The 144179-nt window shown below is 40.8% G+C and overlaps 2 protein-coding genes and 1 long non-coding RNA gene across 6 annotated transcripts; 1 reads left to right on the top strand and 2 right to left on the bottom strand.

Moving 5' to 3' along the window:
* Window positions 1-27732: 27732 nt before the first annotated feature.
* On the bottom strand, window positions 27733-29205 carry LOC142599559 (uncharacterized). Its single transcript, XR_012833127.1, has 3 exons — window positions 29070-29205; window positions 28385-28561; window positions 27733-28039 (listed from the first exon to the last, which is right to left on the bottom strand). It is a non-coding gene; the product is annotated as an uncharacterized LOC142599559 (long non-coding RNA).
* Window positions 29206-29256: 51 nt separating this feature from the next.
* On the top strand, window positions 29257-60368 carry WDR41 (WD repeat domain 41). Of its 4 annotated transcripts, XM_075740749.1 has the most exons (14): window positions 29257-29327; window positions 33246-33361; window positions 37486-37534; window positions 39407-39538; window positions 39920-39982; window positions 40497-40608; window positions 41990-42052; window positions 44659-44769; window positions 46103-46287; window positions 48871-48992; window positions 50006-50094; window positions 51897-52030; window positions 53894-54023; window positions 60077-60368. In XM_075740749.1, exons 1-14 carry the CDS (start codon window positions 29277-29279, stop codon window positions 60097-60099), a joined length of 1380 nt encoding a protein of 459 aa, XP_075596864.1. In that variant the 5' UTR covers window positions 29257-29276; the 3' UTR covers window positions 60100-60368. The 4 variants fall into 4 exon arrangements, 3 of the variants coding, with proteins under 3 accessions (XP_075596864.1, XP_075596865.1, XP_075596863.1); XR_012833125.1 differs by lacking the exon at window positions 51897-52030; XM_075740750.1 differs by lacking the exon at window positions 60077-60368 and having other exon boundaries at window positions 46121-46287; window positions 53894-54844.
* PDE8B (phosphodiesterase 8B) lies at window positions 59710-140794 on the bottom strand. The gene is made up of 22 exons (XM_075740745.1): window positions 140468-140794; window positions 106958-107014; window positions 100347-100537; window positions 98413-98472; window positions 96018-96075; window positions 89745-89833; window positions 85774-85852; window positions 85116-85256; window positions 83345-83433; window positions 82611-82671; window positions 77417-77468; window positions 74420-74497; window positions 73471-73547; window positions 72087-72251; window positions 71250-71295; window positions 70673-70808; window positions 68950-69148; window positions 67790-68007; window positions 66667-66802; window positions 63721-63888; window positions 62024-62153; window positions 59710-61494 (listed from the first exon to the last, which is right to left on the bottom strand). Exons 1-22 carry the CDS (start codon window positions 140777-140779, stop codon window positions 61379-61381), a joined length of 2658 nt encoding a protein of 885 aa, XP_075596860.1. The 5' UTR covers window positions 140780-140794; the 3' UTR covers window positions 59710-61378.
* Window positions 140795-144179: the final 3385 nt, after the last annotated feature.

Raw genomic sequence — 144179 nt, 5'->3', positions numbered from 1 at the left:
AACAGTGTTGTGTCCAGGGTGTAGGGCTCCGGGACACCCCCAAAAGATGCGCTCTGCATGGGGGTGAGCCACTGCAGAGTGCAAACTGCTCCTGGACAGGTTGAGTTGCTTCTGAGCTGGCTGTGTAGGGCCCAGATGTTGTAAATTGGTTGCCATGCCTTGTCTCCCACCTTCCCATTTTTCTTTTGTTTCACGGTTATTATAAAAAATTGGTAGATGGCTAATATTACAAGTCCAGGGCAAAACTACTCATACGTTTAGTGTAAGGACATTTAAATATTTAAAGCAGATGGTTCCCAATGACCTTACATGTCTCCTTTATAAATGTATGTACTGTCTTATAGAACCATCTGCATCCCAATATGCAGCTCATATGTTTCCAAGTGTTTCCTCGTTAACCAGCAGAAAACTTCATCTTCCTTCTGACGTGAGATAAAGGTTCAAGCTCAGTTACAGTCATGTAAATTAGCACTCCAGTTGGGAGTAGTGTTTACCCCAGGACAGTGAGGTGTTGGTGCCTTACACTTTGCATTCCAGATGGATTGACAAGGGTAGGATTTGGAGCGTACCAGCAGGCTTTCTCACATAAGCTGAGCCTGGGAAGTCCAACAGGAGAACAAACAATTTGCAAAAGCATAGCCACTGATAACGACAGGGCATATGCATCGCCTGATGCATCTGCATCGCCTTGGCGAGGCTTTCTGCAAAATGCAAAGCAGTGCGGAGCGATGCATGATTTCCCATCCCCCTAGATCAGCCTTATTCCTTGCTCCTTATTCCTTCTACAGAAGAGCAGAGCCAAACTAGTAAAAGCAATTTTCCATTCTCGGAGGGACCCAGGGGAGATGAGCTCTGATCTTATGCTCGTCTCACACTCCCGTGATTGCCTGGACTGGCAGCCTTCCTGTGCAAGTCTCCACCATGCAGAGCTGCTCTGTCATTAGAGCAGTATGGTTGCCTCACTCCTTTCAAAGAAAAATCCTTTAATTTTTTAGGACTCGCCCTGTGACTGGCTGCGTGCTACCTGCACTTTTTTGGTAGGAAATCATCTTAAAGAATTGTTCATAAAATATATATAAGTGGCAGGTAGATGGGAAGTGGCATGCCTCTAATTTAAATTTCGATTAGAAAAAAATACAGAAATGTATTACATGAGGAACTGCTAAGAGTTGTATGGAATATTGTGTTTTAAGACCTACTGTAGATCTATGTCGGTGCCTGTGAAAGAGAGGATAATTAGTGCCCGTACTCTCAGTCATATCAGACTAAAGGTAATGGGGTGTAAGAAATGGTTCATTAGGCTCTCTCAAGTACTTTTACTGTGTCCATACTATTTATACCAGCAGAAAAAATTCAATGTCTTTAAAATCAAGTCAAAGCATTCGCCTTAGATTCTTCAGTTTAAGAAATAACATTGAGTGATGATCTCTTAAAGTCAAATGGAAAAAAAAATGTACATAAAAAACCCCTTAAACTGGTTTTATTAGCATTCTGTGTCACTCCAATGCAGTCTCCATGCCTATGCAAATCCTGCCTCCTTCATTTGTGCTTCCTTCTATATGTTTAGCTTGCATAGGGGAAAATCTGTGGACACAGGAGGCAAGCAGGCAAATGCAAAGCATTTATTTTCAAGAGAAACATGCGTATGGAATATCATTTGCTTTCTGGTCTGAACAAAAGAGCAAACTGTGTGGAGAACAGCAACAAATGTGAGTAAGGGAATGGAAAGAATGACTGATAAAAAAGGGTTAAAAAAACAAAATATGTGTAGCTTGACTAAGTGGGGAGGACAGGATGGCATGCTACAAATGTTTGAAGGGTACAGCTATCAAATGAGGGTGGGAAAGTTATTTAGGCTGACAAAGGAGATATAAGTAGGAGTAATAGGATGAAGTTAACAAAGGAAAAATTTAGGTTAAGAATCAGGAAAAGCTTCCTGACAGCAAATATATAATACAGGTCTGGAGCCATTTCTCATGGGAAGCAGAGAAGCCCCATCACATGAAGCCCTATGCATTTAAAACTAAATTGGAAAAGCATTAGAAAATATAAGAAGAATAAAATATAAGGCACTTTTCTGCTCACCAGAGGCTGGACTGGATAACTGGGGGCTACTCTCCTCGCCCTGTATTTCCAGCTTTTTCTGGTTCTTTGCTAACAATGTGCCATTTCTACTTTCTAGAAAAGTAACTAGCACAGCAAGGGTAAATTTGGGAGTCAGTCTATTAGCATAAATTACACTATATATCTACAAGATAATAAGGGCATAGCAAAGACACATTGTACTAATACTGCATGCAATTCTAAGTGCACTTTTGCACATACCTCATTTTTTGATTTGCAGTCTTGGGCATTTTGAGAATTTGGCCCTAGGTAAGTGCTTAGTCTGGTACCTTTGCAGTCTCTGGTAAGAATTAAATGACCTGCGTTTGACACCATAGGCTCTACACATGGAGTGAGAGACACTGCTAAAACCAGGTGTGGAGCACCCACAGCTCCCACTGGCTTGAAGGGGCAGCCGGGGTGCTCAGCACCTGTTGGTGGTGGGTCCTTCGCACACCTCTCAGGTCAGAGGCTTGTGTTGCACAGGGCTGTGGAAACGCAAGCCCAGCAGTTTGAGCTCGGCATGGTGGGCAAACATGTCACAGGGACAGAAAGTGCGAGCAGGACCGTGTGAGACTACGGTGGCCTAAACTTGTAATCCTTTGCTTTTGGACACCAGAAAGGGGCTGCATAAATCTTTTCAGTTCCTCTGGGATAATATGTTTTTCAATTGATCTGTCTCTAGGGCACACATTGACCCAGTGGCTATATTGTATAAGGACAGGTAGGACACTCAACTCTTTAACCTACAGACAATGAATGACCGCAACCAGAGAGAATACACAATTAAGGCATCCTGATAAATCTGATATCACAGAACAGACATACAAGGGGGAATAGGCATATCCTGAAAGAGGTGAGGAGTAATTATCTACCTATGCAAAATATATACCATGTGCATTTAAGTGCCTATTTAAACTTGGGCTGTTGCCACCTGTTCTAAAATTGCCCCATGAAAAGAAAAGCTTCTAACTGCACAATATTATTGGGAGGTTTAGTTATACTAGCACCATAAATTGCCTTTGCATACATTTTGGAAGATGTGGTGTCTTGGTCTTAGAAGATCATGGTTTCCCTCACACAAAAGAACAACTGCATCTTGGCTAAAAATACATTGACATGAAGATGGGAGTATCTTAGAGATGTTTGTCTTTATGTATACACAAACAAATGGTCAGTGACCCACATCCTCTACCCAGGAAACTGTTTATGCATAACTTTCAAATCACAGAGAACAGCTTATGTGCTTCATATAAGCTTGTCCTCCAGAGCTTTCCTGGTGAATTTGATTGTCACAAGCATGTGTAGGCTTTTGTGAGGAAGCCTGACATTTTCCTGCATTTCCCTGGTCTTCCACAGAAAGAATTTTTGTTTACCCTGAGAATTTAGATTTATTAAAATCAGCCTCTGCAGTCCTTGCAGAGACAGAAGAAATGCTTAAAAGCCTGCTGACTTCAATGTTTATTGGACTTCTCTTTTTCTCCTGCACTAAGACTGCAGGACCACACCATATTTACTTTGTGAGTCAAGTATTGGGCTTTCAGCACTCCCTAGGTTTGATGTTTCCTCCTGGAAGACAGACTGAAAAATGATTCATGTGTTTTATATTTGATTAGAAAGCAACAACATCTACTCTATGCAGAATGCAGAATGAAAGCTGCCCTCATGTGTTAGCATGAAAAACATTTATTAAATGTTTGGTGAAATTCTGGTGTGTGCTTGCTTTACCTCAAAACCATTCTGTAAATCAGCCTGCATTTGTATCACGTTTTAAAAAATTGTCCTCCGTACTGTGGAAGTGCTTATGAGGGACCAGTAATGAGCCATGATCCTGCTGTGCCAGGCCCCGTACAAAGAGAGAACCGAAAGATGATGCCTGTGTGGAGGAGCTGACACTATTTACATGTGAGAGCACTAAATTATACTTGCATTGTGGTTTCTGCATGGATTGAAAACTCTGTGCTAATTCCTGCTGGCGCCAGGTTTGGCAAAGGTAAATCAGGTCCCCAGTAAGCTGCAAAAGCAGGGAAAATGCCAGTTCAGACGCTGCGTCCTGCACGAAGGTACAGCACATCTCTCTTCCCAGGAAGCTGCGAGGAGCGCAGCACTCTTTTGATCAGGCACAGCTGCGCGTTACCGGCGTCTTCCTCGCCCTGCCGTGACTCATTTCAGTAAAGCAAGGTATTTCTGCACAGAAACACCCTTTGTAGTAAACTTTTGGACCATTTCACGATTTCACACAGGGCACCTTTGAAAATAAATCACTCTTCATACGGTACGTTGTGGTTTTCTCTAGTTACACTCCCCCCACCCCCCATCCCCCCTTCCAAAATTCAGGGGAATTCCAGAACATTTTGCAATTAGCTAAGGATTATATTTCCTTATTTTTATTAATTTTATGTAAAGTGGGATTTATCAGTGGAGCATTCATTGACACTGACTTCAATTTATTCTGATGAAACTGACTGACATCTGTGTGTGCTGTTCATCAGTCATAATTTAAACCATTCTTAATTGCATTAAATGTAAATTAAGACATTCAATTTCAGCCATTATTTTTCATAAAACACTGTGAACTGAATTTTAGTGGGTCATGAGATCTTACATTCAAAATAAATAGGGTAAATTCGAAACTTACCATTGATGTTCATATTTCACCCTTTGTCGGGTGTATTTCTTTTGTAGCTTACTAGATTGGAACAATTAATTTTCTCTCTGAACAGAACATGAATGGCTAAAGATGATGCAGCTGAATTTTTTAACAAATGACTTTATCATTTCTAGAGCTTGCTTGTTACCGCAATGTATTAAATATATTAAGAGAAAACACAATTAACCTTTCATCTAAACCAAATGATGAACGAAAACAGAAAATACAAACCATGCCAGAATCAGACCTCTGATTTTAATTCACGAGGCTATGCTGCCGGATTTATTTGCTGAGCTTCCTTGAGGAGGTTTTGGTTTGCAGCGAGGGCTTGGGTCGGGCAAGGCTCAGAGTAACGGGAGGACGCGCAAGCTGCCTTCGCTGTCAAGGAGGGTGGCGTTCAGTGAGTGGGTTGGGGGACTGTCCAGGGAAGGTCATGTATCTCATTTTTGGAAGTTAAGACCAAAGATCCTTTTTAATCCAGTGGATCCTGTCCCAAATATCAAGCACAGTGACCAGCAAGCCCCAACGATGAGGAGGTGATTTTTAAAATCGAGCGTGTTTTGCTCCAGATCTTGGGGTGGCTTAACAGAGGGAGCATCCCAGCCACGTTCGCTTTTCAATGGCTCGGCTTGTCCCCAGCTTAACGCGGTGACCTCGGCTGTCAGGGAGCTCGGGTCAGGGAGAGCTTGTGCTGGGGGGATCACCCCATGGGAGAGAGGCAGCTTGTGCTGTGGGCTCTCCCCGAGAAAGGCCAGAAGGCCAGATCCTGGCACCTGGGCTACTGGGCTGGTTTGCGGGGGCAGGCTCTTGGGGAAGGGCTGCAGGGTGTCTCCCTGGGGTTCCTTGTCGTGGATTTGGATGGGCAGTTACACAACTGTTTGCCACTTTATATCGCAGGACTGCTAGTCCGCGAGTGGGTGGCATGTTGGTGTAAGTGGGTGTCCACACTGGCTTAAACCAAAGATACACTCATTTGGAAAAGCTTTCCAGCTCAGCTTTAGCACCTGCCTTGTTGCTTCTTTAGACCACATGCCCAGACAGTGCTAGTGTGAAATGGTGCTGAACCCACTCGGTGCCAGCTTTCCTCCCAGCCCACTGCTAAGAAAGTCCCTGTTATGCTGCTAAAGCCCTGGCGTGCCCCAAATTGGGACTCCACTCCCAGGATTAACCCTTACAAGTCATTAAGTAAAGGCTGCTCCTGCGGCTACAGCTCTTCAGGATGGGGTGCAAAAGTTGGGCAACAAAGTGGGGACCACAGACCTCCCCTTACACATGTAGTACAGTTTCATATAACTATTATATATGACATTTACATTCCCATGCCAGTTCAACTGATGGAGAATGAAGTGCTGCAGTAAGCCTGGAGATGGGTAGTGATGCAATCACTCTCCCAGTTTCTTGCTATTAATATATGTCTCTTACTCATTTTTAAAGATAGCGTAAATGAGAGTACTGAATATAAATGGCTTTTGTAAGTCATTGAGGTCAGTGAAGCATGTCATTGTTTGCAACTTGAATTCCATGAAAGCTCTGGCTGGCTGAGAGGCACACTATATATTTTTCTCATAAATAAAAACCACAAACAATATTCAGTATGTTTAATGATAATTATAAAATAATACTGTGTACAATGAGTTTCCAAAGCCAGAACTAGTTGCGAGTGCTTAATAATATGACCTTACGGTGTCATCTTTAGCGTACGTGATGCCTATATGCCAGCAATGTATAAATTATTTCTCTGGCTGTACGTTAGCAAACATTTGATTATGATTTATTTTGGGGTTCTCTGAAAGATGAAGTAAGTTCTTTAATATTAGCATTACTAATGATTTTAATGAGGCATTAAAATGTTGCAGTATTGTAGGAACATTTTTCTTTTTTAATATTATTTCATTAATAGTTTACATGAATGTTAATGTTAAATTGATTATGGAACCTGAAAGAGTAATCCACAAAATGTCAAAGTGCCATTAGCACAGTGAAAGAGCCCTCCAAAGGCAGGGATCTGGTAAGAGCTAATGAGATATCTCTGTACCACATAACACTGAAGCAGCTTTTTCTAAAATTAAGATTGAAAATTAGGTTTTAATATCCTTCACTTTGGGACTCTCCAGTCATTTCAGCGACTGAGTATTTGGCCTCAGGAATGCAAAAAGCCAACTCAGACCCAGGTCCCAGAGACAACTCCCACAGAATTTGGTCTTACATATGTGAGTTTTTAAAAAACTTAAAAAAGCCAACTGAAAAAGATTGGAAAAAAAAGGTCTTTCATAGGGTGTGACGACTGCACTATCCATCTATTGACACCTCTACAGAGCGGATCAGCTGTGGAGATTTATGGTTCACATGCCGTAAATACTGTATGTATTGCTTTTCAGTTGAGCAAGAAAGAGTATGATGAACACTTCCAGTAAGTTTTGCAAAGCAAGTGCTTAGCTAATGCTCTGTTTTCTCAGCCCACAGGGCAGGTGTATTCAGAGGAACATGGGGAAATATGCTCCATTAGAAAACCTAAATGGCAGTAGGGGAAGAGGAGGACTGGGAAAGGATCTGACAGACATCTGTGAGGCTCTCCACCGATTCACAAATTTGGGAGGTAGGACTGTTTTGAGAGACTTGTCCCACAGCAGCTCTGGCTTAAGCAACCGGCACTTATGCAGCAGATGAAACAAGGTCTCACTGACCTTGGCAGCTTTACAAGGGAAAAGTTAATGTAAAGATGAAGTATTCTCAAACAATGTCATCTGTGTGTTAGGTAAATCCATGCTCTCACATGCTGTCCATATATGTCTTGAATTTCCAGTGATAGTTTTATTGTGGCTGGGGCAAATAAAATTTACTCTCTAGAGCTGATTTATTCTTATATCATTAGATAGAAGAAATTAAGAGGTGAACTGGGTAATTTTATGGTTCCCTCCTAACTTAGTCCCATGCTATGGAATTTGTAAGAGTATCCAGGGATGCTAATTTCTGTAAAAGCATCATGTTCACACCAGAGCAAAAGGTATATTGTCTTTTAAGTATGACCATCAATAAGAATCCTTGCCTGCAGTCTCCTAGCAGCCCAACAGCTTCTATGATATTCCACATCAGGTGTTGACTACTGATGTCCAAGTCTTTCTCACAGCAGTTATTTCCAGGATCTCAATTTCACCACCAGCCTCCTCCCAGCACCTTTCAAACAGGCATGGCCAGAGGTTCAGATACCCATGGGTCCTGGGCCCATGGGGACAGCCTCAGAACAAGATGCCAGGTCAGGGCATATGACCCTCATATCTTCAGCCCAAAGCACACTGGAAGTAGATCAGTGCTTTGGTGCAGCACAGCACCCTTCACTGTACTTGAACTGCATTCTAAAATCTCTAAGCCCTCACATCACAGCAGCCAAAACTGTGAGGTGTTGAACTTCTTCAAGCAGAGAGGAGCAATTCAGACTTTCTGTAGTATGGGGCTGCTCAACGCTGGCTGCCTTATGGGTGGTGGAGGGAGCTGAGTGCCCAGCTGCAATCTGGATGTAGGCAGGGTGCCAGCCTGGCAGCTCTGGGCGGTGTATGATTTGAACAGCTCCAGGTGTCCCTCTTCAAGGTCCTCCAAACCACCACAATTCTCAAATGAACCTCAGGCAGCAGCAGGTGCTGGAGGGAAATCCTGGTCTTCCACAGCCCAACACCGTAGTGTGTCACCCTCGTCCCTCCAAATCATCTTCCTCTGAGCCGAGGCTCTGGCTGAAGCAGAGGAGAGAGCTCAGCCCCAGGTGGGATTGATCTCTCTCTCTCTCTGTCTCATCCATGTAAGACTCTTGTTGCAGTCTGGTAATGGTAATTAATTAGTCCAACAACACCCTTAGGAAAAGCACTTCTCCTCTGTCACAGATGAGGAAACTGAGGCTCCGTAGCCTATAGCCTGATTCTGCTTGGCCTCTGCCCGTCAAAACCAGTGAAAATACTTTCATGGGCCAAATGAGAGGACTACAGGTCCTTTCCTATATGTCTTTTCCTATAGACAAAACTCAGAGTACTTATTATTGTTGGAAACAAAAGGACTTGGGGAAATTACTCTGAACTCCTGTATTACAAAATTCCATAGTGGATGTTACTCCCTCTACCTTCCCCATAAAAATTTCTTGGTTGATTTCATAATTCACATACTCAGAATATGTTAATTCAATCTCATAGTTTGGTGGGGGTTTTTTTGTTTGTTTGTTTGTGTTTTTTCCCCATAAGTAGGAAAACTGGATTGAAAAAAAAGCAGTTGAATCATTTTCTTCTACCATGGCTTGTTTGTGTCCCTTTGGTTGGAAAAATGGCTTAATGTAGCTTTGCCCAGTACATGGACTGAAGTCAGCAAAGCTGGTCCTGAGCATCACTCCATGGCCAGAATGCTCCCATGTTTCCATTACCCCTTGCTTCTCTGTGGGGCAGTGGGCAGTGAAATGCCATTTCGAGTAGCCTTGAGAAGGCACTTAGCTGTCAGGAGGCAAAATGAGGAGGCAGCAATCTCTTTCCTTTCGTCTCCCACCTTAGAAATTCGTGATGGCAGCCTTAATCATTAAACCAACAACTTAAAAAAAGCAGTTAAGTAGTTAATAAATAGATAATTTTCCAATAATAATGAGAGAGACGATTGGCTGAGAGAGAGAGAGTTCTGGCTTTTAAGCAGAATTCCTCTTTCCTCTTCAAGTCCATGCAGAGCTCTTGTTTGTTTTGATTTCACTTGGGAATTCTGTGCAGAAGCTGATGGTATGATCTGGTCTGTTATACTTAAGAGGGCATGTATTTATTATCCCATTTGTTTCTGTAATCTGAATGTTCCAGATTGCATCTAATACATGGAAATTACAAATCAGCTTGATATGATGTTCTGAGTGCAAGGAATCTGTTTATCCTGTAAAGGCCTGTTTTGTTAAAAATGAGTGATAAGATTAATACGACACTAAACTGCATTGCATTACTCCCTATACTGTTGAGGCAAACCTAATGGCCTCTCCCTGCACTCATATGCGGAAGAGACTTCCACCAAACCTAACAGGAGATTTTCCATATGTAGACACCGTCAGCTTGGCCCTTCATCCGTTCCTAACATTGGTGAATAAGCAAAGAGTTAAACTGGAATTCTTTGCCGTTTGCAATCCAGTGTGCTGGTTTCCTGCTAGGGAGAGCTCGGGGTGAATTCATTTTCAGCTGAATATGTAATTAAAGAACAGGATTTATTAATGACTTATTAATGCAGAGTAAAACTGATCTCTGGTGCATATCCTCTAGGATTCGAAGGAAATACACAACTGCTTATGGGGCACGTGGTCTTATATGGCTAGTTCCTGCCATCAGATGTGGATATATAGGCAATATTAAGTATTCTGTTTAACACTGTACACTTATATTCATTACCGCTCAGAATAATAAAAACTTCCCATTTTACAGTGACATTTATTTACTGTCGAGCATCAGCCTGGGTGGAAGAACTCCCAGTTCACTCCTGTATATAATCTCAGGGTCTGTCATTCACACATAGAAAACTCAGCTCTCTATTTAGCACAGTGTTGGTGAAAGATAGACATTTACAGGGCCCCTCTGCCCTTGAGCTGTTCCATTAGTGCATGGAAAGCACCTTGCAGCCTGTGACAAGCGCAGCAGATCGGCACTAAATCAAAAATCAGTGCCAGCCAGGGATCTAAGCCACCATGAAGGTCACAGCCATCAGCTGCATGCCATCTCAATCCAAACAAAACACGCTGGATACAGGGGGATTTTCACTACTCACAATAGGAGACATGCACATCATGTTAGAGTAATCCCCAGATAGCAGTGAAATGGGTAACTGACCTTTTAAATACTTTTGAGTATTCAATAAAACTTTGAAGATGGGGAAAGGAGGTGTTGGTAATTTTTGGGTGCTTTTTGTAGTGTAACTGAAATGTTGGCTCTGTGCCACAGCAACCCAAAACATTTACAAAGAATTTCTTTCCAAGTGCTGGGAGAGCTTGTATGCTTTAGAAAGTTGATGAATTAATTCACTATATTGAGTTTTTCCCTAATTAAATGCTCCCTGTTCAGAATATTTTTTTCTATTGAATGGTAAGAAACTTACCCAAATGTCCATAAGCGGTTGATTAATCTTGGAGAGATTTAAGGGAAGATACAGTTGTACACAGTACCTTTCTTAAAAATGTAACCCAAAGCAATATCCAGAGCTACACACTGTAAGAGCAGCACAAAGCTAAATGTGGAGAAAACAGAGAGACAGGAAGATTAAGAGGTTCAAATACGGTAGTTAAGGTAGTCTATTGCCTGAGTTGAAATGACATGAAGAGAGATTGATTTGGCAGGATCTGGGCCGACCGAGCCGTGTGCCTTCTCTCAGCCAGGCTGCAAGAGGGGAACCAGGTGTCCGGTGGTACTGTGTATGAATCCCCATGCTGGTATAGACATGTACAGCTGATCTTCTCAGTAGGGTCTGTGCAGAAGGTGTCCATGTCATACATAACTCTCCATCTTTTCTCCAGAGAAAGTGGTGTTGAAAAATATTTCCCTCTACAGGACTCCTCAGGGTCAAGAGCACAGAGAAGATAGATAGTGATTGAGCTGAAAAAATGCTTCCTTCCTCTGTGGCCACCAGTGTCCTATTCCTTCCGCAGCCCTTGGGTCTGGAGCCTGGGGTCTCCTCACCTCCCACGAGTGCCTGACTGCAGGGGTGGTGGGTTGACCCATGGTGGACCTGCGCACACAGGTTTCTGTTTGGGGTGCCCTGGCCTTCTGCAGATTCCCCTGGGGAAATTTGGGGATTTGGGAGCTAAACCCTAGCATCATTACACTGATTTTGCCCCTTCTCTTTGGGCAAATTTTGGAGCAGATTCCCTAGGTAAACTCCAAAGAAAAATGCCTTCTCTTTCCCAAGTACCTTCCCTCAGGCTTTGCTGAAGGGGAGCCCTTCCCATTTCTTCAGGGTGAACTATATATTCTGATGGACGGAGTCTTTATTTCCTCAGCTCTACATTAACTTATGTTCTGCAGCTAAAAAGAAAAAAATACAAATATGCTGCCTGTGTGTTTGTGTGTGTGGCATAGAGGGCATGTGCAAAGGCAGGATGGTTTCCCTTCCTTCGCTATCCTAAATTGCAAAGCTCACATGCGACTGTGTGAGAGGCGAGTGAGGCCTCATCAGAAATAAAATGACCAAAAGAGAGAAGGTAGAACTGCTTCCCCTTGGAGATCTCCACCTCCTGCTTTAGGAAGGACCATTCCTGTTAGAAATGTAAAATGTGTAAAACAAAAGGAAAGGCTCTGAACGGGTAGTATGGAAATAACATTTATGCAATCTACTCGAACAGATCTATTAAGTGTCAAAGCTTATTTTAGCTATGGTATTTCAGCCTTTGACAGAATAATTGGCTGCATCATTAATTATACAGAAAGCTAATTTAAATAAAATACAGACCAATGCACTGGGTCAGGCTATGGGTTCATTGGTGCCCAGCAGTGGATACGTTTTCTTAAGAAAAGAGCTTAAGAAGCAGGGCACATACAGAAGTAATCCCCCCTGTGCGGTACTTCCATGGCTGTGGGCATCAGCCTCAGCCAGATGTTGAACTAGCATGTTTAAAAGGCACCAATGGACCCACCTTTCACGAGACTGCCTATTCCTTTCCTGAAACTATTTCAACGTACTTTCCTAAATAAAGACGAAAGACCTGCCAACATGTTTTTAGGAAAGAAAGGTTTCTCTTAGAGGAGAATATTTGTAAAAATGAATAGCATGTTTACATCACATCGCTGCTCTAAATGCTCATTTTGCTATTAAAACCCCATGTGCATCCACGTACATGTGGCTGATTCACAGATCATTTTATACAGATTATGTACATCTTATTTTTGTGTCAAAATTATATATGTCATCTATATACTTGCACACACAAACACAAGCAAGAACTCTGCAACCTATGGTAGGGTGATCCAACTACCAGCTGACAACTAAAGGCAGCCTGTTTGAAAACCAGGTGCTGCGAGGCCATTGCGGATAGAGGGAAACCCGACGGAGTTTTTTCCCATCCCGAGACGTTCCCCGGGATCGCGGAAAAACCCCAAACGGTGCCGAGAAAATGTGCGTTGTGGGCGGCTGCCACCTGGTGGCACCGGGGGACGAGCCCGAAGCGGGGGGACGAGACTCCGGCTCCCGGGGCCGGTTTTTCCTCCTTTCGGCTGAGACCCAGGGTCGGGATTTTGTCTTCGTTGTGTCTTCGGTAAACCCATGCGCATCTCTGAATGGTATTATTTGATTTAAATTCTCCTTAGTGGCAGTTTCGTAGACTCTCAAGTGAGCGAGGCGCTTAAAAAGGGGCCAGCGTAAAGTGTCCTTTCCTCTTTTCTTTTTTCTTGTTAGTTAATAAAGTTTTTGTATTCATCATTCATCACGAGTCAGCCTGGGAGTGTGCTCTGTTTAAATGCTCTGGCTTTTTACTTAATGCATCCCATCTGTTTCTGAAATAAATTGCAATAATCCGTGTTTAATGTTAATCAATGTATTACTAAATATGCAAATTATATTAAAAGACGTGGTTTGAAAAAGCTTTCATTTGTAAATATGGTAGCTTAAAACAGGAAGCATATCTAAAAGCCATTTAGATACAGTAGCCTAACTCTAACAGTGTGGCTGATTTATAAAGCGGTTTGCAAGTTGATCTTTCTCCCACAAGGGGATATGTAAAACTGTTGCATATCAGATTTTGTTAACATCTGATGGGTTACTGCTAACAGTGTAAAAGCCTAATATTCACAACCATGTCTCTTATTTAAATTAAAGCAATCTTATTCCAGCTTTCTAATTTTTGTGCTCATCCTAACATATGAATTTGCATGAAGAGTTTATGAATCACAGTGAAAGTAATTTGAACAAGCTTTTTAATCAGTGCTACATCTTAGTGCCTGATTTAGATAATTCATTGTCTAAGGGGCTCTCTTGGCCTTTTCTTCTTTTCAGGGGGTCTGGTCTATCAAGCTGGCTGTCCCTGATGGTGTGGTCACAGTGTCTCCACTTCAGCACATCACTTCACAGGAGGGTCCTATGTAGGACCCTTGTGATGCAGGTCCCATCACCAATGTGGCTCCGCATGCCAGCTCACAGAGGCCCTACAGCATTGCTTGTGCTGCTGTTGGACATACGGTAGAGGGTTGTTTGGACCGTTGACTTTCCATTGGGCAGTGGTGCTGCACATCACGGAAATGCATTTGCACATGCAGTAGTTTACATGACCTCTGCACCCAGCCTCATGGCCCTGAATGCAGGAAAGGACACACTGGTGAGGAGCGTTGGAGAGAAGATCTAGCTGGGAAGATGAATGTGCTGAGACATTCTGGAAACAGAGGTGGCCCTTCGTGGTCTTGGGCCAAGGTTAGCCATTGCCTCTCTTTTTGCTTTGTTTGGTTGTTCACACTCCTGCTACCCTCACTGGACAGACTGATGAAATCATTGCTTCTCCACAGCAGAGCAGGCCTGCCAGGGAGTCCTGGGTAGTGCAGGCAAGGGCAGGTAGGAGAGGGAGCTGTGACCACTGCAGTTGTTCTCCGTAAGGCAGAGGGGAAGCCCAGGAGGTGCTTACCTCCATGGCTAGGGCTGCCTGTGTGAAGGCAACCTCTGCAAGTCCCATCTTTCTCTGAAAATGAAAACTATCTTTTGATAGTTTTGTAGTTTTCCCTCAGCTGGCAGCATTTGCTCAGTTTGTTTAGTCTGACAACACTTTTTTTTTTTCTTTTCTATTTTTCCCCTATGCTATGTTATAGAAAATCTTTGATATTTCAGGATATAAGTGAACCTTTAAACACAGTTGTTTGAAAGGTGGCTTACCCCTTACCCTGGGAGATCATCAAGTCATATCTGCATGTAAGGCAGTTTCTGGGGTTTTTTTTGGTGTTTTGTTGGTTTTGGTGTTGTGGTGTTTTTTGTTTTTTATTTTTTTGTTTTTTTGTTTTTTTGTTTTTTTTTTTGTAGCTTTCTGTGAAGCAGCCAGTGATATTTACTGAGACGTCTCAGAGTACAAGGACCAGGAGAGCAATTTATTGTAAACTCACCTGTGCTTGATGGGGATCTCAGTTCCTCACATATTTGCTGTAATTTCCATGCCTTTTGGAAATGTAGGCACCATTTTGAATGAATTTGGGACTAAAAAGGAGCAAATCTGTGAGTGTTTTGACTGGACCTCTTTCAAATGAACATTTGATGACATATTATTAAATGTTTGATGGCTTTGTTAGTTTCCATGAGAAACTGAGCACAGATGACTTACTAGCTAAGTTTTGCTAAATTTTCAGGTGTCCTGAAACTCAGACCTGGTCTTGTCTGTATATATGAGAAAACCTCTCAGAAGATAAAAATGGGAGTAAGGTTAGCATAAACCGTGTGTACCCAAACTGTTGAGTTCCACGTGGCTCTATTTGTGACACCACTGCTACAGCTCGATAGTACTGTAACCATCACATGTCAAGCAGTGAGGGAGAGAGAGAGCAAGCGCTACTGATCTACTGTCATGCATTTATGTTCAAACATATGGAAACATTCCCCTTTTTGCCTCGTAAGCTTAATAAAAATATTTTTGGGAAATGAAAAGCTGAGAAGTAAATAAAAACTCCTACTTTCTCCTGGAGAAGAAACAAGAGGGACATGGTACAAACAAAAGGATGCAAACTGGTTAGAGAAACAGCTGGACTATATGGTAGAGGGCTATACTTGCCCACATGGCAAGGAGCTCTGAGGGAAACTTAAGCTGATGAACTAGTTGTGATTTCCCTGTTGGTTCCTTGTGTGTGGTACTTAAGGGATTGGTAGCACAGGTCTAGGCACTCCTGAGGGTACCCTGGGCAGGGCGACACAGCTCCCTGTCCCTCTTGGTGAGCAGAACCCATGCATGAGTTTCTCCTAGGAGGCACTTTTCACTGCCACAACCCTATAAGCTGAGTGCCCACTTTTGGGTCCGAAGTAGCAGCTTGGTTTGACTTCTTTGCAAAGCACTGCTATTCCTTCACGTCACGAAGCCTGGGGTTTGACCTCAGTCCTCTGGGGATTTCAGTGATGTCACTGTGTTTGGTGACTGAGATTGGCCTCAAGGAATTTTTTTTAATCTCATCTAATCAAATTGAAAAAGTTAAAGTAACAACCAAGTCTGGAATGAAGATCCCTATTCATAGAGGATTTATTGACAGTACCTTTGAAAGTACTGTTTAATATGCAAGGTAAACAAATTAAAAATCCCAGCTTGTGGTCCAAGGGCATTCACAAATTAGAAATGACCCCCTGCCTGTCCTGAGAGTGCTAATGATGTAAAAGCTGAGAGGAGCTGAAGCCTCTTGGGAGAAGAGAGTGGGTCAGAGGGGCTTTTGTTGAATGTACCAATCTGTTTGGCTTTGACAGGCTCTTTGTCTAACTTGGGAGATGACAAGAGGAGCTGAGCCGGCTGGCAAAAGTGGGGATGTCTGTCTACATGGAGCTGCAAGCTTTATGTATTCATCATTTTGTATTCGCTTAGCTGTTGGTACCTCTTGGCTGCCTGAGACCAGGGAAAACACTCTTCATTGCCTGCAGCTACGGGGAGAGAGAAGCAGTAGCCTGAGTCAGTATGTAAAAGTGTGACACAAGAGGGGGCTTAAAACACAAATCCAGTAACTCCGTTTTGCTTCACAGCTGTTTTAATCACAAAGGTTGTCTCTAACCTGGAGCTGAGAAGGCGAAAAGGTCATCCAGTAAACTGTATCCACATCTCACTCAAAGGCTGTCATGAGGAGTGGAGTGCAAGTGGTGTCAGCATTGGTATCAACTGCAGTAATGCATTGGTGCGGTCTGAAGGCTGAGATGGGTGTCTCGGTGCTGCCAAGGACCATGCACAGGAGCCAGTCTTCTCTCCAACACACACTGACCCTTGTCCTCCAAACCACACTGCTGCTTAGGAAAGACTATCCTGTCCTTCTTTTTGCCCAGCTGGGCTGTTTTGGGTTCTTATACCTTGCACAAGAAAGCAAAGCTCTGTCCCTAGGGATGCATGCACAATTTTCCTTGACTCTGTCAAGACTTTGAGTGAAGTTCTAACCCCACTGAACTTCCTAGATATCCCAGGTAGATATCTAGGAAGTGCACGTAGGGGACCCTGGCCATTCTTTGGCTGGTGTGTGAAGGAAAAAGAAAAATTTCACTTCTCCTTTTCCTTTGCTTCTCTTGAGTTCTCACTTGCATCCAGAATTGATCCAGCTAAGATACACTGCGAGCGTAACTACTGCTACAACAAAAAAGGAGGTGGTGGTTCCAAGCCCATATTCACAAAGTAGCACTTGCAGAAGTTGCAATGAATAGAATTGTTCAACAATCAAAACTGATTTTAAAAGCTGCTGCTGGAGAAGGCCTGACTGGCAGTGGCAGAGCTGCTTCAGCTGCTTTAGAAGCCTGCACATTTCAAAAGCTGTTCCTGATTTTCGTCTGTCTGTTTAGAATCCCCTTGAGATGCATTTTCCAGAGGCACTGAGCACCAACAGCTGTTGACAGCCCTCCTTTGGTGGGCAGTGCTCAGCACTTCTGAAAGTGGACCTAAAGCCTGGCACCTGAAACCAAAACACTCCAAAGTGTGTTAATTTAAGATGGAAGCTACTGAGCTTTGCTCTGGAAAGGTCCACTGGTATTTAGAGCCTTGATAGTTCTTGATGCGAAACATGCCTACCTGCTGAACATGTCTCTAGCAGAGAAGAGCAAGAGATTGTCCAAAGATTTCCCTTTTTAAGTTCTTAACTGAGTGAGTCCTTGCCAGTTCTCCTTCACCTCCACCCTTTCCCTCACTCACACCCAGGAGGTTTCCCTTGAGCCTGCCAGGGTGCTGAACATAGTCAGAGCTGCTGGGCCACAGCATAACCTCATTTGGATCTGCTCAAGAGCACCACTCCTTCTCCATCAGTCTTGAAGGCCCTCAGAGGTGGGAGAGGAGCTATGAGCCTGATATTTCCCCATTGCTTCACAACAAGTGATAGGAGCTGTGGCTACCCCCAGGGCAGGAACGTGTCTTTTTTGTCCCCTAATTCTTTCAGTCAGGCTGAGGCTGCCTATCTGGTGGCTCTTTGTAAAGAAGCAGCTCATGTCTGTGAACAGCAATAACTGGACTTTTTGTGTCTTGGGCTGCATGCTGCACGACAAAATGCTAAAACGACCTGAGGCATCCACCATTGTTTCTGGATGGCTTTAATGTAAGCATCACCATCTGAACTGGGCTATGCTTTACCAGGGCTGAGTTCCCACAGCTGAAACAGGAGCCATATTATCTGCTGGACTAAAGATATGTAAGACTCTACCACAGCAGCTCATCATTGGTTTTTAGAAACTTGTGTTCAGATGAGATACGAGCTTTAATCTTTATCAACCAGGCTCAGCAGTCTGCAGAGCCTACATTCCAGTCATCTCAGAAGTTTTTACTTATGTGGATTCCCTCAAGTACAGTCCTTTCACAAAACTTCACATAGTGTCTGGTAGACACCATCCTTTAATTCCTGATTTAATTGAAGATGAGTAGTGAGATAAGGTGAGACTATTCCACAGGGCGTGTGTTCTGTGGACAAAAGAGGAGGTATGTGCAGGTGCGCAAGCTCACAGCATTAGTATAGTAAAAAGATGAGGAAGAAGATGCCAGCTACTGAGCAAAAATATATCTGGGAAAGAAAAAAAAATTTTGGAAGTAGAAGAAAGTACATAGAAGTAAAGGAAAGTAGTTAGTTGCTCATTTTGCTGACCTGACTGGGAATGAACAGAGTGGCGATTGAAATCTAGCAGAAAAAGATGGACCATGATCCTTGTGGTTGGATGGTATAGCCAGACAAATTCCAAGACTTTTTAAACATTTTTGAACAGTGAGGTGAATCAAGCTCTGGAGTAGCTTGACCACATATGTACCAGATTCTGTTATGCGAGATCCCTACATGGAGAGCGTCTGCCTTTAAGAGGACTTCTTGCAGCTTGTGTGGAAGCTTGCTATAGAAATGGTTGGGTGAAGTTTTCTGGTTTGTCACATGAAAGATGAGAGTTACTGAACATAGTAGCTTCTTCTGGCTTAAAATTTATTTCTGAAGAGATAGACTTTTGTAGGAAGAAAGGAGGAAAGAAGAGGAAATGTTTAGAAAGAACTGAAAGACTATTAAAATGTTCTTCAAGCCAGGACTCTACGGAGACCAGTGCATTACACAAGAAAGCAGTATTGAAAGAAGAGATAACCTGGCCTGGTGTTGGTATCAGCGCAGCCTGTCTTATTCTAAGAGGCAAGTGAGAGAGGAGGAGGAGATGATTCTGAGGATCCCTGTTTAGTCAAGGTAGCTGATTCTCCTGAAATTCATGTTGCTTTTATACCAGCTTTGTTCTTTTGACCAAGGCTCCTGGTCTCATCAGTCACCCATCTTAACTGTTTTTGTGCCCTTTTTTTTGCCCTTCTCGTCATGAAGATAATGTGAGAGAACAGGCTCTTAGGAATCATTCACGCACTAAGCAGAAGATTGCAGCTCTCACCTACCTTTCCTTGCAGCCCAGATACAGCATCTGCCTGTACTTGCTCTGGAAAACAACCAAGACAAGTTTCATACAGGAGGAGGTGGGGAGAGCCAGCACAGTGACAGGACAAATGACACAGCTGGTTAGCTGGCACTCGAACACACTGTGCTACACCATCCAGACTCTTCTGCCACAAAATTAGCTTTGAGAGCAACACTTTCAAGCTTCCAGCTGTACAATGTGCAAGGATTTATGAGATCAAGGCCAAAGAAAATGGGGCCCTCTCCTAACTTAACTTTACTCATTACTTCAAGGGGGAATTTGTATGAAAAGAGAGCAAAGGATGTGGCCTAATACCGCTGTCTTTTTGTGGCATTTCAGTAGTTTCACATGGAGAAGGGAGTCAGAATTAGAAAACCATTTTATTTAATGACATAGGATGAATTAATATAGTAATATCTTTTAAGCATGGTACCCGTAGAAGGGAACTGTTCCCTAGCTAATCTTCTAAATCATTATGGCTCATCAATTATAATTTTTGTTTGAACTTATTATGTAAAGTTGAATGACATTTTATTTCAAACTGTGCAGACTGAAATGTGAAAGAAAAAACCTCAGTATATGGTGCTCATGTAACCTACACTCGAGTGTATTTCTTAACTGGAGTGCTGGATTTTACAGTCAGACTGGATAACACCATTTATGACTGAGCCTTTACTCCTTCAGATATTTAGTTGCCTGCTTCCCAGTAACTTGATTGGAATAAATGAATTAAATAATGAAATATTTTCAAGGATTTGGATTTATTCTGTTGTTCTGAGTGGCAAGATTTCTCTTGAATAGCGGAAAGGGCATACCATGTGAAATCCAGTTACGGGCAACATACTTAAACAGACTTGCCCTTTAATATTTTGGTGACGCAATTCAGATAGTACACATTGGAAATATGATGGAAATATTTGGCTAGATTGGACCTTGGCAAATAAATGGTGACATTTCCCTGTCAACTCTACCCTCAGTTCAGAGATCAGTTTATTCCCATCTAATTGTACAGCTGAAGTGGGTACCTAGGGGCCTTGCGCCAGCCCGGTGCACCAGGACAGGAGCACAGGAAGGGATTTCCCCCTCTGTCCCTACAGGCCCTTTCTGAAGCTGCCCACCTGCCGTTGCACAGCTTCTTAGGGGCTTTTCCCACCAAAACTTTGCTTTTGATTAAAAAACCTTCCCAATTCCCAGCTGCCTTCTAGTGTCTCCAGGATACATTAGGGAGAGTGGTTCTCCCTTTTCCACTTATGTTTGGTTGAGCTGAATTTCTGATGTCATCTGATGTGATCAGTCTTGGGGTTACGCTGACTGCTCCCTGCTCACCTTTAGGTGTGAATTCATGCTTTCTGACTGGAGGCCCAGACTTGCACATAACACAGCGAGTCAGCCCTTGCTAGCATCCTGTATGTTGGTCTTTATAAACCCACGTCTGTGCTAGAAGTCTCTCACCATTGCAGTTGCACAGATTAGTTGCATAGTTGTGTCACACTGCCAATGAGTTCATATGGCCAGGAACTGTCACCCCAATGGAATTAAACAATTAACAGTAGAGGACATTCAACAACTTCTTCTTTGGCAAGGCCCCAGAGGACACCAAGAAGTGACCCGTCCTCTCATTGTGGTGACTTAATGTGCTGTAGGTATTGAAAGCTTGTGCTGTAGCCACCAGAGTATTCACTGCAGCTAAGGCAGTGAGGCTTTTTCAATTTTGGATCTCTCTGCTATATGCGCGAAACTTTACTATGATCAGCTGTCTGGCTATACTTTGGCTATTCCTCTCAAGAGGAATTTTTTGCAAGGGCAAAGGAATCTCTCAGCCATTTCTGAATTAGGGAAGAAGAGAATACGCTGTGACCATGTTTGCACTTCCTGTGAAGGGGATGGGCTATTAAAATTATAGGTCTATGTTTAACACTTAACCATAACCATACTTAAATGCCACTAGAAAACACAGGATGAAAAATGTGATCGATAAATAGGAAGATAACTAAAGAGAAATATGTCACATGCACAGTACAAGACAGTCTAAAAAGGGTTATTCATAAGTCTTTGAGCACAAAACATACACGATTTTGTTTCAAAATCCATTTACATTCAAAGAAGTTTTTCATTTGTCCATACCAAAGCCCAGTCATACCACTTGCAAGTGACTAGTATGACTAGCTTAGTCCCTAAAAATATAGTGAAATGACTTCTCAGGTGTATTTTTTAGAGTTTTAGGGCTGAAACACAACAAGACAGATGAAAGTTTGAACTTTAAATTTTCTTGCTGTGTGTCCTGGCAACCCACAGTCTCACATTGCCACAACAATTTGGGTTTTGTTGCTTTAGGAAGTGTGGTTGATGATATTGTGACTTAGTGACTCCTCCTAAAGTACACTCTGAAAGATATCCAGGGCAGAGTGTAGGTCAATTTTTATTCATGAGCTATTACATACCAATGTATTTTAACCAATAATTTAAATTAGCTCCATTTGCTTTATTAAATATGATTACTGTGTATTTGTGCTGCGCTAGCCCACTGGAATCCTCAAGAGGGTCAAAGATCCCATTTGTCTGAGTGCTGCACAAATATAAACTAAAATGGTCCACCTTTCAAAGAGGTTATAATCCAAATACAAGCAAAGAGATTGCAAGGAGACACAGATGGGGCAGCCCATGGTGCATGTGATAAGGTGACAGTTTTGGTCAGTGCCGTAAGGACGACTTGCAGTACATCAGCCCAATAGTTTCTAAGGAAGTTGTGGGTTTTGTTGCAACGGAGAATTGGACGAAGGGATTCGAGGGGGGGCAATGAGGGTTTTTTTGTGGGCAGTCCTCCCACACATTTAAGACAGTGTGGGAGAAAGCACGTAAGTGTTCACCAGCAAAGTAACGATTGGGCATGAGATGGCTGAAAGGGAAGAAATGTTACAAGCGTGACACTAGACCCCAGTCTTTGAACTGTGAGGCTGATGGGGACAGAAATGCTTCATCAGGGAGCAACTCAGATGAGGAGCTACCTGGGGTAGTCTGAGTCAATCTCTATGGGAGCCATCTCTCCTCCGGTGAATGAGGGAGCTGAAGATGAAACATCAGCACCCTCAGCACCTAAACTGGGTGATTAAGTTATAAGGTGCAAGTCGTGCTCTTTGCAAAGTTCTACCTGTTACTCCTGGAAGGGAATAAAAATCCCACCAGAATCCCTTTGGTTTCATGTAGCCATAATATCGAATTCTGCCTGGATTTCATTGTGACTCAGCATCAGTTAATATCCATGTGTTGTAAAGTATTAGTCATAATTGGATTTATACTTTTGTCATAAAGTTGTTGAAATGTAACTAATTTTACTGTAATTGTGATCTTTAAAATTTGAATGGTATCTTTTATTGAATAGCTGTTGCAGGACATCATCAGCTTACGGACTGTAATATCTGGAATATAGTATAATTTACATGATTCCATTAAATGTCTATCAGATTTCAAGCTGGGTTTGAGGCTACTGCATTTGAATTACCAAAACGTATACAAATTGGAAACTTAAAAAAAAAAAAAAAAAGAAGGAACAGAGTATGGCTTTAATTTCTTTGTTCAAATATTTCATGAGTGTGAAGAAAATTTCTTTATAAACAAAAGAATCGGATCCATTCCTTATGAAAACAAATGATTTAGAAAAACAAGGTTAGAATGCCACCTGGGGGCTTATATTGCCATCACACTTCACTTAAGATCAGAGCAGCTTGTGATTTGTACTGTCAGATAAAAAAAGATTGTTTGCTCCATTTTCTTCACAAAGTGCAGTCAGACTTATAGGAACTCATGAAGGTGTTATTCCATTTTATGGCACCTGCTTCCTTAGTCTTTCAGCAAGAATATAATACAAGAAATGGGCACTGAAGAAGCAAACCAATTTGCTTTGCAAAGGGAAACACAGCATTATGGCTCTACATAGGATGCTCTGCTTCTTCTCACAAATAAATGTAAACCAAACACAAGATACACAAAAATAAGCATATTTATTCACAACGTACAGTAGAAAACACTAGATTAGATCAGCCATATAACAGACAAGGCCACAGAGTTCATGGATGCAGAAAAGTGATTTTTCGAGCACAAATAAACTGTGTAATGCAGCAAATCAAAGCATTGAAAATGGAAATATACAGACCATATTTCCAATCCATTAAATTAGCATTAAAGGTGAGTCCTTCCTTGACTTTAAATTAGGGGATTGTGAAGCCAGTGTGGCAAAAGTGAGAACTGACCCAAATCTTTGCCACAAATTACAACTAAATAAAAATTTTTGCTGTTAGAGACATGTGGGTAACCTCTCCCCACTATTAGTATTCATCTGCATGTTTGGTGAACTCCAATGAGTCAGACCAGACAGGAGAACTTAATACACATTTTGCACACTTAAATATTAAAGCTAAAGCCAAGGGGAGAGAGGTGATCCCATTTCCTTGAGAATTTTACCAAGTCACCATTTAGTTTTCCCTCAGTCAGGAGCAATGCAAACCCTTTCCTCACTTCTCCCCAGTCTCTTGAAATTCTCCATGAAGGGGTGGATGGGAGCACTGTGTTACCTGACTCCATCTTAGCTTATATGATGAGCTGCATCACAGTCATAAGACCCTAAAGCACTCAGGTACCTACTGTTGGATCCTTCCATCGAGCGAGCTGCTCCAGGGCCAAAGGCCTAGGAACCTGCCTGTCCTTGTGGCAAAGTGGACCATGAATGATGTCTATCTCTAGAAGCAGTTATTGTGTATTTGCTTACTTCAGGGATCACTTGCTCACAGCATCACAGAATGGTAGGGGTTGCAAGGGACCTCTGGAGATCATCTAGTCCACCCCACCTGCTAGAGCATGATCACCTAGAGCAGGTTGCACAGGATCACATCCAGGCAGGTTTTTAATATCTCCAGAGGAGGAGACTCCACAGCCTCTCTGGGCAGCCTGTTCCAGTGCTCGGTCACCGTCAGAGTAAAGAAGTTTTTCCTCAAATTGAGATGGAACTTCCTGTGTCCCAGTTTGTGCCCATTGCCCCTTGTCCTTCACTGGGGACCATTGAGAAGAGTCTGATCCCATCCTTTTGACATCCGCCCTTTAGATATTTATAAGCACTGGTGAGATCCCCTCTCAGTCTTCTCTTCTCCAGGCTATACAGACCCAGCTCTCTCAGCCTCTCCTCACACAAGAGATGCTCCAGTCCCCAAATCATCTTTGTAGCCCTTCACTGCACTCTCTCCAGTAGTTCTTTGTCTTTCTTGAACTGGGGAGCCCAAAACTGGACACAGAACTCCAGATGTGGCCTCACAAGGGCAGAGTAGAGGGGGAGGAAAACCTGCCTCGACCTGTTGGCCACACTCTTCTTAATACACCCCAGGTACCATTGACCTTCTTGGCCACGAGGGCACACTGCTGGCTCATGGAGAGCTTGTCATCCACCAGGACTCCCAGGTCCTTCTCCGCAGCGCTGCTTCCCAGCAGGTCAGCCCCTAACCTATACTGGTGCTTGGGGTTATTCCTCCCTAGATGTAGGGCCTTACACTTGCCCTTCTCGATGGAGAAAGAAGATAGCATGCAAAGAGTATCCCATATAATTGGGCAACATAGGAGTTTCTGATGTGGCTTCAAGGGCAGCTGAAGCTGTTAACTGGTAGGACTGACAAAGCCTTTCCTGGCAGCCCCAAAAATCTGGTAAAATGCAAAATTATTCATTTGCATTTATGAATCTGAATCCATGCACTTCTTTGGCCCATGGGCAACTCCAGCTACCCTTTACAGAACCAGCTGATTCCTTCTTCAGAGTTCTCAGAGACAACACTGACTGGCACTGCAGAAACCCTCTCAGGATACATACAGTCAAGTTAATTACCACTTGTGGTTGAACTTTTATTCCCTAGCAAGTTCTTAGTGGAGTTTAGATCCAGGCTCGCTTATATCAAGCTAATATCCCATGCCTAGCACAACCTGCACTCAGGTCAGGAGGAAGAACTTAATGTGCTTGGGTGGTATTGCTGGATGGTCTCCTGCCCTGCTCCTAAACCTCTATATGCTGATGGTTAGATGTGAGACAGGTGGTAAGACAAAATGCATCGACTACTTGAAGAAATGCCCCCAGGTTGCCCTGGTGGCACGTTGCAGGTCTACCACAGTGACCTTGACCTGGCGAGACACACAAGGTCTGTTTATTTCTCAGCACTTTTAATCACCTTCAGTCACTAAGTAAGTGAGCTGGTCAGGCAGCATGGCCTCAAGCACCAGAACGATGTGACACTTGGCTGTGTTATCCCCCATCACCCAGGGCTGCGTCGTACTTCTAAGAGGGCCTACAGATTGACAGGGATCACTTCTCTGCAGGAGTAATGGATGTCTGAGGATTTGTATCTCTCATCTGACCTGGGGAATGCAACATCATGACATGTTAGCCATTTCCCACGGGGTGGATTTAACTGCCATTGAATACAGGGAACAGCAGAACGGACTTTTAAGATACATACGCTGGTCATGGAGGAGTATAGTGTATGCTGTCCATTGAACCATCATCTGTTGGGTGGACTACTCTGCTTCTAACTCTGTTTCTTTAACATGTATTTGATCCTGGCAGAGTGTGAAATCCTTGCAGGCACTTTTCAACTGATATATTTATTAGACGTAAGGGAAAATACCATCTGGATTAGGTATGGATTTTGAAACTGAATCACAACTAACTATATCTCCAAGGTTTACAGCCTAATTTAGAGAAGTCACCTTTAAAATAACGTTTTCTAGTACCTTCTTTGTAAAAATCTCTCCAAGTAATTCTTAAAATGAGACTGATTGCAAACTGTTTACTTGTTCCTAGCTACTCTATTCAGTGAATACAATCTATAGAAAAAATTGAATTGTGAAGAGACTGTAATAGGCTTCAGCAATTTGTAAACAAAGCAATGTCATTGCATTAATCAGTTTTTCTCTCTCCTATATAAAATTAAATTCTGATGTACATATATGTTAGCTACATAGATCCATACCTGTGTGTTTTGTATGGGTGTGTATACCTACAGATACCTCTGCATAGATACATGCAAGTTCATGCAGCAAACAAATGCCACATTGTGGAAGACAGTCTCCTTTTGCAAGTGTAATCATAACATGTGCTGCTAATTTCCTGCAGTGACAGGAAATGTCAAAATGACCCATCATTTCTATATTGTTTAAGAGCCTTAAGACAACCCTTTGCCAATGGGCAATGGCTGACAGCAACAAGCCATTACATTACAGAAGACACTGCATCTCGGCCTGGCAACTGGAACGCTGTGGCGGATCGCACTCTTTACCTAGACATATCACCCGTAAAAACTACACTGGAAAATAGAGAAGTTGTTTCTGCTTCCAGGAAGTGTACAATACATCAGATGTTCGGAATAGCCAACAACAACTCTTTTTTTTTACAAAAAGGATTTAAAAAAGAAGTATACAGAGATTCATACAACATACAAAGGTAGAGAAATGGAAAATGGAGTAAAATATTGGAAGCAGACTGTGTTGTTAGTTTAAAGAAGGAATTCAAAGATGCTCAGAAGCAGAATTCTGAAGTCAGGTCTAATTAACGAGACAAAAGGCACTCTCCTGAAGTTCATCTGTGGTGGGTTGACCCAAGCTGGAGGCCAGGTGCCCCCCAAAGCCGCTGTCTCAGCTGGGCAGGGGAGAGAAAGTACAACGAAAGGCTCCTGGGTCGAGATAAGGGCAGGGAGAGATCACTCACCAGTTACTGTCATGGGCAAAACAGAGTCGACTTGGGGAAATGGATTTAATTGATTACCAATCAAATCAGAGTATGATAATGAGAAATTAAAAACAAATCTTAAAACACCTCCCCCCACCCCTCCCTTCTTCCCAGGCTCAACTTCACTCCCCATTTCTCTCCCTCCTCCCCCCCAGCAGCACAGGGGGACAGGGAATGGGGGTTGTGGTCAGTTCATCACACGGTGTCTCTGCCGCTCCTTCCTCCTCAGGGGGAGGACTCCTCACACTCTGCCCCTGCTCCAGCATGGGGTCCCTCCCACAGGAGACAGTCCTCCACCAACTTCTCCAACGTGAGTCCTTCCCAGGGGCTGCAGTTCTTCACCAACTGCTCCAGTGTGGGTCCCTCCCACAGGGTGCAGACCCTCAGGAACAGACTGCTCCAGCGTGGGTCCCCCACGGGGTCACAAGTCCTGCCAGCAAACCTGCTCCAGCGTGGGCTGCTCTCCACGGGGTCACAGGTCCTGCCAGGAGCCTGCTCCAGTATGGGCTTCCCATGGGGTCACAGCCTCCTTTGGGCATCCACCTGCCAGGTGTGGGGTCCTCCACAGGCTGCAGGTGGATATCTGCTCCACCTTGGTCTTTTCCAGGGGCTGCAGGGGAATCTCTGCTCCAGTGCCTGGAGCACCTTCTGCCCTTTCTTCACTGACCTGCAAAGTTACTCCTCTCACATCTTCTCACTCCTCTCTTCAGCTGTTATATAGTTTTTTTCCCCGCTTCTTAAATATGTTACCCCAGAGGTGCTACCACTGTGGCTGATGCTGTGCAATCCTTTCTTCCGATAAATGAAATGCAACAAAAAGAGTCAACACTTGCTAGTTTGGAGAAGATACCAAATTTTTTAGGGAAACTGCCAAAGAGCAGATTTGTGATGACAAAAAATTACCATGGAAACCGTGGCAGATGTAGCTGCACTGGCTGTGCCCTCAGTCTGCAGGAACAGTACTTCTGAGCTGGGAATCTAGCACAACCGACCTGAAATTGAAAAGCAGAAGTATGCTAAAGTAGGTGTAAACATCTCCTGCTTTAAAACTGGTTTATGGCTGTCATCAACTTTAGCTTGCTGAGAAGCTGCAAAGAATTCACAGAAGTTAACAAAAGGCAATACTCAGGTTGTATGCCAATACAATATTGTTTGACCAATACTTGTCAAACTTGTGTCACTACAGCATTTCATCCCAGACCTAGTAAGCATCCCAATGTTTCTGCACACAGGTTAGTCACTACTAGAAGTTCAGGTTTTAGCAAACCACCATTATCTCCTGACCTAGATATTTGGGAAATCTCAGGTATATCTCATGATACTGTGGTGTTGATTACCTGAAACAACGTGGGTGGAAAGACAACAGGACAAGTGAAATGTGTAGATTCAGATGTACAGAGCAGTGCCTGTCAAACACGTCTGTACCTTAGGGGTTTCTTTGTAACCGGTGTCTGCTCAAGAATGGTGTTTGTGAGGCCTTTGGTTTGGGTTTTGTGATCTTGGTCCATGTGCACCTAAAATTAAAAAAGGTTGCCAAGATCATCGCGTTAAGGACAAAGGAGGAGCAGGATTGTGAATTATGTGAAGCTGTCATTTAGCCCAATGGTGCAGCCTCATCTGCATTTGCTGCTCCATCCCAACAAGGGCATCACAGACCTAAAGGGGGTTCAGTGAAGGGTAAAGAAAACAGTTGCAGTGAAATCTGTTATTTACAGAAAATGTTGGTGGTGATTTACTTCAGGAAACACGTAAGGTGGTCACAATAAAATGGTAATAATTATTCTTTTGTTGCAGCATAAGTTTAATCTGAAATTGGAAGACAGCAAGTAAAAAGCTAGCACAGATTTGTACCTTATATGGAATTAACACGATTGGCAGTAAAACTGCAGCATTGGCCTGCAGGGTAATCTGAACCAGCCTGAAGCTCCCCCCGTCCCCTCACGGCCGCCCCCTCACGGCCGATCCCCCCGCCCCCTCACCGCCGCCCCTCAGAGCGCCCCCCGGCGGCGGCACGGCACCCACTCGGTCATCGATTGCTCAGGCCCCTTTGGGCCCCGCCCGCTGGAGGGCTGCTCTCGGCGCGGAGCTCGATTAAGAGGGTCTTTCCCTCATCGGGAGCCCCCGCCCCCGGCCATCCCGCCGGGCCGCCGTGTGCAGCGGGCGGCGAGCGACAGTCCGGCTGCTGTAGCGGGCCGCCCGTGGAGGGGGGACACGCGGGCGTCGTTCCCGATGCTGCGGTGGCTGATCGGCGGCGGCCGGGAGCCGCAGGGCCTGGCGGAGGTGAGGCGGCGGGCGCGCGTGGCGGAAGGGGGCAGAGCAGCTCGTGACGGGAGGCGTGGCCAGGAGGGGCGTTAGGGCCGCTCGCGGAGGGGGAGAGGGGAGCGTTGTCCGTCCGGAGCCGCCGGCCGGGCCGTGGGGCTGCCCGTGGGGACAGCAGCCGTCGCGCAGCGCGGTGCCGGTGGAGGGCTGTTGGGAGCCTTAGGTCTGGGGGCGAGGGGAGCGCTGTGACCTAAGGGGAGCGCTGGGCGGTGGCTTTTCTGTCGAGATGTGTCTGCCGTCCTCTGGTAGCGTGACGGGGCCCTGCGCAGGGCTTTCCGGAGCAAGGGGCCTTCGGGGCTAGCTCGCAGCCTGCGAGGCTTTCTGGTTGTTAGAAAGGGTTACAAGCTTCGTTGAAGAGAAAGGGGGGGGGGGCGGGGGAGACAAAAGCAAACAGCAAACCCCCCAAGCTGAGCTTGCCCTGGAGGTGAGGGGCTTGGGAGGTGTCCCTGTCGTGAGGGACCCCGCTTCCTCCCTCCTGCTCAGCACATCCTGGGCAGGTGGGCGTTATGAGCAGGCATATGGGGTCCTGCCCTCGGTGGGGTAAATCACAGGCAGCGTCATTATTTATGTGACCGAGTTGTAGTTTGTAGTAACTGAATGCTAGTAGTTTCTAGCATTTATTCTTAGTTTCTCATTCATAAAATACACTAGGCCTATGTAGTACACTGAACACTGACATCCTTCATGTTGCCTTACTTGGAAAAAGAGTTTTGCTGGATTTGAGGGAGAGATTATTGGGATTTTCTTGTCCCTAAGACTCTACTGAAGTTCTCAGCCTGGATTTAACAAGAGTTAATTAACAATATTACTGGCTTCCTTACACTTAGTGCTTTTGTAATCTAGACAGATATGAGGAAGTAATTATTTTTCAGCTGCTGTATATGAGCAAGTCATGACAATATCATGGTTGATTTCAAATGCCAGTAGTTACTTCAGTGGAAATTGGAGTCTGTACCAATTTTAAATGGCAGTGTCTGGGAATGCCTCTGACCTTTGTCATTAGTCAAAATGTTGGTTCTTTTGCAGCCATATTTAGTAGATTTGTGTGCAGTTGTTTTTAAAAGGAAGTCAGGAAATATGCATCAGCTTTCTAAGATCTTGTAGTAAACTACAGTGGTGTGTGTCCCTCTCCAAAGTCTGGCTATCATTTGGTTATACTGTGATTTAATAAAGCATTAGCATGAGCCAAGGTGTGGTCCAGTTCTTCCACTCTGCCATTTGTAGCTTGGTTAAACCCGATCCACATGAATCTTGTTGCCATCGCTACCACTGCTTTGCTGAATGATGGTGATCATTTTGCTTCTTTGTAGGAAAACTGAATAACAAATATTGATAAGAGTTAGTCCCTAAACTATTTTTGTTCTTTTCTCTTGCATTATGTAATATTGTTTCACCTAAAAATCATCTTCATAACCATTAATTCTCTCTGTACTCTTCTTAAATAGATAAGGAAGCCCATAGCAGTGTGTAGGCATAGACTTAGGGGTTTTGTTTCCTATGCTATTCCTTCAGCCAGTCATGAAAAGCCCAGGTATATTAGAGTGACATTGCACTGGGTGAGTAGAGAAAGCCTCTGGCAAAGCTGTCCTAAATTTATGAAATGTAAGTTTCTTCTTACCCATTTCTTTTTTTTACTATGGAATTGAAAGTCATTTAGACTTAAGCTCCTGAATCTCTTCACTTGATGGCTGTGGTGTATGTGTTAAGCAGGGTGGCTCTGGTAATGGGAGCAGTCTAAATGCAGTGGCATCATAATACATGTAAACTAATTTATCATGCTCCATGATACATACATAAGTATGTCTGTGTACTCTTGTATCCGTATTTTTGGTGAATTGCTTTTGAAAATCCCACTTTTAAATGCTTCAGATCGCAGGGGTTATAGGAAGTTCTGAAGCTAAGATGAATGTGGGGTTTTTTTTACTGATTATCGTAATGATGCTTACAGGTCCTGCATAAAAACATGCAAGTTGGGAATGGATTCCATTAGCATCAGCATCTAGCTTTCTCTTCTAAAATACTTGATGTTGGTACAAGAGGGTTCAATATATCAAAAATAGATTATTCAGAGAAGGAATGCACAGGTAATGCCAGTAAATATTAATGAAGGTAATGCTAATGCCAGCAAATATTAATGAAGCTTTGAAGAGATCATAGTTTGTTGTATGGGGGAAAAACTGGGTTTTTTTTGTTATCTGTAGTGCTTCCTCAGCAGTGTACCTTTCAATATTCACAGGCATTCTTAGAATTAAGAAAAAATAAGGTTAGACACATTGTGCAAAAGAAATAGCACTGTCTTGTCCTGAATAGGAAGCAACAATGGAATATAGGCATGTTAATGTTGCAAATTCTGACTTTTTCAAAGCACTGTTAAAATTGTTTGTGAATGTATGTTTCTGTTAGTAAACAAAACCGGAAGTCGTCTGACTACAGTATTGCTGATGTCATCCAGTGATGCCGAGATTTACTTTGGATTTTTAGAACTCTCAATTTTTTAAAGGAATGTTTTGATTAGCTTTTGACAGATGAACTCCCAAGTTTCCTTATTCACCCAACTTTTCTTTATAACCATGCAGACTCTACTTGCATTATTTTAAATGGGAATGCTATTCTCACATAATTGCATAAAATGAGGAACAGTTGCTTCATGAAATGCATCAGATAGCACAAAACCAAGATGAAATCACAAGAACTAGCATTTTGACACCCTCTTCATTTTAAAAATAAACACAGATTTCTTTCCCTATTTATTAATTTTGTCATTAACTTCTGAAGAATAGTATCATAGTACCAATAGAGCAGTAATAGCAAATAATTTATTTTTGCAAGAAAATGTTGAAGTTTCTGAGGATAGTATGTTTGTCTTTCATGTAGGATTACCTGCTATGTATGCTGCATGTTGTAAAGTGTTCAGTAATTACTGTTCTACAGTGTGGGTTCTGTTGAATTACTCAAAGAAGAGACAGTCCTGGAAGTAAGATGATGTTGACTGTTGTGTAAAATAAATCTAGAAGGAGGCGAGTGCTGTCACTGAGTTACTGCTGAGCGATTTAGATTTTATTTTTTTAAAAAATAATGTGTAACAGCAAGTTGTTCCAGAAAGTGGAAGACCTTAAATACAAAAAAGTTGTCTTCTATTGAAACAAACTAATGATTGGGATTAGCAGAACTATCGTGCCTTGAAACTGCAGCCCTATGCAATATTTTATTGACCCTGCCTGGTGATGAGCTTGCTCTGAGTGATTGATTGTTCTTGTAATTAATAGTCTAGTTTGGGGTAATTGCTGATGCTATTCTATAATATGATTAGTCATTCCCTATGTTTTTTTAAGCGGTTTACTTTGGTATTTGTGAATAGAGTCCAAACAGATGATATATGTATTATCTAACAGAACAGCATTTATTCTTGTTTATTTTAAATGTCATCTTTATATATGATTTTAAAATTGAACGGTAGATGAAAGATATGAGAGGTTCACAGACCTCTCAGAAGAGGTGTAATTTAGTGAAAAACTGAATGTATGGTGAATTGAGTCATGAGGCTGACTCCACATGACAGCTCATGACTAAACTGCGTTTTCATCTTGGTGTGTCAATGATTAAAGCAGTGTGAAATGTTTTTGTTAAACAGAAAATGCTATATTATAATTTAAAATATATGCTATAGAAAGGTATTATTTACCTGAGATAATAAGAAGTGATCTTTTGTCATGATTTTCATTAAGGCAGAATGGTATTTCAGAAATTTAATTTAACTTCAACTATAACTATACATTCACATATAATGCTATATGTAGATTGTTAGACATTACAAAGATCTGATGAAAATAATTACATTGGTACGAAATAAATTTCATTCCTTTTTTTTATGAATTCTAGAAATCATCTATACAGACAATTGGTGAAGAACAAATACAGAATCCTTATACGGAGCTCCTTGTGTTGAAAGGTCATCAAGATATAGTACGATTTCTAGTGCAAATAGATGATTGCAGGTATGAAATTACATTGCAAATTGTTTCACAGCATCATTGGCAATATGTCGGAGTATATTTATGAAAATGTAGTAATATTTTTAATTCTCTTTTTTATTTTTTGTAGCTAATTCAGCCCTTCTTGTTCAAGCTGTTTGTGGGTTAAATCTTCCTTTCTGTACATTCATATACACACGTTCTCCCAGGACAATAGGCAGTAGTATCCACTTCTGTTCTGAGTGGATGCGTGTCTTTTATGTTTTTGAATTGAGGACAGTTGTTATTTCACCTTTTGGTTCTACAAAAGAATGTAATAGACTCCTTTTGCTACAGATTCACTGCAGCAATTGAACATGATATTCTCAACAATGCTGTTCCTTTCTTTCCAATCTTTTGTTAAACTTTCTTCTGAAACTCTAGTGCTTAATTTACTTGAGGTTCAGTTAATGCAACTTTTTTCTGAACTTCTCAAATTTTGAAATTTTCGCCGCTTTATTCAGAATGACTACGTAGTAAAATTCGACATATGCGTAATCTCTGCATTACATACCTCCTCCAGTTCCATCTTGTTCAACTTACTGTACTTCTTTGAAACCTGGCAGTTCCTTTGTTTCTCTCTTCCAATTTTTAGCTTTGTGCACTTGTTTTCACTGACAGTTTTTGTATGTTCTGTTCTTAGTTCCTTGTAGCTAGGTCCGACTTTGTTGTGAACTCTGAGGACAGAGTTATCTAAAAACGGGAAAACTGGTTATGAAGCAGAGATGAAGTCACGACATTTAACATTGTCGCTTTGGAAGTGTGACTGAGAGAATGAATGAGAACAGTTTCACCTTATGAACTGGCTTCTCTCTTAGCTTTGTCTAAATTACCCTTGCATGTTCTCTAATTTAACTTAATCCTGCAAGAGAGGAAATATTTATCTGCCTTAAAAGAAAGGTTCTGAAGCCTTTAGTCAATAATAAGTGTAGTGACTCTTGGCTGATGTGGAGAATTAAATAGAAAACCTTTAGAACTAAGAAGGTAAGTAATAGACAAGAGTCTCTCTGTTAAGGAGCTATAGTAATTTATATCTTTTATGGATTATGCACAGAAGGGGATTTCTAATATATTCATCAATACACCACACAAAGTGTAGTATGGATAAGAGTTTGGATTATATCCTTGCAGTATACAGCAAGTGTTGTGTGAAGGAAGAAGGTTCTCTCCTTCCCCATGCATATTGATCGGGCAGGTGGTCTCTTCCAAATTTGGAATGCCTGCAGAATCTTATTTTCTAGTAATTTTTTGTGTGTGTGTGTGTATATATATATATAAAAAATTCCACAGAAAACTCCATGGAGAATTTTTAGCTTGTCAGTTTTCATTCTTAGTGTCATAAATATACATATCAGAAAAGTTACATGCATTACCATGAAATTTATTTTTCTACATTATAGTAATCCACCAGAAGATTCATATAAAATAGAATAATCTTGCAGGGTTTTTTTAGTCCCTTTTTTCCCCAGGCAAGTTATTAAAATAACCTTTCCTCAAAGTACATTTTTCCCCAAACACATGCTCAATAAATGTAATTGATCTTTATAGAAATACCAGAGTATTCTTGGATTGCATGCACTGTGTGATGCAAACAAATCTTTTACCATTTTTGGGCTTCATTGTAGGGTAGCAGGTAAATTATTGAAGCTAAACTAATGATCATCAGTGTAAAACTAAAGCCTGGATGGCTGCATTGAAGATAGGTTATAAAATAGCATATGGATAAGGAGCAAGTTATATAGCTGGTTAATATTCTGAGAGTTTGAGGAGTTTAATAGAGTCGCTTCACTGGACAGTAATTCTCAGGTTTTATTTATCAGGAATATGGTAGTTTCTGGATTGTTAAACAGCTGATAATATTTTTCACTTGATTATTTTCAGTAAAAATTAGTGTTGTTACTCAGCTTCTGAAATGTTTTTATTTAGTTTCTGCAGCTATTCCATTGTGTGCTTTTTGTCAACTATTGTAAGCCAAGTTTCACGCTTGAGATCTTTAGATAATATCATCTTATTGAGAATTTTGCAGAAGGATTTTCTTGTTTTCTCAGTGGCTCAGCTAAAACCAGTGAGTGGAAAATTTTCTCAGATTGGTTTTTGAAGAGACTAAATAAATCCTGTATAAATGTAACAGAAAGCTGGTGGTTTTTGGTGTGTTGTTTGTTTTTTTTCTTTTCTCTTGTACTTTTTGAACATGAAGTAGGGGTCATATTGATTGGAAGATCACTAAAGAAGGCTAAGTCTCAGCAAGTCTTCCAAAACATGGACTGAGATAAAATTGCATGTAATACGCTAACATTAAACTAAACAGAGTTCATAACACATTTTAAGAATGTTGTTGGGTTTTGGGGTTGTTTTTTTTTGTTACTCATTTGACCATTCCTTGTTCCTTCAGGAAATAGTCAAGGTGACCATGACTGGAAAAGAATCAGGTCACCCATGAATCTTCACCTTGGTGAACAGAATGTAACTGTAGGATAACTGACTTTACAATATAGATTTTCTATTTAGACAGAAATTCCGGTCAGAAGATGAGGAGGAAAATAAACAAAACAGCACTCTATTGAGCTTCTATGTTAATGAATTACACTCATGCCTTCTTTCAAACACGAGTTTTCTTCCTAGAATTTTGTTCAAGTGGCAGACAGCTCCAATATCACTCAAGAAAGGAATTGGAATTTAAAGGATTATTACTGAATTGTCAGGGTCTTGCTACTTTGAATTCCTCATGTTGTGACCAAAAAAAGATACAATAGTGATAAAAGGCACCTAAAGATAAGAAATTAATGTTATCAGAGATGTGCATGGAAGATTGGTTTTTGTTATCATCATTTTAAAGAAGAGGCTTGATTGGATATAAAATAATGAAAGATATGAAGAAAGTACAGCTTTTTTTTTTTTTTTTTTACTATAATTGAATAAAACAGGAGGATATATGGAAGAAAGAGGGGAGGAAAAACCATATGGCTTTATGCCTGAAAACTTACTCTGTTAGCAAGTTTAACAAACATTGTAATTGCAAAGAGTCCAAAAGAAAAGAACATGTATATAGTTAATGAAACCATTCATATCTGGTAACAGAAAAAAATTCAGAAGTGATATAAAATCTCTTCTTCGTTACTTTCTTGCACATGGTACAAATTTTAGTTCTCTACATACTAACTGTTTAACCCTTGGTGAAGGCTTAAAACAAAAGGAAAAAAATAGAAGGTAGGTACATTTGCAAGTATCAACTGAATTCACTTTTCTATGGAAGGTCTTGCTGCAGGTTCTAGGCTTTCTCAATTCATAGTACACCTTTGCTGGGATAGCCGAGATGTGCTCCAGCTACAGTGTAGCTGTGGTGGTCGTAAGGTGCAAATGTAGGCAGATGGTTAGGTATTCACTCTAGCCGAGGAAGAAAGATTGAATTTAGGTCAGATTTTGTTAATGTGAGATTAACACGCTAATATGAACCTGTTGTTTCCTCAGATGGTGTGCCTTCCAGATGGATTTTTAGCAGAAGTCAAATTTAGCACCTTAAATGCACTCCCTTTGGGAGTTCTTTTTAAGCTGCAGTTTAAAGTATCATGATATATACCGGGCTCCTCTACTCCTGACCTGAACTCAAATGAGTGGTTTGTAATTTGTTACATGTCTTGCAGTCACTTGGCTCTGATGAATAGTATTTGGTTTCAGAGTTCACTGTTATTTAGTGTGTAAGATCTCATATTTTTAAACAAGAGAACTGGTTCTGTAATATGGTATTCTATTTATAATAGTATGTATTGAAATTCTTAACCCTTGTTCTTATATTGAGTGTATGTTGATAAACACCTATTTAAATGTATTGACTTCAGTGTATAAACTGTAATTGGGATTTACAAATATGTGTTCATTCATAGAGTTACAGAGTGGTTTGGGTTGGAAGGGACCTTAAAGATCATCTAGTTCCAACTCCCTTGCCGTGGGCAGGGACACCTTCCACTAGATCAGGTTGCTTTAAAGCCAGAGTAATAAATACTGCAAATATTTTTCTTACATAACTGTTTACTGCTTTTCCATTACTTTATGCTATATTGAAGTTTTCACAGTTTTGTGGGGTTTTTTTTTCCTTTCTTTTTTCATGTCAGGTTTGCATCCGCAGGAGATGATGGAATCATATTTCTTTGGAATGCTCAGGTGAGCTCCTTTTTGGGGTGGGGGTAGCTTGTGTGCTCTGGAGAGGGTAGAAGTTGGGGAGAGGAGTTAGAAATGTCTAGTAGCAAAAAAGCAGAATAAATAAGAATTGCTGCAGAGCTACTTTTTGAAAATGTAAAAATGAAGGGAGGCTGTCAAATCTTAGTTTTCAAAGGAGAGCTAGGAAAGTAAAAGTTGTGTGAACCCAAGAGGACAGTAAGTTTTAAAAGTCTGAATGTTTTAGGAAGACGTAGTGATTGTAGAGAGATTTGAGATCAAATGGTGATGTCAAAAGCAGAAGTGTGTATGAACTTGTGGCTTTAATTCATTTCTTTTTTAAAATATGCTTGGGATTTGCTGTAACCACTGAAGTGTTGACTGGTAACTCAACAAATATGTAGCAAGGTCCCAATCCTGCCAAGATTTATATATATACTTAAGTTTTAAGAACATTTCAGTGGTTTTATTAGCAATATCTATTTGTAGTATAGCTGATTACACTAAATGGAGAGCTAACACAAAACTGTATTGGAAAGGCACCAAAGTCAGCAGAAGTTAAACATTTCAGCAGTGCAGAAACAAGACATTAATTGCTTGCTTAATTGCTGTGATGAAAATATTTTGAAAACCTTGCTAAGACAGTAGATTTATCATGGAAATAGTGCTCTGTAAGTGTGATGCCCACTATTCTGCTCTTTTGCTCTGTGCCTCCGTATCATTGACAAACTATAGAGAAGGGATGAGCATTAGACTTGGTTAAGGAGGCTAGTATACAATTTAGATTGTTCAGTAGGAAGTCTGAAAGGGAGACATACTGTGCTGTCTAAACTGTGAGCATCAGACGTTCAAATTAAGGAAGAAAGAAATTTCAGACTGTAAATTTTTTTAGAAACCTGAAAAAATTGGTGACATTTATGATGGTGTAATTGTAAAATGTGGAAGGGGAAGCTTGAAACTTTTCATGTCTTTTGAACAGTTTCAGTTAGTGCTTTGCTGTTGTTGAAGGCCTTTTATAATTCTATAATTTGGAAAAGGAAATTGTTTTTCAATATTCAAAACCACGTATGTGAGTGTATGTATTCTACGTTCTGAGCAGTTTGTGAATGTGAAATTTATTTAGATATCCAGCTTAGGAGCGGAGTTCCATTTACTACTTCTGTAGGATTCTTACTATGTTTTTGTTAAAGCAAATCTTCTGTAGTTTTAATTTAGAAAATTAACCCACAAGTGTAAGGAAGTTTACGGTTATAACTACCCTGTATTTTAATTGCATGTTTAAAATGCCAGTATGCTTCTGCATGTTTGTTTGTTTGTAGGGTTTTGCCTTCTAACTAAACAGAGCAGAAGCAGCTGCAGTTATCTAAACCACCAGCTTGAAGCTATAGAAATGTACATACTAAATAAAGCTGTCAGGAAATTGGCAGTACTGTGTTTGCCATAAATATAGTTCAAGTTTTTCTAATCGTTAAAGTAAAAAACCCCAAAACTTTCAAGAGAGGGTTTGTCAACAAATCTGAATTACTGTAGTATCCATTAAAAAGAGCGAATGACCAATATTTGCATTAGAATGAGATGAGTTTAATACAGAACTTAGTTCTTAAGGGCTTGTACTTTTAGAGGTTTATTTTTACTCTTCGAGTAATTTTTATTGCGTACTACTCCATTACACTTGCACTTAATATTTTATTTAATTCTGTGTAAGATCTTGAACAGTAGTGGAAGTTGTAAGAAGTAAATCCATAAATTACTTTAGAAAGGGAGATTTTAGACTGTTAGGAATTCTTGTTTTCAAAAGTCATTTGGTACCTATGTCATATGCTACAGTAGGCATTTTCCAAATTTTACCCTTAGTTTTCCATGTTTTTTATTTTTCAGACCGGAGAAAAACTTTTTGAACTTCATGGACACACACACAAAATTACAGCTATAGCACCATTTTCTTCATCAGATGCTTCTGAAGAAAAAAAACATTTGATTTTAACAGCATCAGCGGATAGAACAGTTATTGTATCCTTACATCTGGAGAGGATTCAAATTTCTATGGACTTTTTGTTGGTTTTTACTTTTAAAGGTAGCAATGAGACAGGATGCAGGTGGTTTGAATTTATTACAGAATCACAGAGTGGTAGGGGCTGACAATATCGAGTAAGTATACTTGGATATAGTAGGATTTTAGTAGTTATTGCTCACAAGTAGATGCAATGCTTGCTATGAAAATGAATCCATAACAGACCTTTATCAATATGTCATTTTGGCCAAATAGTGAAAAGGCAGTCAGAGTTTAAAAGACTGAGTCTCTTCATACTTATTTTCCAATCTGTAATTTAATTACAAACATAGGTGTTATAATGTATAAAATGTTTCACTTTCCTTAATGAATAAAGTCAGGTTTGGGACTGTACTAGTGGCAGACAGGTTCAGAGGGTATCATGTTTCCATTCTACTGTAAAGGTAAGCTGAGGAAACCCTAGGTATGTCTGTTGTTTTGATCTATACAAGAATCTGTTATGTATGGCTCATGGGCCGTATGGGCAGGTGTGTTGAAATGAACAGCAGTGTTTGGTTTAAGAACAGGTACATAATGAGTGGCTGAGAAGTAGGCACAATTCTTAATTTGTTTTTGGAACTCTTAATACCTTAATTTTCTTTTTGAAAAGATGTAGAACAAAGGTCATTTTCTGGCTTGGTTTTGTTAGTGTGTTGGAAAAGGCAACCTGTAGTAAAACTAGTTCTTGAATATTAACAGTAGAAAAAAAAAATCACTGAAAAATCAGTTTTTGCATTGTTGATGGAAAAGTGTAACATATAGTACATAATTAAATCTGTATTTCTCAGGAAATTGACACCTTAATACTGTATTTCATAGTACTTACAGCTTTATCTAGCTAAAGTTCATGATCATTTCACTGAGAAATTCCCTGTAGAACTTTTGCAGGGGACATATATCTGATTTTTTGTTCTGCAGTGTTTGACAGTTCTTCAAAGACTGGATGTATGGTTGTCTGGAGGGAGTGATCTATGTGTTTGGAACCGAAAATTAGATCTCTTGTGTAAGACCAGTCATCTTACTGATGCAGGTAAAAATGTAAATGACTCATAATAGCTGTTAAAGTGCAAGTAAAATGGATCTGTATAATGATGCAAAACCAACTTGGCAAATTCTCTTTAATTCTAATGATAACATTATGTATTAGAGCCACTATCTGTTTTTTTTAAAATGTCAGACTTAATCATTTCAGAATTAAGATTGCTTTTGATCTCTTGTGCTGTGTGAATTTCAGAATATGTCAAATCTCAGTAACTGCACATTAGCTTGGACTTTAAGGGCTAGACCTGAGATGCTGATTTATACATGTTTGCTGTAATGTGGACCAGATCCTTCGGCTGGCTTTTTCTGTGAATGAGCAGGAGCTTTATTATTCCTAAGTAAAGCTTTGTAGTAATAGTAAAGATTTCTTTTTATTATTAAGAATCAGAACTTTTAATGTAGAAAATGCAGATTTTAATAGAAATACAGTAAATGTAATAAGATCTCAATATCAATCATGCTTTTCTATTAAGAAGCTTATATATTATTTGTCCAAGTGAAGGAAATTGTTTCATGTTATTGCATTACTGTACAGAGATACTTACTATGAATCAAATTGAAAGCTGGAGCCCGTATTTTCTTTATTTTTGTCATAGAGTGGAGTAGTGGTACGCAAAACCTGAATCTTTGAGGTTATTAATACTTCTTTTGGTCAGTGTGAAATATCCTGTCAAATACCCATTGGAAGTGGTGCTGTAGTGCTTAGTGTGACGTGCTGTTGAAACTTTTGTACAAGGAGTCAATGAGATGTGTAGCGTGAGCCCTCTCTTCCTTCCTAATCTCTTGCTTCCTTTGTGGGGAAAGAGGCAGATTGCTTATTCCTTGGGGAGTTTTCCTATAATGGTGTGGCAGCACAGACTGGGGGAATTCTGTGCAGGATGAAGGCAGAGTAACAGCAAGCTGGACATTTTATCTTGTGCCCCATTCTCTTTCAGCTGGCTCTGCACATTGTTTTAGTACCATGCAGACTGTGGTAGTATCAGCATCTAATAACTTTGATACTGTGTATATTTCAAGTCTCAGTAATTACCACAGTGTCCTTAATATTGTCCAGCATTAGGATATAAATATCTTAACTGTATTTAAAATAAAAAGATTATTGAATCTTAGCTTTGCGTCAAGTATGATGTTCAGAATTCTGCTGGATTCAGGACCAAAATTCCTGACTCTACCTCCATCTGAGGCAATCTGTTCACTTCCAATGCCATTTCACTTTCATTTCAGGCAATATGCTTTTATTTTGCTAATAACTTATAAGTGGAAGGAAGATTATGAAGAACTTTATTAATAAAAGGAATTAACAGTTTGCTGTGTTTTCTTGTGGCCAGTGAATATCCCTTTCTCCTTTATCTCCTGTATTTTTTTCAAAGGTATCAGTGCTTTGATTGAATTGCCTAAAAATTGTGTTGCGGCAGCTGTTGGCAAAGAGCTAAGTAAGTATGTTGCATTTCTGTTAAATGTTCATGTTCCTCTATAACAGCTGGTTATTAGAGATATGTGTAAAGAGCACACTTCTGGAATTTTTTAGGAAAAGTAAATGGTATTAGGTTGTGATTAGCAACCTTCATCCTTTTTCACTTATTTGGCAAAGAGGCAGACAATACTAATCTCATTGAGGAATTTTGTTGAGATCTACATCACAAAACTTTTTTATGTTCTTTGTTATTACTGTTAATGCCACCTGTCCAGATCTGATTGTGGTGATCTCTATTTGTCCTTGTGGAGGAGGTCTGAAACTCATTATCTGACCTGACACATACTAGGCTTCTCTAGAGCCTCCTTCTTCCAAGATCAGGAGTATGAGATATTGCCAATCTCATTATACTGTCCAAAGCTATGATGAGACGATGTGATGGTTTCTGTTGCTCACTTGGAGACAGGGTTTTCTATGTATGCAAAGTGTAAATCATTGGCTAGCTGTTGTGGAGAGTCTTTTAAATAAGTGTTTTATAAAATTACTGAAATTTCAAAATAAATTATCAAAAGAATACTCCTGTTAGGTAGCTGTAGACAGCGCTAAGGTCTCCCCTCAGCTTCCTTTTCTCCAGGCTAAACAACCCCATTCCCTCAGCCAGTCCTCATAAGACTTGTACTCTAGATGCTTCACCAGCTCCATTGCCCTTTTTTTTGGACACACTCCAGCACCTCAATGTCTGTCTTGTAGTGAGGGGCCCAACACTGAACACAGGACTCGAGGTGCGGCCTCACCAGTGCTGAATATAGGGGGACAATCACTTTCCCTGGTCCTGCTGGCCACACTATTTCTGATACAAGCCAGGATGCTGTTGGCCTTCTGGGCCATCTGGGCATGCTGCCAGCTTGTATTTAAGTTGACCAGGTCCTTTTCTGCCAGGCAGCTTTCCAGCCACTCTTCCCCAAGCCTGTAGCATTGCCTGGGGTTGTTGTGACCCAAGTGCAGGACCTGGCACTCAGCCTTGTTGAACCTCATACAGTTGGTCTCGGCCCATCGATCCAGCCTGTCCAGATCCCTCTGTAGAGCCTTCCTACCCTCCAGCACATCAAATTCCTGCCCAGCTTGGTGTTGTCTGCAAACTTACTGAGAGTGCACTCGATCCCCTTGTCCAGATCATTGATAAAGATATTAAAGAGAACTGGCCCCAGTACTGACCCTTGGGGAACACCACTTGTGACCAGCCCCCAACTGGGTTTAACTCCATTCATCACAATTCTTTGGGCCTGGCCATCCTGCTGTTTTTTTTACCCATTGAAGAGTATAGCTGAGCAAGCCTTGATCAGCCAGTTTCTCCTGGAGAATGCTGTGGGAAACGGTGCCAAAGGCTTTAGTAACATCCAGGCAGACAACATCCACAGCCTTTCCCTCGTCCACTAAGTGGGTCACCTTGTCATAGAAGGAGATCAGGTTGGTCAAGCAGGACCTTCCTTTCATAAACGCATGCTGACGGGGCCTGATCACCTGGTTGTCCTGTACGTGCTCGTGATGGCACTCAAGATGATCTGCTCCATAACCTTCCCCGGCACCGAGGTCAGGCCAACAGGCCTGCAGTTCCTTGGATCCTCCTTCCAGCTCTTCTGGTAGATGGGCGTCGTGTTTGCTAACTTCCAGTCAACTGTTTCACTTTTAGTTTACTTATCCATAAAAATGTCTAATACTTTTCACTTCCGCTTTCTGCAACTTCTGATGTTGAGCAATTTTCTGAATTTCAGAGTTACTGAGCTGAAATGTTTTATCCTATAGTTGCTGCAGTAAGAGGCCTTTAATAATAACATTGAAGTAATTTATTCCCAATTATTTTTGGTGTTATGAGTAGTCATAAATGGCTTTGTACATTGTGTACTGTTGTCCTGGTTTCAGCTGAGAGGATTGATTTTCTTCATAGTAGCTAGTGTGGGGCTGTGTTTTGGATTTGTGCTGGAGACAGCATTGATAATATAGAGATGTTTTTGTTATATGGACCTATTGTTGAGCAGTGCTTACACGGGGCCAAGGCCTTTTCTGCTTCTTGCACTGCCCTGCCAGTGGGATGGCTGTGGGTGGACAAGAAGTTGGGAGGAGACACAGACAGGACAGCTGACCCAAACTGACCAAGGGGATATTCCATACTATATGACGTCATGCTCAGTTTATAAGGAGCTTGGAGGAAGGGGGGGGGGGGGGCAGTGGCGTTCGGAGCAATGGCGTTTGTCTTCCCAAGTAACCATTACGCGTGACGGAGCCCTGCTTTCCTGGAGATGGCTGAACACCTGCCTGCCCATGGGAAGTGGTGAATGAATTCCTTGCTTTGCTTTGCTTGTGTGCGCGGTTTTTGCTTTACCTATTAAACTGTCTTTATCTCAACCCACGAGTTTTCTCACTTTAACTTTTCCAATTCTCTCCCCCATCCCGATGGGGGGGGAAGTGAACGAGCGGCTGCATGGTGCTCAGCTGCTGGCGGGGGTAAAACCACGACAACTGTCTTACTTATGTTTAGTTTGTGTCTTTCAGAAAAAGTTTTATTTAAGCATAGCTATGTTTTATTCTGAATGATAAAGCTTATTTAGACAATCTCTATCTTTGAAGTCATTTTTAGGTTGCTTGCTTCTAATGATAGGTCTGAAGGTTGGAATGTCCTTGAAGTAAAACGCCTTGTTGACCATCAGGATAACATTCTGTCATTAGCCAGCGTCAATGGTAAGAATTGTTTTATAATGTTACTAGTTTTGTTAGTTACTAGTGGGATATTTCAACTGTGGAGTTTTTATTGGGACCAAACTTTTAACTGGAGTGAAACTTCATAACTAGTAGATGTAGCTTCCTGTGTAGCTGCAAAGTTACTGAAATGTGCAAATATAATGGCTTTATTTATGGATTAACAGTGAAATGAAACCAAGCAGGTTACGATGTAGAAAAGACACAAAAGAGGCAATGTCTGTGATGGGAATGGAACTCTAGGTCTTCTTCCTGTTGTGAAAGTTTAAAATGCTATTTTTTTTCTTGTTCCTTCTGATTCTTAAAGTGGAATATACAACACCACGTCCTTTGCAATTGTAGTCCCAAAGTAACTGAAAGTTCTCGGTGTGTGGATGTGGGCCTGCATATAAATCCATTATTTAGAGGCCCTGGAAGATGCAGTTTCTGCTGCTCATTAGGGCAATACTGAGCTGTTACCTGAAATTCTGCCTACTCTACTGCACGTATCAACCCTTTCTACTTTGTTCTTCCCTGTCTTTTTTTATGGAGCACCCCTAGAGCCTGGGTCATTTATTCCTTGTGTGGTAGAGAGTGTATGTTTGTTCTTGTGTTTATTTGTGTCAGCCTGGGTGGCACAAAGTGGCTGTGGTACAGAGGTAATAAGAAGCTGGAAAGAAGAAAACTTGGATTTTGTGGTAGTTGTTTCTGGGGTTTCCTGTTGCAATTATTTCCTCCTTTTTGATTATGAAGGGGAAGCAATTTTGAGCTTTGAAAGACAATATGCTACCCGGGTTAAGTATCGTTGAAGCAATTCCTTTCCATGTTTGATTAACAAATTTATAAGCAGCTACTTCAATCTTGCCATTAACTCATCTATTTGGTTTATGATCAGTATTTGTGTTTATGGCAAAGACATACTTTGCTGTGTCTGAGGTGTGCTGATAAACCTACTTGTCCGTGGAATAGAAGGGGTTTGTATGTAGGCAACGAATGAACTTCAGATACTTGTACGTACTTCTGGTGGTGTTCCTTGCCTTTGCTCTACTGTACTGGGCACTGTGGCTGGTGAATGTTCTCTTTCCTAGTTGTAATTTTACAAATTTAGGAGAGAGCTCATCTCCTTTTGTTCATCTGACCAATCAAATGAGTATTTACTCAAAGGGAGAGGTTTTCGTCCAGTCAGTTATGTACTGCGCATTCTGCATAGCTTCACTTGAAAATGGGGTCTCTTAACTTTCTAGGGTTGTAACTTTGTGTGAAATTTTTTTTAATGTATGTCACATGATTTCTCTGTGTGTTTGGTTTTTTTTGTTGGTGTTTTTTTTCCCTCTAGACTTGACTTTTGTGACAGGTTCTCACGTGGGTGAGTTAATAGTTTGGGATGCACTTGACTGGACAAAGCAGGCATCTGAGTGCAACTTCTGGGACTCCTCTGTCCATCCAGATGTACAGCCGGAAATAAAGTTATCCCAAAGCCCAAATGAAACTTCAATCCAACACTTAACATCTGATGAGGAGGTAAAAAGCTTTAAATGGAATTAACTACTTCAAGTGAGCTGGCATGACCTTACCACAGAAGGCCAAGTGTTTTATGTTGTCAATTTGCTTGTTTTAATATGAGAGGTTTCTTTAAGATGTGCACAGCTGGTTTTATATACAGTTTTGGCAACTGAGCTGACTGAAGGTTATAATATGTTGATGGTATGGAAACTAATATAATGGACTATCACAACAGCATTTCTTTTTAACTGGCAAAGACTTATTAGTTGTTTACAGTACCACTAGAGAAAAATAAATGGGAGGTGTGTGTTTTGATGCCATACATCTTTCATATTCCGTGGTTGTGGAAATGCAGCTTCCACAATAATGCACCTCTTGAACAGGTATAGCTGAGGGCACTATGAAGTGAATTAAAGAATAGGCATATGTCTATGCTTAGTAGTAAATAAATATTGCTGCTTCTCTTCAGATGGGCTATACTCAATTGTAAAGAGCACAAATATGGGTCCAAAATCCAAGAGTTCTTGGTCAGAATACTCAGGCAGAACCCAATTATTGTTAAGGAAACACGAAAAATCCTCAGGTTGTTACTTACTTTTGTGAGATGTTACCAGCTGTTAGTGGCAAAAGAAAAGATGTTTCGTAGTGGGAGTACAGTGGGATTCTGTTTTGGGGCCTGTAGGTCCATTGCTGGGGAATGATTAAGAGAGGGATTCCTGGAAATGGAATCACAGATATGAGCTTTAACAAAATAGCTGTGGAAAAGCCTGAATGTAGGCTGAGGGCCAAGTAATGCCCCAGTGAATTTGTCTGTTTGTGAAAAGAGCATTCTTAAAACACTAGACAGAAAAATGTTGGGGGGTGTAGGTGTGAGGGGAAAGAGATGTAGTTGTCTCTAAAAGTAGGATTTCCAGTGGGTTTATTGTGAGTGCTTAGTTCTAGAAAGAGTAAAAAACCAGTCCTATTCAGGAAAAGGTCTATAATTTGACTTCAAAACATTTTGATTCCCTGCTTGAAAGCTGCACAAGATGTGTTTTAAGGGAGGGGAAAAGAATTTTGTGAAGTTCAGAAGGAGTTAAAACATTGAATGTGGAATCTGAGGTTGCTGAGGACTTTCTTCCATTCATGGAAGTGAATTAAATGCTGCAGAATTTTAGTTCTTGTGAGGCTTTTGAATGGTGGGAAGAAAAGGTGATTCTAGTGTTAGACTCTGAAATAGAAGGTGCTTTTAGAACAGAGCTGTCTGCATTGTAAAGTTCCTACTTAGAAAGTGGAGAAGAAATGTATTCCTGTAATGAATTATTTGTTACGTAGTGATCTGTGAAGAGCATCCTTTGCAAAGCTGTAGGACTATATGAAACTCAAGAACCTGTCTCAAAGTGGAACACTGTAAGGGAGAAAAGATGAAGATAGAGGAGTGGAAGAATGATGTGGAAGACGATTGAATTGAGCTTCACACAAAACCAGGAAAATAATAAAAATAGGCTCAGTATTTTTTCCTTCATTTGGTAGAGTGTTGTCAGAAATCTGAGCTTAGTTTCAGAGCTATTTGAGCTCTTACCACAGATGTGCATAAGGAAAAAAACAACAAGGCCTAAACCAAAACAAAACCCAACAAAAACCTGGACGAAGAATTTTGAACAGTGTCAAAACAATGTTCAATATATATGGGAAATTTTAGTCAAAGACACTAGGTTATTTTACAGAGTGTTGGCAAGTGTGTAGTGTGAACTGCTTATGAGATGTTAATGTTTGGGCTTGAAGCAGGAAGCAGGCCATTCAGGAAAAATACTCAACATACCATCACCTAAACAAGGTACGTTCAAAAAGCCAAATATGTACTGAACGGAAGCATTTTGTACTCCTCTGTTTGGTACCAAATATTTATCATGTATACGTATGCACGATTGTACATTTGTCCTCTCTAAAATCATTACAAGTCATGAGAGGGTCCTGGTCCAATGATCTGTAAACTGTGGCTTCTTAGGGCTGTGATGGTTATGAGGCAGAATGCCTGCACTTTTCTGAAGAAGAGCATTGAATGCAAAATGGTTCCAGATCTTTGCAGTATTGTGTAATACCTTTCTGTTCCTTTTCTACACTCAGTAGAGCCCAAATGCTTGAGCAAGACCTCTTTGTGCAGCTTCAGTTAAATTTTAAGAAAATGGCAAAAATGCAGAACAGCTTCCTGTATTCTCAGCCTTTCCTGATAAAACACAGACCATTATTTGTCCAAACAGTTTGTGAGTTTGTCAAAACACAGAGCATTATTTTAGTGTAAGAACATAAATGTTTAATTGCAGAATTGTGTTCATTTGTTGGTATCCTTGGTTTCTGCTTAGACTGTAAGGTACAGGATGAAAATACAGAAATAAAACTGCTTAGAGCATAGGAAGATAGCTCTCATTTAATCTCAAACATCCATATTTTTTCTATAACTTGATAATTCCATATGTTTGGGATAAGGCAGTAACACGAGGACAGAAACCAGCTAGATAATGCGAGCTAGGTGATGTCATAGTACTGCTGGAAATCCATTACACGCAGGGTGATCTTTCAGTATCTGTTTCTGTAAGTTGTTCCATTGAATTTTCTTTCCAGTGTGTGTTTGCTGCTGTTGGGAAAGGCATATACGTATATAATCTTCAAATGAAGCGTGTGATTGCCTGCCAGAGAACTGCTCACGACTCCTCTGTATTGCACATTGAGAAGCTTCCAAACAGGTACGAGTCACGGTACATTTTGTTAATGCAGTAAAGAAATGCAGAAATTGGAAGGGTGGCTAGAGACAGTCTGCAAAACTACATCTAATTTCTAGGGCAGGGACTTGATCTTTAGTTTGATCTGCTTTTTTTTTAGATAGAGCTTGTTGATCTGATTTTTGAAAATGCATCATTATAATTCAATGTGAAGAAACTATAATCCAGTATGCTTGATGCATAGGCTCAGAAATTATTTTCAAAATCAGACTTGATAAAGCACTTTTGTCTACGTTGTGAAAAATATAGCTTAATGGCATTTTACTTCTATATAACAAAGGCCTATGGCATATTCAGTAAATACTTTTCACTAAATCTTCTGTTAACAGTTGAAATGTTTTAACAAAAAATAAGAACTTCCACGTTTTGTTCATTAGTTCTGAATTTCTAGTTGGAACTTATTTTGACAGCCAAGTTGGGCAATTTGTTACATATATCTATAATCTAATACTTACTTATATATAATCTAACAGTTGCATTGTTAAATCCCTTTATGCTCTTGTTCAATGGAGCAGAAGTCTGTCAGAAGATAAAAAATTAGGACCTTGATCTTGTAAATGCATGTGCTGTTCTAAACTTTTCTAAACATGTAATGAAAAAGAGTATCTTTCTTTTTCTTATTTTCTCCATAAGAAAAAATACATCTATGCTTAATGAAAGTAATCTTATGGAAGCCACTTAGTGGAACTGTGTTTGCAGAGTACGGAATTGTTATTTTTTGTTTTACAGAGTGGTATGCTTTTAAAATGATTGAAAATGTATATTTTTTCCCATACATTTTGCAAGTCCATTATATTTCTTTTTCTGCTACAAATACACCTTGTTTTGCATGGAACATCTGGATGTACTGCTACATTTAAGAGTTTTAGCAAACTTGCATAGAACCTGCGGCACTTGTCCTTTTTTATAGAAGCATCCCCAGGTGACTTGCGCAGATAAGTATCCATGCTAGCATTGCTTATTGACTGATTTTACAGGCAGCTGATCTCCTGTTCAGAAGATGGCAGTGTGCGCATTTGGGAGCTCCGAGAAAAGCAGCAGCTGCCAGCTGAACCGATTCCAACAGGTTTGCTAGTAGTGGGTGTGTGTGTGAAAAAACCATTTAAAACAGATAATGGGAATAGAGGAATAGAGAGGCTTACAGGCTTTGTAAGAAGAGACGATGTCTTCTGTTCAACCAACTGCTAACAGGTGTGAGGGGGAAACTGAAGAAGATACGGATGTACAAGTCCTCCAAGATCTGATATATGAAGTTCATATGTCCAGCTGAAGCAGTTCTGGGCCATAAAGCTTTTGTAGAGTTTACAGTTATATCAGCTGCTTTAACAAAAATTATGACCTCTCCTGACAAACTTTGATTTACTTCTTGTACTGAATAGTGCTAAATTCTCTTCCAGTCAAGAGTAAATAGTTGCAGAACCTTGTGAAGAAAGGTAAAGAGGCTTGCATATGAACAGCTGACACAAAAAAAAAATGTTTTCCACATCTCCTCATTGAACTTGCAATGACATTGGGATTCGCTTTGAGGCTGTATCCAGCTTCATCTACATGCTACCTCTGCGTGTCGCAGTCCTCAGGGCTAGTTGCTAGTGTTTCAGCAAGCGTTTTCCCCAAGTACAGACATTTCCTAGGTAGTGCTCGCTGCTCTTTGACCAGCAGCTTCCCTGGGTAGTGGTAGTTATGGTCTTGGACAGCTGCTCTGGACAATATAATTAGAATTATGGACTGGGAACAGTAATGAGCTGTTATTCTTTCTTGTAGTATTTTTTTATTTGAGCTGTGAATAATTTTCTTCATGTATTTTATCTACCTAGCTGTTCACCTGTTAATACTAAGTTTTGGAATTATCTTTTTGCTGCCTGGATTGATTTAGAAACGCTTTTTCAGGAGTGTTCTGAATTGTTCAGTGTTGCTGCTGACAGCTGATCTATGCAGTTCTGCTTCTTACTGTGACAAATGGCATTTGGTTTCATATGGGAAATTTATAACTTCTGTGATTTGGAGACATTTGAAAGAAGCCATATGCAATAGTGGGATGGATGGACTGCAGTTGATCTGCTCTATTTTTATTCTAAGGAATCTCCTGAGTAGTTGTTCATCCTTCCAGTTATCTTCTTTGCACCAGGGCCATAGTCTAGCACACTTGTTTTGTGTGCCGATGGGACTAAGGGAAGGGTCAGGAAGAAAGTCTGAACTGATTGTGTGCAGAACACAACTTTCTTACTTCTATCAGTATTATTACACAGTACTGAAGGCTGTGGCACAGATGGGTATTTTCTTGCTATCTAAGTGGAACATGTGGAATACTATCTTTACACTCCAGTTTGGCTGATAGTTTTAAATCTGAAGGAGAAAGCCAGTGGGCAGTATAAAACTAGGCAATTCAGTGTCAGAAACTTGCTTGTTACCTGTATGCCAGCACTATAATGCTTTAGTGCAGGACACACAGGGGAGAGACTGGCACCTCATTTCTCTCCTCTTTGCACAAATAACAGTTTAAGAGGACAGAGAAGGTAAACATCACTCTCCTGCATCTACCTTTGCTGTTCAGTTAGTTCATTTAAGGCAGTCCTTGAATTTCTTGCTAAATCTGTATATTGTCTCATCCAGGTGAGTAATTCGACATGTTTGCTGAATTATATCTAGTAAGGACAAAAGACAAAGTAGCTATGTTTCCTTCCTCCCTCAAGATGAGTAATCCAGATGTAGAAATGCTGCGCAGTACAATGCTTCTGTCATTTTGCCTTGCAGACTGTCCTGCTTTTAGATTGTAAGTGAGCCCTGTAGTTCTCTCTTTAGCTGGAAGAAATAAATTGTATTTGTGATTATTGCCAAAATAAGAGTTTGGTTTTTCCCCCCCCCCCCCAGGGTTTTTCAACATGTGGGGATTTGGGAGGGCAAACAAGCAGGCAAACCAAGCTGCTAAGAAGATGCAGGAGACTACACCTATGTATTTCTTGGAGCTGGTTGGTGATTTGATTGGTCATTCATCAGCTGTGCAGGTAGGTCAGCTTTAGTACGAACAAGAAAAAGTGAATTTCACTTACTACTGTAATTCTGTCAGTGTTTCTTAAACAGCTGTAACTTTCAACTGTCTGGCTCTGGAGGCTGGGAGCACACTGTGTGGTATATTTAGTGCAGTGTGAAAACAATAATGCATACTGACTTAAAGCTTTAATGAGAACTCAAAGACTCAGTGATGCATGAGGATTGTGTGTGCAGATATATACATTTGTGCTACAGATAATCTGGTGGGGTATTGGGTTTCTTTATAGACTGCAAACAATATATGTGGGAACTGTGTGTTCCAGCTTTCATCTTAAGTTTGCAGTCTAAACAAGGGCTCATGTAAACCAAAACCTATTCAGGAATTTCTCAGTGCTCTGTGTTTTGAGCCTTAATGAGATCTTTTAATTTTAGATCAGGTACCATTCTGTGCTTCTATCTGCCTAATAGAGTATGGTTTTATTTTAAATGGCATTTTCCCTCTGCACCTTTTCACATTTGACAAACCTATTGGAGTAACAAATCACTTTCTCACAGTGGACTTTTATACACATTTTTGGGAGGAGCAGGGGGAAGGGCAGGTGGAGAGTAATGATGTGGCTTTGGAGTAGTTTTGCTCACAAATAGTCATGAGGCTGACTGGATTTCAGAACTACTACTTCCAAAAGCTGAAAGCTTTTCATGAATAGCTAAGGTGAACCTTTATGTTACAGAGATTTCTGCAAGGCTTTCTGCCCCTTTCTACCATCTTCCTTTCTGAAAAAATGTTGAAAGAGGCCCTATTATCAGTATGAAAAGTTGCTATCTAAGAAAGAGGACATGGTATGTAATTCAGCAAGATCCACAGCAAAGACAGTGAGAAGCACATATTGGGTCTTTGCTGGGATGCTGCAGAGCCGAGGAGTAACTGAGACGATGGTGAATGTGATTTTCTGCAACGTTCTACATATGGAAAATTCCATTTCCAAACACTGGGCAGCCTGGAGCAATTGAAGCTGGAAATGTGGAGTAGTGTTGAAATGTGATGGTCAAAGATGTGGGCTTGGCAGAGTATTTCTGCTGGAACCACATAGCTAGTAAGTGGCTGTTCACAGAGCAAGTGGGCTATAGCGCAGTCCTTGACCTGAATGCTTGCCTTGGGCAGATCCCTTCAACAAGCTGAAGAGTCCGGACACTGCAAGCACGCTGTCATGGCATAATGTGACCTGGTTCCATTGGCGGTTGTGTTGAACTGCAATTAGTCACTAATTCTAGGCAGCCTTGTGGAGGTCTCTGAAGTCAGAGATGACTATGTGACTTGTCAGCTCCATTGCTCTTGCAAAATCCCTCCAGTGCTGCTGTACTTTTGTCCTGTGTTGCAGTTCTTGCTGGTTTGGCTTCCTCGGTGTGACCAGGCACGTGCTGATGTCAGTCACAGTTGTTTACTCTCTGATCCTTCCAGGCCTTGGTGGTGGTAGCCTGTGGTGTTGTGTGGGAAGGGGACAGTGTACCCAAGTGAACAGAACAGTGGCTTCTATTCCTAAGAAACTAGGAAGTCAGAGTTCTTTCAAATCATTCACTCTGCTGCTGCTGACTTGGTACAAGATTCTTCAATATTCTATACCTTAGCTTCCCTATCTGTAAGGCTTTACTGTTTTTTCTAAACTGAGATCTTCAATCTGAAGTGCTGTTTAAAAGTTGTTTTCATGTAGGGATTTTATGTCTCAAACATATAAAAAGTATACATTTTAATTTTGCATACCTATGCTCAAGCAGAACCATTTCAGACACATGTGTTTTAGTCCAGCTGTACACTGAAGATTTAAGCAAGCTGACAATCTCATGTGAGCATTGTGGTAATAGTATTTGTTTCATTGCAGATGTTCCTGTACTTTGGTGAATTGGGACTGGCTACGTGCTCTGCTGACCACCTCATTATTTTGTGGAAGGATGGTGAACGAGAATCTAGACTCCGCAGTTTAATGCTATTTCAAAAATTGGCGCAAAATGGTGATTTGCAGCTCAAATTTTAAATTGCTCCAATAGATGCTACATATGTATAAACTGGATGTGCATTAAATGTGAGCGTAAAGGAAAGTCTGAGCTTCTGGGAATGTGACTACCAGTAAGGTTTACACTTAATGTCATGTATTATATTGGAATTGTTAGTTGCTACTACTCTTCTCAAGGGAGAATTTTGCATGTTGAAACTTACATGGCTTATTTATGTTTCTGTCAGTAGAAATGGTATTCTCTTAATAGACTGAAGATAATGATGACTTACTAAATAGTTTTTAATAATATTCGTAAGGTTTAAAAATATCATGGGTGGATGTCAAAATAGAGATTTGTGAAGATCCGTAGGTGGATCATAACTAAAGCAGTTGGGGGCATCCCGCAGTGTTATGTGCAGAAATGAGGCACAGAAAAAAATTAGAGCTTCCTGCTTTATGTAACTTGTTGAAGCTAAACTTTAATTGCTGATGATTCAGATTTATGTATCTACAAAAAAACCCCAAAAGAAACAGTTCTGAAATAGTGACTTCAAATGCAAAAAGTCTGTCTTGCAGCGAGGGTAAGAGCAAGACAGAAAAGTAGGCAAAAGTAGGCAATACTGGTTTGTTAGGTTTTAATCTTGGGCAAAGCAAGATATCTAGATACTCCTTGCTTGCAGTAGCTGCAATTTTACTGTGGGTTAACCTACACTACTGGAGTTTATACAGCACCATTACCACATCTAGCATGAAGTTTGATTGGTTTAGCTTAGTCTTTCCATAGTGCATTAATCAAATTAATTTGTATCTAATAAAGAGCACTGACCTTACCATGGATTTTCAGGATGCAAAATACTTTCTTAAGCGGTAGCAGTTGATGTGTTCAATCCTAGCAAAATACTTCTGCAAGATGAATACTAAATTCTCAGCTGAAGTTTCACTGCAGAGAAATCTGCACCAAGTTTGTAAGGATAAATAGAGGCTTTTTATTTTTAAACTCTAAGTATACCATGCTTTTTTCAAGTCTGAGATAGCAGCAGTAATCTGCAAGCTAAACACAAGTAGGAAAAAACCCCAAACTAAAACAAAAACCCCAAACCCAAGCAACAAATACCCAAAAGCACAAAAAAAAGCAAATCCAACAACAACAAACAAAAACAAAAATAAAAATAAAAAAGCAAAAGCAAAGTTAAACCCAGAACTGCTACAAAGAAAGTGGGAGGGAAGATGAGATAATGAATGGTAAGTTATCATTACAACAGAGAAGAGCTAGCGAAGGGGGCAGTTTGGGACCTTAGGGGTCATGAAGCTGTGTAGAAGACGGTGCCACTGACCTCAGTTCTATTCAGAAGTTCCAACACTAAACCAGCTTAGGAGTAATTCTCATGGAACTTTTCAGTGCCATCTCTCCCCTTTGAATAAATGAGAACTGTTTTCAATACAGGAGATTATAGGGCTGTAATTCCAGGCTTCAGAGCTAGTGACTGCAGTAAGTGTAGTTAAAACAAAGAGCTAAGCAGATCCTCACAAGAGCAGAAGCAAAAGGAGGAAGCTCCAGCTTCCTAGAAGAAACAAAGGAGCCTTTTAGACTTGCTTTCCCCCAGGCCCTGTGGGCATTTGCCTTGCCCCTACCACCAGAAGCCAAGCTTTGCCTCTGAAGTCTGACCATAATCTACCCTGGAAGGTGGGGCAGAGGGACAGTAAAATTTTGAGCTGTATTTTTTTTCTCCTCACTTTAGTCAACTTGTACAACTAATCTTAGTTGAGTGTAGAGCTCAAAATGGCATATTTCAAAAACAAAAGCAGATGGACAAATTGTTAATCATAGAATGGTTTGAGATGGAAGGGACCTCAAAGGTCATCTAGTTCCAACCCCCCTGCCATGGGCAGGGATACCCTCCACTAGACCAGGTTGCCCAAAGCCCCATCCAACCTGGCCTTGAACACTTCCAGGGATGGGGCATCCACAACCTCTCTGGGCAACCTGTTTCAGTGCCTCACCACCTTCACAGTAAAGAATTTCTTTCTAACATCTAACCTAAATCTACCTTCTTTTAGTTTAACTCATCACCCCTTGTTCTGTCACTACACTCCCTGATAAACAATCCTTCCTCAGCTTTCCTGTAGGCCCCTTCAGGTACTGGAAGGCTGCAATTAGGTCTCCCCAGAGCCTTCTTTTCTCCAGGCTGAACAAGCCCAACTCTCTCAGCCTGCCATCATAGGAGACCCCTCTGACCATTTTTGTGTCCTGCCTCTGGACTCACTCCAACAGCTCCATGTCTCTCCTGTACTGGGGCCCCCAGAGCTGGACACAGTACTCCAGGTGGGGTCTCACGAGTGGAGTAGAGGGACAGAATCACCTTCCTGAACCTGCTGGTCACGCTTCTTTTGATGCAGCCCAGGATATGGTTGGCTTTCTGGGCTTCAAGCACACATTGCTGGCTCATATTGAGCTTCTCCACCAACACCAAGTCCTTTTCCTCAGGGCTGCTCTCAATCCATTCTCTGCCCAGCCTGTAGTTGTGCTTGGGATTGCCCCGACCCACGTGCAGGACCTTGTACTTGACCTTGTGGAACTTCAGGCAGTTCATATGGGCCCACTTCTCCAGCCTGTCACGGTCCCTCTGGATGGTATCCCTTCCCTCCAGTGTGTCGACTGCACCACACAGCTTGGTGTCATCAGCAAACTTGCACTCAGGACAGTTTTTCTGTATTCTGTATTTCTTCCCAGGCTACCTGCCCTCGCTTCCGCCCTTTCAGTGTTTGAGTTTCTCCAGGAGCTCCTTGTTCATCCATGCAGGCCTCCTGGTGTTTTTGCCTGACTTCCTTTTTGCTGGCATGCGTTACTCCTGAGCTTGAGGAGGTGATCCTTGAATACTAGCCAGCTGTCTTGGGCCCCTGTTCTCTTGGTACTCTACCAAGCAGGTCCCTGAAGAGGCTTAAGTCTGCTCTCCTGAAGTCCAGGGTAGTGACCTTGCTGTGCGCCCTCCTTGCAGCCCTGAGGATCTTGAACTGCACCATTTATTTCATGGTCACTGCAGCTAAGGCTGCCCTTGAGCTTCACGTTCTCCACCAGCCCCTCCTTGTGGGTGAGAACAGGGTCCAGCATGGCACCTCTCCTTGTTGTCTCCTCTATTACTTGGAGGAGGAAGTTGTCATCAACACATTCCGGGAACTTCCTGGATGGCTTGTGCCCTGCTATGTTGTCCTTCCAACAGATATCAAGGTGGTTGAGATCCCCCATGAGGACCAGGGCTTGTGAAGGTGAAACTGCTCCTATCTGTCTATAGAGGACCTCATCTGCTCGGTCTCCCTGGTCAGGTGGCCTGTAGCAGACTCCCACTATGATGTCCCCTGTCCCTGTATGCTCCCTTTAATCTTGACTCATAAGCTCTTGCTTGCCTCCTTATCCATCCCCAGGTGGAGCGGCATGCAGTCCAGCTGGTCATTGACATAGAGGGCAGCACCTCCTCCTTGTCTCCCCTGCCTGTCCTTCCTGAAGAGCCTGTATCCTTCTATCCCAACACTCCAGTCACAGGAGCCATCCTGCCATATCTCCACTTGATGCCAATAAGATCACAGCCCCGCAGGCGTGCGCACATCTCCAGCTCCTCATTTGTTCCCCATGCTACATAGAGGCATTTCAGTTGGGCCCCCAGTGAGGCTGACTGACTGGCTGGAGTGGCTGGAATTCCTTTGATGTACTTTACCGGTGCTTCCCTGTTGGCTTCTATTACCTCAGGAGCCCTCAGCTCATCTCCTCTAGACTTCAGGCATGCTGGAGTGTGTCCAGCACATCTCAGAGCAACAGGCTGAGGGCCCTGGCTGGTATGCCATCCCTCCAACCTTGGCATGTCATCACACAGCTTGTCACAGGCAAGCCTGATATTATCCCCCTCCCCCTTTGAGCCTAGTTTAAAGCTCTGTCAGTGAGCCCCGCTAGCTCCTGGGCGAAGACCCTTTTTCCCCTTTGAGAGAGGTGAATCCGATGTGAATTGGAGGCCATCCCATTGTCAAAAAAACCCCAAATTGTGGCAGTGACACCAGCCATGGAGCCGTGTATTAATGGACTGTGTTAATTTCTTCCTCCCAGTGTCACTGCCCCCAACTGGAAGGCAGTAGGAAGGAATAACCTGCCCACCAGATTCCTTCCTTAAATTACCCTGTCCTTTCAATTCAGAAAGGTTAAGTCAGCATTAAATTTTGAGCTGCACGTTCTTTGCTCAGGGTGGCTATTCTATAGACCAGCATAGGAAAAGCGTTTGGATTGCAGCTGATGATAGCATGCCTTTGGGTATATGGTATTAACCTTGGGGGAAGAAGGCATGTTTAGTCTTTCCACCTTTCGATCAGTTTCTCTTTGTCTCTTTTTGCTTTGTTTCAATTGAAAAATAATTGTTTAGTTGTATATAATGTGTATGTTTATACATTGTTACTGTAACTTTACAGTGAAAGCTTATAAAACTAATTTTTTTTGGAGAGGCTACTGCTATCATAAGTTATAACTGGCGAGAAGTTAATTATCTTTCTTCCTATACCATGAGAACAACTATTTCATTTTTATGTGACTACTTTTAAGTGAGTACCTGGTAGAGAAACAGACCTATTTAACTGAACAGTTCTAGTCACAAAACTCATTGTGCATTTTACAGGGATGTAATTCAGCCTTCAGTAGTCCTACATGCAAGTATAAATATTTATATCTATCAAAAGTGCTGTTGTTCTCAGATACACTCCGTTGGTAATAGATCTCCCAAGGGTCTCTTCCTTTAAAGATGGTTGAGCTGAAAGTATTAAATCAAGTTCTATGTTTTTCAAATGAACTTTGAGCATAACACTGAACACAGTAGGGTTATACTAGCCCACTCCTGTTAAATAAGTTTGTCACTTGCTGTTGGGAAGTGCAGTGAACAGAATTAGGGTGATCAGGTTATGCCCTTTTAAATTTCTTTTTCCACCTCACTGTAATGCAGAATTCCGTATGTTCACATCATGAAAGTAAATATCAGACCTACCCTTAACACCTGTACAGAGGTGGCTGGTTTAGGTATCTGTGCACCTACAATAGCAGGAAACAAGCAGCTGTTAGGCAACTGGACAGGTTAGAGTCTAGGAGATCTGACACAACAGTCAGATGATGATTAATCTATGCTGATTTCATAGAATCATAGAACAGTTTGGGTTGGAAGGGACCTCAAACACCACCTCATTCCAACCACCCTGCCATGTATCCCAGTCACCAAACCAGGTTGCCCAAAGTCCCATCCAACCTGGCCTTGAACAGTTCTTTTCCTCTTAAAGAGGACATATCTCCACACAAATTACTTTTTTTGCTTAGTCTCTGACTGTGTGAAGAAACACAGGATCTTGCAACAAATATACTGATGCCACATTAACACCTTAACTCATGAACCAGAACTGAGGCTGAACTTTATTTCTTAGGTTCCTTCCACCATACACATTTTCTTCCTTGTGACAAAATTGTGACAAAATTGTGACAAAAATAATGAAATGGTTTACATGGATGTGGTCTTACAGTGCTGCTGCATTTAACAAATTAAGATGACAAAGCTTTGAATCTTGTGAAATTCTTTTCTCTAATACAAGCTGCAGTGAGTGTTCAGTCATCAGAATAGTTAAGGTTCAACCACTGAGAGCACTAGTTCTAAATAAAGGAATGGTAAAAGCAAAGAGTTTACAATATAAAAACCAGGTTCAACTTATCTGAATAAAAATCCATTGAAGAATGTTGCAATAGATAATAAGAAAGAATGAATAAACATTCTTCACCAGAAACACCTATTCTTCAAATAGACACAATACAGCATTTTAACACACAGCAACCTGCCTTAGCTATGATAAAAGTAAGGTTCTATTACAATTCTAACAAAAATATAGCTTATATACATTTCTCTGCACATACATTTTATGAATGTTTCTTTTTGTTTCTGAACTTGGTACAAAACGTACAAAAAAGGTTGGCACATTATGTAAGCTACCTGCAGTAAACAACAATCATTGTCGCTTTTCTCACAGCAATCTAAACTCTGTTTTTTTTTCCTTTGCCAGGTTCAATTCTTGATACAGCATAGGGTAGGTAAAGAGTATGTCTCAAGACCTTTCCTTTTAATGAGTAGTGGACTGCTTCTTCAACTGCAGCCACAGCTTTGATGCTCTTGACTGCAGCCTGGAGTGCACAGTGTTAAAAAATCAGCAGTTCTGCTAGTATTTATTAATTGAATAGTCTGACAATAGGCTGAAATTTGAACTCATGTTCTGCATGTGATTAAAATGAGGTGTACAAAAATATGCATTTGTGCTTTGGAAGCTTTAGCATAAATTTAATATCTTTAATGAAAAACTATGTTTAATTTCTGACTTATTTACATCTTTTGAAATACTTTTTTTCATTACAAATGAAACCATTTTATTAGGAGGGAAAAAGCAGTGCAAATAATTATTATGCTGTTATAAATTATAACCTGGAAACTTTTTTTAAAAAGCGACAGGTTCATCCTAGAAGTAAGTAGCACAACATATGGACTTATCATAAAATTTAGACCAGTTTAATAAAATTGATGACCACGTGTACAAACACTACTTTAGAAAAAAGGATGTTGATCAAGTGCCACAACGTTTTTTGTGTAAAATTAGATAAAACATTGCATGGTAGCATCTCTAAGATGGCAGAGAAATGTGGATGGCACCAATTATATAGAACATGCTTATTTTCCTCCCTTATATGACAATTGTAAGGAAGTTTGACTTCTACCAAGATTTCATATGGAAAAGAAAGAAAAGAGAACAGATGGTGCTGTGAGAGAGAGTCTCTGCAATAAGAAGGTTGCTTTAAATGGTACAGGGTTTGCTTTTTACTGAGGTTTACTTGTTCTATCGTGCATGTTCTCTTTAGAACTATCATTCAGAGAGCTGAAGAACATCAGTACAATTGGAGCAAACTTATGCTAGATAAAGGAAAAGTTTTTATGCTTATTTATCAATTTATTCTTACTCTACTGGTGACTAGATTACCTCTCTGAGAAACAGTTGTGTGAAGTGTTAGTGAATACAGTTGTGGCAATTACAAAGTTTGACAAATGCACGTTAGTATTAGAAATTAGTTTCAGAAGTAAGTTTTCTGCCACAAAATATTATTATTTCGAAAGAGCACTTATTCATCTGTGGATTATGTAGCCTTTTTGAAAACATTTTTTGTAGGATTCAGAGAAGCTTAAAAGTGATGAATAAAGTACTGCCTTCTTGCCACGCAGTCTTAATTTCACTGGAAACACCATCCCTCTTGCAGCTGAGTCAGTAAGGGATTCACAGTGAAACTGGTAGGTCAAGAAGTCTGTTTTTCTTGCCTTAGTGTTAGTTGTTGTTTTCTGATGGGAGCCTGAGAGTCTTGCACTTTAACTCATCCAATGTTTTCCAGTGTTTGTAGTTAGTAGCCAAGTTTTGCATCAAAACAGGCAGATGTGCAAATGCTGAAATGGACAGAAGCGGTTGTATTACATACACAGAATAGGCAGAACAACAGCCCAACCTCATCTGAAACTGGCATTCTCCTACTCTCTTTTGTTCCTTCAGCTATAAGCTTGTACTGAAAGGGGAAAGACTTTTTCAGCCTTTCTTTTTCAAGCAAATCTCTTTTTTAATGTATGATGACTTTATTAAATTACGCTAACACAAAACCACTGTGGTGTCAGCTTCTGCTGCTCAGGAAAAATACATTGCTAAAGGAAAATAAGACCTAGATGAAAAAAACCCCTTAGTTTTAAGCCATTACTCCTTCTTTCTTTACATAGATTGTCTGGTAAGCAGTCAGCTTTCATAAAGCCAGTGGTGTGTACAGTGAAACAGGCCTTCAGCAGCATCATCGCGTAAATCCTGTGCTGTACTGCTTATATTGGGTACTGCCCCTGAAAAAACTGGACTCAAGGCCAGCTTGGGACTATTCTTTTTAGTCTGTAGAAATCTCTGCCTCAGAGCAAGGAAGAAAAAAGCAGTACTTACCATCCCATGCATCAAACATATCTGTTATAAAATAATCAATGAAGGAAATTTGAGACTTGGGGATGCTGCAGGTGTTTCTATCAAATACTGGCATTACAACAGGCAGACCCTGTCTCTTCTCTTCATCAGTCTAAGAAAACAAAACTGCAGTTAGCCCCTAGAGCTTTGCTGGCTTTCATGCTGGAGTAGCAACGGCCAGGGGATTAGATGAATTGCAGTAGGAGATTTGAGACAAACCTTAGAGCCCCAGAGGTGAACTACCTTAGTTTCATGTGCTTTATTTATCTGGAAGAGGGACTGAAATCAACATGTCTTCCCTTTCACAAGTACTGTATTACTGAAGTGCTGTGATTGCTCTTAGCTCCGGCAAGAGACAATGCACTAATCTAAAAAAAGGGAAGATGGCGTTGCAGAGTCCTTTAGCAGAGGACAGGTTTGATCTTTCCTTTTTCCATGTTTCCAGTGGCTGTTTGAAGCTACTTGTCTGTTAAGTAAGAGGGATGTTACTGTCACTCTTTTCACTGCATTTATTGGGTTAGAAGTAAGGCTATACCCTTTAACTCCGTGACCACAACTGGAAGAGGGCTGGTTTCGTTGTGCTCAGTATGGTGGAGGAGCCGATCAGCTGAGTAGTGTTAGAATTTAATTACAAATAAACTTTTTAAGTAGTATAGGCAGCATCTAATGCTAGAATTGGCAGTGGAGTAGTCTCTAAAATTAGCAGATGGGATGAATGAAGAGCAGAACAGTTCTCAGCATCTGACATTGCTGCAGAAAGGCAAATGCCTAAGATTCGCAATTTAAAGCTAGCTCGTGATACCTTGACTGCTAGGGAGACACAACCTAAGTCATTCTTGGTCTTATGTAGGAAGTGATCAAATTTATTCAGTATGATTAAAATGAAATTCAGACATGTCCCAGGCACTAACTACTATTTTCTTTCAGTAATAACTATCACATGTATGATCTGAATCTGGGTGGTAGGCATGCCCACTTCTCTCTCTCTCCAGTTGTAGCTGCTGATCTCCACACCATTAGTGGCAAATAAAAGTTAGGAACGTATCAGTTGTTCAAATAACGGACTACAAGAGTGTTTCACTTTCAGGAATCTGGTGCATTTGTGCTAGAAAAACTGAATATTAAGAAAGGAAGTTGAGCTTCCAGTTCTGTCCAGAGTGATCCCACGTGATAAGCATTTACACTGCCCACATGCCCACAGTACTGGCCTTCACATCATCTGGCCACCGTGACGATAGGTCAGGGGCCATCTTAGAAGAGAAAGGGCCAGCCTGATGATTCTGCTGAGGGCTTCGTCTTGCGTGGATCTTCATGCTCTCTTCAGGGAAGGTATTGCGACTAGAAGCTAGAATGGTGACAGTCTTGAATTTCAGGCAAGTAAATTGAGGTTAATCAAGTAATTCTTTTTTGGCCAAAGTTCCACCATTCTGTACTGCAAGCTTCATGGTAAGCAAACTAGCTAACTTTGGCTGGGGTGCATTCTTCTGCCTGAAAGTGAAGGGCCAGTTCACCCACACCCATGGGGGTGAGGCCCCCACCCACGTCCCCAGTGAGTGGGGATGAAAAGTGTACGTCTGGAGTCTGTGGTGATGCCAGGCAGACCCCGGGTGGAACAGCAGGCCCACCGATGTGAACTTTTTTTATGTAACATAATAGTCAAATTATAAAAATATACATACCTGTGCAAAATACTCCTCTGAAATCCTCCCTGCCCATTCGATACACAGCTCTAGGGGGCGACATGGATTTGCTACATCCGCACATTTAATCATCATGCGCTTAATCAGTGTCTGGTTATCTGGAAAATTCTTTTTATTGGCTGCACATTCACAGTCGCTGCCTTCGCTCTGTAAAAGAGAGTTGGTTACAGGGACTGGTGGCCCACATCCCTGCTAGCAGGAGTGAGGGCATCGTTATCAGCTCTATTGCACTTGGGCAGTAAGCGGGCACCCAGCCTGATGCCTTCTAATTTCATGCAGACCACCAGGAATTTGGAGGAGAAAGTGATGTCTGGGAACTGCAGCCTTACTAGGTGACTAATGATAACCCCATTACATATGAGAGTTGTAGAGATTCTCAGAATTAACAGCAAAGTTTGTGAAATAAAGGAGTCACTGGCTCTTTAGCAGCTAGAGTGACTTACCCTTCTCTGCATCCCAGCCTTGACTACCTTGGAACAGGACCAGGATAGGGGAGGCATCCACCAACTGCAACCTGATAAACCATCCTCACTGCTGAGTGTTTAAATTTGGGGGTGGTGATGGTAGGGGGCTGCTTCTTTTAGGTGAGTTTCTAGAGTTTGGTTTTCATTCCTAGATGAGAAAACTGAGGTGGGCACAGGGGTTGAAGCAACTTGCACAACTGCCTGTCTCTTTTACAGGCAGAAAAGCAGGTCTGTGCCATTCAGTTCCAGCATGTTCACAAATAAAACTGCCTTCTTTCTGCTGGATTTTGAACCCTCAGCCTGGAATACTAGTAGTCTTAGTTACCAGCTAGGGTGAAGTCTCAGATAATCGATGAGATTAACAGGAAAACGCAGGAGTGGCAGACTGACTGCAGAAAGTCTCTGCTTGTTAGGCAGTAAAATACCGAACTGCTTATTGACTGCTCTGGAAAGCTGGTGAAAGAGAGTAGTTGTTAAAAGTTTGCTGTGGCATCATCTTCTGGGTCTTGAATAGTTTAGAAGGGCACAGGTATATTATGTTCCTTATTGAGTAATAAAAAGCCTCCACCTCAGTTCGCCATGGCATTAACACTATTCTCAATATATTTGTGTAATTATGGCCTCCCTTCACTGCTAAATTCAACTCTTGAATCAAAAATTGAACATAAATACTTTTTACCACTGTGGCTAAATTAATGTCTTTGTGGTTTATGGGGAGATATTTTGCAGTGACTCTTGCCAATTCAGGCATTAATCATCTAACTTTATGTTTAGCAGTTAATTTTTTTTCAGCATGGATAACCCAAAGAGCTGCCAAATTAACCCTGCTCCTTAAATGCTGTTTGAGATCAAAAAATAGCAAGAGCCACCGTTAACAATAAGGAGCAGAACAACCTGATACTGGGGAAAAAAAACAAGTCTGTAATATAAGTGGTTCTGTACTCTACTTTTATTGCTCTCCAATGATTGTACATTTTTAAAAAGCCTTTTAAAAGGGGAGTGAGTCAAAGAGAATGTTTTCTATAAGTTAGAAAAGCTGATTGCAATAGAATGTATGGAGAGTGTTTTAAAGGTCTTTAGGAAGTGTTGGAACAAATGCATTCGTGGGATGAAAGGGAGATTCAGAGAAATGTGTTCAGAGCTTGGAAACACTGTGGTTTCGGTGACACTTGTGAATCTAAATCCTACTGCCCAGTGTGGGGATACCAGAAAACTAAAGAGATTTTGAAAGGGTTGAGATAGAGCAAACATTTCAGGAAAATGCATAACCTGTCAAGAGGGAGAAACGAAGCACTATGAGATGCCACATTTCCCAGTGACACCTCAGAGGGCTTTTTTAGAAAGCGATGGAGCAAGCTGCTACCTGGTCCACATATAGAGAAACCTGAGACCAGGTAATTCCACACCACCCACTGATATGGACCTTCCTTTCCTCTGGGCTGTGATCTAAAGTGGAATCCCCACTGTCCTGGCTTAGCCTGTGCCACATGGGCAAAACCACGAAAACACAGCGCGAGGCGATGCGCTGGGACCACAGTGCAGAAACAGCAACAGGGGCCCCCAGCAGACATAATGCTGGCCCTAAAGTGATAAACCCCACCAGTTCTGACTGGTTTCTGCATCCAGGACAGTCTATGGTGCAGAAAGTCCAATAAGGGAGAATGGACAGAAGCTACTTTTATTTATTTTCAACATAACTGACCTTCAGTTTGGTCTGATTTTTTTTTTTTTTTTAATGTTTCTGAGAAAGCACGATTTTTACTAAGTTGTGACAAGATGTTCTTTGCTGATGTGGGTAACACTGCTCTGGAGAGCCCTGCCAGTCACTGAGTGTTCAACCTTGAAAGGAAACAAGAGAAGGTAAAGAGGGGCCTGGGCTGGGAAACTGGGAAGCACCTAATGAAATATAACCTGGCTGGTGATGGAGGATTAGGGTATATAACTGATAGGAATAAAGGCCCAGACATCCCTTGGTACAATCAGGAATGGGGATGGGGTGGACATGTCTCAGGAAGCAATAGATTTACTCCTCGAGGCTCGAAGGATCCAGATTACATAGACAAAACTGTCAGGGCAGGTTCCTCAGTTACAGCTCCAGGAGTAGGCAAATCCCACTGTTTGGAGGCAGGACCATAGGTACAAGTGCCAACCTGGCTCCATGCATAGAATTTTGCATGGGCAAAAGCACCAACGCACATGCTTCGTGAACACCAGATGGCTTTGAAACCATGGCTTATAAAATGAAGTGTCTAAATGAGCTAAGGGCAGAGCCAGACATAGAAAACAATAAAATAAATTTTTTTTTTTCCACACTTTGAGGTGTGAGATCACAAATCCAATGGTGTGTTTTGGGCATTACCATAGTGCAAATTAATACAACATGAATGAAAATGATACTCAGAGTTATCTTGGAAGAACTTCACTGAAGTGTCTGAAGACATAAAGTCCTGCAAGCACTTACACGTGAGCTGGTCTCTTCAGATGCGATTGGCTTGTTGATGCTGTTCACAAATTTGTTTACGTGCTCAAAGTGCTTTGTCATCTCTGTTGCCAAAACCATATCAATAATGGACTGGCGCAAAGACCGGTAGTGATTTCTAGGAAAGAAAAATAGTTGCTGCTGACAAGCCTCCCAGAGCTCCATCCTTTCCTCGTCCCTGCCCAGACAGCGCTGCAAAACACTGCTCAAGGGGGCTCATCCACATGAGCCAGCACCTTCAGAATTACGAATGGTCTAGGGTTGGAGGAATGGACTAGATCATACCTCTCTGGGTTCCTCCAGCTCTGAATTCCTGTATTGCCTTTTTTCTATTATTTTTACCTAATAAAAACCAATCCCCTAAAGTCAATAAAAATTTACAATTCAATTTCATAATGCTGTAACAGTAAGATGCCTTCTCCAGGAATGGCACCAACACATTTCCATCTCACTGTATGTTACCTTGGAACTCAAATCTCGGGTTTTTCAAAAACTAACAGTGTTGATTGGCTACAAACATTCATTACCTGCTTGGGGTCAGGCCCTTTTCCTTTCAGATCCCTTTCTCTGCCCCCCTGTCCCTGCAAAAGCTAGGCTGATGGAACTCCTAGCCCACGTGCGTGCTGAGCAGCAGGGTGCCTCCAGCTCTCCCAGAGCTTCAGCTCCTGCTACCACCCCTTTCTGTCCCATGTGAGTGCAGCAGTGCCAGCAAGCATGGGGCCACGTGCAGACACAGCACGCAGCATCTGTCTGCTTGGGTGGAAACACATAGCCCTAAAAGGCTATTTCCAGGCTCCTGCAATGAAAAGGCAGTGGGTCAAGATGCAGCCTTGAGGCTGCCAAATAAACCACGCCAATGTAACCCATAAAAGATTATCAAACATCTCTATATGCTTCGAAAAAATAGAAATTGGAGGTTGGGGGGGGGCAAATTAAAGTCTTTTTAAAAATCATGTCTACATAGGATTCTGGAAGAGGTTAAATATTAATGTCTCTATTCAAATTATATTTTCTGGTTTAGAAGGTAGGCTCTCAATCTGCCCAAAACTAAAGTCCCCAAACAAGTAATCCACACATGCACATTCCCCTTCTCCAGCAGACTTACCTATCAATATTTTTGAAAATGTTGCATTTGCTGTCTTTAATTGTAAGCTGAAACGCCAGTGCTGTGTGATGACTCTCTAATACAGCTGTATCGTTGTAAAGGACAGCTAATTCGCTGCCTGCATTGCACAGGAAAGAGTTGGTCCGTCCAGGGTGGTCTACGTCATGAATGGTGGCAGCTATTAATGCAGCCACCTCATCCAAATGGTCAAGGCTTCCCTACAGAAGAGAGAAAAATTATGACATGGCACAAAAATTACAGTAAATAATTTCTGATCATTTTCAGGCACCCACAAATACAAAAGTATAAACTTGAGTGCAGGGTTTCTACCTCCTTGCAATGGTTTTCCACTCACTGTGCCTACAGGTTACCTACTCCAAAACTCCCCCTCCCACCCTTACCCAAACCCACTTTACTTAATGAAGCTTTCTGCTGTGCTGTCACCTAAGCAATATCGTTGCATTAAATCCTCTAATGGTGGATGGCTCCTCTAGTGGTGTCCTTCCACCTGTGTGCTTGCCTGAGTGACTCTGCACTGACTCTGCTCCTACACAGCTTCTGTGTTTTAGAGTCGGATAGGATATTTCAGTTGGAAGGGACCTACCAGCATCATCTGGCCCACCTGCCTGACCACTTCAGGGCTGACCAGAAGTTAAAGCATGTTGTTAAGGGCATTGTCCAAGAGCCTCAAGCACTGACAGGCATGGGGCATTGACCAGCTCTCCAGGAAACCTGTTCCAGTGTTTGATCACCCCCTCAGTAAAGAAATGCTTCCTCATGTCCAGCCTGACACAGCTTTGAACCATTCCCACGTGCCCTGGCACTGGATCCCAGGGAGAAGAACTTAGCACTTCCACTCCAAAGCTTCTGCAAAGCTTTATTAAGAGCTGTTATCAACAGCCAGTTACCAAGAGATAGAAAAGAGCCAGGGTTTTCCCCCCTATTATTGCTACTTAAAAATATAAATTCCTTACTTGTATAAACAAACTTTAGAGAAACTGTGTGGGCCTGCAGGCATCACAGGAAAAGACTTCAAGGGCAGAACAACTTTATGAAGCCAGGACCATTATTTAAGTAAACATCTGGCTTTTGAATGACACACATAAAATGGTATACACACCAAAATCCTAGCCCAAAGGACTCGTAGGTGATGGTTATACCTTAACTCTCTCCTGCCCAAGAAAGAAGGCGGTAGCATGCAGGACATCCGCTGCGTGGGTGGAGTTGTGGTATGAGTTGGAGGAGTGGTAGTTGGCTTCAATCACCTGCAGCCACGCTCGCACTGTTGCTTCCGAACAGTTTAAAAACTCAGAGACCCCGAACCGGGAAAAAATTTTTAAACCCAAAAACACTAATGGCCTGAAAAACAGCAGAAGAAGAAAGCACTGCCATAAAATAAGAACTTCTGATGTTCTAAAGAGCTATGGTTTTGATGAAGAAGCGAACAAGACCTCAAAAATAAAAGGCGAAGCGGGGTGGGTGAGTGGGGGGAAATGTTAAACATGTTTAAATTGCATATCTATAATCTCTCAAAAGCCAGGACAAGGTTACAAATTATTACATCTGCCATCCTTTCAGACATTATTTTGGTTTGTAGAAATGGTGCAGTTCCACAATTCTAGTGGCTTCAGAAAAAATTATTAAAAGCTTAGGTCTTTTGTGGTTTTAGTATATGTCAATCAATCAGAAATACATATTTTTTTCCTGAGGAGAAAAAGCAGGCCTTGAACATGACATTGGCACATCCCAAAGGCTAAAAAGCCCTAAGACAAATAACATCAAATGTTTACTATTTCAAGTAATCCCATGACTTCAAGGGGTCCAGATTTCTACTTCTTGACTATTTGAAGTTGGCAATATGCAAAATACATTGATGCTTCTCAGAGCAGCTCTTAGCATCAGGTTACTATTTCATGTGAACTTTCCAGCTTTAGGAGGGCTGGGTCACTGTGTAGAGCTGAGGTGGGAGTCATCCTTGGGTGGGGGTGTCTGTGAGTGCGTGTGTGTATGTGTGTGTGCGCGTGTCTGTATGCGTGTTGGTTCTTAAATCCAAATCCACTCTGAGTTGTCATTTACTCTGTGTGGCCTATGTCAGGGTCCTATCTATGTCACATTTTTCACTCCTGCAAGACAATCTACAGGGCTCCTGAGCTGAGAAAGGCATAACCAAAAGCCAACATCTGCAAATTAAAAGCAGGCAAATGGAAATTCAAAAAATGGCCATTTTCTTCAAACAGAGTACAAGAGACCTGGTAGTCTTTTCAATTTTTTGCATCTTGGAATAAAAATTTTTCCCTGTGGATGACATGTTTATTTCTGTAGTCCACGTGACCTCAAAACTACTCATGTCTTCTTTCATTTTAAGCTTTAAAAGTTTAGGATTTTGATCCTATCACTGATTTATCCTCCATCCCAGGTTTTTATCCCTATAATCAAAAGCCACATTTGCCTCAGACTTTCCTAATCATAGGGTGATTTAGGTAAGGGAGGGGAGAGTCTTGCTTTTCCCAGCATGAGCAGGAAAAAAGGGGCATCTGTGGGACATCCAGCACGTAACAGCATTGACCTGTACCAAACAGTGTCACCTGGACAGAGTGGATGGGAGTCAAGGAAGGTAAAAGTTGGACGGGAAACAATCCTGGAGGGCTGCAGATGCTGTCAGGGAAGACATCAGTCTGCAGAAGGCTCTCCATGGCCTGCGCGTGCGTCTTGACCATGGCTTGTGCCATGGGACAAGGGGTATCAATACACACACACACACACACAAAGACAGGCAGCTCTTGCAGATTTGCTGTGCCTTGCTTCAGTTTTTTTGAGAGCAAAGTGCTTTCTGCTACAGCTCCTCAACATTTTTGCAGGCACCCAGGGAAAAGAGTCCAGTACCTTTTATTTGTAAGAGCCTCCAACTCAAAAATATTGAAGTCCCAGCTTTCCTCATTATCCAGGAGCTGTGCGATACAGGGCGGAACATCGTTGATGGTGTTTGGCACTGAAAGGTGACTATGGCTCAGGTTCATATCTGTTGAAATGGAATTTGGGAATTACAGCATTTCTGGATTATTTTTTTTCCCCCACATGCAGAATTCCATTTAGAAAACAACTCTTTTTCAAGGAAAACAACTCTTTTGCTTACATGAAAAAGTCTGTAAAAGCCTATAATGTATATTGTTTATACTATTATAGATTACTTGGACATAAACCAAAAAGGTCAGTGAACATTTCTTTGAGTAACAATTTAGTTTTTTCCTCGTCTGATTTTCTACATTTTGAAATGTATTATTTTAACTATTTGAACCTGCTTCAACTCCAAAATGGAGGCAGTCTAGCACTTGTTCTGCAGTCACTTAGACAACCATTTCCCAAGACATACATCCCACTGCAAATCAGCTTGGAGCTCTATGTCACTAGCATCTACAAAAGAAGTCACACCAGCAAAGGGAAATTTAAAATGGTGGCTTACTCTTAGAAAACACATACTCATTTCCTGACAGTCTTCTCAAACCATCCTGAAAAAGCAAGTTTGTTGTAAGTTTTAGGTAGAGTATCCATGCATCATTAATTGCAAAAGCAGTACATGCACTTTCTCTTTAGGTACTATTCCTGAGTACTGAAAGCACTGTTCCTATTGTAGCACTGGAAGAACCATCCTTGTTTTAAGATCTTTCAAAACAGACATGAAAGGATCCAAGGAACACTACTATAAGATCTCCAGAAAGGATATTATTAACTATACAGTGTATTGCCCTCCTTGACCCTTTCATTGGCACCTGCAGGATTTGATCATTCAAATTAACCACTATAATTTATTTTTAATTTTCTTTGTATTATTTTGACAAGGATTAGCTCAGTGTACATTAAAAAATGAGGTAAATTATGATGAAATCTAGGTGGTCTGTCTCTGGCAGCTGCTGTTGTTACAGGACCAAAGTCAGAATCTGATTAAAGTAATCTCACTCTTACAGTGGACCAGCTGTAGAGCAATCCCTTTAATCCCATCTAAGCTTCTAGGGTTTCTAAAAAGTACCTTCTTGAGACAAATCAGATTGGATGATACAGTTTCTAGTGGCAACCATGTTCACTTTTGTATGAGGATGAATGCACCCAATGGACTGAGCTGTGGCCATGTCTTACCACATCTTGGTGCATACTGTTTGCATAGAGGCCAAAACACTTAAGTGAAATGGTGATGAATTTCGCTTCCCCTTCCCATTGCTTGTGCAATTTTATTAGAGCAGATCACTGAACTGTGATGTAGGACACTGGTAGCTGTAATTTCATCTTTACTAATTTTACTCACAGTCATCAGACCTCCAACAAGATCACTTGTGTGAGGATCTTCATCTTTGGTACCTAGCTGAGGAGAGTAAAGTTCTGTTGTCCGCAGGATTTCCAGAACTCTGTCCAAGGCCTCTGCTACTGTGACGGGGCTGTTTTCCTGGGCAGCATTAATTATATTAATAACCTGAAAACAGATTAAGGAGGCAAGTGAAGACTAGTGAATGGCATTTTTGTCTTTTCTTATTACAAAATCTATTCTTGGCTTGATTATGCTACTTCCCATCTAGCAAATGCTATGTAATTCCCACCAACCCTTTAAGTACAACATTGAAAATGTAAATTTGTGCTCTGATTCCCTGGTATCCATCTGCTATTTGTAACTGGAAAACTCCTGGGAAGTGAAAGCAGGAGGGTGTGAAATATCTGAAATAGTTGCAGGTAGTTAGACCAAAAACTAGGCATGTCCCATCACTTCAGCATAGCCATGGCTGCTCAGAAGCAATAATTCAGTCCCCAGAGGAAAAAAAGCAAACAAACAAACTCCTGGTTATGACTCAGATATCCTGACACTGGATGTAAGACATTAATATTCTCAGTGTGAAAACAAAAGGCAGAGAGCAGCCCACAGGTGGGCTGTGGTTGGGGGAGAAGAGGATGGCTGTTCTTTGCCTCCCGCCTCGTGCCTCAGCTGCTATCTGGGAACAGAGCAGGGACACAGCAGCAGCGAGGACTGCTCCTGGCACTGCTAGGACCGAGAGGGAGAAAGCGTCCCCCGGTGCTGTCTTCTCCAGCAACCAGAAGCTGCTGCGGGGTCACTACGGGCCTCCCTGCGGGTACACTTGCGGAGAAGGAAAAGGAAAGGGGTCAGCTGCTCTAATGGACACGCTGGTGCTGGGAAGAAAGGAGCTTGATGCTGGGAAGAAAAAGATGGGGAGAGAGGAAAAAATGGTTTGAGGGACAAGGGATTGTGCAGCTGGTTTGTGACAGCAGAGTTTGTATAACGCAGATAGTAAAAAAAAGACTGCAGGAAAGTGGTGGGGCAGAATATGGTGCAGGTGCTCCCTCCTCTGCATGCTATCTTATAAGTATCAATGGTAAAAGCAAAGGTGAGACTGGAAGCACATGTCCCAATGCACGGCCCAACAGGGCAGGGTCCCCTTCCTGCCACAAGAAGTGCATCTGGCAAAGACACCCTTTCCCCCTTTTGACTTCTTCCTTTTGACTAGGATTTGGAATGAGTCGATGAGATGGAGAAAGTGGTAAGAAAAAAAAAAATATATTAAATTATTCTGTTAAATATAAGGTGCAGGAAACTCCTGGCTGTCCTGCCACAAACTACATACTTCCCTATGAGAGCAACTCCATACTCTGAGTTTATGGAAAAGGCAGTGCTCAGGACTCACCTTTGTGATAGGAGCTTCTATTGTCATTGAGTGGATCCTTGCCATGGAAGAATAGCGTCGGGTCTGTAAACTTGAAGCTGCCATTAAAGAGCGTAAATCAGATGACAGCATTTAAAGAGTGCAGGAGGCTGTCACGGGGGAACAGCACAACAGAATCCAGCCTCATCTCTCATTTCTCCTGTATCTCCCCTCCTGCAAGTTCTTGCTTTACTGTTTAATTTCTTGCACTGTTATCTACCTCCTTTGCACCCCTCGCTTCTGCTGTTGGTTTACCTGTCCATCCACCACTTCATCTATACTGAAATGAAGCGATATTGTACTTCATGCCCAGTACCTGCCACTCTCCCTTTGTTTGCAATGGATCTCTGTCAGACATGGCTCCTCCTGTGACAGTGTGTGTGTGTATGTATGTCCCTCATCTCAGTGATACAGCTGCTCTAAGGAAACCTGTTCCTGCTCCCCGTAAGCTGTGCTTCTCTCACTACACACAGAGGCAGAAAGAAATCTCTGCCCCCACCATCCCAGCCCAAGCAAGCAGTCACAAATTGTATCAGGGGCGGAAGTACTGCTCTCAAGTAACCAGCAGCAACAGATCCCTTCATGGCTCACACTAAAGAAACCAAAATACTGGCTTAGGAGCACCAGCTGCAGCTTTCTAGGGGAGGGAACTAATGCTTCACCACACACTCTTTTAGCACACTCCATCCCGCGGCACAGCCACTCCTCCTCTCTGTAAAGGCACTGCACGCTGCATGCATTGTATAGTTATGCTGGTACTCATGCTGTTTTGCAAATCAGAATAAAGACGTTTTACAACAGTTATAAAAAAAATGGAGTAATCTCTGTTTAATCCGCTGTGGATATGTCTGGTTCCTCTTTCATTCTGCATTTTTATTGCCTAGGTCAAGTCTGTTCTTTATTTGTAATATCGTTCTTGACAGTTTCTTACCATCACTACTTTGGGATGTTATTGAGTTAACATCAGTTGAGTCTTTTCTTCTGTTCTTAAATTTGAAGGAATAGGATTCTGAAAATACAAACAAAAAGCTTTAAAAATGCATCAAGTAAGACCTCTACGGAGTCTCCTCCATCTAAAATTCTGACCATTTAATTAAATGATCTTAATGATACCACACAAGTGAGGGAAATAGTGTAATCGCCGCACATCAGAACAAGGGACTTGGTGTCTATCAATTTACAACTTGTTTAAAGTCACTTGGAAAGATGTTTCGCAAATAATTCAATAAGCCATATAGAACAGGGGACTTGCTTCACCTAACTTTAGCTGCCAACAGTATTTCAGGCTGTCTTTCTCTAAGGTAGTTGCCAAAGATCTTGCTTTAGGAGCAACCCTGCTGCCTCAGGCAGGTGGGTTGAATCCCTCCTGAGAGTCCCTTTTGCTCTCCACTGGCCACTGAATAAGCCTGAGTTTAACTGCCTAGAAATTTAGCCCAGTGAGAAAAAACGCAGCCCAGATTTCACTTCCAGCCAAGCACAATTCAGACTCAGACAGCTTTTGCTTTTAGTTGCAATAATTGTTTGTACCTTTTGTTGAAGAAAAATCCAACATACTGGGAATGATTATAAACAATCAATCTAGCTGCTGTGAAAATTTACCATGCAACAAGCTATCATTCTTGAAATTGCCATTTGCTAAAGCAAGAGAAATTATTGGATCCAGACAAATGCAATAGCTGGATGAAATGCTCGAAAAGAGCCTAAAAAAAAGGAAATTTGGTAAAATTTCATTTTCCTCCAAGAATTACAGTCTGCACCCTCCCTCATGTTTAAAAACAGCAACCACACATCTATGCACCTCTTTTCAAGAGTCTCTATAGCACCTATTCCCAGAATATCTGAAATGCCACTCAAAGATCAGAGACTCCAACAAAGTTTCAAAAGGAAATAACCACCACATGAAGAATCAGAAATATCATAAAACTGATATTCTTAACATAAGGACAGATTTGCATAACTGTGCTACAAGACAGAATATATACAACCTTGCTTTAACAAAATAAAATGTCAGTATACAATTCTCCAGATGTAAAAATATATCCATCTTAGAAATAACTCAAACACAGTTTCTGTTTTAATTCCTTTCTTTACCACAGATTTAGAAGACAGCTTGGGTCTTTTTATTTTGTTGTAGTCCAGACTGGAGAAACTGAAAGCTTTTTCCCCTGTTGACAACTAAGAGCGGGGAATATCTAATACATGTTAAATTATTTTATTTATTTATTTGATAGGACTCCTTTTTCAAGCCCCTTTCTTGTATTTGGAGGAGTTTAACATAAGGCACTTGAGTGGTTAAGTATAAACATAGCTGCAAGTGGCAGTAGCAGACAAGACAACCCTCCTTGTATGAAATACCAACTAGCAAGTTGGAAACTTTGCTAGTGCCACCTAGAGAGTCACAAGTGCATAAAAGTCACAATTTCAGCTGAAAATATTCAAATACCTAAATAAAAAAGTTTCCTTCACCTGGTGAGCAGAATGTCTCCCCATCCAGATGCATCACAAATCACGTAATTGCAAAGAGCACAATACACATGGATTATATTTCTACCCTCATTGCATGCTGGTATATGCCCGTGGCTCTGGGAACTTATTCTTGGAGCACAACCATGGACTGCTGGGACGGATAACCTACATCACATACACGTGACGCTAAGTTTGCCTGCTTTCACTGTACTGCAGTCATCAACATGGTTTCATGTGATGGGGCTTCTCAGTCTTACTGAAATCGGTCACAATAATGAGCAAACCTAAATGCCCCACATAATCTGTAAAACACATTAGTAAGCTGGTAACTACATGTTAACTAGTAACAAGTGTTCTTCAGCTTAATTCACAGGCGTTCTCACCTTCCCCTGTTTGCAGGAAAAAAACAGTGAGGAAGAAAACTGTGTTTATTACAGGGACACAGGAGCAGTTTAACACATGATGGATCAGTAATGAGAGCAGCAAATTCCATCTATTACCCCTTCTTGCCCCTGCCCATTGTTATCTGGCATCACAAAGCTCTCCAATGCTTGTACATATTCTTATGCTACTTGAAAAAGTAGGGGATGTCAAGCAGTCCCTTCCCACGCTCTTGGCATGTTATATCCGTCTCCCATGCGAAAATCAGAAGCTGCCTGACATTGCACAGCGACTTTGTCCAGTGTTTCACAGTGGAAAGGGCCTCGAGTGCCAGAAGGTAACAGGGCACGACAACCTGTTTGCTCAGAATAAGACAGCAGTGCTGCATCTAGCTCAGATTACTACAATCACAAGCTTAAAATTGGCCTTTAGTGCCGCCTTCTTCAGGGAAAATGATTATTCCAAACGATACACAGCATTGGAAGAGCAAATTACCCTCTTATACTCTACACCTTTAGTCAAAAGCTATTTGCAGAAGCTGCTGAGAGCTTGAACGTACTGTCTGCAAGTGAGCAAACCTGCTCGAGACACGGGGCAAGGGTTGTGCAGACACACTGCAACAACTCAGCGCTGTCTGGACATGACTAGCTCTAGCCCAGGCACTACAGACAACTATCTTAGCTCTGTGCTGGGGCCAAACCAACGGCCTGCTAACAGGTCCTAAACTTGGAAACACTAAGGCAGATCTGCTGGCACAAAGCAGCACAGTTCCACATTAATTTCAAGCAGAAAGGGGTGCCAAGGTACACCAGCTTCAGGATCAGATAGTGTTTTAATTCAACGACGAGCAATACATCTTAACTCTGAATGCTCAGCAAGAGCTCTGCACAGGAGATTGAATTATTAGTGATGGTTACAAATCCAATTCATGGCGTGACATCAGAGCAGCTGGCATCCATCATTGCCCATGTGCTCTGACCACTGACTTGACAGCGGGAAGAGACAACATTTCATACCAGCAAAGCACCCAGCCACAACCTCAAGCACAGCGGTATATAAAGGCAAACGATAGTATTCTAACCTGACTGAGAGTTGTCTCCTGCGTACTTCTCATCATGATGACTCTTGTAGAGCTGAAGATGCACCAAGAGTAAAATACGTAAGTAAGAAAAAAAGAATACAAAAAACATTTTAAAGGGCTACATTCAACACTGTACTTATCCAACTGAATGTACCATTCAGTTATTTAAAAAAAAAAAGTGTTGGCAAAGACTCCTCTTTAGGTGTAATTAGATGTAGAGAAAAAATATAAAAGTAAACAGATATGCAATACAGGAAACCACAGATACAAGAGTGCTTTTATGTACTAAGTTCCTGTTTAATGCCTGTGTCTGCAAGAGAACTGACATTCATTCTTAGTGTTTTAAGTGCAAATTGCATATGAACCTGAAAGATTCCAGGAATAAAACACAAAAAAGAAAAAAAAATCCTAAAATGTTAATTTTTGTCCTCTGTGCAGTAATTTAAAAACAATTTTCTTAGTCCTATCTCAACTAATTTTACATGCACCCTTTCATGGGTCATTGATAAACCAGACTTCAAAAAGGCCACTTACAAAAACAGCTCTCCAGCAACTGAAGTTTAGAGGTAGGTGCCATCCATCAGAACTTACTTTATTTCCAAGTAATTTCTTATAATTTTCATGAATAAAGAAGTTAAACACAAAAATCTTAATTCTTTGTGCTTCTGAAACATCTTGGGTAGTTCCACCGATAGATATTTCAATCTTTCTTAGAATTTAAATAGGATATTTTCATCATTTTAAAGTTTACACCTATTGCTTCATGTACAATAATATAGCTTAACTGCTCCTCTGTTTTTCCATCCTGCTCAGAAACAATAGCACAGTCTGTCCAACATGTGACAGTTTAATATTTGCTTATCATTTCAGCTCATTCCTTTATTATGTCGTTACAAGAAAGTATTTTGCTGTTAATAGGAAAACCGAGAAGTTCCTCAAGTCTTCCCTCCAAAATTAGCACATGATATATTTAGGTATAGCTAACAGAGACACTGAAAAGGACTAAAAATAATGCATTACTTTTTTTACTGTATTCACTAAAGAAGGTATACATACCCTCTGCTTCAGATGAGTAAACTTTAGTGCTTGACACTGCATTTACACATTATTCATTAGACATCATATTTAGGAGTCCAGTACTGTCATCTATCTACGGTGATTGCCCTTGACATCCCTGGTCAGACTAATTTCTATATCAGGGCTTTGGCTTTCCTAACCTGATCCCTGGCTGCTCGCACAATTTCTCTGTGTTCTTCCCAGGCTACCTGCCCTTGCTTCCACCCTCTGTAGGCTTCCTTTTTTTGTTTGACTTTGCCCAGGAGCTCCTTGTTCATCCATGGCGGCCTCTTGGTGTTTTTGCCTGACTTCCTCTTTGTTGGGATGCATTGCACCTGAGCTTGGAGGAGGTGACCCTTGAATATTAACCAGCATTAATCATGCAGGAACTCTCAGAGAAATAATTTCTTCCAAACAGAGTAAGATCGAGAAAGCTCATCAGATATGGTACAGTGACACAAGGCATCTGAACTGCTCGTTCTGGTCCCAGAGGGGAGCTTCTCTCAGAGCCCATGGATATATCTCTGTCTACCGCACAACTGGCAGAAAAAATTGGCACAGTCCTCTGAGTGCTCTACTAAAAAATTAAAACAAACCACATTTCAATTCCGAATACTTCTCTTACCCTTTCTGCAGGCATGACCTGAAAGAGCCACGTAAGGTAAGTTATGAGGGCAGTTACACAGTTAATCTTGGGCTGATATGTTCTTAAGAGGAGAAACACCATCTCTGCTGTAAATTTATGAATGTGCAAACATTGGACTCCATCCTGCCAGGTCTCAAATTGACAAAGGCAGCATTAATCATTACCTAGGCTTCAGCACATGGGAACAGTCACATGAAAGTCAATCCCCATTCATAAATCTTCACTGTAAGAATACATAATACACTCTCAAATTTATTTTTTTTTCCATGCATAAATCTAACGTGCTTAATTTTTGTATGCGATAAATCTGGTACAGAAATCCATGAAGGTTCCTACACAGTGATCTCTAATCATACTGTGATATTTCTTATGGAGGCTGTCAGTAATGACAAAGAACACGTCTACATTTTTTAAGGTGAAACAATGCTTAACAACGTAAGGATGTTTCTGAGTCTGCAAATAGTGTCCGAATGCTGAGATCAAGCCATTTATAACTACGTTGATGCAGTGAAACATTAGACATTTGAATCAGAATTCGAATCATGACAGTTTTTACTGCTCTGTAACTAAATAAATAGTTTGATTTTCTTTTATCCTTCCATAAAGAATGATCTGTGGCTTGAAAAAAAGAAACCTAGTGTTTTTTAGGGTAGAGAAAAGTTCTACTGCCACAAATATTCAGGCATGGATTTTAGGAAAACTGCACTGTCCAAATGTTGATCCAGATTGATACCATCACAGTAGTATTGCTACAAAAATTACTTTAAGAAGTCTTATGAATATAATACAGATATTCCCATACATCACCATCACTGCCCATCTAAAATGGAAAAAAAAAAAAAAAAAGGAAACGCCAACCCAAATTCAAAAACATACCCCAACCCCCAAATTTCCAAGAAACTGAATTTTTCATGCAATGCAAAACCACCTGGTGCTCTACTAAAGGCAGGAGGTATTATCACCACAGAAGTGAAACAGAATAATTGCCTATTTCTGTTGGATGCACTTTGTTTTTTCCCCAATGGACCTTAAATCTCCACAGACCAAGGTCAGATCTTTAACCTTTGTGGTAGGTCTCTACATCTGTGGAGAACCCTTTGAAGGCCATATTCCCTGGGCTCACCAAATGTGTAAAGCTCCCCAGACCTATAGCTCATCACGTTAGTGCTTTATTTACCAATAACAGCTCATGAACCAATACTAAAAAATGTGAATTGATGGTGCTTTCCAACAGCGCCAATACTATAGAGAATATGAATGTAGCCTTGGACACAAATCCCTAACTAAAATTTGTTTCTTAAGCTTCCTGGTTTGGGCAGCAATGAACAGGGCAATGAAAAACAGAAAAAAGAAAGACTTTTATCTATATTCGTACTGCTGCTTTTTACAGATGTCTGCACGTTTGTAATTGTTTTGTACTGATCATCTTGAACTAAGAGTATCACATCCGCACTTCCCTGTGCCAGTATTTCAGCTGTGTGTATATTATAGAAAAAAACATCAACTTGTATCTCACTTTCAAATCAACACCAAAGCAGCTATAAATGAAACAAGAACAATGATGAGGTTTAAATAATGAATTAAAAATACATGTAACTTTAGCTATGCTTCTATTACAAAACTCTCTTGCATTCTAGCCTGAGCACTTTAAAACATCCTGCTACTGTAAATGATACTTTGCTGCTAATACGAAAATCCATGTTTTAGTTCCAAAATGAGGTCCGTTTAAAGTATTTTGAGCCTTGCTTTTCACTGATAGACCTTCAAAGTTCTTCCAAAAGTTGTTCATATCTCTCCCTTGACTTGTGTTCTAGTTTCATCTGAGATAATTTTCTTCATAGCAGCTAGCACGGGGCTGTGTTTTGGATTTGTGCTGAAAACAGTGTTGATAATGTAGATATGGTTTTGTTATATAGAGATGTTTTTGTTATTGCTGAGCAGCGCTTACACAGAGCCAAGGCCTGTTCTGCCTCTCACCCTACCCCACAAGCAACCAGGCTGGGGGTGCACAAGGAGTTGGGAGGGGACAGAGCTGGGACAGCTGACCCCAACTGACCAAATGGATATTCCATACCATATGATGTCATCCTCAGCATATAAGGGGCTGGGGGAAGAGGGAGGAGGGGAGGGAATGTTTGGTGTGATGGCCCAAGTAACGATTATGCGTGATGGAGCCCTGCTTTCCAGGAGATGGCTGAACACCTGCCTGCTGGTGGGAAGCAGGGAATGAATTCCTTGTCTTGTTTTTCTTGTGCACGTCTTTTGCTTTACTTAAACTGTCTTTATCGCAGCCCATGAGTTTTGTCACTTTCAGAGTTCTGATTTTCTTCCCCATCCCACTGAGGGGGAGTGAGTGAGCAGCTCCATGGCGCTTAGTTGCTGGCTGAGGCTAAACCACGACAACTTGTTACTACATGCTCCCACAAAACCTTGTGCAAGGGGGATGGTTTCAACAGTCAAATTTTATAGAATACCACCTATGAATATCTTCCAATAGTAGAAGTTTTCCAATAATGTGTTAATATTCAGTACTGTTATACTGAAGAAAGGGCAACGAGAAATAGTAGTGACTTTCTAAATACCTTTTATGCACAAGTGTCTTTACCCACATTGTGGATAAAAGCACATTAAAATCCTAAATAAACCAAGACACATAACCCTTCCCCTAAAGAACATGGAAAAATATCATGTTTCCCAAGCACATCCTCAGTCTAAAATGTTTTCAGTTACTTCCAATGCTCCCCACTTTCTATTTCACCCCTAAGACCACAGGCTAAAGTTAGATTTCACTCTTTTGCTCTCAAAAGTTGAAACTTCTTTACTCTGCAAGCCATGTACTAGAGTATTATTGAGGTCAAGCTTCTGATATGATCATTTGCTTCAGACACTTTCAGAAGGTGGGAACCAGGAGCAGATGACAACAAACAGCTCCCCATGCCACCAGCTTTGTTGCAGGACCTGCTGGGGTGGATACGTGTCTGGACAGCAGAGACCGGGGTCAACTGCTGCTGCTGGTTTACTTGGGTTATGGCTTGGATTACACCCCTCCACAACACGTGTTCTGATGAGCATGCGATGTCTCAGGTCCTGCATGAAGGTTCACTTTGTTCAAGAACCACACATTGGCAAACTTTGTGACAGCTGAGCATAGGTCATTATTAGACATAAGTACACCAGATCAGACTGGCAAGAGCAGCTCTAGAAAAAAGCCCCTGAAGTCCCTTTGGACTATGGTCTATGTTGCTCCACAGTATCAGGGACTCAACATCCATGCTGCAGAGAATCAAACCCTTTCTTTCTCTACTCAGCAGTCCTACAAAAGTAGAATAGTCCATGCAAATACTGAAGTTTTCATGCTTGCTTCAACAATCAATGAGAATCTCATTGACAATATAGATGACAATCTCTTGGGAAAATATCAATTTCTAAACAACAACAAAAAAAGAGTTTACCAAAAGTGATGAAAATTATGACATGAAAGAAATACGATACCTGTTTGCTGTTTTCACTGGCACAATACAGCCTTTTGAGGGACACAAAGTGTCTTATTTTCCTAGCAACAGAAATAATCACTTGTTACCGTATAAAATATTAAAGAGAGAAGTGAAGTGACACACTGCTATTTTCTAAAGCAAAGGTCTCCACGCCCTTGTGAAACAAGATACCAAACCCAACACCAAACAGACAACTGGGCGACAAGCGCTCCTGCAGCATTACAGCTGTGTTTTTGTCCCGGGACACCTGATCCTTTTGCTCCTGCAGGAATTCACCTGCACATCTGGGAGCAGAATTTGGCAATGTGCCCATGCTACGCTGCAAAGGTGTGAGCACATACAAACACTCAGGCGAACAAAGGGATTGTCCAGCTGCTGATCCTTCCAGCTGACCCGGTAACAGTTTGGATATGGGAGAATAACTTCATGAAGAAATGTATGGTAACACGAACCTAAATGTCAGCTTGCAGGTATCTATAGCAGTAACACTATTAATTGTTAGGACTTTACCGTTCTTTTAGCCAGCATATGATGACACCAAAATGGACAAATGTCAGCAAAGAACACGACATTCTCAACTTTGCTTATTCTTTCCACATTGCTTGGAGTCAGTAGTTATATCATTACACTGCTACTAAATACATGAAGGTTCATGTCAAAGTTACAGATGGGGTAAGCAGAGAGGAGGCCCGAAAAACCAGAAATCAATTATGTTGTGGACAAGTTAGTTACCCTCCTTGACCAATCACAGGTGTTATCTTCACATGCTGCTGGATACTGTCTCCTGATTTTCTTCTTGCATAGTAAACTCCTTGCCATTCCTAAGCAATCACACGCAACAGAAAGAGCATCAAAGAATACGTAGCTTGCAGTCAAATATTCATTTATTATTACATAGTCCTTACGTAGTAAATAATTACACATTATTTCATATTTTTTAAAAAAGTGTAAAATTTATTAATACAGAGTAGCACCTTTAACAGGCATTTACTAACGTAAGGACAGTGTAAATATGTTTCTCTTGTGAGAAAGTACGCAATTTTTACACAGAACTTTAGGAACCATCTATTTCAAGGGGTTACAAACATCCTGCCAGGTACCACCATAAGCAGTGGTGGTTGCAACCCATCCAGAGTATATCTCCCTTGGGAGCAGCAGAACAAAACTCTGTGCTGAGCACCATTCAGCTTTGAAGTTGTCAGTGGTCATGTGATGTGTACCTAAATTTCAGAAGCCCGTGACCTAAGGATGTCTTTCAACTAACCTCAGGTAACCAACAGCCTATTCTCACTCCATGACTGTTTTCCCATGACCATGGATATCCAACGCACTCTAGACCAGCAAAAGGAAGAAACAATTCCTTCATGGCATCTTTTATCCTGTTCTGCCATGCAAATGCCCATTTCTCTGACCGGTCACTAATTTTCCCTCCATCTCCACTGCCACAGGAAAGCATCAAGAGGACTGCAGGCTAACCAATCCTTAAGAAGTCCACTGATGCAGAGATAAAAGATATCCTCTGGTGTAGAGTGGAGAAGAAAGGAAGATAAAGCAGAAGTCTTCTCTCTCCTTACTACCTCAAAGAAGACAGATTTTAAGGAGGGAACTACTTGGCAGCAGAGAAGGATGAAGTTGGAATATGGGTGCAAGATACTTCCTACAAGATGGATGGATGCAGAAGACACACAGGGCCTTTCAGCAGGCAGTGCTAGCAGCTGGGCAGCCTACACAGATGAGGAGGAGTAAAAGCAAGTGTGGTCTGCAGGTACTGCTAACGAACCAAGGCGGGCCTGCGAACATCTCCAGGCAGTGACCCCCAAAGCTCAGGTCATTGCTGGAAGTGACTCAAAGGTTCAAGAACGCCTCCAAGTTCATGAAGCAGAGGGTGAGACAGGGAAGGGCGGGAGGTACTTCTGCAGCTCATGGGAGATGGCATAAGAGACTGTTGCACGTATGAGGGGAACATATGGCCAGGAACACATTACCCTTCTGTGGCCTGTCACCACCGTGACAGGAGTTCACTGCAGATATTCTATCTACAGGTAGAAGACCAAACCCCACTAGGTGCTAACATATTTTGCTCACAACTGATTGTGCCACGTGGTGTTTACAGCATGCAATGAAGGCTCTGCAGTTAGGACAGAATAGTTAAACCTTTGGGTTGGATGTTGCAGCCACCCAAGAGACTGACTGAGGGACCAATAGTTACATTCCAACTAATAAAGGTTCCATGGGCTCTAAGTGAAACAGACACACAGAAAACGTTCTTATATTGATCTAAAGCCAACAGATTGGTCAGATCCTAAAAGCAAAACTGAAGAAATCTGTAGTCACTTGTCTGAGACATGGGCTGTTGTGGTCCTAAGACATCTAAGGAGCACAGTTCTGGTCTTATATTTGCACTCATGAAAACTGCATCTTGTGTTCTTAAACCTAGAGCATTTAAAATAAAGCAGAATAGAAATCTAAAGCAGTTTTGTGTGTGTTTATTTTATTTGCTTACCTTTCCTTTTTTAATACATGTGTTGATAGTGTCTAAAAGATCCGCACAGTTTTTATCGCTTTTTGGTAGTTCAGTAAGTTCCTTGCCAATAAGCTCTCCCTTGTGATAACCCATCATCCGTTCAAAGGCTGGATTAACATACTGCCAAAACAAAAGTACTTTAGGATAATAGGAAAAAGAACATACTTAAAGGATAGTTACTTACATGTAACTATCAAAGTGTTACAAATTATACATCTAAAGCCATAACCACAGGTCCCTACCATTTGGTGTTTTTCATACAAAAATACTATGTAATGGTGAAACATTTTATTCAAGTGAAGAGCAGAGCACAGAAGGCAATATGTAAGCTGTTATCGGAAGGCACAGAAAGAACAAAACTCTTTACAGTACAGGTTATCTACTTCTGCTAAAGGTTTCATGCTGGTTTTACCATAAGAAACATTACTTTACTGAAAATTGTCATCTAAATAAAGTTACTGAAGAAAAAGTCTTAAAAATTCAGCAGGTGTCAATGTGCAGCATCCAGAAATAAAACAGGGCTTTCTAATGGACAGCAAAACTAAAATACTGAAATGCAACAGAAACTATTGAGCAAAGATATGTTTAAGGTTTCTCTTTCCAAGTTTTACAAAACAGTTAACTTTTTTCACCCTACCTGAATGACATGATCTTCACTGGTTATTTCTATAGCTTCTTGACAATGGTCTAATGCTGTAAACGCTGCATTACAAGCCCTGAAATTAGCAAATGATTCACGTTAGTTTTATTGCTAGAACATTCTGCCCATTATAAATACATTTTTATATTGTACTTATTGGTAGATGAGTGACAAAGTAGCATGTTGTTTTGACTAAACCATGTCACTATGTCCATTATGATTTTTTTTCAGGAAGTTCAGCTTCCGACCCCCTTGTTAACGTGTTTTTACTGCAGATCACATTGTAAAATTGCTCATGGGTACTGCAGCATCTTAATAGTATTATTTCTTTCTCCAAATGTGCTCTAGATAGCAGGAACTAGCAATTAGTAGTAAAAATAACAAATGGCTGTCACATCAGCATAGAAAGTTTTGTGATCATTAAAGACAGGGAACAGAAAAATCACTACAGCAGATATATACAAAGTTTTCAAGACAGCAAATAGATAGGCACTATCAAAGAAGTTGTAAAACAATATAATTAAAGGAAACAATTTAAGCCATCTCAACATCCTAGTCAGAAAAATATCAATTTTCCTGCTTCCAAGTAATAATTCAGTGACTTGATTTCCATACATCTTGATCTCTACTAAGGGCCAAAACGATCTTTGTTTCCCATTTTTTTTCAGGATCATCCTTGAACTAATGCAAGAAAACAAAAGCCTTACCTTCTTGCTAGAAAATTTAAATTGCTTAAATTATAATTTACACAGGATGGGATGAACATTAATATAGGCTCCTAATACTAGAAAGAAAAATAATTATTATATATATATTTTTTATATATATGTATATACACACACACGCACAGAGAGAGCACATAGTAAAAGAAGCAACCCAGGCATACTTGCTTTGATAGATGTCAGTACTTCATCTTTGATTTGGACTAAACACAAACTAATTATGTTCTGTGTTATCTCTCATTGCAGGGAGCATAAATGCACCATACATAAACATAAACTTGTATACAGTTATTACCTAAAAGGAACATCTTGCTGCCAGACTGCATAGTGGGGGTTGAATTAATACTGATGACTACAGAATTAAGAAATAGAGGACATGGCTAGTTCTGCTCATCATGGAAGTAACTGGAAGCAAAAAGAATAGACAAAGAAATATGCACAGAGACATAGACACGCAGCCGTGCAGATGAAGATTTGTAGGAAAAAGTGCCATATACAGAAGACGACAGCAGTATTTCAGCTCATACAATAAAAGGATCTCCCAAAGTAATTTTACAAGTGATTTTCTAGCAGTCCAAGCCAGCTTCAAAGTGTGATTCTGTGCTATGTAAAACAACTAATTTATCTCAGTGATAGATGCCTGTCTGGTATACCAGCTGCTAACAAATGTCATTATGTGAACTTTCTGCAAGAAAACATACAGCTACGTTTGCACTATTCAAACCTTAGTATTTTCATTTGATCTGGCAACCAAGCCAGCAAAATCACAAGTTTAAATGGCCCGTATCCTCTTTGATTGATACACACCTCCCACAGATGTCCAACTAAGCTTCAAACCAGAAGCATCTACATGGAGAAGTGGAGTCCCTGCTTGGAATGGAAAGACACTTCTGATCGCCGACATGACCTTACATACTGCTTTCTTGGGCCAGTCCTACTCTTTTACCATGTTTCTCTTGTATCTGAACACCTGAACTATCCTGGCTTTAATTCCATCCACTAACTCTGAAAATGCTCTCTCTTCCTTTTCACATTTACGAAGCTGTATAGAAGACCTACTGAGAGAGCAAACAGATCAGAAACCCAGTGGGATTGACACACTTCTTTCCCCACTTAACTAAACCACACGGATGGAAACAAATTATAACCAAATAGCATTACCAAACACTAGCTCTGCTTAATTTTTAATGGTAGATTAATTTAGAGCACCTGCCTACTCAGGCAGAGGTAGGAGGAAATCCTCTGCTGCAAGACATCAGCTTCCCCAAGTTACAAATATGCCTTTTCAGAAAGTTTATCTTTTAAAAGTCTGCTTCATGCCCTCAGAGGTTAGTACAAATGTTGCTTATAAGTGTTACTTGTGCTTGTTACCTGACAAAGAGTATTTAACTATTTATCTATCCTGGGCCTGTACCTGTTAAACTCTTTAAATTACTTAACTATTCTGGGACTGCATCTGGCAGTGGTAGTGGCCAACTCAAAAATACCACCATTTTTTTTTCATAGTATTTTGCAATGCTGCCAAAGGTTGCCAAACCAGTCATGTTTAGAGGTGATATGAAAATATATACACACACATAAATATATATAATGTGTATTCTCAACATACAAAAGACATGATAACACCGAATATATTTTATATACAGTTATTATTTACATAAATTAAAAGGAAGTAGGCTCACAGTTTATGCAACTACATTCAAGAGAGCAAAATCAAGTAGAATTACAAGTGGGTCGTACTGCTGTTTCCATAAACAACATGGATGAAAGAACTGTCAGTAGAAGAAATGCCACTGGGGATTAACATTGTTTCCTTTCAATTGTAATGAATGTCAAGATTTTTTTTGTGACCACTATAAATAGGCTTGCAGAAAAATATGGTAGCCAATATGAATCATGGTCCCTGTATTGGAGTTTTAATTATCTGCATTCACAGTAGTTACTACTCATGTAGAGACACTCAAACTGTATTTGCATCTTGTTTTTGAAATGAAACATAAACTACAAGCATTGGTGTATGAATGACAGCTTAATCTTTCTATAGAAAACTGATGTTTCTGATCTATGCTGACTTAATTCAGAAGCCACTCATTTCATGTTGCATTTACAACTGAACAACAAACCAAGTCAAGATCACCTTAATACCTAATTAACTTCTAAAATTTCACAGCTGCTTTATTTTCCTGCCAAGTTTTGGAAAACACCTATTAAAAATTGTGTGAGCCCAAATTTTATTTTTTTCCCTGAGAATTTTACTGTAATTGCATTCTGCATGAACAAACATGTAGTCACTTGAACATGAAGTCACTTTGGAATCAGTTTGCAAAGAAAATCTTGGAAAAATCTACTTCTTAAATAAAGACACTGAAACCTGTGGAGAAGTGATAATATTTTGTGTAGATGGAACTGGAATTGATTTATGACACACAAGGAACTATACTTTCTCTAAATGACACTCAAAAACTTCAAGGGCTTTTTCTTCCATGTAGTTGAATTGGAAATATATTTACATGCATGTATAAGCACCTGTATGAACTGTAAAATTAGTCACAGTAAAGAAAGAAATGATAAGGGCATGAACGCAGTTTAATTTCTCACTAAGATAAAAACCTGTGCTCCTGGTCTGCTAAGTCTTGCCCAAGGAAGAAAATAAAAACTCAGGGTATGACGAGCCAGATCAAGACTGCATTCAGCTCAAGCTACCAGATATGAAATCTCACACACATAAGATCAAGAACGACTTTGTGAATTTTTACTCTCATGTAAATTTGCAGCCCATAAACCTAACACACAAGACAGCATTTTTAAAATGCTGCCCTTGCAATTAAATGAGCTGAAGTCACTGTTCTGTTATATTTCTGCTAAAGAATCTTGCCCTAACTGTAATGCTGGTACTAATGGCTGCTAGAACATTGCCAAATTCAATACGGGCACCTCAAGACATATGGGACACAAGCAAGCATTAGAATAAAGGACATGTACTGCATTTTGCATTAGGGAAAGCCATCATTTAAACCAACCGTGAACGAAACATACACATATTAAGCTTCCTCAGGGTACCAGTTACTACAGCACTTAAGTGTGTCCTTTACAAAATGACAGAAGAAGGAAAGAAGATTATAGTTTATTAGTGAACATACAGATGTAAAGCACATATATGCATAGCTGGGAAGAAGCAGAAAGTAACCTGATACAATTAGGTAGACCAAGCGGTTGATGTTTGCAGTTTCTTACACTTCTACATACCGTAATTTGAACTGAGATCGCACTTCCCCATGTTCTATTTGAACCAGTTCATTGTAACAAGCAGTTATGCTGCTATTCTCCATGAATTGCTGGAAGACAAATCAAGAGTGCATGAAATAGATTGGAATGGTTTTAAACTGTTATTTGTTCCTGCATCTAAAACTCTAACCTTATAAAGAGAGCTGGCACGAGTCCAGCAAAGGGCCACGAAGGTGGTTCTCGCATCTCTCCTGTGAGAAAAGGCTGAGAGATTTGGGACTGCTCAGCCTGGAGAAGAGGAGGAGGGATCTCATCAAGGTATACAAATATCTGAAGAGGGAGTGTAAGAAGACAGAGCCAGCCTCCTTCCAGTGGTGCCCAGTGACAGGACCAGAGATGATGGGCACAAACGAAAACACAGGAGGTTCCCTCTGAACATCAGGAAACATTTTTTTTACTTTGAGGGTGATTGAGCACTGGCACAGGTTGCCCAGGGGGGCTGTAGAGTCTCCATCCTTGGAGATCTCAAAAAATTGTGTGGACATGGTCCTCGGCAACCTGCTTTAGGTGGCCCTGCTTGATCAGGGAGGTTGGGCAAGATGACCTCCAGAGGTCCCTTCTAACCTCAACCATCCTGTGATTCTGTAGAAATAAAAAGATTTAGTTGTACCTTTTGTATTCAGTAATCATCTTTTCCACAGGAATGATTTTCTAGTTCTTAAGACAACACAGCTATCTAAATACAAAGCAAGTATAAAAATATGCTAAAACCACAACTGTGAATTTTCCCATTTGGTTTTAGCAACCCAGTTAGAAACAGATAATCCAAAAAAACCCCAAACACAGTCTCACACAAAACCAGCATTGCCTTGATGTTTCATTTCATTCAGCATCTATCCTTAATTCAGAATGGAAGTAAAATACCTTAGAGACATAAAACATTCATGTTAAAAAAAAATTTTTTTTTTTTTTTAAAAAAAGGCATTTCATTGGTTTTCAAGCAAATATTGCAGCTGAAGCTCAGAAGGTGAAGTAACTTTGCTCCACAAGTAATCTCACTGAGCTGTCACTATGAATTCAGAAGTGCAGAAAAGTATGTAAAGAAAGGAGCATGCTGACCACAGTTAAACTTTTATATCTCCAGACAGGAGATCATGTCCTTTCTTCGCTAGGCAAAGGTAGTAAGCTGCAAGGTCTGGTGCCTGGTCCTCTTGAAATCAGAAACTGTATGTTGATACAAAAGAAGTAGATTCTCTGACTTCAATTAAAGTTTACTGCTCATTAGTAAACTTCTGCTATGAAGAGCTAAATCACTGCTTTGGAAATACATGCACAGACTCTACACAAACACCCCATGTTGTCCCTGCTTCTCACAGCACAGCTGCATGCAGAGCCAAGGGGCAGCACTCAAACCTCCAAGGAACAAAGAATGGCTTTTAAGAAATCTACGCTTCTCTCCTGTATGAAAAATTGTGTTTTGGGGACCAAAGGCTTAGTCCCAAGTTGCCAGCAAAATGTAAGGAAAGTAAAATTAAAAATAACTGTTGATATGGGCCTGCTTCACTCCTTAATATTAAGATCTTAAAATATTTCTGTAACTCTTACTTCACACACTCAGTGAATGCATGAGGAACCAAAAGGTACAATATCAAGTTGGTAGAAGCAAAGGTGCAAACAATGTTGTGTTTTTGCATAACAAACTGCCTGCAAACAAACTTGTCTTCTATAACACTGTAGATTTAGATTTTCAGTTTTAGGGTGCTCTTTTCAATATTCAAATATGCTTGTGCTAAATTTAAAACAATATAAAAAACAATCTATCAATAATATACAATTTAATAATGATGACAACCTATTTTACAAACTAAACTTACTAGAACACACTAAAGCTCTTTATAAACTGAATTTTAAAGTAGTGCTGTTTATGGACAGAATTTAACCACTGCTGTTTACTGACAAAAATCAACCACTATCTCAGCACAAATCTTTGGCTAAGAACCAAGAATTTCAGCTTGTGGAAGTGCTAAACCTGCTCTTAACTGTTGTATAGTCTTCTGCAGATGCACAGAATCTCTTTATTTAAGGTTATAATACTAATGCCATTCATTCACCAGTTCACTCAAAGCTGAGTAATCAATTGGAACAATTCCTTTTTCTAACTCATGCATCTAAACATGCACAAGAAGATGAAGATCTATTAACTCTCAAATATTAGAAGGCAGACAACAATACTTTCTTTTAAAAAAGTTTAGTATTTATACAGCACATTTTGATTTAATTAACATATATTCTTAAATTACATTTTACTTCATTATAATTGGATTCCACTGTTGTCCTACACAGAACTTGACATAAGCCACAAGAGTCCTCAGCTAGTAGGAATGCATCATTTTTCTTGCTTAGAAGATCTTAACCTTTAGTATTAATTAATCTTTAATATTAAAGATTTATTTTGTTGCAAACTAGAAAGTTTTAATAGTAACTGGTTAATGACAATCAACATTTGTTTAGGAAAAGAAGTTCAAAATACAAGACAAGATTGTAACTGAGTAACTGGAAATATTAATGTCCCTTGTTTGATAATTTAAATCATAGTTAAAAATCAGTCAGGAAGCCAAATCACTTATTTAAATTAGTTCATCCTAAGCAGGCCATCACTATATCAGATTTATGAGGCTGAGTGGAATACCAAAATCAGCACAGTAAATGTGCTGTATTACCATGACCATTAATACACAAACACAAAAGCTGTCAATGATATAGGGAAACAAATCAGAAGATGTAATAAAATAGACTTTCTTGAGAAGGAGGAAGAAAAACCAGAAATAACTCAGCGTAAAGAAAAATGCCAAAGGAATGTATAAAACTAACAGCAAAATATCTCTCTGTTCATAAGATCTTTTAGTGATCTGGATTGTGATCAATCATTGCTGGTTTCAGTAGAAGAAATGAAAAGTGATTTCTTTAGGGCTACTTACAATATATATTATAGGTACCGTATTGGGTTTGCGTGGCAAGGTCTTGGTAGCGGGGGGACTACAGGGGTGGCTTCTGTGAGAAGCTGCCAGAAGCTTCCCCTGTGTCTGACAGAGCCAATGCCAGCCAGCTCCAAGACGGACCCACCGCTGGCCAAGGCCGAGCCCATCATCCACGGCGATAGTGCCTCTGGGGTAACAGAGTTAAGAAGGGAAAAGAAATCAACTAGTGGCAGCTTTTGCAGCCAGAGAAGAGTGAGAAGATGTGAGAGGAACAACTCTGCAGACACCCAGGTCAGTAAAGAAGGCGCAGGAGGTGCTCCGGGCACCAGGGCAGAGATTCCCCTTGCAGCCTCTGGAGAAGACCAAGGTGGAGCAAATATCCCCTGAAGACCATGGAGGTCCATGGTGGAGCAGATATCCACCTGCAGCCTGTGGAGGACCCCACACCTGGCAGGTGGATGCCCAAAGGAGGCTGTGACCCCATGGGAAGACCATACTGGAGCAGGCTCCTGGCAGGACCTCTGGACCCATGGAGAGAGCAGCCCACGCTGGAGCAGGTTTGCTGGCAGGACTTGTGACCCCATGGGGGACCCACGCTGGAGCAGTCTGTTCCTGAGGGTCTGCACCCTGTGGGAGGGACCCACACTGGAGCAGTTGGTGAAGAACTGCAGCCCGTGGGAAGGACTCACGATGGAGATGTTGCTGGAGGACTGTCTCCTGTGGGAGGGACCCCATGCTGGAGCAGGGGCAGAGTGTGAGGAGTCCTCCCCCTGGGGAGGAAGGAGCAGCAGAGACACCGTGTGATGAACTGACCACAACCCCCATTCCCCGTCCCCCTGTGCTGCTGGGGGGGGAGGAGGGAGAGAAATGGGGAGTGAAGTTGAGCCTGGGAAGAAGGGAGGGGTGGGGGGAGGTGTGTTAAAATTTGTTTTTAATTTCTCATTATCATACTCTGATTTGATTGGTAATCAATTAAATCCATTTCCCCAAGTTGAGTCTGTTTTGCCCATGACAGTAACTGGTGAGTGATCTCTCCCTGCCCTTATCTCGACCCAGGAGCCTTTCATTGTACTTTCTCTCCCCTGCCCAGCTGAGGAGGGCAGTGACAGAGCGGCTTTGGGGGGCACCTGGCCAGGGGATCAACCCACCACTGGTACACATAAACATAGATAGATATTACATAACATATGTACACACAAAGGCAACAGAACATTTTAAAGCAGAATAATCAGATATTCACATGAAAAAAATTACTGTTATTTGCAAGAGTATGCCCCAAAAAGATTAATGGAGTTATTTGGAATCTTTAGATCCAAACCTGTTGTAAAAAGTCTGGTTCTGTCTACACAAACTCTACAAAAAGGTGACAGACAAATTTGCAAGAAGCTCAGACTCTCTACTGGTTATCAGGTTGGCCATACATCTAGAAGACAGCCACCACCAGGGGAGCGATTGCATTCAGTGTTTTGTCAAAGGAAGAGGATGAAGATGGTGAGTAAAAATGGGACAAATGTTGGTACAATGAATAGTGATAATGCAAAATAAAGCTACCAGAAAGGTTGGACTGTAAATATAAACATAGTGAAGAGAAACTTATAATTTGAGCACATAAGATTTTCCAAAATTAAATTCCATTTTGCTGAGGAAGAGATTCCCTGCAAATATTGTCTCTCTATTTGAAGAAGGGTATTTTAAAATCTTTGTGTTTTCGTGTTAATGGATTTAGTCGCTACTGATCCCCATCCAAGCAGAAATAATTCCTACGTCCACCCCACTGCGAAAATAGGATCTTTGACATCAGATGTGTTTTAAAGGCTTGAAAATGATTCCAGTAGGGAATTACTATATTATACAAGCTCTCTGATAAATTTGGGACAGCTAGAGGGAATGGTTAGAGCAGATGTCAAGTGCAAAAAAACTTCAGTTTCCTAGGCAGACAGTGTGCCACTGAGATGTGTCTCAGAGCCGGACAGTGTATCTTTGGACTCTACTCAGTACTACATCTACAGTTACAATATAGCCCACAAAACATCTTGCCCTGCACTGTTTTTCAATGAAACACCAGACTTGAGAAGAAAAAAAGATTTCTTTGAAAATAATATTCAAGCTGCTGGTTTTTTTGGGGGTTTTTTGGGTTTTTTTGTTTTTGTTTTTTTTTTGTTTTTTTTTTTAAATAAGATATTGAGAGAGAGAGGGGGAGAAAACTGCACTAAGAAAGCCCTAGCATTCTTGGACTGACCTTTTTCTTAGCCTCAACGTTTCCAATTTTCAGAGCAAGTAAGAGCTTCAGAAATGCTTTTACCTTTAATGCTTTTGCCTCCACAGTACTCTTGCAGGAGAAGCAAGCCCTATTACCTCTTTTTTGGAGATGATCTGCAAATTATGACTCTGGTGCATGTTCTGCTTTGTAAAGAAACTCAAACTAAGTACGAGTTAGCTCAGATACTGGACTCAGTATGAGCATATTAGCACGAGATTCTGCCTGGGTTAATTCCCTCCTTCTCTGATTTTCCTTACTACAGTTAATTGTCCTAACTATATATAGTTAATTCTCCCTAACTACAAGGTCCACTGATGTGCTTCTATCACCTGAATACATAACCTTCCTTACTGCATATTACTGCTGATTTATATGAGATTAATATAACATTAATATCCATCCAAAGCCACTCAAACAAAGGTGGGAAGAGGGTGAGCAACTGAACCTGGATTTTCAGAGTGGTGAACTCCTGCCTTTCTGTTCTCTCCTACCAAGCTGTTTCGAGAAACATTATGAACAGTTATCTTCCCTTCTGCCGCCTGTCTAGGAGAGCCTCTAATGCTGTCCTGAGACGAATGGGTGCAAGCCAACACAACAGACCTCATGGAAAAAAAAAAAAAAAAAATTCTTCACATCAGGAGGAGCAGGACTAGGCTTGTAGTCCCTTTGGAAGAGGAATGCCAGCAGTCTGAGGCACACAGAATTTTCCGGGTGACTAGTCAGCATGCTATGATATGCAGCACACATTAACCAAGGTCCTCCATCATTGTTTTTTAATGCAGTCATAAACAAAACCCACCCACCCAGACCACAAGAAGTTATTCTCAGTATTCTTGCTTATTCTGGAAGAATTAGCTAGATCACAGATTCTCTTATTTCATGCACTTCTTGGATACACTGCTGAAAAGAAAAGAATACTCAATCAACTGTCACTGGTTTCTCATCCATACATTTTTGACAGAAGGAAATGTATAGTTTTCAATTTCAGGAAGTAGAAGTGTCTGTAATTTACAAAGCAATCACGGTTACTACATTGAGTATGTTATTTATACATACCCTATCAAAGCCTGCATTAAGAAGAGGAAGAACAGAAGTCTCTTCTTGGTCAGCAGATCTACAAAACAAAATCGTAGAATCATAGAATTATTTAGGTTGGGAAAGACCCTTAAGATCATTGACACAACTGTGAACCTAGAACTGCCAAGTCTGTCAGTAAACTATGTCCCCAAGCACCACATCTACACATCTTTTAAATACCTCCAGGGATGGTCACTCAATCACTTCCCTGGGCAGCCTGTTCCAGAGCTCGATAACTCTTTTGGAGCAGAAATTTTCCTGATACCCAATCTAAACCTCCCCTGGTGCAACTTGAGGCCGTTTCCTCTTGTTCTATTGCTTATTACTTGGGAGAAGAGACCAACACCCACCTGGCTACAACCTCGTGTCAGGTAGCTGTAGACAGCGATAAGGTCTCCCCTCAGCCTCCTTTTCTCCAGGCTAAACAACCCCAGTTCCCTCACCAGCTCCTCATAAGACTTGTGCTCTAGACCCTTCACCAGCTTCATTGCCCTTCTCTGGACACACTCCAGCACCTCAATGTCTGTCTTGTAGTGAGGGGCCCAACACTGAACACAGTGCTCAAGGTGCGGCCTCACCAGAGCCAAGTACAGGGGGACGATCACTTCCCTGGTCCTGCTGGCCACACTATTTCTGATACAAGCCAGGATGCTGTTGGCCACCTGGGCCACCTGGGCACACTGCTGGCTCATACTCAGTCAGATGTCAACCAACACCCCAGGTCCTTTTCCACGAGGCAGCTTTCCAGCCACTCTTGGGAGTGACCCAAGTGCAGGACCTGGCACGCAGCTCTGTTGACTTCATACAGTTGGCCTCGGCCCATCGATCCAGCCTGTCCAGATCCCTCTGTAGAGCCTTCCTACCCTCCAGCAGATCAACACTCCTGCCCAACTTGGTGTTGTCTGCAAATTTACTCGATCCCATTGTCCACATCATAGATAAAGATATTGAATGCAACATTTAAGAACTAGATGGTATCAATTCGTTACTTAAATAGTTACTTAAACATAATGAATGCATTGAGAACTCTCTTGCCCAAAATACATACATAAAGTCATACTATTACAGAAGCTGAAGCTGTAGTCTTCGTCATAGATATTGGCAGCTATTACTACAATCTGACAGTTATTCCGACAGCAAACCTGACAGATAATCTACAGAATTAATGTGTCTCTTCACAGACACACAAGGGCATTATAAAAGGAAAGCATGAAGAGAATAAAAGACATCCTGTGACATCCTATAAATAAGAGAAATAATCTAAAAAAGTGTTATTAAGTAAAAGGTGAAGCAAGTTGTAAAGTCCTGCTCAGCAGCAAACTTAGTCTGTTTTTTAATCTTGGCAAGAATAGTTCTTCTCCTGCCACTCTATTTCCTAATATTTTTATTGAGCTAGGAAATTAATAAAATTAGAATGGATTCAGTAGTGTACAGGATTTTTAACAAAGATGGGAAACGTCTCTTTTTTGAAGGTATTTGGTAAAAGTGTATTTAAGTCAGTGTCATGGTCCAGCCCCAGCTGGCAGCTGAGCACCACCTGGGCGCTCGCTCACTCCTTCTCCCCAGTAGGATGGAGGAGTGAATGGGAAGGAAAAGGTAAAACTCATGGGTTGGGATAAGGACAGTTTACAGGGACAGCAAAGGGAGAGGGAAATTAGAACAATACTTAGAATATACAGAGCGGGTGATACACGATGTGATTTCTCACCCGACAACTGTCTGGACACCCACCGTGTCCTGGAGCCGTGCTGCCCCCCCCGCCCCCAGCTCCCTTTTTATGATGAGCATGATGTCATATGGTATGGAGTACCTCTTTTGGCTAGTTTGGGTCACCTGTCCTGCCTGTGTCCTGTCCCAGCTTCTTGTGAAAATTAACTCTATTCTAGCCAAAACCTGGGACGGTCAGTAAGAATTCTACCTGAATACACAGAGTATGAATTACTGAATAAGGATTTCAGGAAAACATTCTGGTGAGTTTAGTACCAACCGGATGGAAGTTTACTTTATTACCCAGTTCCCTAATAACCACAGTGTGTTATTTGATCTAGTTATTTCCTTTAGAAAGTAATACAGAACTTTCTATTTTTTTCTTTTAGAAACCAACACAAAGCTTTCTAATTTTTCTTAGTATACAAACAAGCCACTACCTCACAATCGTCCGAAGGTGATGGCATTAGTACTAGTCTGTATAGATGGAAAGTAATAAAATACTTATATAGGCCACATAAAACATCACTAACCCATTTCAGATAAAACAATATTAAACTTACTCTATAAGACTTGCTAGTAAGATACTTTCTGTTGTTAGATAACTGCTATGTATAACATTCTTATACAGCAAAATAAAAATCTTTCATAAAACAGTAATACTTACGTGCGTGGAATGACAGCAAGTATTACAGTGTGCTCAGATGGTTTTGTGGCACGAATAGACCTGAGGAAACAAAAATTTCTCAGTTACACCACATGCTTTGTCAATGTTATGCTGGGTATCTTCACAGTCAATATAAATTAAAACCAAGACTGAAAGACACCATTGAGGCTAGAAAATAGGATATTACCCTGCCAAAACCTACGTATCCCCATTTAGACAATGCATTTCCATTTTGCTACCAGATTCCTCAGATTTTGGTCAATGTGGTGAAGAGGCAAGAGCTCCAAAAACACAGGGCATGAACAGCAGCTCTTCAAATACACTCCTATAACCTAGCAAAGGTTTGCCCTGTTTACTTAGCTTATTTGCGGCAGACTGCCCTGAATGCATGGGTTGAGAAAGATCAATCTATACAGTCCATTTTCAATACCCATGTCATGGTTTAACCCAGCAGGCAGCTAAAACAACCACAGAGCTGTTCGCTCACTACCCCTCTCCCAGGGGGATGAGGGAGAAAATTGGGGGGGGGAAAAGTAAAACTCATGGGCTGAGATAAGGACAATTTAATAGGACAGAAAAGGAAGATAATAATAACAACAACAACAACAACAACAACAATAATATACAAAACAAGAGATGAACAGCACAATTTCTCACCACCCGAAGTCGATGCTCAGCAACACCCCGAGCTGCCCCACCTCCTGGCTCACCCCCTAGATATATATGGAGCGTGACATCATATGGTATGGAGTATCTCTTTGGCCAGTTTGGGTCAGCTGTCTTGGCTGTGTCCCCTCCCAACTTCTTGGGCGCCCCTCACCTTCTTGTTTACAGGCCAATATGAGAAACTGGAAAGTCTTTGCTTGGCCACAACTAAAAATATGAGTGTGTTATCAGCTTTATTCTCATCCTAAATCCAAAACACAGCACTACACCAGCTGCTAGGAAGAAAATTAACTCTATCCCTACTGAAACCAGGACAACCAATTAGCTAATTTAAACAAAAAATCTCCACCACCTTCTCCCGTATTTACCATTGTCCATGTAGACACTGTAAAATTTTCTTTAGAGGGTGGGAAGTGCTTTTGGGGCATGCAAGTGAAAGAGAATATAGCAAATGTACATGATAGACTATAATTTGTGAAATGCTGAATAAACAAAATGTTACCACTTTGCATATTATTGACAAACTAAAAAAAAATTATGACCAACTATCAGAAGAACACTCCATTCACCTTTTACTGGCTGAAGATAACTTTTTTTCAATCATGTCACATCGTCCTGAATAAACAGACTTTATATTTATTTCTCGGTCTTTTAGAAGGACTTCCATCAATACAAGCTTTGAGCTTTAAAATGCTTCTTGTCATAAACCTGGCAAATTTCAGCTCATGAGGGACTGAGAAGCACAGTATGGTGCATGGTACAAAATGTGTGCTTCAGCTGAAACAGTGTATTTTAGCAAAGAATCCCAATACTAAGCACTTGCAACCTTAGAGTTGCTAAGACAGTGTCATGTGGAAGAGAAGAGTGACATGAACTTTTGTGAAGAGCTGGCAGTGCCTGACCCAGTGGACAAACACATTCCTTTGAAGCCCTGCAGCTTCAGGCTTTGTTGCAGCAGTAACCCAGAAAAGAAGCAGGCACAGACAGCAGGGAATAATTCCACAACAGCTCTGGCTTACACTCTGATAGAAGTCAATGACCTAAAGAGATAATTCTACAATTCAGCTTTGCCAAAAGTGTATTTATCGTATTGTTCTCCCCTTACAGATGTATGCACACCTCCTGGTCTCAATCCCCAAACTTCCATTTTACTATAGTTTTGAGAGTCTGTGTTCCCCCCGCCCCCCTTTTAATTTTTAGAATAAGGAGGTTTCGTTTTGTAGAATATATTCTGAAGTTCAAGAGAAGCATAAGATTATTAAGGTTACCTGCAGATATCTTCCGCATCAAAATATCTGGAGTTCCTGTGATCTATAACAATTATTTCCTGGTGCTTATCAAGAAAAGATTCAAGTGCTGACTCTGGAGTCCGGGCAATATTGCACCTGTATCCAGCTCTGTCACAAGCCCACCAGAAACCATCACTTTGGTTGTCTTCTTTCGCAAAGATCAGCAAAACCTGCAAATCATGCAAAACAGTGGTACCACATTAAACCAACAAAGTAGTTCTCTGCATGGTGCAAATCTTAACAAACACTTCTACTATACGAAAGATTGAGTCTACTCTGAAAGTGGGAAGATGGAACTACAGACTAAAATAGCTGATGCAGTAGCACAACTTTCTTAATACAGAGAGTGATTATTGACAGTCAATAGTTACCTGCATAGGACTGACATTTAGGACAAAACCAGCTGCCAGATGATGAGTCTTTTCTAACTCGTGTTCAAATTCAATCTACAGCCACCCAGAGTAAGTGGGTAGGAGTTCAAACATCATTGCCACTCTCATCAGCCCATCCCAGCTACACACATTTTTAATTGTAATGAACTGTCTGAAATGCAACTGCCTTAATTACCACTCTTCAGAGACAAACAATTAACATATTTATTTATTTATTATTTTTCCATTGATGTACAACAAAATGGAGTTAACCCATATTCTTTCAAAAATGAAAGGAACAACAGACAAACAGGTATGGACAAGGCTGGGTAGGGGAAAAAAGACTAATTTCAAACTTCACAATTTTTACCCAATAAATTGTTCCTAATTATGTAAATATATCAAGTAGTTTCGACAACTTCAACTGAACACTTAAGGAACTGCTAACAAAAGATCGGGTAGGATGTGTGTTGAGACGCTGTTCCAAAAATCAAATTGATACTGTAAGAAGTCTGTTTGCTAATTGCCACACAGAATACAAGCTGAAAACAGCTATATTTATGTACTTCTTGTGTGAAAGAAAGAGTGTTTTTAGGAGACAATAAAATTTTCATCTTTGCCTGATAGTACATGTATTATTAGTGTAAAAATTACACAGCTAGGAACACAGGTCATGTAGACAATCCATATCACAATTTGCATGTATTTACAATACCAACTGATCACTAACCATGCCATTCTGTGTGACAGGTGAAGAAAAAGGTTAATTCAGTGCAAATATGCTGTGAAAAAGAAAGGCCTCAAAAAGTGAAAAGTTTATCCACAGCTATTCAAATTGCACAGAAAGCCAGCAGCCAGAGAATAATCAGAGAATCATTTTGATTGGAAAAGACCTTTAAGATCATCAAGTCCAACCATTAGCCTAGCACTGCCAAATCCACCACTAGACCACGCCCCGAAGCACCACGTCTACACGTGTTTTAAATACCTCCAGGGATGGTGACTCAACCACTTCCCTGGGAAGCCTGTTCCAATGCGTGACAGCCCTTTTGGTGAAGAATTTTTTCCCAATATCCAGTCTAAACCTCCCCTGGTGCAACTTGAGGCCGTTTCCTCTTGTCCTATTGCTTGTTACTTGGCAGAAGAGACCAACACCCACCTGGCTACAACCTCGTGTCAGGTAGCTGTAGACAGCGATAAGGTCTCCCCTCAGCCTCCTTTTCTCCAGGCTAAACAACCCCAGCTCCCTCACCAGCTCCTCATAAGACTTGTGCTCTAGACCCTTCACCAGCTTCATTGCCCTTCTCTGGACACACTCCAGCACCTCAATGTCTGTCTTGTAGTGAGGGGCCCAACACTGAACACAGTGCTCAAGGTGCGGCCTCACCAGAGCCAAGTACAGGGGGACGATCACTTCCCTGGTCCTGCTAGCCACACTATTTCTGATACAAGCCAGGATGCTGTTGGCCTTCTGGGCCACCTGGGCACACTGCTGGCTCATACTCAGCCAGATGTCAACCAACACCCCCAGGTCCTTTTCTGCCAGGCAGCTTTCCAGCCACTCTTCCCCAAGCCTGTAGTGTTGCCTGGGGTTGTTGTGATCCAAGTGCAGGACCTGGCACTCAGCCTTGTTGAACCTCATACAGTTGGTCTCGGCCCATCGATCCAGCCTGTCCAAATCCCTCTGTAGAGCCTTCCTACCCTCCAGCAGATCAAAACACTCCTGCCCAGCTTGGTGTTGTCTGCAAACTTACTGAGGGTGCACTCGATCCCCTTGTCCAGATCATTGATAAAGATATTAAAGAGAACTGGCCCCAGTACTGACCCTTGGGGAACACCACTTGTGACCAGCCCCCAACTGGATTTAACTCCATTCATCACAACTCTTTGGGCCTGGCCATCCTGCCATTTTTTTACCCAGTGAAAAGTGTAGCTGAGCAAGCCTTGATCAGTCAGTTTCTCCAGGAGAATGCTGTGGGAAACAGTGCCAAAGGCTTTAGTAAAGTCCAGGTAGACAACATCCACAGCCTTTCCCTCGTCCGCTAAGTGGGTCACTTTGTCATAGAAGGAGATTGGGTTGGTCAAGCAGGACCTTCCTTTCATAAATGCATGCTGACCGGGCCTGATCACCTGGTTGTCCTGTACGTGCTCGTGATGGCACTCAAGATGATCTGCTCCATAACCTTCCCTGGCACAGAGGTCAGGTCAACAGGCCTGCAGTTCCCTGGATCGTCCTTCCAGCTCTTCTGGTAGATGGGCGTCATGTTTGCTAACCTCCAGTCAACTGCAACCCGCACCTAGTTATCCAGGACTGCTGATAAATGATGGAAAGTGGCTTGGTGAGCACTTCTGCCAGCTCCCTCAGTAACCTTGGGTGGATCCTATCTGGCCCTATGTATAAATATATGTAATCTATATATAAAGCAAAATCCTCCTCATTTTCCAAATAAAAATAATCCCCTGACTTCACTGAAACAACCTGTCTGAGCCAAATATGCAAAATTTTGCCCCAAATGCCCATAAGAAAGGTGAACAACCTTTCATCTGTGTTGTTCTATGCACCTGTGGTGTCACCATGTGAAATTCAACACCAGCAGTCTACAAGCTAGAAAAGGTGACCCTAACTTTTCTCTTATCTTGAGCTGTCTGGATTGTTGAATTCTAAACAATAAACAAATCAATTAGTGTTACTGTGGCAGGACAAGCAGTCAAGGTTTCATTAAACAGTGGAAGAAAATTATGTGCTCAGAATTTCCATAAATATTAAGAAGTGTCTTAAGAAGTTTCAATTTATTAGAAAGATTTTTTTTTTCTAATTGCAGTTAACAATAAACAGGTTTGGGTTACTGACACTTAATAGCCAAGGTAACTGTTGTCATTCTACCTAATTCCTGCTTTTCCAGCCATTGAAGTGTTGCAAAGCAGTGACATGGTTGAGCTGCAGACTTTGCGGATATTTGGGTGAAGTCCCTACTCTGATACAATCTTCTGTTTGGTTCCAACTGCTATTAGTTTTATTTTGTTTCTAGTTTGATCAGTACAATATGGTTCAGAAAACAGGTTTTTGGAGGCACATTTTTTGATATTTCCTTCTTTCATAATTCCCAGTTTGGAAATAAAGGATTGCAAAATCCAATCATTTACCAACTGTAAAACAATGGAGTTTAATTAAACCACCTGATCTCCCACAGGTAGACAATTACCAGTGTGTGAATCCTTCTAAGAATATTAACTTTAAAAGGTTTTTTAAAAGTATGTCTACCATGTTTTCTCATTAACATTTGTATGAATCTTACTATAAACCATCAAAACATAATGTCACTAGACGTGTATTGCAAGATACACTCTTAAAGTCAAGAAAAAAAATAACAATCTATATAAACAACACTGTGAAGGAAAGGTTTGAGTTCAATCTGTGTTTCTTGGGGAAAAAAAAGAAAAACAAACCACCATCCAAAACCCCCCATGTAGCTATTTTTTACTGTATAATTTGTCAGTGTCACTGTAAAAAGATCATTTTACTCAGTGGTGCCCTGGTTTATGAGCACTGTGGACTTCTCCTGTGGAGACCATTACATTTTTTGGTGATGTGTTGGTATTTTTACCATCTTTCTAAGCACTTGCTTTGCACAACTATTGCATGTCTTGTTCCCAATTTGTCATACAAATACAGAAAAATGGGCAGAGATTTGCTTTAAAGAGCTCAAAATACAACAAGACACATCCGCTGAATACAGACACATAGGATACCATAACAAAACTAAGAAAATTACAATCAGCAACTTAAGGAGCATAAATAAAGTTACTTAATTACCTTTATGTTATTTTAAGGTGGGAAACACAGTGACTCCAAATTAAGTTAGGGAGGATCTCTGGTTACGCCGAAAATTGGCATTGGAAAAACAGTAAAGTGCTGTGTTTCATTATGCTTTGTTTGCAGCTCAAGTGGCAAGATCACCATCAGAACAGAAATAGAGTTTGATGTCAATGCTGTGAAAGAGGTGGTGGCCAATGAATGTCCTGAGGTAAGAAAATGCAGTATTTGGATGGGCATGACAGCATTTGAATGGGCATGGACATCCAAAACTTTATCAGTCCTGGTAAACAGTTCTGCAAAAGGATGTGACAGCTTTTTTATGTGCACTAAAAGTTTATAAAGCCCATCTTTCTCCTGTGTCCTCTGGAGAAAATGCATTTACGTGTATGCTTATCATGGTCCTTTCTAAGTTCTCAGAACCGAATCATGACTATTTGCAAGCCTTGCTACAAAATCGGGGCAGACGTGCAAGCTGTGTGCGGGGAGGGTGTTAGGAGGGTTGGAGCTGGTAGGTTTGCTTTGGACGCTTCTCCTTACCCCTTAAGACCAGCAGCATCTCAGTCATGATCTAGTACAAACCAAACAAGATTTGTCCTCCAACACAGATGGTCATAAAGTTCAGTGAGGAATCTACTAAATGGTTTATGGCAGGTCACTGTCACAAGTAAGGTCACCTCTCAGACAAAAAATACGGGCCATGTCGAGGTTGGTACAGGTGTCCCATAACAGCATATAACACACACCAGAGTAAAATGAACATTGCTAAAAAACCTCCTGTGGCAATTGTTTTAACAAATTAAATTGACTTATCTGACGATTGTGAACATGACTAAGCACCCACAAACAGACATTTAAAACATAATATTCAGTAGTTGTTTGCACTGCACAGGGAAACATATAGCTCCATTGTCAAGATGGAATAAAATATTAACACACATTTTTCAAAATGTGTGGATGTGTGCAATACTTGCCAAATTAGCTGAAGTAATATGTAGCTTGTTCCACAAACAAAGGAGGTGGGTTTACATAAAGTGTTTTCCCTTTACTGTAAATCAGTTAGTCTATGGAAATGTCTTAATGGAAAACTCCTCAGTTAATGGTTTTATGTAAGGTCTGCTGTCTGCTTTATTTAAGGTCTTCTATGGTAGCACCAAAGATTCTCACTTGTATAATGTAGAGACAAAATAATATTGGCACCTGACAAGATACCAAGGACAATGTCAACCACTTTTAAAAATGACAAAGAAACCACTTTCCATTCTTATATGAAAAATTTTCACTTGTAACAACTAAGACTGGTACTATGATATTTTGGCAAATCCAATTTCTACTAAGTAAGATCCTGACGTAAGCACTGAGGGTATTTGTATGTGTTAAATTTCTGCTTGACCGTCTTTCTGAAGATGATCGCAGTCTAAAGAACCTATTTCCATGAAGAGTTTCACACAGTTCCAGTTGAAATTCCTTGCAAAACCAAAGACTGGTCTACTGCTGAACCCACTATTCCACAGTCTTATAATATAAACAAACAGTTTCATCAGATCAAGTCATCATTAAGACTGAATGCTTAATACAGAAATAAAAATGTAAAGCTTTATGAAACATATACACATGATTTATTTTCCTTGAGAATAGCATTTCTTCCACATGTAAGTTTTTCCTCTCATACCTAGATATGGGGAAAAACAAAACAAACAAACAAACCAACCAGAAAAGGTGACTTGTGACTGAATATCTCTGTATTTTACAGAGATAAGTGACCCTAAAAGTTAATTCAAATGAATGCTGTAACACTGCAGCAACGTTAAAGACTAAGATTATTTCATTTCCTATCCAACCACTATAAGCTAAAAAAAATTACACTTGGCATCCGTTTACTGGCACAGGAACAAAATGTACAGAAACAGAAGCAAGTACGGGTGGGAGCTGTTGCTCCTTAAGCTGAAGTTCAACCTGGTTTGTTGGAAGTGGTGTGATTTCTTGGATTGGTGACCTGTAAAAGCACAGTTCTCTGTCCTGTTGTGCAAAACCCAGCAAAAGTTGTCAGGTACTAAACTTTATAGTGGAGCTCTCCGCTTTGGTATATCAGAGCCGAACAGTTTTTAACATCCAGAGAGGCAGCTCTTTCCCCTGCTAATGCACATATGCTCACAGTCCTATTTACAGGACATATAAAAGGAATGATTTGATGCTAATGGAAATCTAAGCACCTTGTTTACCAAGATAATTTACTTGTAGATCTCTTCTCAAGCAATCAGATAAACCAAAACACCAATTAGCGATCTCACAGTCCTTGCATAAGTAAAATGAAAACATTTTACCTAACTATAGGGGTTGAACCTTAGTTTCTTTATCCATTAACACTGAATTGACTGTATCAAGAAACTGAAAGAGCATCTTACCTGAATTGGATCTTGTGTCAGTCTCATGGGCCCAATTTGTACTTCAGTAGTTGAAGCCTGCTAAAGAAGAGTAATACAGATATATTTTCCCAGTCTGGTTCTTAACAAGACAGCATTTTACATGCAAGAATGAAAGATCAAACAGAACCATGAAAGACTCTCAAAGGCAGACAGGTATATGACTAGCAGCCTTAATTTAGTTGCTTTGAAGGTTATCTTTTATGAACATATTTTACCAAACTCCTAATTTTATTTGTCTCTAAGTTAAAAATTGTAGAGTTTTAAATAAGGAAACAAGAAACACCACTTCCCTTCCCCTCTTTTCCCCAGCAACGTACCTTGGTATCACAGAAGAACTTTTATTTTGTTTAAGACTACAGAAAGCTATTTTTTTCTGGCCAAAAGTAGCCTTATTCATCTGAATGTAATACAGAACTTGTATTAAAGTTCTAGTGACGTGTATTCAATAATAATATTTTAATGGGTTTGGTTAGAAAAAAAAGTAACTTTTCAGACAAGAGAACTTGTTTGGATTGCAGGTTTAAAATTGTTTTCCAGAACCACAGCCTTTAGTTTGCAAGACAAAAACATTGCTACCATGTAAACCATGACTTTTTCAGAAGACTGGAGAGCCAATCATAATTTAAAGCTACTGTAAGAAAGCCAGCAGACATTGGCTGTGGCTGCTTTGTTGCCATATTTCTTAGGAGTTGGACTACCTTAATACTTCTTGTATCTTGATACATTTCAATACACTTCTGTACACTACTGATTTGTTTCATTTCAGACCATTAGCTACAGAAGGTTGTTAAGCAACTGAACAATACCTATGTCCTCCCACAGATGCATATACTTAAGGGAAAGAATCTTTGAACCCTTAAGATATTGTTCCCCTCATGCGTACAGAGGATTATTTGCAAGTTAGCAGTCTCCAAAAGGGCAGATTCTCTGCTTTCCTGGTACCAGTTACCCCAGGTGCCTGGTGCAGGCAAGTTAAAGAAATCACTGTGCAAGACATGTAATTTGAGCAAAACTCTAATTGTGTGAAGATTCCCAGGACTGTTCCCTGACATGCAGGAATCCCGGAGCCTTATTTCTGCAGCATTTTGCTCTGCAGTCCTCATTAGTTTGAGCCTTTTGCCTAGGTATTACCTTATTCTTAAATTTAGTATTTCTTCAAAGGAATGCGTATAAACATTCAAAAGGCATGAAGTTACCAGTATTCAACTTTTTTTCCTCAGAGAATACAATACCGTGTTAAGTATTAACAGCCTTGCCTGCATGTGAGACAGTGGTATTATGTATAGTTACAACTGACACGTTAGACTTTCATGCACCATTGAGCATCGATTCTTCTCAGCCCAACAACATACGTCAGAAGGTGGTAACAGGCAATATTCCAAAAGATTAAACTACAAAGCCTGCCACTGTTTTCCAAAGCAAAAAATGCCCCCAATATAAGTGTAGTTAACCTCTCCTTTTCTCCCACAAAAGCTTCACTTCCCACTTGAGCTCCTGCCATAGCAGAACGTAACTTAATGCCAAATAAGTGTATCAGAATAGAAATGAAAGTGAGTACCCATCATCAGCCATGAGTTACCAGTAAGGTTACAGAAACAGCTCTCTGAAAGCTCCCAACCCCTCTTCCCCCCACCAAAAAAGAAAAACAGCACATTCACACTCCAATGGTATTACATAGGAAATTCTTAAATATATTTTTTATCATGATTCACTTTGATTTAGAAAAAAAGTTTTAAAGTAGTCTTATTAGATGAATTTGTAAGAATACACAACACATGTGGGTCAGTGTGAGTGCAAAAGCTTCTTTTTTTACAATGCACAGCTCCGACTGTCCTGGAATGTATTGATCACAAGCCTGGGATCCTTCAAGAAAGACAATTAGGACACAGATTTTTTTTTTTATTGTGCATTTATGAATGCTACTAAGGAACTGACATTGTAAATGACTGCCTTCCACTTTTCTACCACTTCAGAGGACATCCAGATTTAATTACTATGTTTCATCCAAGATGGAATAGCTGTATCTAAGCCATAGATTGATGCAGGCAAGTCTATCAATCCCTTTATAGAGATTCTTTTATAGGGTAGCCACTTCTCTTAGCCTGGGTATTTTAAAACAATAACAATAAATCCACACAACAGTGACTCGGGATTTCTCTCCCTGCTGCTTCTGTGTCAGCCTCATGAATAGAAAACACCTGAATAGAAGGACCTAAAAATCAGGGTCTCTCTCTCTTCCCCCCTCCCAGTTTCAGGGTGCTCCTGCCATTGCTAACAGCAGGAAAGCTTCATGAGGATTAGAAAATCTGAGCGCCCCGATATAGATGAATTTGTCCCCATACTGCTCTGCACAGCCATGATAGGGTCAGGACCATACAGGGATGCAGAAAAGGTTCTGCTCTAGCTGAAAGATTGCTTTAGGTCCCTAAGTTGCTCAGCTTCATTATTTATACAATACATGGAAGCAGACGGGACCCTCAGATTAAGAGTGTAATGAACCTGAGCATAGGAAGGATTAGTAAACCTTCTCATCAGATACAGAAAAAGTATGTCTGCAATCCTCCTTCCTGGACTTGGAGTTTTGAGTTCTGTTTTATAAGCTGAATCAGTACCTTGGATTTATATGCCAAAATTGCTCTGGGTACAAGTGACTGTCTCACTTTTCTCTTTCAAAACATAGCTAGAAGAGGCAGCAAGAATAATGACATGAATGCCTGGCCTTCACAAGTGTCCTACAGATCTGTCCTTGGCCTGAAGGAACTAATTCCACATCTTCCTAAATCCCAAAAGAATCTGACCACGTGGACATTGCATATTAGTGATACCATGACCATAACTCTGCTCATCTCCTGATTTAAGTGAAGATGTCATTGCTGATGATTTCTAATTTAAATAAATCTCTCATTATTTGATTGGCTGTCAGGAAGGACTGCTAACAGATCTGCAACCTAAATCAATTAGCACAGTGGCTTATGACAAACTTTTCTGGTAAAACATGTGGAGAGAAGCCTGGTTCCAAAGGGGTCAGTGAGAAAATCCCTGATTTCAGTGAGCAGAGGAACAGACACAGGGTTGGAAGAAAAAAAAAAAAAAAAAAAAAAAAAAAAATCATAAATAAGTAACCATTTAATTTAAGTAACCATTTAACCATAATAAGTAACCATTGGGGAGTAACAAAAGCTTAAAGACAGTGAAGAAATTTCTGTTTTAACATTTTACACTGTCCAATATTATTCCCAGTATCATTCTAATCTCCTAAGCAATCTCCACAGGAATCAGCTATTAAACAAAGAATTAAAGACAAAGTCAATGGTACTTTCTTAAATCATGTGTTTTTATGTAAATCAGTGATGATCAGTTACCTTACTATCATAGCAGTACCATTAAGCAAAATGTACTTACCACTTCATTAAAGTTCCACCCTTTTAAATCACCAATATAAAAATCTTTATCTGCCCCATATGCCTGCCAACTTACAGCCCCTGCCATTTATGAATCATCAATAATTAGTAACACAACCACTGTAAAAATAATGACTACTTAGTACAGCAAAATCTTGAACAATTCTTCATTGCTCCAGAGCAACAACAGCAACTAGAGCCAACCAAGCAGTGAAGCAAAGGCGTTGGTGAGTTCAGCCTTCTGGAAAGGCTCAGGATGGACGTGCCAGTTGCGAAGCATCGCACACGTGCCAAACTCCCTGCGGACACCCTTTTGCCCTGAAGGCTCCTTCCCCCTACCCGCTACATCTTCTTTCCTCTTCAACCTCTCCACCCACCAATACAGCTACTCTCCCGACCCTCTTTTAGGGAGCGCTGCTCTCTGCCACCGCTATTGTCAATTCTATTCTCCCCTCGCTGTGGCTTCCAGGTGCCTTGTGCCCCTGCTCTGCCAGCTGCTCGTACCCCGCACTTCCCCGGCTCCCACCAGAGGGCTGCCCACTCACACTGCTCCACAAGCTGCTCCCCTCACGCCCGCCCGTTCCCACCTTTCCCAGGAGTCCAGGGGAGCGCTGAACAGTGGGATAATCAAACTCTCAGATTAAAGTAAGGTCATGCTATTTTATTCATTGAAAATAATGATCAAACACGCATACATTTTAGAAGAAATGAGGCTTCATCGTTGTTGACTTAGCCACTGCAAACTCTGCAAGCATCCGTAGCAGAAGCCTGACCCATCAGATACATAGGAACTGCTAAAAAAATATGCATATGCATTTTGAAGAGCTAGCCTATTCACGATATGTGTGACATAAGCTTTGTGTAAGTCACAAATATTTTTTCACAAACAGCAAGTACGAGCTTTCTGTATGGTGTTTGGAACCAAGAAACCAGGACCACTACAGACCCTCAATGCATCAGTAACCTTTACACAGGCTTCCACTTGTGGTAACACCGTGGAAATAACTGGTTCTATGCCATCTACTGGTAAGACACAGCTCCACTGAGGACTTGCATCTATATCCCTCCACTCCAGACCTCTCTCCACTTTCAGCAACAGAAATCTCAGCTTTTCTCTATCCATGTGTCTAGCTGGCATTTCAGGTGAAATCCCCTTCCAAATCTGTGTCTCCCCCATTAACCTCTATCTGCAATCATCTCTCAGTCACTGTGAGTACTTCCACCAACCTTCTTCTGCTCATACCCACTACCTGTAAGTCATCATCCACTTGAGCTTCTCTTAAGTCCTCCCACCCTGGCTCTTTCTAAATCTTGCTAATTCTACATTATCTATAAAATGCGGCCTTTCCTCCATAACCACTTGCAGCCTTTTTATCCAGCTCTCTTATTTTGCTGCAAATTATTACAGTATCTTTGTCTTTAGCTGTGTGTTGTCATTGAGCCCAAGCCAGCTGCTAAGCCCCCCACAGCCACTCACTCCCCCCACCAGCGGGACAGAGGAGAGAATCAGAAGAGTGAAAGTGGGAAAACTCATGTGCTGAGATAAAGACAGTTTAATAGGTAAAGCAAAAGCTGTGTGCACAAGCAAAGCAAGACAAAGAATTCAATCACCACTTCCCATGGGCAGACGGGCATTCAGCCATCTCCAGAAAAGCAGGGCTCCGTCACGCCTAACGGCTGCTTGGGCCATCGCTCCGAATGTCCTCTCCTTTCTCTCCTCTTCCCCCAGCCCCTTATATGCAGAGCATGATATCATATGTTATGGAATATCCCTTTGGTCAGTTTGGGTCAACTGTCCTTGCTGTGTACCCTCCCAGTGTCTTGTGCACCCCCAGCCTGCTCGCTGGTGGGGTGATGTGAGAGGCAGAAAAGGCCTTGACTCTGTGTAAGCACTGCTCAACAATAACAAAAACGTCTCTATATAACAAAAACATCTCTATATTATCAATGCTGTTTTCAGCACAAATCCAAAACACAGCCCCGTGCTAGCTGCTATGAAGAAAATTAACTCTATCTCAGCTGAAACCAGGATACTGTGACATAGGAAATCTTGCCAAGCTTACATTCAACTTGTAGAAGGATATAGAAGGCAGACAAAATCTTCTCTGCAGATAAAAACAGCAGAAAAAACAAAATAAAGGGTCTGCAAACAAACCTGTCTTCTCCCTGAAGACCTTTCCCTTCTCTCTGAAGACCTTTCCCAGCCTGTTTCATCCCTATGTGAACTGTCACTGCTCCCTTTGCCTGGGATATCAGGCTCTGCAGCCTGGCTGTTGAGTTTTCAAGTTTCCAGGTTTTCATAATCGCCACGTTTTTGCAATACTGACAAACAACAACAAAAAGTAACCCCAAAAGCCATTCCCCCAAGTGTTTGGATGATTTGTAGATATGATGGTGTCACTCTTACAATACTGTCTCACTCTCATTTGTGCCCTTGTTAACACTCCATCAACAGTTACAGGCTATTCTGTTGAAGGCAATTCTAGTTTGTGTTTTACAGTCCTTCAACGGTGGTGTCTTGGTTTTTTAAACAATACTCAGGGATGTCGCATTTTTTTGCTTTGTTGTAAAACAAATACATCCAGGGTCAGCACATGCAAAAAACGCTAGCACTTGCAATATTTTTATCATTTTGTAGGTTTATTCTTTCAAATGGTATCTGCGTATTTGGATTCTTGATTCATTCTATGTTTTTTCTGCCCAAGGAAACGTTAATGGAATTTCTACCTTAAATAAAAGCAAAAAAAATGATGAAATCAACATCCACACATATTTTGCATAAAGCATCAGAGTGCAGATTTTTTTTAAAGATAGGATGGAAAGTGCAACCAATTTTTTTTTTTTTAAATATTGATATATTAAAAGTACAGCCCTGAATTTTTTATTAGCCTTGCAAAAAAAGTGATATTTTCTCATGTTTTCAGGAATCAGTCCAGCTCTTATTACTGTAGAAAATACAATCAGAACCAACCTCTCCTTAAAAGAATTTGGAGTGGCTGAAAATGATCTCCTCTCTTCTCCATAATTATACTACTCCAGACAGAGGCAAGTGGGCTCTGACTGTTTGGAATTTAGGTCTTTTTGTTTTGCAAAACTTTCACTTAAATTTCAGAACGCTTTCTGGTTTTAAGAAAGTTTTATTTATAATGTGGCACCTCAAAGAAGTTAATGCTATAAAAAACCCAAATCAAAACCATTTTCCCAACATACTCCATAAAGAAGAGTATTAAACAGTTTCACTACAAAACTCTAAAATAAGCACAGGGGTTTTTTCTTAATATATTAATTTAGCACTCATGTAAGAGGTCTGTAATATATTTGCATCTTAATGTTAACTCATGCAGTGTAGCATTTCCCCAATCTAATGGTTTAATCACTTAAACCCAAAATGTCAGTAAAATTTTACTGCGTAGTTTTGAGTGTACTCTTCCCATATGCATAAGCAAAATTCATGATCCATAACGGATTCTCCTCTTCCAGATACTATATGTGATTTTGTTGACAAGCAACAAACCTCAAAATTCCCTTGGGGGAGAAAGAAAAATCTTTTACTTACATAGCTATCACACACACAACTGCTCAGTTGTCCTCAGCTCAGGACAGCACGCAGAGGAAAGTAGCATGAAAACATTACATACACAGGCAATAAACTGGACTCAAATCCACAAAGACGTGTAGGTTTGGCAAGCTCTGCTGTACTTCCATGCACCTAGCTCAAGGGCAGAGTTCACAAACCTGCAACTGGTTCTTCTGCTTCCCAACAGCAAGCAAAATTGGGATGAGGCCCTCTCAATGCCTCCAGTTAAAGCTATGTCACTGCACACAAGGAAATTGAAAATTTGTGAGGGAGAAAGTTGAGGGGAAGAAGAGCCTTCCCTTCAATGACCACCACCACCTCTGGGGGATGAAGCCAGGCTCCTGTTGCATACTCTCTCCCTTACCCGTGACACTTGCATTCCTTTTTGCAGTGACCTGTGCCTGAAAAAGAGACTTAAACACTGCCTAACTTCCTTTCCCACCTTCCTCTTCCCAACAACCTTGCCTTCACCTGGTGGGGGAACACTCACTTTGGAAAGAAGCATTTGCAACCAAGCTTGGTTGGGCATAGGCTATCATATACCAGATGCACCAGCCTACTGTTGTCCCTGCATTTCCCCCATGCTCTGAGAATACCAGCCTGACTGGGTCCTTCAGAGGGCTTGCCATAGAAATGTCTCCGGCTGTGAACTCATTGTTCAGTGTGAGGTATGTGCCAAGACTGCATATCTTAGTAGAGCTAAGATTGGTAGCAGTTCTGGAGATAAGCAGAAGTCCTCATAAAAACTTCAAAGGATCAAATGGCTAAAGTTGAATTTCTGTGAATTACACAGTTGGTAACATATCGGATTAAGCTGGTTTTTGAGTTGGTTCTCAGTCTGCTCCTACAACTGGTTCTGCACAAAGCTGCAAAGATCTGTCTGATCAGAGTCAGCTTTGGGAACAGATGTGAAGATTTCTATCTTTCTTCCTTCATCCTCATTCCACTGTACATGGTTTCCCAGCTTGTGTTTCAAATAAGAAATTAGAAAAGTAAGTATTTGAAAACACAAATTTGTTTCTTCTCTAAGTCTCAATCCTTTTTCTCCCTGCAACATAATTCATCTATTGTTAAGCAATTATGGACAGTAATGGTAGTTTAATCTTGCCATTTCAATCTAAAGTCAGTGGTAAGGTAAGAAAAGCAAACCAACTGGGGTGCAGGTAAGCCTCTGAAACACATGGGGAAGAGAGAAGGGAACAAAGGGCAGCTAACACAAACAGACCACAGAAAATTGTATCATCCTTAAGAGAAAAAGAATTGAGAAACACAAAATGTACCTGCGCAAAGTTGCTAGCAATTTTAGGCAATGTCTTGAACAGGCAAACTGACACTTGTAAAATAATTCTGTGAGCTCTAATATAACAAGAGTGTGCCTCATATAAAATGATAACTGAAGCAAGACTATTATATTAGGACTTTTTGCATTCTGTTCACATTTTGATAGCAGCTTCCTTATAATACACTATCATAACAGAAAGTAGAACAATCAAGTAGAAAAGACGGTGGTGTGGCCATTATTTTGTTAAATTTGTCATTCAAACTACCCCTGTCAGTCGGTCCTCAATTCTGCTCACAGCAGCAGCTGCTTTGAGACCCGTCAAGGGAAAATAGGCTATAAAACCCCCATAATCCATGAAGAGCAGTCCACATCCCTTTTATTCCTATTACTTGCAGATTAAGGCTTCTAACAGAATCTGGAAGCAATCCTGCAGGTTTGTACATACAATTTCTCCCCACGTGCATTTTTCTTACATGGATTCAAGGCTCATTATCTTCACATTGGTTCCACTGAGACCAGTACCACCATTCTGGTTCTTGATATTAGCACCAAATAGATTTGGTGTCCAAGTTACAGTTGGTTGAACACAGTTGATTAGGACATCCCTTAATAAAAACCCACAAATCTCTGGGGAGATTTCTAAACACATTCCCATGTCCTTTTTAGAAGCTCTGTGAGGAACAACCAAAAATCAGTCAGACCAACCAATCTTGGCCCATCATCCTGTCTCCAGAAGTGGCCAAAAGCAGATGACAAACCGAAAAATGCAAAATCAGAGCAAGCACAGAGTGACACTGTCCCTTATACCACCTAAGCTCGATGCTGATAGGTCATCTCAGCTTATGCTTTCCTTACACAAAAAGCCATGCTAACTCTTCTCCAGCACATCATATTATCCAATTATCTTCCACATCTACTTGTGCAACGTTTTCTCTCTAGACACAGTTCTTGACCTGTATGGAAACAGAATGTGGTTCTTAAATGATCTTTGGTACCCTCTAAGGAAGACTAATGTGTCATTATCCAATATTCACTCCTCTGGCATTGCAATCAGTTTAAAGAACAGGTGACACACCTTAATTTGTAGTTCACCAATTTCAGATGTATGTTCCTTGTGAACTCCTTGGTCAATATGCCAACTAGGTCTTGGCAATCTTTCCTTCTTCTTCACCTCCTCCCTACAGCAGAGCAATAAACAGCCGACATTCCGAGATCTACTACCCACATGTCCCTTGTTCAAGAGCAGAGTGCCCAGAGAGGTGGCTCAGATAACTTGTCAGTTATTCACATTGCTTGAGAAGGGCATAGTCTCCAAAGATGCAGTTATCATTATGAGTGTACTTACTGTCAGTGAAGTTTTTATGCCAATGACATTAAATAAAAATAACAAAAATGTTATGGATTAATTTTAATGGGTAAAATATACACCAGGAAGATATCAAATTACAGAATTCTGCATCACAGTCTGATACCATCCACTTTTCTTTCAAGAAATTCTATCTTCGACACATCCTGTCTTTCTCACTGTAAATTCAGTATTGATTTTAAGGAAAAAATCGTATTCCTCAATGGGTTTTCTGGTTAAAGTTTTACACAGAAGTCTACAGAAACAAGAAAAATACAGCACAATTGTCTTATTTCCTACCTTTTGATGAGAAAGCTAAGAATTTCTTCCTCTTTACATTAAGCTGCTCTTAGTTATTGCAGGTTCCTTATTCTTGTGTTTATGTAGGAATTTGGAGGTTTGCTTAGAATTGGCTGGATTTCTGTACCATAGGAATACAAAATTTGAGAAATCAAATTGGCTATGACAAGGTACCTTTTCAACATAACTGCTTCTTATCCACAGATGCTGTTAATTTCTTAAAAAAGGAAAAACCCCTCCAAACATCGAAAAAACCAAAAAACACCCTGCAGCATTTTTTCCTAATTAGGGGGTTAAGTCATAGCAAAAATCTAATGCATCAATTTCCAGTAGTATTGTGACTAGGTACTCCTGCTCACAAAGCAACAGGACACATAGATTAAGAACATACATTTCTCCACTATCTACAGCGCCTCAGGGTCTACAGCAGTAGGAAACTTCTTCCCCTTCCCGCAGGTACTCAGAACCTGAATAGGAAGAAGGGGCCTGACTAACGTCTACAGATGCTCAGTGAAACACCAATGAGTAAAGAATCATAAAACTGTTGACCTGAAGGGATCTTTGAAGGTCATCTAGTCCCTCCAAGTGATGCTATCGCAAAGCTACTTCAGGTCAACTATGCCTTTACCTATCTTTTTAGCATGGTAGCTGCTCAGGCAATCAGCTCCCAGCCTGTGCTGACAGGAAGGAATTAAAATCCATAGACTGGCCAAGTGCTTTAACTTCTGAACTACTGTGTAAGAGAAATAGCTGCTATCATAATATAGCCCTTTTTTATTTCACTCTTTTCCCCTACCTGTAATATTGAGCAAATTCAGACCAAACTGGCACATGTTTGTTGGATTTGGGTTTTTTGTTGTTGTTGATGGTTTGGTTGTTTTTTTTTAAAAAAAAACCATACAAACAAATTTCACTTTGAAATACTTTTAAAAGTGAACTTGAACAGACTCTATGGACTTCTCCAGAGATACGAAACTTCAGTAACTCTCAGTATAACTATTGTGGCAAGATCAAAAGTGATGGCTTCTTTAAGAAAAATGCACTTCCACATTTTAATCCAGCAGCACACAGATAATAAAGAGACAGACTCATGTCACAAACAGCAACATTTGTAGACTTGTGTAAGAAGACCACTTACAGAATGCAGCCCCCAATGAGATTTGGTTTATTTTGAATATCGACTTTGTCAGAAGAAGTTTCTCTGAAAGTGTATTTATTTTGTTAGCACACACGTTTCACTTCACTAAATATGCATGGCAGGTAAGTTAACATCCTTGCAATGTGAACAGACATGGGGAAAACAAACTTTTCCAAACATCTGTCAAAGTAAGCAGAATGTGCCCAAGAGTTGTGGATCTCAGCATGATGAGACCTCTTTCTGTAGATCCCTTTGTCATTACTGTCTGTTCTCAACTTTGTAAGAGCATGAGTCACACACACTACTGGAGAATCCAGGCCAATCTCCTCATAACCATCTTAGGGAAAAAGAGAGCAACGAAGCTTGAACTGTTTCAGAAGCACATGCACTGGTGTTCAGGAGGGACTAAAATCCAAAACTATAGATACAGAAAGATTTAAAAATTAATCTTATTTTCATCTTTGTATGTTCAGCTAGTCAAAAAAGCAACCTATGTGAGGGTAGGAACAAATTGCCAAACAAAATAACATTGTGCTGCCATGTAAATTTATGATGAATCCACACTTCCAATGCTGTATGTCATCTTTTGTTTTCCTTGAGATAAGTTAATCAAAAGTAGAAAAATTAAAGAGAAAGCAACAAGAATAATCATAAATATTCCAAGACATCTCTGGAGAAATAAAAAGACTAGGCTGCTTCTGCCAGGAATAGAGGTAACTAAAGAACAGAATAGGCATATATGAAATCATGAATGGTGTTGAGCTGAATGAAGAAAGACTCATCAATAGTTTTCACAATACAAGAAATATGAACCTTTCACTTAAATTATCAGGCCACCAGAGGGGGCATTATTCAAATAACAGTTGAATAAAATTTACCAAATGCAGGCACCTGTGTTGCTCTGAAACATCAGTAGGAACAACCTCAGCTCAGAATACCCTTAGTTATAGGTTAAGAGAGGCCCAGGGAGAGATCCTTCTCCATCTGCCCTCTTTTCTGTCTGTTGCATAAGGCGCTCTGCTCTTGGCCAAGACAAGATAATGGGCGGGCAGGCCTATGGCTCAATACAGTAGATCAATTCTTGGGCATGGCTATTAAAATTGATACAAAAAGATATGAAGTGAGTTTCAGTGCTGGAAGATTCAGGTAACATCATCATATAAGTATGAATGGAAACAGCTAGAACATTAACTTGCAGCAAGCTGCTAGCTAAATAATCCTGATCTTCTTTCATCAGCTCTTGGTCTAGGTAAACACTCACAACTTACGAATCATACTGTTAGTCTGCAATCAAACAATCATTTTAAAATGTAAAACTAACTTTGTCTTCCCCACACTGACTAAGAAAAAGCATCTGGAGGTTGCCTGCATACACCTGAGGGGCTGCTCAGCATTTGCTCTAGAAGACTGTTCAGTTCCCTCCACCTCACACAGAAGGTGCTGCCAAAACAAATTTCAAGTCCCACTTCTGTGCTGGGTTGTGGGGGCATACTTCCAGGGCTCTGCGACATCAGTAAGAGTTTTCTGGAACACAGTTATCAAATTTGAAATTCCTCCTGGAAATTAGCAAAGGAAGATATTTTAATATGTGAATATTCAGGAGCTTTCCAGAAGTCTACTTCTACTAGAAAAGGGAAGCCTGTCTCCTTTCTCCTCATTCAATGTGTTGCTAGCTTTGGCTGCTGCTTGTTGGTGGACTATTTTGGTTCAGGAAGATTTTGACAAGAAACAGTGTGTTCTCAGATAATTTAACACTGCTGTTACAGTGGTAGATAACCTACCTCATTTCTTACTGAAGGAGAAAATTTTAGTTGTCTTGACTTCCACTGTTAATCTAACATAAACTATACAGTGTTTTACTGAAATTGAACAAACCAAGATTGAGCTGAATTTATAGGTTCTCTCTTGCCTTCAAAACCACTAAGATTATGCCTGTCAATAGTCTGAGAGCAGTCAGAAGCAGCACTTCAAATACTGATTTTGAGGTGCACACATAGGTATTATGGACTCTACTCCAAAGGTTAAAAGGAACACAACTTTTTGAACGAAGGTATGTACTATGGTTTTAGTTATGTAGGTAAGACTAGCTGTCGGTATCAACCTTAAGCTGGAGTGGTTAGCAGGATTCTTCTTCAGACATTCATGATGGATGCCAGAGCTTTGGCTTACTATCACCTCCTCTTTTTTTTTTTATCCCAAGTGGGCATAGTGGAAAGAATTTCTTTCTGGTTCAACAAGATTTGTTTATATCTTCCTTTGCCAGCTACTCCAAGGCACCTATATATTATCTCAGCCTAAACCCAATGTTATACTCCTCTTGCTGGATCACAGAGAAAAAAAAACCCACCAACTAAAAACCACCCCAAACCCTCAACAGAGCAGAACAAAGATGTTCTGATGAGCACCAGTTACTTATTGAAATTTTGTGAATTATCTTTTACTTACAAAAAACTCAGCTGTGAACTTTGGTCTACATTTTACAAAAACACCAAAATAAGCTCTAGTAAAGAATAGTGTATTCCTCACTTTCTTTGAAGACATAATATTCTCTCTCCCTCACTCCCTCACACTGCCAGACAGTGTTTGCTTTGCAAGTCTCCTATCTTGATTGTTTGAGTCTGGGTACAGGCACCAGAAGCCAACTAGTTTGGCCTTTTAATTAAAATTTTAGGATCCACAATATATATCTTAGAATTATACCTAGAAACTCTATTAAAAAAAAACCCCAAACCCCAACAACTCCACATTGCAAATACACAGTACAACCATCAATGAAATAAAAATGAAATCTTCCCAAGTTTTCAGGATAAGATATATATGTGCACTTTTTAGATTACAATCTAACATTGACTCTAAAATCTAAAAATAGCATTTAAATATGTTAAAATTAACTATTTTGTTGTTGATCCTTTTATCAGAAGCCACAAATAGAAAAATTATTCCCAAAGCAGGCCCTACCATCTCAAGTATCAAGAGTGATGCCGTCTCCAATAACAAAGCCTCCAGCTCAACACCACCTGATATTGTGCAGCTACAAATTATCAACATGAAAGTTTGTGCCATGTCTCACACTAAAAATTGTGCTGACAACAAAAATCAAAGCCAAATTCATTTCAAAATAAACAACTCTGAGGCTCTCATGCTGAGTAATTCATGATCACATTTCATTCAGTTTAAACTTCTATTTTAATTTTGACAAAGCCACTACAGATAATCCAGGGAGCAGCAGTAGTGTGTGAATCTAAGATTCCAATACTGACATCTGGATATCACCTCTGGGATGCGCACAGTTCCTTGCCCACTGGTGAGTCATCTGAGCCACATGGATGTTACCCAAACCCAGCATTTTCACCCTCTGTATTTTGTCATTCAAGACTAAAGTGTTTATGAAGCTTGTCTCATCTATTTAGATTATAAAGCTCAGAGGCAAAGATCACCTCTCACTTTTATAATACCTTGTATAACAGGGCATATGGGCTGACTGATCCTATAAGCCCTACCCAAACATAAGAAGAGTAGAAGTAGTATTTATACAAGGTGAGTATAGCAGCACACATGAAGTGGTCAGAGGAAGGGGAAGCTCTAACCCAGAGGAACAGAGTAGCAGTGTTAGATGTACCTGAAGTATCCATACCTCACAAGAGTAAGAATTACCCTGATAAACCTGGAAAATTAATTAACAGGTCTTAATGAGTGCCGTCATGTTAATTTCACTGCCCTTACTCTAGTCATGTAAATGCTGGTAGCATCAGCATCTTATGTTGGGGTTTAACTTTTGCATAGACCTGCAATCCAAATAAGCTCTGCAAAAGTACGGAGAGAAGTCATTGCATAGTTCTGCTGGCCTGCATGGGAGCAAATTATTACTTATGCAATAAGCAATAATAATTTTGGTATTACTCATCACTATTTCCTCAGTGTGGGGAGAAATCATTAAAAGCTTACTGGAAAAGGACTTTTTTGGGACATTTTATTCTAGTCTTAACTCCATCAAATTTAAGTGCCACTGTCCGGACCCAGCATTACAACAGTCATGCCAGTGTTCTACAAAGAGTTCGTACTGCTATTCCAGTTTTTATGTACTAACATCTATTTGAACAGAATATAGTCATTTTAGTCCACCATTAGGATCGTCTATCATTAGGATGCATTATGCAACTCACTACCTACACAACACTGAGAAGATAAAAAACCCTACACTATTATATTCTCCACAGATAGTGAAACACAATTCTCTTGCAAATGTCTTGACAACTGATCTTCTCCCATGGCTTCTGCATGTGCACAGTATGAACTTGCACACTCAAGAATCAAAAGCAGAACTTCTGGCTGCTGCATGCAGTGTTAACTGCCACGGTTTCTCTCCCCAAAGAATAGTCACAACTCTCTATTTTCAACACATCTTACATCGCGGAAGTTAAATTCTGTGCACCACAGCCTGAATTTGGCAATCTGTTTATTTTATGAGCAGTATCACTGGAGACAAAAAGGGCTACTCATAGAGTTAAAGGCAGCATGGCCCAAATGCTCAGCATTTTGCACAATTAAGCAACTATTAAGCAACAGGAACTATATACATAAGATGAACTGTAGGAGAATATTAATCTTCTCTCCAAGAGATCACACATACAGTTCAAAACCTGACACTTTCCAACCACCTTTATCTAGAAATCCTGTCTCTGAAAGTCATAAAATGTTTTACTTCCAATTCACTGACAAAATTTTCACCAACAGAGCTTTTATAAGGCACAATTTCTTAATTTTAGTGGATTAGACTCAGTATCACATACAGCTCCACTGAAGAACTGCTTATGCATAAGTTATTCACAATCTAACACCACAGTCTATGAGATCACAACAGAAAAATATATTGCCAGATATATCTCTCTCATATATCTATTTTACAACTGTCTTTGGATGGGCTCTGCAGAGAAATATGTCATGTTTCCTCTTAATATTGTACTTGTTCACAAGTGCATATCACAATATAGAAAACAGTAACTTCTACAAATTACTTGCTGAGTCACATTCAGTTTTCAAAGAAGTTGAGAAATATTTGATTGACATGAGCTGGGGGAAATGAGCTGCCAAGAGAGCAGGGGAAGCAATCTGGGCAATCATAAGCCCATCATATTGGCACTCGTGCTAAAAATCTGTGCCAGAGTTGTATGGAAGAGTAACGACATTGAGTTATATTGAACAGAAGATGCAATTCAGTATTATTTTACCAAACTTACTGGGTCACCCTAATATGAGAGCTGATAAAGATATATAAAATAATAAAGGTGATTTTCTAGAGAAAGGAAACTTGATAAACTTGTGCTGTTCAAGATGGCTGAAAGGCATTTGTTGGGATGCCACAGGCAACACAATTTAAAAAGCTGCAGAAAATATGGTGAATAAAAGAACTGCAAGGTACATAGGGTAGCAGAGAACCTTGGGGGCAGGAGTCATTGAAACAGGCTGTGATTCAAACAATATGAAGTGCCACACTTATGTATGTTGCTATATTTTAGAAGCTTGTTAGCTGAATAGAGATGACAGCTTATGATTCTTGTCAGTAAAGTCAGAGAGGACCAGAAGTAAACTTTCTCAAGGCTTTCATGAAATTAAAGTGGTTACAGAAGGTGGTTGCCTACAATTGCAAGGGACAGCTCTCTAACCCAAGAGTCCTTTCCAGAAATTGCATTTTACTTCACATAACAAGTTACCGTTAGGATTTAAATGCTTCTCCAAAAGTAAATGAGAGACGTCAGGCTGGGAGGCCTCCTAACAAAATACATTTGTAATGAAATGTCTGTAATTGTTATGGTCATTGAACATAAAAAGTCCATTTCTAGGCACAGATAAAACAGTCTGACTAGCTCACTGGTCCCATCTGCAGAATCATAGAATCATTAAAGTTGGAAGAGACCTCTAAGATCATCAAGTCCAACCATCAACACCACACCAGCATGCCTATTAAAACCTTGTGATGAAATGATAACGCAGTACGGATAGCCAGATCCTCCACATTAACTAACACAAGAGCATCACTGATTATTTCAGTTATGGTGCTGCAAATATATGAATACCCCTCCTTTCAGAATTCAGGCCCCAAGTCTTCAGATCCACTTAACATTATTGGAACAAGAAATTTTCACACATGCAGCTTTTCTTGGGAAATACCGTTTTTCCTTTTTAGACCTTTGCAGTGACACAGAGCTAACCAACTGTTCTATATTTAGCTGCCCAGACATAGGTTATAACCACCCCAAGGCTGTTTTAAACTTCTTCTGAGTGCAGTGACCCTGTGGAAATGTAAAGTCAAACCAGTGCTCTGGTTTTTCCAGACAAGCTAGGTGGTTCTACTCGTGCACTTAAATATTTTGCTAAGTAAGTCAGGCTTCAATGGAGGCCAGGATTGCAAACACTTAACAACAGGTACACTGGGTCAGATCAAGCCACCAAACTAACATCATGTCCCTGAGACTGGTCAACACTGGATAATGCATACAAGACCAGGGCAAGCACGGGTGATGCCTCCTATATCCGTTCCCCACCACAGGCCTTAGAGATTTCCAAAATACACAGAAGTAATTTTTGATTTATTAATCCTCCAAAGATCTCTCTTTCACTTATTTTTTTGGTGTCCTGGTGAACTCATGTTACGGGCTTCATGGAACACTACCTCAGTTTTGTATATATAGCTGTAAAGCAAGGCACAGTCTGACGCATTCTGTAATTTGCAGTCATCATGTTTTTCACAGAAACTGCTGTATATCAGGTACAGATTACTCAGAAAACTTTCATTAAACATAAAGCAAAGCCATTTTTAAGTCCTCAAGGTAGACAAAGCCATATTTTCAAAGCTAGTGTGAATCAACATATCCCTGACTTTACAGTAGGTCTGAGACAACAGCTCTGGTAGCCTTTAAGACAATTTAAGAGTTGGCATGGTGAACTTATCTTGCAGAGACATCCATTCTGAAATGGGAGTTTGCCTGGTGTACTCTAAAAGAAAAGTGGCCTTGATAAACCACTTATGTGTGTCTTGTCCAGTGATTTTTTTTTTCCCCCTATAGAAACTGAGAATGCTGCTTCTCAGATCCAGATTAGGACAGTTTGATTTTAGGGAGACCTCAGGAAAGAAGCCCCCCAAAAAGTTAGCAGTAAGATGAGAAAGAAATGAGAAGTCATTTTTGCTAGTGATGAGAACCGTACACAGTTTATAGAAGCATGCATTGTTGGCCCATTTCAGCATCAATTTTTAAAAAAGTTGTGCAATGAACACATACAAAATACTGAAACAATCCATTCCCCCATAAAATTCTGAGTGCTGAGTTATGCTTAATATTTGGTGTTTTAGAAGTTTCTAGTGTTTTAATTCCTCTCACACCTTCCAGTAGAGAGGTACATACATTTGCTGATACAATTCCTCCCTTAACAGTTCTAATGAAAGACATTTGCATTAACTAGTATTTTTATATTTCATTTTATGAAAACAGCCCAAACAAATATCATTTTCCATTAAAAATATAAATTAAAAAAAGTCATTCCCTAATCTGGTATTTTAATTTCAATCATGATGTATGCAGAAATATTTTTAAATGATTCAGTCACTCTTACCACATTTAAAATATGATCTCCTCCAAACACTTACCATGAGCCAGCTAAGGAACATACCTTGGGAAGTTTTCAGAGGATAACTAAAAGCAACTCTACATACAGTTGCCATTTTTCTCCAGAGTGGGATCTTTATCTCTGGATTGGGAACTATCCTTCCAGCCAAGCAGAAGTCAGCTAGGAGCTTGGTCCCACTTGGCGACACTGAGACAACCTCTGTGGTGGTGTGGGTATCCTCATCACAAAGCAGGAGCTCTCTCTGCAGACAGCCAACTCGTGGCAGCAAAAGCCACAGCATTATATCAGGCCATCTCAGTCAATCTCAAACTGACTTTGCCTATATCAGATCAGAAAAAACTTTATTGTATTTCTATATTTCATAACACTTATTATTTTGTAGTTATCAATCATATTATTGGATAAAGAAAGCAAAAATGTGATGTTAGAATAGAAACCTTACCTATGTTCACAGAAAATAAAAACTATTCTTCCACGTCTCATGCATGCTAGTTACTTTGAGTTTTTCTTTGTTGCATAAGACACTTGCTATAGATTGCAATGAAATTTTACGCAGGTTCAAGTAACTAGATTATACCAGGAACACAATAATTTCACTGGTACCCACTACAACTTATTTTATTATCCTTGGAAGACTAGTGAAGATGCTGCAACTGTGTACATAAATAGAATAAATACACTCTATTGTCAAGGATTCATAAGTGAGCTCTAACGAAAAGACTAATTCTGAGAAAATGAAACAGCTACGAGAATGTCTATCTTATGTAAGATAGCTGGTTTAATAATTGTCTATGCTGCTGTTGAAAGGTAAACTGCAGGCATTTCCATCTGAGATTAATAATCTCATTCTGAGATTATCACAGAAATGTGTACAGCATGAAGCAGTACAGAAGTCTCCATGCATTTTTATGTACAGCAGAACACACACGATTGACTGTCATTCACTTTACCTTTCTGTTGCTGACAGTAATATCAGGTAAGCGTTTCATTCACATCCTTCCTCATACGACTAGGTTCTCCATGAAAAGAAGCATAATGACATGGATTGAGTAACAGCCTACTAGTCCAATTTCAAACCTTGCTTGGCTTCTTTTGACTGATTTGAACCCAGATGCAAACCAAGTCAGAAACCATATTTATTTAAAGACAGCTTGCTAAATTCTTCACCTTAGTGCTCCACTTCATCTTTTCCTTCAAAGGGAATGATTTTCCACTTCCATATGTGCTCACTGAACACATCTGCAAGTATTAAACACAGACAGCTAAGGAAAACCTGTAACAACACAAATGATGTTATGGCTGATGGTCAAAAAAGTAAATAATCACTCTTTTTATGTTTCACCTTGAATTTTGATCTAACAATGCAACCTCTACCAAAGACACAAAATACAACATTGCAAAAAGTGCAAAAGTCAAGTCAGTTACCATATGAGGAGGAAGAAGAGCAGCAAGCACTGCAATCCCATTTGTGGAGCCACTGGGCCTTTGTAGATCTGATCCAGTTGTTCAAGGCCATCTACCTGTCCTTTACAATAGGGCACAACTGAGGTGTTCAGGCACCTGGTCAGGCCCCTTAGCATAAGGTTGGTTGTGTCTCAGCAAGAACTATGAAATCTTGGTGTTATGCTTCCAACCTCAAACTCATACTTCGTTGGGCTGTAGTTGGCTTGGTCAGTGCAGCCGGCTGCTGAAGCATATATCCAGCTTCCCAGTGTGTGCTTTACAGCTGATGTTGCTGTAATCATTAGCCCTCAAGCTTTAGCAATTTAAAATTGATTTAAAACTACTGTGGGTATCTCTATGGTAATGTGTCTTTGAACCTCCCAACTGCAGCATGAAGAGAAGATATTGAAGGTAGCATTGCCATACATATAGAAATTTTCCAGCTGGATCCTCCCAGTGACCAGAAATTTTTCATATATTACAAGTAAAGCCTCTTGAAGAAGCAGTAAATCAGGTGGACATTTTTATCAAGATATAAACAGAATCTGAGGTTGACTATAGTAAGTTGTGATTGACTTGACAGGTTTTTCCAGAATTTTATCTCTGAAATATTTCTCTTACTGAACTGACATTTCCAAATAAGCAGGAAATCCAATTCCCACTAACTTCTCATCAGCATACAAGTCAGTTGCCAAGCAACTCTCTGAGCAGACAAGCATCAAAAGTTTGGAAGGTGGTTAGAGAGGATGCACAGAAGACTATCTTTCCTGTTTTATGCTTAATCCTGTGACAGGCAACAGTGAAAGTACACACATCCCTGCCATGATTTTTTCCTGTCCATGGCATACATACTGGTAGCAGAAAAGAAGATATGCCTACTGTTGTCAGATACTCATCAGTATTGATATTCTTGGAACAGACAGATAGAACTGCTCTCCTCCAGAGTGAGAAAGAACTTAACTGATCATCAAAGAATGAACGGAGAGACTTGGCAGCTGGTAGACACAGGATGTGAACTGTGACCAAAAAGAACGAAGAAGTCTACACATTTAAATGTATCCTGCTTTGATCCCATTCTCAGTAATGGCAACACCTCTGCAAATGGAGGCAAAAAAACCCGAAACCAACCAAAAGTGGAGGGGAGATACCGGAAGATGGCTCACCCAACCTGCAGACAAGCATACACTAAGTATACATGCAAACACACAAAGGGATTGCCCATGATCCAAAGAAGCTGACTGTCCTCTTCAGTGATCCTATGCTGAAAGATAAAAATCCTCTGAGAGTGGCAAGTCAGCAAAAGAAAGTGGTGGCAAGAAGCACTGCCAACATCTCTAAGTGATGCAAATCTGGTATGTTGCACCTATGCCATGCCACTACCTTCTTCATTCATCAAGAAATGTTGAATGCTTATGCAGGACAGTTAGGAACGAGGTATTCAGTGAACTGGCACTGCCCAGCCCAACTACTAGCTACAGCTAGAATAGCTAGGGACTGTGTGGGAGATATGCTGCCAGCTGTTTTGGTTCCTGACAGCCCAATAACCAGAAGAGGAGGTATCAGAGTCTAATAATTTATTTCTAGTGAATTAAAAATAAAACGTGGGGAAATTTTCAGAAAATGTGAATAGCCTTTTTCCCATTGCTGTCTTTCTATCTGAAAAAGGCCAGATCCTTATCTGACTGATGTCAGTGGAGTCTTTCCAGAAGCAAGATTTGCATCCTAACATCTGGAGTCATGACTTCTGAATTTGGCCATTTTTTACCAGACTACATGTATGAATTACACATTTGTGCACTGGGGCTGTGAGTGCAAAAAGGTACAAAGTTTTTACTGTTGTATCATTGAACACTGTTTTGTCTTTTAAGCACTTTCATTGGATTTTGAAATAAATTGCTGTACTTACTTCAATGATAAGAAGTGATACACAGTAAGTCCAGAGTACTTCTTGGTAAGCACCTTAAAATGTAATCACATTTGTCTTCTTCATGTTCTGGTGTTCAGTTAGAAAGCTAGCTCTGTTAAATGTTCTTACAATGTGCATCCACAATCAGAGTTAACCTGATCTCTCTCCTAAAAGTTTCTGAAGTGCACAAAAGTTTATTGCTGCTTTCGCCACTCAGATAGTCCTAAATCTGCCTGATGGCAGCATCTTGTAGGAGTAGCTCTCCAGCACAAATTCAAAAGATGATCATATATGTCTGGTATCCATTTTACAGCATCAGTAACACAAACTAAACCACCTTGCAATTGTGATCAAGTTGCCTCCATTTTCCTTCATTTTGTTCCAGTGGATCCGGTGCAGCTATACTGCATGAGTCCCCGAATAAAACAAGGGTATGTTGACATGCTTTACTCAATTGCTGTTTAACATGCTATATGCCAAAAACTGTATGTGTATCATAAAATACCAATTTGTAAACATGCATGTATCTCAGACTTGGATAGGTAAACTGCATTATGTACTGACACCAGAGAATAAGTGTGAGTATGGTAATTAAGGATTGTCCTTTCACAGGAAAACCATCTGCATTAACCATGCAGGAAACCAGTGTTCTCTGATAAGACTTTACATGTGAGCTACATGAGTGCAGAGCCCTTTTAAATTTTAAGCTATTTGCAATCAAAGGAAAAATAACAATAAAGTGAACATGAAAGGATGGCCTTAAAGGAGTTACTTTCAGCACAGCAGATTTTTCAAATCTAAGGCGAGGCCACATATGTCTTATAGCTCTAAGGGGAAAAAAATCCTTGATCTAAAAATAGCCTCTTGTATAAATCTGGTGGAACCCATGAAAACAATTTCCTTCTTTGAAGATGATTCATTACTGAACTCTTTGAACTGTATGGATGGTCCCTAAGCCACTGAAATGCCACAGGGTCAGAAAAGATCTGTATGTGCATCGGCTGTTCTAGTTACTGTGTATCTGCAAACAGACAACAAAGGAAGCTTCCGAGTTGATAGGGTAGGGACAAAACAAACAAATGTAAGCCCAAAGTCTAAAACTGTTGGTCTGAACTATTTTTTCATAGTTTCTCACCACCTGCTAGTTTTTCTTCCTGAAATCTCTAAGCACGTGTTGGGACAAAACCCAGGAACACACTGAAATACAAGAGTTTGCTCTACGTACATTCATGAGGGCCCAAACCCCCAAGGGCAGCGTATAGATCTAACTCACTGTAGTATCTTACCAGAGGTCATAAAATGTTCTCACCTTTCTGGTTGAGTGTAACACTGATTAGTCCTACTAGTTTTTATGTTATTGACAATATTATTATATTTCACTTTCTTAAAAATCTGGGTTCATACCTGAAATAAAAAGTCTGATATCTCTAACACCAGAATGTGCAAAATTCAACTTATAATGATGAAATTTTAAATATAATATTTTAAAGACTGGCACAACTCTTGTCTTGAGCTTTAGTCTTTAGTAATATCTATCAAACAGATGGTTTTCAATCTACTAACGGTGTGAGACACAAGTTCTGTTGCTCACTCCAAGCCCACCTGAAGGACCAGAGTAGTAAAAGGTAGATCCATCACACTGAAATGAGCAAAAATGCCACAACGCACCAAAGAAACCGTTGCACCAAATAAAGTGACAACATTTATACAAAGTCACTTTTGAAAGAAAAAACTGCCATTAAGATTAAATTCATTCCCACACACCAGAGCCAATACACCGTGCGAGTCCTCTCCTGGTAATGTCCTATTTGGGCCTGGAATACAGGAATGCTTGCTGTCATTTCACGAAGTTGTACCAGATGTGCCTCCGTATTACAATTTTGATCGTTATGCCCTGCTTGGTGGTTTGGGGTTTTTTTGTGTTGGTTTTGTGGGGATTTTTTGTTTGGTTTGGGGGCTTTTGTTGTGCTTTGGTTTTTTTGGGTCTTTTCTTTTCCCCCTTTTGTCAAAGCTCTCTTCAGGACAAGATGACCCTCCCAGCAAGCTCCCTTTCTTGTGTTATAGTAAAAGCACTGATTTAGCTACCAACATTCTTCTCCCAACTATCACGACAGCACAAAGAACCAGCATGGTTTGTCTGGAGCAGTACTCTAGACAAGGAGAAAAAACATGTGAAGCTAAGAATTTTTTTTCCTTTCAAGAGTATAGAGCTTGCACTGGCAAACACACTGGTTAGTAGTCTTCAGTTGTATAGACAACTAGCAGATACTTCTCTCTTGCTCTCAAATATTAAATTACATATATTTAGGAGGAGTCCTCTGCTGTCGTGATGGGGTGGGAAATAAAACCACAGAAAAGCACAGACTATTACGTGACTTTTTTTTTTTCCCCAAAAAAACCTTCTCTACTCACATGCCCCTTTATCCCCACTCCCTTTGGCTTGAGTCTCTGTCCTGATCTTCTCCATCCCATAACAGATGCTCCTTCCACAACCACCCCAACACAGACTAGATTGATTACTTTCTTCTCACTTGAACAATGAGGTCTCACTCTACTTAGCCCATCTCAGATCTTCACTTTGTCCATCTATTCTCTAACCATCCACTCCACCCTCATAGTGCTCTCGTTGACCTTTTTTCTGTCTGCAAAAATGTCCAGAAGGAAGATGGCCAAAAATTTCCTAGGTTTCCACCAGCACACTGCGGCTGCCCTCCAGAGCTCCATGGGATGGGAGCGCTGTCCAGCAGCTGCAGCCCATCGCACCATGTCAACGAGAATGTAAGAAATCGAAACTTTTGAGATGTCTTGCTACCCTGGCCTCCCTCACTTTGCAATCTGAGGTAAAGGGAAGCAGCCTGAAACGAGGTCGTGGCAAGGTGTTTGACATGGCAGTTACTCACGTTTTCCACAAATTACAACACTGCCTGGCACGTAAACACAGCCCTAATCATTTAACACATGAGAATAATTTTATTCTGAAATGGAACATACCACCTTTTCCTGAAAGCTTGTGTTATTTCCAAATATAATTAAACAGCTGTTTAGGAAAGTGCTTTCATTATGACAGGAGGAAGTAGTGACTCAGCAGGACAGGACCCTCTGGAATGGATGGATTTCAGGGAAACGATCTCAGAGCCAAGAGGGAGGCGGGGAATCACATGGGAACCTCTTCAGACTCTTTCAAAACAGAGAATTGAATTTGGGTGTGCCACCTCCAGGAAACACCCTAACCACCATGTTAACCACCTACCCTGGGTCTCTGAGTTTCAAAAGAAACTTGATTTACTTTGGAAATGAACATACACAGAAGTTAAAGCCTCATTTTTCCCTCTCCTTTTCTAAAAGAGATTTCTTGCACTTATCTAGCACAACGGTTTGATAAGTTGCATTTCATGAATGGACACAATGATTATTAAATGTAACTGCAGGAGAACCACAATCATCAACAACATTCAAGTTCACAATGCCTTCAGTAAAGCCTTCCAAATCAGTGATGAGGGGGGTGAAGAAAAACTCTTTTTCTGTCCCTGTGGTGAAATAGCTGACCTAAGAGCAAAGGTAAAATGGATTGCTGGGAGCAGCTCCAAAGATAACTTCAGAGACCTCGTGCCCAATTCCACATTTGATGAAGCTGATTATTTTACAGCACTAAAACATATGCCGCTGGTAAATATATCGCTATTTTGATTAAAACATGTATAAAACAAAAAAGGAATCAGAGCCCCCCCCCCCCCCCCCCCCCCCCCCCAAATATAAGCAAATAAATCATAATTAAATCTAAAAGGTTACAGCTCTACATGCAAACTGGCTGTGAGCACAGTTTGTCCTAGGCTTATAAATAGCTGTTGAATAGCTTGTTTTCCAATAGCTACATTGCTTCAAAACTCTGTTCTGCCCATTTCAGCTCATTGCCTTACCTCATAGTGGACATGACTAACCCTGCTAATGCAGAGTCTCTCAGCTAACTGTCGTTTCTTTGGATTTCTTATTTAAGCACAATTTCATAATATCTATACACATGCTCACACTTGGCTGCATTCTCTGTGAATTCTGAGTGCTGGAGTCGAGGTGGCCCAGTCCTGCTCCACTCTTCCATGCTATGACACCAACTGACATTGGTCCAGCTTTCCCATCCTTTCAGAAAGCAAGCTGCCTCTTCAGATGCAATATCAATCCAGAGCAAGAGAGTAACGATTTATAAATCTACATCAAAATTAGTTCTGTATTTTCAAAGTGACTAACTCACATTATTGAGAGTTAACATTGAGACAGATTCTAAATTAGCACCATTTAGCTGAGGGGCTTCTCAGCATAAATCTGAGCTCTACCATTTCTATATTCAACATATGAAATATTTGGGTCTGGGTGGCCAAGTCAGTGTGTAGAGATATACAGGGATTTTTTAAACAATTCTCCAGAGTAACTATTTGCAAAGTCAGAGGTAATCCAAAGGAACAGAATGTCTCTAATACATTTTTCTCTTTTATAGCTGACAATACAGATGAGAAAGACATTTATAAATAATTGGATGCTGAAGACTGAGGCAGTGGTTGACACAAGCGGTTGACCTGCAAGGGAAAAAGAAAGCTCATGAGCAAAAGGACTAATGGTCCTCTCAAGTGAAGAAAGTTACCTGCGCTAGACACTACCTCCAGAAGGCTGTGCAGCATGCCATCTTACTCAGAATTAATAATGTATCTCCGGACAGCGCTTCTTCCTCACACAAAAGGAAAGGTGACTCAAGCTTCACAAGCCAAAACACCAGTGTTTTGGGGGAGTCATGGGAGCTCCTATTGCATGAGCTCGTTGTTCTTTATGGCCTGTGAGAATTGCCCCAAAGAAGATGACCTCAGAGAAGCAAGGGAACAGACAGCTGTGGCTGCCCTGCAAGACCGGTGATTTACTGGCCTAGAAATGCACCTACTAGATTGGGCCAGGGGGAGCCAATACTACACAGGAGATCATCAGGAGGCAGTAGTTACTGTAAGCTCATGCCCTCAACTACAAAATGATGCACTTCAAACACACATGATGCATTCCACAATGCTCTGTACATTTATCTTTACATCAATAAAGGTGACTGGTGATTTTATGAAGCCATAATCCTGCTACCATTGACTTATTTTGAAGTCCAAAAAATACTGGATTTGGTTACCATGACAACACTCCCCCAAAAGAGTTAAAATCTGCTACACCATAAAACACTTGACATGATATTTCCTAGCAACCACACAGGTACATACAGCCTTTGCTGAAGGCAATTTTAGAAAAGTTATATGTACATTAAAGATAATTCTACAAATTTCATATACCCTATGCATCTTTCACTTTGGGCTACACTGAAAAACCCTATAACTGAGACAGACCTAAGTCTTTCAAAAAAATAAAAGGAGTGACCAACAGGCAGACAGGAAATACAGGCAGAGAATGATCTGCATGGAAAGTAAAATACCATGAGATCTGGCAGCAGTGCAGGAGGAAAATTTAACACAAAGCATGGTTTCTTTTCCATCTCTGATTTCCCTTCACACCACTACTTACACTTTCACCAAATCTTACTCTCCTGGACTTGAATTTCAAGCCCCCTCTCTGGCAGTGTTCAAGGCCAGGTTGGATGGGGCTTTGGGCAATCTGGTCTAGTGTAGGGTGTCCCTGTCCATGGCAGGGGGTTGGAACTAGATGGTCTTTGAGGTCCCTTCCAACCCAAACCATTCTATACACTGTAGAACACTTTTGAGGGAGCACACAGATAATCCAAAATGAGAATACAGTCATTACACAAATAGCATGTCTGCCTTGCACAATGAAGATTTTAATAGAACAAACAAACAAACTATAAACCAATCAACAAACAACTCCCCCAACTCTGCTTCTTTTTTGCATATAGGACTAAGACTTATGAATGTTCCCAGCTCTGGTTGCATTAATTTGATGAGCTTACCCATGAACATACAGCATTTCAGAAATCACAAAGATCTAGAAAAAATACCCCTTTTAACTTCTACAGGCTTTAGATATCATTACACAAAAGTCAGGACTACTTCACAGAACATTACCAAGTTATTGAAAATATGCACTTGCATTACTCCTTACTTCAGGAATGCCTACGCTGTACAATCCAGCCTGGTACAGCTATCTGATCTAGGAACCCATGGATACAGAAGCAGTACAGCAACCTGCCTGAAATAACAAACTCCTGAAGAAGTTGAAGGACCCCTACCACGAACAGGAAACATTTCTGTGAGTCAGGTGCTTAAGTGTTCATTACAGCAAATAGGTGACGCTCGTCATCTCAATGTGATAGACGCCCAAGGCACAGAGGGGGCACTCAAGGTGAAAGGAAATGTCTACAAGAGATGTTTGGTAGCCTTGCCTCTCTCTTTGACTAACCACAGAGCAGATGTGATGTTCGGTTTCACAACCTAAACCTGCTCAATTACTCTATCTAAACCACCATACTTAAAGTATGATAAATGACTAGATTATTCCTCACCTGAAGGAGAGGAATGGGAAACTATGTGCCCATTTTCTGTATCACACCCTAATGATCATTAAGCATTCTCAGCTGCAGGAGTTCAAACCTATCTCCTGCGTCCTAAGAACATGCACTATTCCCCAGGGTATATGACACAACTTCTCAGCTTGCATTATGTCTTTCAGCCATGTCAGTTTTACTTTAAATGCCTCTGGTCTGCATTCAGCATGATGATGGAATATTAGAAATTGTCAAAAGATCCACATCAGGTTCCTCAGAAGGTAAAACCTTGGAGTTTCATTTTGCACATAGCAAATGGTACAAAGTAAAAAACAGGTGCTACTAACACTCAGTTTACCTAAAACTGTTTGGTAATTTGGGCATTGAAAGCAAATGTTCCACAATAACTTTTTACTTGAGGACTTAGAGGGGTCCAGGGGTCATGAGACGCTCATTGGCTTTCAATGTTGAAATGGTCGAGGCTCATTGCTCTCTTACAAGCTTCCAATGTTTCTCCTATACAAACTCTGTGTGTGTATAAGGAGGAAGTAGGGTGGAGGGGCAAGGGAGGGAATATACATTTTATATTCAATGATATAAATGCATATCACCTAGAACATCTTTGGAAGTCCAGAATGTTGTGTGACTCAATACCAAGTAAGTTTAATATACCAGGCTGCTCTGTTTCCTTTGCCAAATGGTTTATTATTTTCTGAGGAAATGGTTTTCTCCACTCTGTAACACTTATCCTGTCTAGCATTGCTTAAGAGCACAACTACAGTGCTTGTTGAAGTTTACCTGCACCATTTGAAGGAAAAATGGAAAGGTCAGATACAGAGCAGCAAATCTTTGCAAAAGTCATTTTAGCGTATTCATTTAAGAAGTCTGGGTTTAGTCCAAGAAAAGCACTTCTCCACTAGCAATTTTCTTTAGGAGTGATTCAGGCCAGCATCTCTCAGAGAACAGCTAGCCTAAATTCAAAAGGCTCTGTACATAGTTCAACACTTTTTGGTCTGCTCAAATATTTTTCTGCCAGATTTGCAGTCCCAGAGTGTGTTCAAGAGGACTCTGATGTCTTAGGTGTCCTATTGAGTTGTGAAATGGATCTTCATCACAGTAAGTTACAGAGTTGGGAGGTTAATTTTCCAAGTTTACCCTTTATCCATGTTCCACAGAACATACTAGTGGCTAGGTGAACAGTAGTACACTTCAAACAAAACAAGTGCAAGAACTACAGTGACTTTTCTTACATATGATATTGCTTCAAAGAGAACTGTATTTGAAATCAAGGCAATGCTTGTAGTTGCGTTTCTCCAGGACCTGTGGACCTGATACAACTCTCTCATACCTGGATTTCTCAATGGTCTCCATAGCACTTTGTATTTGGTAGCTTCATCCTTTCCTCTATTCCCCCAGATTAAAAAAAAAAAAAAAAAAAAAGTCATAAAAGTTAGATGCTTGACATATTGGGGCGCATCGTTCTCAATGCTTCCATACTTGGAACTTAACACAGAACAATATTGGTAAGAGATACTGTCCCGTTGTATTTCTTCTCATTTCTGAGTTTTGCTTCTAATAATTATTTTGTTGTAGAAAAGCCTGAAAACTGTCAAAATGCATTCCTAGTGTGACTGACTTTCAAGAGAGGTTCATAAAGAGGCTTTTTCCTTCCACAAAGAACGTAGCATAAGAAGAACCAAGCCACAACATCTCTGTTCTTATCATTTCAAGAAAAAATAAGATAAAGTAATCAATAGAAAACTGCAGGGGAGTTTTTTCCCCCACTAAGCTATATGTTAACAAGAACAGTCTTAAAACTGGTCTGTTCTCATAGTCTTTAAGTTTGGCTGATATTTAAGTATCAAGATGTTCAAAAAAAGCACACCTATGCACACACTTTTGTTTAAGATTTGTATTTGACCATAATTAAAATATGTATTTGTAAACATAAATAAGACAAACTTTTATTATCTTTTCAAATCCCGAAGGAAGTGTTCAAGAAGCTGTTTACTTCTTGCTAAACAGCTGGTACTGTTGCACTTCAGAACCAACAATAGTTGAGCAATGGGTCAAGCAGCCACTAGGCATTCAGCATCATCTAATGCTCAATGTTATGCTTCAGTGATGTAAGCTAAATGCCTGGTATCTTTATATAAAGCTGATGTAGGGTTTGACATATTAATACTGTTTGGCTTTATTAAGGAGGGAACATGGGCAAGTATTGTCTGGCTTTTACTTGAGTGTTTCTGTCCAAGTATCTTAGTAACATAGTGTATGGCTGGGAACCAGAAACTGTGAGTCTTATTCTGAATTAGGGCACAGATGCATCTTACAATACTTAACAAGTCCGTTTAAGTCTTTGTCAGGTAGCCTGTAGATATTTGTTACCAAGCCCCTGAGTTCTATGAAGAAACGCACACACGCTAGAACTGCTGAACGGTTACTCATAACCAGTGTGAGCAGGATGCGATCAACACGTATAAACACTCTGAACAATTCAGAAAGTTTTATTAAGGAAAGGAGAAGAAAATAAAACAAAAAATTGTCTTTGTAACACTTACCCCAATAAATACAGGTTAGATGGACTTAAAATGTAACGTTTAGGTAAGCCACATATTTTAAGCGACATAGGATTGGTTTTGGTTTTTTTTATTTGAATTGCATCAAGTTGAAATAATTACATTTCTTTTAACTCCAGTTTAATATTATGGTATGGATGAGTTTTAAAACATTGTATAAAGATAGGGTCAAATGTAAGTAATGCAATACCTGATTGTGTATACAACTAAAGAACAGTTTAGAACAGAAAGTGAAGACAAATGAAGCAGCACGGGTTAAGTGGGTTGAACAGTTACACAATTGGAATATTATATTAGTATATAATAGTGCTAACAGCTATTTGACCTATTTGTTTTGTTCCCTAAACATAGTTAGATGAGATTTCAACCAAGCACTACAGCAGTTAAAACCATGTAGTATTACTAGATGCTTTTTCTGTGCCAAAATAACTAATATTTTTTCTTCATTTTTGAGCTTCTATGGAAATAAATATTATCAAAATAAATATTATTGGAGAACCATATTTACATACTTTCCCACTTCTTATAGCCCACCAGGTATCAAGTACTATTTTGCCTTTATGACAGTTCTGTGATATTCCAACATTGCTTGAGTCAGACAAATACTTAAGTATGATATCAAACTGTAGGAAATTGTGTCAGGAGTAGCAGCAAGAATGAAGGTTCTAACTCAGTTTAAAAATGATATAAACATTAAGATCTATAAAACATTTTATAAGAATGGAAATATTTCTACTATTATCGTTGAAGCAGTTGTTAAATAACCACCCACCCCTCCCCATCATTTCTCTTAGGTGCTTGGGACTCCAAAATTGTAAAAAGAACAGAAACTATCCAAAGTAATATTACAGTGCCAATTATGAAGTTCAAAAACATCTGAAATACATTTACTTTTAATAACCAGAAAATTGACAAATATATTTGTTTATAAGAGCACATGATGTAATAATAAATAACAAACAATTCTTAAGAACAGAAAAGGGCATTGGCACTTAAAAAAACCCCAAAACTTTTTTTTCAACTCTCAGAGTTGTGCAAGATTTTCTATTTCTAAATTGTATTTTGTCTTAAGTATTTCACCCTGAAATATAAAAACAAAATCCCAAACCCCAAGAATGTAACCTTTTTTTTTCTTACTCCAGTCCTGCTCAGACTTTGTGCCTATCACTGATTACGCAGGTTCTGCTTCTGAATGAGTGAAACAGTCAACGCAACCACAGACAATTGTGGAAGTTTCTCAGCATTTGAACAAATGAATAGACTATGGGTTGTGGTGGTGTGGGGTTTGTGTTGGTTTTGTTTGTTTGTTTGTTTTCTATGTGCACTCTCGCTTATGCTTTCCTTAGATGATTACAGGATTTTTTAGATTATAGAAAAAGATCATGTAGTCTTTCAATTTCTTAATTGTATTCTAACAAAATACCAGGATCTATTTAAGCCCGTGGAATTACTTTATGACATGATATCCTGTTTTATTAGTAGAACAGAAAAGTAACCTAAGGTGCAGTTGGGATCATGATGCCATTTGTTTTGATAATGAATTTTGGAATAGGGCAACAAAGCAAAATTGAATTCTTAGAAAACTTTCGGGGAAATTAATGAAAAATCTGCTCTGACATTAAATATATCTATATATACACACACACAGAGAGCAATCGTGTCTTTTAACGGCTAAACTTAAGTGAAGATGCTGACAAGCAGGTTGCAGCAGCGTCTGTCTTAGCCCCTGAGAGGGGGACCGAAACCCTCCAGATCTGTAGTGAGAAGACCCTGCAGACACAGCCCCTGCCGGGAGTATCCCCTAGCCCTACACCAGCAAGGTGTATTTACCTGTGTGTGCAAAGCATAGTCGTTCGGTTCTCAGGTGAACATCCACGCCTAGCAGCAACAGTTCTTTTTAACTAGATCCGGGGGGGCGGGTGGGGGGAGAAAAAGTGATGAAGAAAACCCGACAGCAAGTACGGGCTTTTTGCTGTTGAGAGTTAAGCGGGGGGAGATTTTATTCCAGGCTGTTAACACTCTCCCAGACGCCCACTCGCTGCCATCAGCCAAAAAGCTCGAAACAAACTCTTTCCCCCCTAGCAGTAAAAGGGGCACCCGGGAGCCCCCCCCAGGGCTGCGGGCACGGGGCGGAGGGAACCCGAGGGGCTCCCGGCGGCGGGCTCTCTCCCCTGGGGGCTTCCAGGCGAGACGTCCCCCGGGTCGGCCCCCCCGCAGCAGTGCCAGCCCGGCCCGGCCGCCGCAGCTGCGGTGAGTCAGTGGGCACCAGGGCAACCGGTCCTCGCAGCTGCATCCCGCCTGCCGAAGCATCATCTCCCTCCCCGGCGGAGGACGCTCTGGCTCCGTCCTCCCTCTGCCGCGGCCGGCGGGGACCCACACCAGCCCCACCGGGGACCCCCTCCGGAGCGGCCACGGTTTACCTTGACGCTTGCGTTGCTGGTCTGGGTCTCCGCCTCGATGCCACAGCAGCGGGGCGTCCTGGCCCGGGCGGAGGAGCCCGGCTCCCTGCGCTCCTTGCGGCGAGGGCCGGCCGAGGGCGGCGGCTGCTGCCGGCTCTGGTAGGCGAGAACGGAGGGGATGGAGTCCGCCGCGTCTGTCTTGATGAAGAGACCGTGCAGGGTGGCGGTGCCCTGCGAGATGGTTGTGGTCTGGTTGGGGGAATTGGACTCCTCCGAGTCCCGGCAGTAAATCACGCCGCTCTGCGAGACGTGGATGCTGGGAGCGCAGCCCATCCCTTCCCTTCCCCACCCCGCCCCACTGCACCGCCGGCGCACCGGCCCGTTCCGCTCCCACCTGCCGCCGGCCCGGGCTGCGGGGCCGCCGCCCCTGCGCCGCGCACCCCGCGGCAGCACCGGCACCACCCCCCGCCGGTGGCACTGCCCCGGCCGCTCCCGCCCATGCGGTGCCTCCCCGGCACCCTCGCCCGTCTCCCCGCGCTGCCTCCAGGGACCCCAGACCCGTTAAGCCCCTTTCCCTCCTCGGCAGCGTCTTACGAACCGTCCGCGGCCACCAGGTCCTTTAGCCAGGGGGTGGAGGGGGTGGGCGGAGGAGGAGGAGAAGCATCATCGGTGGTGCAGCCCCCTCCCGCCCCTGGCAGAGGGTCTGCTTTCAAGCCTTCCGTACGTACGACATGACACAGACCTCCCAGTTGTGCCAAATACTCTTTTTCTTTTTTTCTTTTTAAAAGATGTTAAAATTACTTATTCTCACAATCAAAACGTGACTACTTTTCTTAGCCATGGGTGAGCAAATCTCAGTTGTCCGGGGGGACTGCACGGAGGAGTTCAGAGCCACACAGCACCCACTGCAAGTTAGGAAAAAAAAGCCAGGATTGTTTCACAATTTTTAATGCTGTTTTTTCATTAGACCAATATTGAAAGACACAAACTGCTATTTTAGCCTGTATGTCTGACAGCTGCCAATCCCTGTGTCCAGTCCCTGGGGAGATAATCAAGCAAAATGTTTAATGCTGCGGAGATTTACACACCTTCTTAGCTTTCCACAGTGAATAGTTTCATTGACCTCAGTGAAACTACCTATGAAGTGCAAAGCTAAACATGTGGAGTTTAAGTCTTTGCAAGATTTCAGCTGAAATCTCTCTGTCTTCAATGGCACGTTATAAATCCTTCAAGAATTGGTAATGTCATCAAGCAGTGTGCTGTCTGCTTAATAAAGCATTTATCTGACACCCAGTTACCAATGAACACTTGTGTATACACCTTTTCTTCTCCTTGGAGTGTTACCTGATGTTTGATCACTGTTTCTCCACCTAGTTTTTAGTCAGTGATGTAAAAATACTAGAAATGTGAAGTAGAGTTGGTGCAAGGATTGTCATGCTGAATGACAAAGTGCTCTGAACATATTATTTTGGCTCCTGATACTCCTGAAGCACTTTCATGGGTTAGAGACTAGTCCAGAAGTCATGGCTTCACAGCTAAACCACCTCAGTTTACAGACACTGTATGAGCCTTTGGCCTCTGTCGCTGCTGATCCAGTCCATGGGTCATTGTAATTATGGCAATACGAACATTCACTCATCCATCGAGAGGACTGAGATCACCAACCTATCTGACGAACTATGGTTTTCCAGTTACCAGAGAGAGCCTGTGTTTGCCCTAGTAATCAAATTTTTCTAGGTAATTTTTTTTCCCCACTAGTTGTTGATGTTCACAAGCAAGTTGTGGCTCATATCTTGCATAGGCTGCATGTTTGCATGCTACCATGCTGCTCTGCTGGTGGCTGTCTTTGAGGACCACCTTGAAGACAGGCTCAGTATGAGTGAAAGGAAGCAGACTTCGCTTCATCACCCAACCATGCAGCCTTTCTCGCTGCTTAGGCTGCAGCTCTGTATAAGACCTTCCAGTCTCCCAGAGCGTAATGCACTTAGTTGCAGATGAGTGTATCCTAAAACTGCATTTAATAACACAAGAATAACCAGTTGTATGTATTCCTTGCAATGTTTTCAAGTCCCTCTTCCTCTCTGTTAATGGTTGGGAAACTAAAGTTGGGGATTTGAGTTACATGCCCTAGACCACACCTGAGATTTGCAGCAGAGCCAGAAGCTCAGGAATGCCACCCAGAACCCATACATTGGTGTGAACGATGTTGCCCCAAAAGACTTCTAGGAGTTGTTGACTTGTTTGAGACTTTGTTCATAGGAATTTACCCACCCCGGGTAACATCAGCACCTAGAATTTTAATAAAGGATGTGAATGTAAACTGTGTCTTGACTTTGCAGACCGAACTTGGTGAAAACATCATGTCACTGTGTTGCTAGCTATTCACAATCAATTTTTCTGAATCAATATCAATGAGAAGTTATTTCATCACTCAGTCAATACTTGGATTTCCTTAACATCACAGTACTTGGGTTTTTGCCCTGTTAGTACTGAATTCTGTGACAACTTTGCTATTGATTTCAGACAGCATTGCAGGCACCTGCCCATTTATACATGGATTTCCCTTAGGTATAACATTTGAGTTATGTCAGAGAGTAAGTTGTAGGAATAATAAGTCACAGTTCAGGAGAACCTTTGCTAAACGGGTCTCTCAAGTAGTTCTCCCTGTGTTGTTGATTTTGGGGTAACAAGGAAGGATCACCATTGAAGAGGACGAGCCTGCCTGTGTGAAGTGCTAGAGTGCTTGAGAGGAGTGAAGGCTGCAGCATGGGGAACTACACGGACTGCTGAAAAGCAACAGAAATGTGTGGAGAGTAACTTAATGCTTCGTTTGACAGCAGAATCACAGAATCATAGGATGATTGAGACTGGAAGCGTCATCTGGTCCAACCCCCTTGCTCAGGAAGGGCCACCTAGAGCCGATTGCTCAGAATGGTCATATCTGGATGTTTTTCGAATATTTCCAAGGACAGAGACTCCACCACCCCTCTGGGTAACCTGTGACAGCGCTCAGTCAGCTTCACATTTCCCTCCTGACGTTCAGAGGGAACATTCCATGTTTCAGTTAGTTCCCATTGCCCCTGGTCCTGTCACTGGGCACCACTGAAAAAAGCCTGGCTCCATCCTCTTTGCACCCTGCCTTTGGGTATTTGTATACATCGATGAGATCCCCCCGGAGCCTTCTCTTCTCCAGGCTGAACAGTCCCAGCTCTCTCAGCCTGTCCTCATACGCCTGGCGCTCAGAGGGAACTTACAACAAGCAAGTGATGATTAGTACGAGCAGAGGTTGGAGTGGGGCAGAGTGAGTGGATGCAGAGGAGACTGACTCTCTGCTGCTGAAATAGCAAGTGAAGAAATGGAAAGTTAAAGATTCCTTTTCCTAACATCGGTACTCTTCCTGCATCTTGCCTGTGAGAAGAAAACAATGGATTTACTGGATGGGGGGGAGAGGGAATATTTAAAACACATACATGATAACTTGCGCCACCTCTTATGGGACGCTCAAGTCGTGCTCCTGCAGTCGTCTTGTTGCTGTCTGCCCTGACTGGTGCCCTAAAGTGGAAGGTTTTACTGTGAGCAGCAACTAATTAAACCAGGGACTTACAGGAGGGACAGTTAATGTACTGAAGCACACTCTGCCCTCAGAAATGCATATTTAGTATGGCCCCGGAATTAAGCCAGTGCATTGAACCATTGGAAGATATTCACATGCACCGTTTTTTCCACTATTAAA

This window comes from Balearica regulorum, chromosome Z (genome assembly GCF_011004875.1).
Source record: "Balearica regulorum gibbericeps isolate bBalReg1 chromosome Z, bBalReg1.pri, whole genome shotgun sequence".
Lineage (NCBI taxonomy): Eukaryota > Metazoa > Chordata > Aves > Gruiformes > Gruidae > Balearica > Balearica regulorum.
This window is presented reverse-complemented; position numbering and strand designations above follow the sequence as displayed.

What these genes read in the sequence shown, in the direction of transcription:
- WDR41 (XM_075740749.1), top strand. Translation starts at nt 29,277, where the DNA reads ATGCTGCGGTGGCTGATCGGCGGCGGCCGGGAGCCGCAGGGCCTGGCG. An exon ending in TATTTCTTTGGAATGCTCAG is followed by an intron (nt 37,535 to 39,406) that starts GTGAGCTCCTTT and finishes TTTATTTTTCAG; the next exon opens with ACCGGAGAAAAACTTTTTGA. An exon ending in CAGTCATCTTACTGATGCAG is followed by an intron (nt 40,609 to 41,989) that starts GTAAAAATGTAA and finishes TTTTTTTCAAAG; the next exon opens with GTATCAGTGCTTTGATTGAA.
- PDE8B (XM_075740745.1), bottom strand. Translation starts at nt 140,779, where the DNA reads ATGGGCTGCGCTCCCAGCATCCACGTCTCGCAGAGCGGCGTGATTTAC. An exon ending in ATTTTCAAAAATATTGATAG is followed by an intron (nt 66,803 to 67,789) that starts GTAAGTCTGCTG and finishes TTTCTTTCCTAG; the next exon opens with AAATCACTACCGGTCTTTGC. An exon ending in TATGTTTGATGCATGGGATG is followed by an intron (nt 61,495 to 62,023) that starts GTAAGTACTGCT and finishes TGTCCATTTCAG; the next exon opens with CATTTGCACATCTGCCTGTT.